This window comes from Phocoena phocoena, chromosome 4 (assembly GCF_963924675.1).
Source record: "Phocoena phocoena chromosome 4, mPhoPho1.1, whole genome shotgun sequence".
In the NCBI taxonomy this organism is placed as follows: Eukaryota; Metazoa; Chordata; class Mammalia; order Artiodactyla; family Phocoenidae; genus Phocoena; species Phocoena phocoena.
In genome coordinates, this window is record NC_089222.1 from 52,016,354 (window position 1) to 52,126,819 (window position 110,466).

A 110,466-nucleotide genomic window follows, 5' to 3' on the forward strand; every position below is an offset into this window, starting at 1 on the left:
ACTGTAGTGAGAAGCCCGTGCACCGCAATGAAGAGTAGCCCGCGCTCACCGCAACTAGAGAAAGCCCCACACAGCAACAAAGACCCAATGCAGCCAAAGAAAAAAGAATGTTGAACTGAATATGCAAACTTCAATATAAAATAGATTTCTACTTTGAACCAAAGAACTTGACCTTTTAAAAAATAAATTTTATGTTTACAAATTTAATTGAAAAAATAGAAGGTTTTAGTTCTTTTTGGATGGTGAGTCACTTTTATCTCCTGAAAATCTCAGTAACATCAAGGGTAAGTGGGTGTGGATTTTGCCATCAGGGAAGTGTAGTGGGAATTTCCAGAATATTACCAGAGATGAATGTATCAGAGGCTTGGAGATGGGCCAAATGAAACTTAAATAACAGCTGGCCAACTGGCTGACCTCAGAATATATGATGAGAAGAGCTGTGTATTAGTCTGAGTCCTCCAGAGAAACAAAACCAATAGGAGATAGGAGATATATATGCATATATGCACGCACGCACACACACACACACACACACACACACACACACAAACACATATATGCAGCTGACCCTTGAACAACGCGGGGCAATTAGGAGTGCCAACCCCCACCCCCCCCACCCCCGATCAAAAATCTGTGTACTGCTATCTCTTCCTCAAAAACAAGGAATTGATCAGTGACACCCAACGACAGGAAGCTGAAACAGTTTGAATAAAATCGGGACTCAAACCTTAGTTCTGTTGATTCCACATATTGTTCTCTCTAATCGAACACAAATTTTCCTCCACACTTTGTTAATGTAAAGATCTGTAAAATGAAAACACAGGCACTATATTTATTGAAAAAACTCCACGTATCTTATAAGTGGACCTGCACAGTCCAAATTTGTGTTGTTCAAGGGTCAACTGAATATATACATACATATATATATGTATATAAATATATTTATATGTATATATATATATTCAGATATTTATAATAAGGAATGGGTTCATGTCATTATGGATGCTGAGGCCTCCCAAGATCTACAGTCTGCAAGCTGAGACCCAGGAGAGGTGGTGGTATATTTCTAGTTCAATTTCAAAGGCCTGAGAACCAGGAAAGCCAATGGAGTAAGTTCTAGTCCAAGTCCAAGTTCAAAAGCAGAGAAGACCAATGCTCCAGCCCAAAGACAGTCAGGCAGACAGAAGTTCCTTTTTATTCACAGGCAGTCAGCCTTTTGGTTCTATTCAGGCCTTCAATTGTTTAGATGAGGCCTACCCGCATTAGGGAGGGCAATCTGCTTTACTCAGTCTCCCAATTCAAATGTTAATATCATCCAAGAACACCCTCAAAAACACACTCAGAGTAATGTTGGACCAAATATCTGGGCACCTCGTGGCCCAGTCAAGTTGACACATAAAATTAACCATCATGAGTTGTTCTAACAGGATCTCCCCCACTGTCCAAAACAATCAATGCAGCCCTTAAGACTTTAAAGTCAGAGCTTGGGATCAGAAAACTCACCTCCCAGGGCTGCCCTGGTGGCGCAGTGGTTGAGAGTCTGCCTGCCGATGCAGGGGACGCGGGTTTGTGCCCCAGTCCGGGAAGATCCCACATGCCGCGGGGCGGCTGGGCCCGTGAGCCATGGCCACTGAGCCTGCGCGTCCGGAGCCTGTGCTCCACAACAGTGAGAGGCCCGCGTACCACAAAAAAAAAAAAAAAAAGAAGAAAAGAAAACTCACCTCCTTGGGGTAGAGTGATGTGATGAAAGAGCACAGATTTAGAGTTAAATTGATCTGGATTCAAGTCCCTGATCTCAGCCACTTTGTAGCTGTGTGGTCTTGGATAAGCTAATTAACCTCTCAATTTCCTCATCCCCAAAGCACAAGATATCGCAGATTGTTAGGGAAAAATATTGCAATGTGCTTATCACATACGTAAGCATTCAGCACATCATATCTATTATTAGTGTTTCCCTCAGGTTTATATAGCATTGTTCCAAAAAATAATTATTCTGCACTTGGTACTTTAGGTAAAATAGAAAATAGTTTGTAGATGGAAGATGAATCAGGGTAGCTTGAATGTAGTATTTTTTAAGGTATGTTCAGTGTTCTTTTAAAATCACCAAAATGTATCCACAACTTTTAGTAAAGTCTTGAAAATCAAACCAGACCATGATGTTAATACTTAGTATGTTCCATGTTCCTCTATCATGTGCTTTGATTTTGATACATCCTGAATCTTCACTGGGTGTCTCATGTACCAAACTTGGTAAGGTAAGCCATGGAGGAAATAGAGCACGTCTCCATTGATGGACAACAAAGTGTTCCCACTTGTTTTCAAAACTCTCCCTTTTAGGCCATGCCAATTTGGAAACTGGGAAAAAACCAAAACAAAACATGCTGTTGGGACTACTTACAGGGCATTTTAATTGGCTACATAGAACTTCATGTGCTGTTTGGGGCACAAACTCATTATGGCCCCAAGGAAAAGAACAAATGCTGACCACAAGGACAGATAGAACATTGTTTATCACATTAACCTGGTATCCCACTCCCTCTCAGCAAAGCTAGACAAGTAATTCAGCTTAATTATAATTGACCTGGTTATAGACTCAAGCCTGGAAATGAATCTTGGGGGCAGCAGTCATGGAGACTGTGTAGGTAACAGGGCCAGAGCTGAGTGAAGTTATAACACAGAGACTGTTGCCTGTTGGTGACCTTCATCTTCTATTTTTATGCTGTTTTCCTCTTTTCCAGGCCAACTTTCATTACATACTTATTTCTTTTCTGTGTTCTCTCAAGGTGCTCTATTCCTGTCACGCTTAAAGTTGACTTATATTTTGGAATTGTCTTGACACTTTACCTTTCCTGTGTATTTGGCTTTTAAACAAAGATGGCAATTACAGAGCAATGCCCAGCACAGAGGTGTATGTCCTACGACTTGGGATTCAGTTCCATCTCCGCCAATCGCTGGTCAGTACCCATCTTTTCAGAGTCTCAGTTATTTACCTGTAAAATCAGGACAATTAAAATTACTTCCCAAGTTGAATGAGGCTTAAGTAAGATAACATCTGTAAAAAAACTGCTTTGGTAAACCATGGATTATTATGAACATGTTTAGTTATTTTCACAATTAGATGAATATCATTAACTTTTGCATTTCCGTCACAGGATTGCAAGTTCCTCGAGAGCCTGGAGGTGCTTTGTTTACCAGTGATCCCTAGAGATTGGAACTGGGCCAGGCATTTAGGAGGGATGAAACAGCAGTTATTAAATGAATGAATGAATCAATGAGAGACCACAGGAGAAGAGGGTATTTTAAGACCCAATATTTTGCTGAATGTACCATCCTTGTGTCCCTCTGTGCCTGAACAGTCCTCATTGGCCATAGAAGAGAAGCACAATTCTCTTTCTTGACTGACCAGTAAACTGACAGTTTAAGTGAAGTCTTCATCCCTATGAATGTTGGAATTACAGTTTATGAGGTCCTTTTGTTGCCTACTACAAGCCAAAGCTATTTCTCTGAAGTAGGCAGGAAAAATCATTTGATCCTAAAACTCATACTTAAAAGGAAAGGCTAGTAGTGTATTTTTTGTTAGTTACTGTGCTTACAAATTTTGAGCCAGGGTAACCACTAGGGCTAGATGTCATAATACAGCTATACCTATTACTTCTGCTAAGTGCCATCCTAAATTAAATATCACTTCTACTATTTTTTAAAGTATAATTACTTCAGAGAGCATAAAGAGCTAAAATCTGCCTGTGTGAAATTGACATGGAAAACATCTACCTCTCCTTTTTATCTCTGCTACTAAACCCTGGGCTACAAAAGCACTAGATGTGGGGTTCAGTCTACAGAACCTGTGTGTTGGGTGTCTTCTATTTGCAGATCCATTCTCTACCCTTCTCTATCCTGCTGGGGGCCCACAGAGTCTGACTGATATGGACTGTGTGAATGGGCTCCCTCATTTCCAGTTTAGAACAGGGAAGGCACGGGCAGGAGAATGGAGGGCCGAAGAAGAATGACGTTTTGGAAATTTACTTCCCTGGTTCCTTCTCTGATGGTCCACCAAAAGACACAGTGGAGGGCTTCCCTGGTGGCGCAGTGGTTGAGAGTCCGCCTGCCGAGGTAGGGGGCACAGGTTCGTGCCCTGGTCTGGGAAGATCCCACATGCCGCGGAGCGGCTGGGCCCGTGAGCCATGGCCGCTGAGCCTGCGCGTCCGGAGCCTGTGTTCCTCAACGGGAGAGGCCACAACAGTGAGAGGCCCACGTACCACACACATACACAAAAAAAGACACAGTGGATGCCAGGCTTTCTTCACACAGCCACCCTCTCTTAGAATGGGGGATTACTTCCTTCCTTTGTGTTTCTAGGGCTAGATAACAGCTCCCTGTTGCTACCAGCCCCAGAGTACTGCCCTGTCTCTTGTTGGTTTCCTTAAACCCTACCCACATCTTTGCATAGAGTCACTTTGTTAAATGCTTCTCAAATGAACCAATTTAAGTGTGCTATCTCTCACGTGCCAGGACTCTGACTGATACACCTCGTGTGCAGGGAGAATATAATGCATCTGTGAGCTTTGGCCTTTCTATCTTAGGTCCTTAAAAATTAGCCAGTAGCTGAATGGAAACCATCTTCTATCCATTCCTCTGTTATTCACTGACAACTAAGGGACATTTTCATAGCTCTAAGTTATTCTGTAAATTTTTACATGCACTCTTGCCACCAATCCTATACTCATAGGATTGTGAGGTATGTGATCATCAGTAGTGGTATCACATAACACAGAGGCCCTCACAATGTGTGCAGCCTCAGCAGCAACAGTGTCACCTGGGACCTTGTAAAAATATAAATTATTGGGCTTAGTCCCAGACCTACTGAATCAGAAATTTGGGAGCCAGCAATCTGGGCAAGAGTCTGTGTTTTAACAAGCCTTCCAAAGGATTCTAATACATGCTAAAGTTTGAAAACCACTGATGTAACATATGGTTATCCATGCATTTTAATGTTAGGGACACTATCCTCCACTCCCCCACCCTCCACTCCACTGGAAAGGACTTTTTTTTTCTCAGTTTAGTGGTCTCAGACCAGAGTGCAATGATGCATCAGAATGACCCGTGAAGCTTGTTCAAAATCCCGATGCCCAGGTCCCACATCAGATTCACTGAATCAGAATCTCAAGTTTGGGAACCACTGATCATGCCATCAGTTCAAAATGGTGAGAAACCACAGCTGGAACCGACAGCAACAAACCTGAAGGAAGAATGTTCATCATGAAGTTGTGAGCTCTGAAGAAACCAGAGTTACCTTTGGAACTGACTTTATTTAGATTGCTACCTACTGGGAACAGGGAGAGAGGGTTTTTCTATTGTATGTAGCTGGGTCATGTTTGTGGCAACTTTAGATGCAGACAAGAGTAAATGGTCTGTGTTTTGAGGTGCCTCCCCACTTTCTCCGAGGCTCTACTTCCATCCATAGCTCATGCTAAGCGGGCATGTCATATAGTTACCCCAGGCCAGGTGATTGCATCCAACCCAAAGCATTGGCTGGCTAGCCACCAATCAGATTCCTTCTCTCAGAAATGTGCACTTGCTATTTTTAGTAGGCCTTGCTACTCAGAGTGTGGTCTGACTACCAGCAGCATCAGGGGATCACCTAGGGTTCTCAGGACCCACACAGACCTACTAAATTAGGATCTGTGTTGTAACAAGATCCTCAGGTGGTTCCAATGCAGATTCACATTTGACAAGTGCTGGCTTAAGAGGCATAAACATTTTAGAAAGTCAGTAGTGGGTGCTTTAACCCTATCCAGAATTGATGGTCACTTTTGATCATACAAAGTTATGATGGATTCATAAAGCAAGCCAAGAAAGCCTATCTGCTGAGAGAAGTTAGTTATTTAGAAAGATAAGAAGAAAGAGGAAGAAATTAGATACACTGAGAGACAGAGGAAGAAGACTGGCTCCTTGAATTTTCTGTATCAAGCTCCATGAGAGCAGGCTTTCTTTCATTTTTTATCTTGGATGTACAGAAGATTTCTGGTCGTATCCTTATAATAAACCTCCCTTTTTTACTTAAGCTAGCTTGAATGAGTATCTGTTTCTTGCAAGAGATGACTTGCAAAGAGATGAACTAAATCACCACTAAAAGGAAATATAAATAGATATTTGGCATTATTTTGCATACTCTAGATTGTATAGATATTATTTATGAGCAGATTGCCTTTTCTTTTATGCTTTTTAAATATTAAATAATGCATAGTCATTATAAAAAATTCAAAAATTTCAGAGGGAAGCAAGGTAGAGAAAAAGATCTTTCCCTAGGACCCTTATCTTCACTCCCCAGAGGTAACCAGTTAAGTGTCTTGTATAACCTTTAATCATTTTCCTATGTACCTTACCTATAATGGCCCCTGATATTTTCCCTCTTGGCATCAATAAAAGAACAGAAAGCTGATCATCTTATTATTACTATACCTAGAGGGATACATTTAACAATATCTAACATTTAACTTGTAAAAAATGAATGAACAGAAACCTCAATCAAATAGAGTTGGGAGACCAGAAGGGGGCGCTCTTGTGCCCTGTGGCGATAGTAGAGCCCAAAAAGAAGACAGCCTCTTTTTCTTCCCCACAAGGACTCAACCAATGGAAAGCCACTGGACTTGTTTACTAAATAGTCCTCCCAAGTTTCCTTTTCCTCTCTGTAAGAGTATTCTCCTTTCCCTGCCATACTGGGACTTGCATGTGGATCACCATAGCCGCAGACCCTGAATTGCAATTCTCTGCTGATCCCGAATAAACCCATCATTGCTGGAGAAATATCTGGCAGCCTATTTGTTTCAGGTTAACAAACTCATGACTTAAAAAAAAAATCTCCTTCTTTAGCTTTATTTTTTAAATAGTCCTTTGAGGCAGGCAGTAAGGTAAGCACTATTAACTTTCATTGAGTGAACATATGGATACACTGAGATTTAAAACCATGTCCTCAGTTTTCATTGAAATTGACTAAATAAATAGCTATGTAAGAGTTCCTATTGTATTTGCTTTAAAACAATTGAGGAGATTTTCCATTAAGTCACATGGAGGGATTTTCTTTTAGAATTCAGTCTTAGGGAAAGACCATCAACCCTAAGAAACTGGAATGCCTCAGAAACAGTGACAGAAATGCCAAAACACTAATCATGTTTTTTTACTTTTTCCTCAACTGCCAGGGGAATCAGCCAAACCAGAAGTTAACCACAACTGATTTTTCTATTTGGCATATTTTTGTTCTTTTCCTTGGCTATAAGCTCCTATTTCTATATCTCTATTTCATTGTATTTTTACATTATAAGCTGCTTCAAGTATTTTCATGGAGTAAGAGAATTTAGATACCAAATGTAAAATAGATAGCTAGTGGGAAGCATCTGCATCGCACAGAGAGATCAGCTCGGTGCTGTGTGACCACCTAGTGGGGTGGGATAGGGAGGGTGGGAGGAAGATGCAAGAGGGAGGGGATATGGGATATATGTACACGTATAGCTGATTCACTTTGTTATACAGCAGAAACTAACACAACATTGTAAAGCAATTATACTCCAATAAAGAGGTTAAAAAAAAAGTTTAGATAAATTTAAAATGGGGAAACCAAGGTACCAATAAAGACTTACCTAAATTCACTGAGAAATTTCTGGCAGAGCTGGAACTGGAATTGTGGTTTCCTAAATTCTAGTTCATTCCATTTCCTCTGTTCCACGTGAGCTGAGTGGCAAGGTTTTTTCCCTTAACCATGGAACATATTATATCTGTTTTTAAAAGTATGGCAATACTAGATTGGGATTGACATATATACACTAATACGTATAAAATGGATAACTAATAAGAACCTGCTGTATAAAGAAATAAAATTTAAATATTAAAAAAAAATATGGCAATACTGAAAATGTCACTGCTGAATGTTGTTTGAATTGAAAATGTGCTTTAGCTTTTGAAGGCCATCTAGCTCTACCTTACTTATTGTTTTCAAAGGCAGTTTCTTCCCAACTAAGGATTCATCTGGTGCTGAGTGCGGGGTTTGGCCAGTGCGCACAACAAAAGATGAATATATTTCCCACTGTACTAAATGGTCCTTCAAAAATGTAGAACACCATTTTTCTGTAGAACAGCCTTTTTCCAAATGGATGGCAAATACCTACCTTGAATAAAAACATGTAAAAAAAAAAAGACAAAGCACTTTGGTGGGCAGAGAGGTGAGTCATGCTTTAACAAAGAATCAATGTGAGTGCTTTTTAGTTTTGTTTTTCTTTGTTTTGAAAATGCAGTCTTTTTTTCTCTAGGTACTTATGAGGATTTTAAAGTCTATTTTTAAAAAAATACTCAGTTTAATTTATTCTGTGATTAAATATAGCATGTCTTTTTATTTACCTTTTATAAGCTGTTGGGAAATCTTTTAAATTCCAGGTGAAATATAAGCAGCAGCGTGGAGGATGTCTAACGCCATCTACTTTCAAGAGTGCCCTCTGCTGGCAGTTGCCTTGAATTTTAAAAATACTCTGTGGGCTCCGGGATTTCATTTGTTGACCAAATAAGTCTTTAATGCATGAGTAGAAAGAAAACATCTGCTGGGGGAAAACAATCAAAACAAACAGAGATTTGTGTCTTAAGAATATAAATAAGCAAATATATACAATAGCACCAGGCACAGTTTTACATGCCATTGAAAAGGACACTATGCTTTAATTGCAACAACATAAGAACATTTGTTCAGCAAAGACTTATTGAGCGATTATTCTGTGAGAGGCACTGTGTCAGGCACTGGGGTCACAAAAGTGATGCTGACATGACCCCACATCAAGGATCCCACCGTCTTGTGAGGGAGTCAGACCCACTAATAGCCAATTACGTGCCATGTGTTGAGTGCAATGTGGGACCAGAGGAGGGACACCTAAATATCCTGAGGAGGGAGGAGTTAGGAAGGGCTTCCTGGAGCAGGCTGGCAAAGGAAGACAAGGAAGGGCAAAGAAAGGCCATCGGGGTGGAGGGAAGAGTATTAGGTAAGAGAAATATGGCATGTGTCTCCCATGATGATAAGGTCAGCGTTGGCTGGCTATATAGCCTAGCACAGAATACAGGGCTTGCCATAGATGATGTACAACAGCACTTCTTGACGGTTTTGGTCTCAGGACCTTACATTCTGAAAAATTATTGAGGACCCCAAATAGCTTCTGTTCATATGAACTTTATTGATGTTTACTGTATTAGGAATTAAAACTGAGAAATTGTAAACATAGTTATTCATGTACTTAATTACATGTTACCTTAAGCTATATTCTATGGTGGAAAAAAATCACTAAATTTTCCAGACACAAACGAGTGAGAAGTGTGGCATTGTTTTACGTGTTTGCAACTCTTTAATGTCTGGCTTAACAGGAGCCATCTGGATTCTCATATCTGCCTCTACAGCCCACCTACTACAACACCACATGTCAAGTAGCAGCTGGAAAACTCCACTCTACACTTATGACAGAAAAACAGTAACAAATAGCTAGTCTGGGTAGGCAGCCTATGTGAGAAGATGGAGCTCTCAATCTGAAATACCAGTGGTGAGAAAATCTGGTAGGGACATTTCTAACAAGACACAAAATGTCACCAGCCTCTCTCTCTAATGACACAAAATGCTGAGTGACAGGGCTGAACAAATACATGTATGCCTACTGGAAATCATATTTACATTTTCAATCTCAAATTTGGCGAATATGATGCTAATATCAGTATCTTCTAGATGTTTAAATAGGGGATCCACTGGAAAAGATGAGATGTTAGTTTTTTTTTAAAAAATGGGGGATTAAAAAAGAATGAAAATCACAAGAAAAAACAATATTAAAACACATAGAGTACATTTTAAATGCCCTAAAGGAGAACTGTTGGAACCATTAGTGGATCCCTTCAGCAAAATATAGCTACGCACCAGAGGTTTTGCTGGAGAAGATGAAAATAACTCTAACTGAACAGGAAAATCTAATTTATCCACACATATGTGACCATTTAGAACCAACACAAACAATTTACTTTGAAAAAAAAAGTTTTACAAATTCCTATGATATTGAAGTGAACTAAGTATAATGAACTCGAGCGTGAAATTATTAGCTTTGATTGTAATGACAGAGTCAATGTGAAAACTTGCCTTCAGTGGTATCAATACTTCTTTGCCTGAACTAGTTCAAATCCAGATTCATTTGCACTGTGATCAACCCTTCCTAATATGTGTATGGAAAGTCCCCAAATTGTCTCATGGCCTGCCTAACTGCCTAACTTTTATGAATATTCTAGCCAGTCCAAGGCAGGTTTCCAGTACGAGCAGCACATACTGTATCCAGACATGAAATGGATGTCATCAGAGAGGCCACTGAGTCACCTCTCAGTAATTGAAAGGCAGCTGGAGGACTCCAGGGGGCAGAAGATTTGGGCTGAATTGTGGCTAGGGATCTAGGATACCAAGAGAAAGAGAGGGGGGAACCAGAAAATGAGATGAGGGGAAGTGAAAGAGGCACATTTCCAGATGGAGACATTTTATTTACAAACATGAATCAAAACAGATTTATACTTTCCTACCTCCACAGTGGATTTTCATCTTACAAAATAGACTGGCTACCAAAATCCTTCATAAAATCTGCCTTGCCCTTTGCAGTGAGAAATAAGCAAAAAGTCAAAGGTTAAAAGGTCATGCATAAATATTATATCCACCAAGATATGCAACAGTCTTAACTTCCTCACAAATCAATGATAAAACAGTAACTAATTTACACTTCACTATATTTTGTAGCACTTCAAGATTTTTTCTTCATATATTTATGGTCACATTTCACAAACAACGATATTATAAAAAGACTATCCATTTTTTCTTAAAAAAGGAAAACAAAACAAAGTCATAACACTTAAAAAAATCAATCTGCAGAGCATAAACATTTTTTATAAGAACAAAAATTAAAACAAAATAAACTGATTCCAAGCCAAAATATCTTCAATATAAACTCTGTATGCTTCCCAAAGGAATTCTTAGCACTCAGATTTTTGGTTGGTTTAGCCTCTCTTGTATCTAGTGGTTTTTGTGTATCATGATTCCCAATTATTATACCAAGGAAAATTTCAAGGAAGACCTTCAAGAAAGGTCTGAGGTGGGATATAGTGCAAGTCACTTTCACATATATATTCATTTGTTATTTCATCCTCATAAGTAGGAAATACCCATCTTTCAAATGAGTGAAAAGGCTCTACTTTCTTTCCACTGATAAATTTATTGTATCATGACTTGGCTGTGTAGCTGCTCTCTGCAGTCCCTGAAAGTAGCACAGATTGCAGCAGTACGAAGAGTGGCAGGAAGGAGGGCGAAGGTACACAAGTCAAATCAGAATTGGAGTTTCCTTCTATGCCAAAGATGTCCCACAGGCAGTGAAGGCTTCACATGAAATTAAGCCTGGTCTATTGTAACTTTAGACCTACTTGGAAGGCGATAATGAAGGGTGTCACCCAGAAGAGTATGAAGTAGTTCCTCCGACCACAGAGAGCAGAAATGACCAATGTGTGTCTTGTCTAAGCTATTGAACTATAAACTTAGATGACTTTACTAGGTGTAGTCATAGTTTCTAATTATTGTGATTTGTATATGCATATAAACATCAAAATATTTAGGCCTTATATATAGTAATATTAATAGGTATTTTACCTCTTTCCATAAAATTACATGTGGATATAATTCTAAAGTTGTTTTTTTTAAACCCTAAGGTAGTTTTTTAAAAAATCATTATTTTTAATATTCATTACTGACTTTATTCTGAAAAATCTTTTCTAGCTATATATATTAACATTAAATAACTTTTAAAAATAAATAATACAGTACATTATATATACCAAAATAGCCCCATTTTAAAGCCATGTAAGTGAAAAAGTTGAGTTTTCAAGAATAAACTAGACCCTCTAAAGGTATTTTTCATAATTTTAATATTAAATGTATCTTCTTTTCTGACTATGCCAAATATATACACACTACTCTTGATAATTTATGTGAGAAGTATTCATTATGAAAACAATAGGTTGGTTCATTTGTCTGTTTTTACTTGTTCTGTAAAGGAAAATTTATTCTAAATCTAAATTAATCTGCTCCCAAAAGATCTCCACCAGGGAGACAGCATAACCAAAAAACTTAATGATGTACAGGTATCCAGTGCATGCAACCTCATATTTTCTAATAATAGTGGTAGAAAGTAACTTTCAAGTATTATCATAATCCAACTGGACTTAGAGACAGCTATCACATAAAATTAACACTCTAAAGGAGGAAAGTCATTTGAGAAACTTGTCCTTGCTAGAACAGCTCTGCCAAAATTCCCACAGGAAACAAAGCCATCCATCCATAAAGAACAGAGGGCACTTGGTAGCCAGCACTGACCTTGAAGTGAACACATTTAACACTGTTCTTAATTCAAAGTAAACTCTAGCAAGTTGAAGAGCCCACATTTTCTTTTTACTCATTAAAGGTCATCCGCAGCTGGTAGAATTTCTTCACAAAGAACTTCTTGACGGAGGCAAGACCCAAAGCTATTTCCAGCTCCTAGCCCTGCTTTCTGCAGCTGTGGGTGTTAGTAGAAATTTGGTTAAAACAAGAACAGAGACTGGCTCACTTAGAGAACCAGGTTCAGATGTTTTTGCACTTATGTTACTCAAAAGCATTTTTTAAAATTAAATTAACAGAAAGTCTGCAGGGAATAGAGATTCCATAACTCAAGTAACAAGGGGGAATTAGTCACCTAAAGAGTGAATGTCTTTCCAGAGCAGGTGCAGGAGATCAAGAGGGGCTCAAGCCTCTTAGAAATTTCACTCCTTTACAGGTTTTGATCCAGCCACTTGATGTAACTATTCCTAGTCCGAATTCCCACTGAGAAGTTGGTAGGCCAGCTGGTGAAAATCATGCATCCGTGGAAGCCATCCTCAAAGTGATCAAGGGTCACCTCCACACCTGCACTCTCCAAACGCTTTGCATACATGATTCCATCGTCTCTTAGGACATCGTGCTCACAGGTTAGAATATAGGTCTTTGGGAGGTGCCGCAGGACTTTCTGGTCTGCGATGAGTGGGGCTGAGCGGGCATCCAGCAGCTGAGGGATCTCCTGGACGATCCTGGTGTTGCCGGTGGTCTGCATGACAGGCTTGTAGTTCTTTGTGATGGATGCGGGCAAGAGGGATGTCCAGTTTAGATGGGCCCTGAGGGCAGCAGCCTCTTCCACATCAAGTGAAGTGTGATTGTTAACTACCATTGCCTGGACAAAGTCATAGTTGCCGTGGAAGTAGTCCACCCAGTACTTCACCATGACATAACGGGGCAGGATGGGGGTGTTCACATTTTGCTGATAAGAGGGTGTGTTAAAATCTAAAGCTTGAAGAACTGGATAAATTAAAGCTTGCACTTTGAGCTTGTTTTTTAGGTTGGCATCTTGATTAAACTGGAGAAGAAAAAGCAAACACATTATTTCATTTTGAATGGCTTCTTTTACAGAAACCATACCTTTTAAAGTAGCCCAGTGCTTTACCTTGACTCAATCAAAGGGGTATAAGTGTTACATTTCTACCAGGCATGGTATTAAGGAATGTAGTTTAAAAAATAAACACTTCCCCATCGCCACCACTACCAGCACCCTTCAAGCTGCTGGATATTTACTGAGAAAGGTGTGATGTTTGCAACTCATAGTTCTGAGTGAACACTTCAAAGGTACATGATCTCTTAGGTCCTTAAACCCCCATCTAAAAGGCAGCTAACTAGGTCACTGTGTTTCACAAGCAGCTAAACAATCTTCAAGGTAACGTTAGCCATACAATTTTGTTTCACACCGCACTTTAGAACCCATCCCGAGAGGAGATGCAACTGCTCTGTAAAAGCAGGAGGAAATGATCAGTTAATAGTATTATTAATGTGTGCCAAGAACTGTATATACCTCATATCACTAAATCCTGGCAACAGCCCTGCAATCAAATGGCATGAGCCTCATTTTCCTGAGGCTCAGAGAGGTGAGAGGACTTGCCAAAGCCCCACAGCTCTCACAGTGGGGCCTGGATTCCATCCTGGTTGTGGCCAGTTTTAAAGCCCATGAGGCTCTCCCCACTGTACCAGGACTTTCTTCTTACCGCTTTGGACATGTGGATAGCAAACCCACCAATGCCAAGCGGAGAACAAAGTTCTTTATTTATAGCAAAAGAGAAGAAATCAGGACATGACACAAATGAAAAGGCAGATGCTATCTGAGAATGCCAAAAGAAATTTGGAGGTAAGAAGACAGAGATGCTATTCTTAAATTATTTAACCCAGAAAAGGAAGAAAATGTACTTATCTTTGAGTCTACACAGCTGCCCAAAATTGGAGATGTTACTAGAGCTAGACAGTTTTCAAAGAATTTAACCAGCTAAAGCTCAGACTAACTTGTAACATTTAAAGTGGATGTAGGGAGGGTGGGAGGGAGGGAGACGCAAGAGGGAAGACATATGGGAACATATGTATATGTATAACTGATTCACTTTGTTATAAAGCAGAAACTAACACACCATTGTAAAGCAATTATACCCCAATAAAGATGTTAAAAAAAATAAAAATAAAAAAATAAAGTGGATGAACCATTTAACTCTTTCTTTTATATTAAAAAAAAACCTTTGGGAAACACTTTTAAATTTTTTAATTTGGCTCAAAGTTTAAGGAAACAACCTTAGCAATTGGAATTTAAGCAAAATTATCTTGTTTTGTAAGTCCAACATGGAAAAGGAGCAGAAGATACTTAATTTCCATGCATAGCGCTGAGGAGTAAGGGAGCCCTCTAAAATGTTAGCCCTCCTCTCACATTACTCACCTTAATTGTAATCAGGGCCCTTCCAAGGACTCAGAGATTACAATTCTTTCAATGACCCCTCTTCCTACTTCAAAAGATCTCTGAGAGCTTGCCAAGTGCAGTCATCTGAATTACTTGGCCCCCAAGTGACCAGCCCACCCAGCTAGGCCTTTGCCATGCCTAGTGGACGATCTGTTGAACATTATCACATGCTCTCCTTCCACCAGCACCTCAGGGCTCTCTGTTACCTGTTGGCCCAGGGCAGCCGCCAAATTCCCACCAGCACTGTCACCAGAAACTCCGATTCTGCCTGGGTCAACTGAATACTTGTGTAAGACCTCTGGCTGCAGGAAGTACTTTGTGGCACGTATAACATCATGAATTTGCTCAGGAAAATAAACCTTTGGAACTAGCCTGTATCTGTGAAGACAAAAGTTGTATTCATTTAAGGACTTCACCAAGTCTTTAGAGGCCATTTAAAGTTTAAGGGGAAACTGGTTCTTTTGAAGCCAGAAACAAACAGGTAAGGAATTATAATAAATATAAAAATAAACCATTTTCTTGCAATTCAAATACTTTTAAAAAGTCATGATTTTGTCATAGTAATTTTTACTGTGGGCCACCAAACAAAACAAACAAAAACAAAAACCTACAACCACCACCAAGGCAAAAAGAAAACTTTGAAGTAAAAGGCAGATGTTGATTATTAAAATAGACAGACCCACAAAAGGTTCTGGGATTTTATTTCTGGAGGTCAGTGTTCCGTTCACAACACCTCTGGGTTAGAAGGTGACTCGGCAGCACTAACCACTTCATTGGTCTCAAGTTTAATGAGTGCATATGGTATTCTTCATGATTTACTTGATAAATATAGTAAAACTGTACTCCATTGAAGAGGTCATGCCAGCCCGACATTAAACCCAAGCAATGTATCTGCTCCCTGGAAGGCTGGAACTAAAACGTCAGCTGTCAACCAGCAAAAGGGAAACCAAGTTTCCAGATGGCCCATGGCAGGCCTGCTGGGACACTTCTGGGGCTTCTCCTACTGCCCCACTTTGCAAGATTAGAGTCCCTCTGGGATCCTGCTCTGTACACTTAGTAGGATTCAGATTCCCTTAAGAGCCCCAAGAGCCCTGGTTTTGTCAAATGCCCCACCTATATATAATATCACCTTACAAATCCATTGGTAGTCTCGGCTTGAGGTGCCCTCTCATCCTCCACACTCCTTACTTCTCACTCATCCTTTAAGCTTTACTTGAGGGTTTGCCTTCTCCAGGAAGCTCTCCTTGACTACAACTCCACTTGCTTCTGGGGCTCAGCTGGCTACCATTCCTTGATACTTCTATGTGCTGGGGTATATTGTTCATATTGCCTCATAGTAACATGATTTCTTTCCGTATTTCCTCTTAAGAGTGTGTTCTCCGATATCAGGGACTATGTGTTTCCAGTGTATATCTATCAATGTGCTGAGCACATAATCATGCATCTAGTAAAACTTTTCTGAGTATTAACATACCTTCATTTTGCAGGTGAAGAAACTGAGGCATAGAAAGACTACGTGATTTGTAAAATAAGCCAAACACAAATCAAAACAAGGTAGGATAGGAACTAATTAATTAAAACCTAATAATAGTCAGCTAATACTCAAGTCTTTTGATTTCCAATTTGTAATGAGCATATTTATTCTCAGAAACTAGTTTTTTCTATACTACTCTATATAAGGTCATTCATTTCCCCCATCTAAATTCCAGATAGTTAATTACATATCTTCACATTCTGGGAATTCCCTGGCGGTCCGGTGGTTAGGACGCCGTGCTTCCACTGCAGGCGGCACGGGTTTGATCTCTGGTTAGGGAACTAAGATCCCAAAAGCTGCACAGCGCAGCCAAAAATAAAATCTTGACCTTCTGTGTAGATACAATCAAATCGACAAACATTTGTGAAATACTTTGATAAGTAGTGAATGTAGATCTGCTCTTTCAGGAATGACTACATTTTTAAAACACAAAATGCAATAAGAAATTCCCTTAGTGGTTGCCCTACAACAGATAAAATAAGTTTTCTAATTTCTTTTTTTTCCATCTGTGATGATCAAGTAATCATCTGAAATATTTTTTCTCCAGCTGACTTTCACAATGTCTTAGTGAAGCTGCTGCTACTTTATTTCATTCATTAATAATGGGTAAAAGGAGTAGGAGTACACCATTTTGTCCAATAGGTGGAGTCATCTCATATGATTCTATTTACCCTCAGTTCTGGGATGAGGTCTCATTTGTTACTTTCAATATTACCAAGCTGAATTCTTAATTCTTTCAATGAAATAAGAACAAATGCACTTCATGACTCAAGGTGTGAAAATAAAGGCTATTTTGTCTCAGGAAGATTCCAGATAGCATGATAGACTATCTTGCTAGTGGCCCAAGAGGTCAGAACATATTTTGCTAGAACACATACGTGAATCAAATTTTCAGATGTTGTTTCACAAAAGGTCTTAATGACTTTGAATCAAGAGGAACTCCGCAACGGGAGAGGCCACAACAGTGAGAGGCCCATGTACTGCAAAAAAAAAAAAAAAAAAAAAAAAGAGGAACTGGTAATCTAAAATATATGCTACTACTTCAAATCTTATGAGTTGATTAATAACTGGCTCAGATAACAGAGTAAACATCCTAGTCCTTCTGGTGCCCTTGAAGATCTATCTCCTAAGCCCTCCTCCCCTTATCTTTGTTCATTCTGGAAACATTCTCTAGTTTTATACATTAAGAAGGGATACTATTTTCATGGACTGAAGGATGTAGTGAAACTAGATTTTTTTTTTTTTTTTTTTTTTACGGTACGTGGGCCTCTCACTGTTGTGGCTTCTCCCGTTGCGGAGCACAGGCTCCGGACGCGCAGGCTCAGCGGCCATGGCTTACGGGCCCAGCCCCTCCACGGCATGTGGGATCTTCCCAGACCTGGGCACGAACCCGTGTCCCCTGCATCGGCAGGCGGACTCTCAACCACTGCGCCACCAGGGAAGCCCTAGATATTTTTAAGATGAGCCTTCAAAGTAGCTTGAAATTGACCTGAGAAGTATCACGAAAGTTCTGTAATATCATTATAGACACAGAAAACTGAGAGTCAGGAGGTGATTTATGAGTGGTGTAGTCAAAGAAAGCATGCATAAATACATTTATCTGATGCTTTTGTTCAAGGCTGTGTCCCTGCGAAGTACCGAAAGAGGATTCTGCCTTTTTTTTTTAATTGTAGATCTTGAGTGAAAGCACCTGATGAATTTGTGGCACATACAGTCTCAATTTGCCCAGCTCAGTGCAGGGTACATGACTCTGCAGTGTCAGCTTCTACCTACCTATTACTGCAGGTGCCTCCCACTAGAAGAACAAAATTTGGTGTAAAGTCAGGAATGAGGTTTACTCAATTTAATAAATATGTACACTCTATAAAAATTATCTTTTTCCTGCTAGGTGAGGTACCTCACCAGGTACTCAAACCTCAGAGCAAACCTGTGGGTTTAAGGATGAAAACATGAGGCTCAAGGGGGATGCATAACTAGTCTACAACAGCTAGTAAGTGGCAAAGCTGTGATCTGAATTCACAACTGACTTCAAAATCCACATGCTGCCCCCTTTTAAAATATTCTGATTCTTCCAAACCCACAGCCTTTAAATGTATGTGTGTGTGTTTTCATTACCTCACCAAAGCAGTAAGTTCTCAAAACTGTAGATTTCTGACATCCCATAACTTCTCTCATGATTTCAATGTTTTTGCAATATTCTTAAAACAAACCACCTGGCAGAGTACCTGGCACATGGTACATCTTTAATAAGATATTTTTATTTGTCCCAAACAAAATTTTAGAGATTTATTTTATACTTTTTACATATAAAATATGTCATATTTTATTACATACTCTTATGGTGGGAAGAGTAATAAGCTATGTGCCTTTAAAAAACATTTAAAAAAAGAAATTGTTCCTAACCCACCTACTCTTCGGGCACATCTCCAAGGACTGCCTGCCTGCCTGTATGCTCTGCATAGCTGAGAGTTTCTCAACTCTATATGCACCTTAGGATAATCTTGGGAACTTTATAAAAAAAACACTGAGGTTTGAGCTCCTCTACAAAACATTCCAATTTATTTGATCTGAGGTGGGGCCCAGCATAACTATATTTGAAGAAAAATTCCCCCAAGTAATTCTAATGTGCAGCCAGGGTTTAGAAATATTACTGAATCCAACCATACTGTCACTCTCCTCTGAACACAACTCCCTGTTCCTGTTCCCAATGCATTGGTCCTTCTCTCCATCCCCTATGCCCTTCCCCCAGTAATTTCTCATCAAATGTTGCCATTCTTTAAGTCTCATCTCAAATGCCACTTCCTCCATGAAATCTTCTAAGAGCCCAGCCAAAAGTAACTCTCCTTTCTTTAAGCCCTCAAAGTCTCTCTTACAATAGGTCATAACAGGCATGTCAACTTCCTCTAGGAGTAGATGGAAAGTCACACAGCTATGTACTAGATTTCGATGTATACCCACCTGAAATAAGCAGCACCATTTCTACAACCTATTACTTTATTATCTACTTTGTTAGTGACCAGGGAGATGGAGCAATGCTCAGAAAGACTGACAAATTCTTCCTTAAGTCAAAGGCAGATACACAAGCCCAGAGTTGAAGGAAAATGTGAGTTGCTTCCAAGACTATGGATGTGGAAGCGCTGAATAATACTAGTGTTCTAAGAGTGCTGTAAAGTGCATTCTCCCTCAAAATAACCTAGCCTGGAAACACTGAGACAGTCTTCTGCAGCGGGCAAGGACACTGAGTTCTCTTCACGTAGTGCCAGTTAGGTGAAAGGTACATGTGATATTCCGGAATGAAATTATACTCCTATTTGATTCAGGAGTGAGATAAAATCACATTCTATTTTGGCCTTCTTTTGTTTTTCTTTTCCTTTTTCACTGTCTCCCAAGAAGAGCTCAGTAGATTCATCTTGAGAACATAAAAAGGTTAACATTCTCCTCAGTCTTAAAGAACCCATATCAGTAGGGGTTATCTGAAACAAATCAACAATTACAGTCATATTGCGTTATTTGAGAGGGACAACTCCAGGGGAAGAATCTATTTATTCCTCTAATAGGTAGAAGCTTCCTTTCCATTAAAAGAATATATAATAAAATTACATAAAAGTGGAAAGACTGTGAATGGATAATTGTTTCTCTTTCCATTTGTGCAATGAGGTTTGTGCATAAAGATTGAGGAAGGGTCTTCCTTTCTGTTTCTACTCTCAAAATTGGCTCTCGAAATAGCTTTGACTACCAGTCATTCAGCAAGGCAGAGCCCAGCTTACCAAAGGCTTGGCTGAATGGATAATAAGTACATTCAAAAGAACTGACAGATGTCAGGATGTGTCACCAAAATCCTAGGACTGATTGAACCTAGAATTGTGATCCGTGTAAATGATATGATGCTCTGACGCTGTTTACGAGTTAAGACTTCCTGAGACGTCTCTATGGACACGGCAGGGAGCTCCCCAGGCCTCCCCTCCCCAATTCAGATATAAACCTCGCCTTTAACCTCATGGGGGAATAGAGAGCCAAACATTCCCTCAGGTGGCTACAGAATCCCAAGCAGGCTTGGGTCCATGTCCGTCGGACCTCCTTTCTCTGTGTGATTTCAGAAGCTAAACAGAGCTCTGGGCTCAGGTGTGGGTGGAACTAGGCTTCCCAACCTCGCTGCAGAGTACAGCACAGGCTTTCTGTACAGCTCCAAGCCCCCTCCCCCCCCCCAAATTCTAAAAGACCTAAACCACAGGAGAGAAACCAGTAGATTTTTTTTTTTAATGTTAGTAGAAAACAGAGCCAAGAAGACATTAGCTTAATATGTCTAAAAAGGAGATTCATTAGTTAACGATAGTGAAGGAACTAAAACAACCTACTTCTTAAAAGAAGCCTCAATATTATCTTTCTGTAGCATTAATAAATTATTTGTAACACTGGCCTTTGGGTTTGCTAATAAGGTAGCCTGGACTGAGTAAAAGGAAAGTTTAGGACAAATTTTCCCTTTCTTGGAGGGGAACCCTGAGGAATTCAGTCTGCCCATCTCCCAGGGCTGCCCAGGTTGAGGTGAGGCATGAGGATTTCTGTGTGCTGGTCTGGGAAGAAGAGAAGGAAAAGGAGCAGAGGGAGAGTCACAGCTAGGTCACCGTGGCTCGTGTCTTCCAGAGTATCTTGTTTGAACAACTATTTATCGAGATGTGTGTTGTATTGTGCCTCTAGAAGCTCTGTGATTTTGTCAGCTTGTACTCCTCTAATTTTATGGATGAGCAGGACAGAGTCATAAAAGTCCCATTGCTTATAACTCTGTTAGCAGCAGACTAAGATACGTGGTCCAGCTTCTATTCTATCTATGTGAGCAACGTTCTTCTTTACAGCTCTGTCAAGTTTTAAGTTCTCTGTGCATAGTGCCACCTGATATTTGGTGGATGGGAATAGGTCTCCACTGACACAAAATAGAGAGTTTTAGTGTCATACAGACTTAGTTAAAAGCAAAACACAACTTGAAACCGTTTTTGACAGCCAAAAAAAGCAATGTAAATGCCTTGTAGAATTTAATAATATCTGACACGCCTACTTTGTTATTATCTCACATTTTATCTTTTTGTAATTGAAGTATAATTGCCATACGATATTATATTAGTTTCAGGGGCACGACATAGTGCCATGATCTATGGCACTATGTTACATTATGACATGACTGCCACAATAAGTCGTTACCATTTGTCACCATACATAGTTAATACAATATTACTGACTATACTCCCCATGCTGTACATTAGCATTTTATCTTTAAAAAAAAAAGAAATTAGGGGGCTTCCCTGCTGGCGCAGTGGTTAAGAACTCGCCTGCCAATGCAGGGGACATGGGTTCAAGCCCTGCTTCAGGAAGATCCCACATGCCGCGGAGCAACTAAGCCTGTGCGCCAGAGCTACTGAGCCTGTGCTCTAGAGCCCGCGAGCCACAACTACTGAGCCCATGTGACACAACTACTGAAGCCTGCGCACCTAGAGCCTGTGCTCCAAAACAAGAGAAGCCACCGCAGTAAGAAGCCCGAGCACCGCAACGAAGAACAGCCCCCACTCGCCTCAACTAGAGAAAGCCCACGCGCAGCAACGAAGACCCAACACAGCCAAAATTAAATAAATAAAATAAATAAATTTAAAAAAAAAGAAATTAGGGACTTCCCTGGTGGTCCAGTGGTAAAGAATCAGCCTTCCAATGCAGGGGACATGGGTTCGATCCCTGGTCGGGGAACTAAGATCCCACATGCTGCGGGGCAACTAAGCCTGCACGCCGCAACTACTTTGCCCACACGCCTCAACTAGAGAGGCCACAGGCGGCAAACTACAGAGCCCACACGTTCTGGAGCCCACATGCCACAACTAGAGAAGAGAAAACCTGCGCGCCACAACGAAGAGCCCTCACGCCGCAACAAAAGATCCTGCATGCCTCAACGAAGACCTGGCATGCTGCAACTAAGACCCGGCACAGCCAAAAAAATAAAAATTAATTAATTAATTTTTAAAAAAAGAAGAAAGAAATTAAATCTTCCTTTTTCCTGATGTCTTATGGTTCTAGTATTGTGTTTTATTATATAAACTACAGGTAAAAAGGTACCATATTATAAACTGCAATGAAGTTTATGAAAATAAACATGAATATAAACTTCCTTCCCAGATTATGTAAATGAGGATACATCCATGTATCTTGGGTATGATAAGATGAACTCTTCCATTTATTTCATAAATACTTACTGTGCAATTATGTGTAAAAATAGCATAGTGTTGTAGAAGCTACTAAATAGAAGTCATGGCCTATTTTTATACCTTGAGATCTTTGTCTACCTCAGTTGTTGGATCTGTTCCCAGAATCTTGAGCCAATAGCAGTGATGTAAACTCAGAAATTCCAGCTCCTGGTGTTGCTTCATGTGAAGTGATTCCATCACCAGGGCTGCCCCCCAACCCTTGCCTACCAGCTTCCTCAGATTATATCTAACCTTCCACAAGGCCACTCCCTACATGATGTAAAGCCATGACACCACTACCCACTCCTGTTGGCCTCAAGGATAAGGAGAAGCTGTCTGCAGACAACCTCCCTGCTAGGAGAAGGAATTCCAAGAGAACCAAGAGTCCACCATCCTTGTGAAGGCTCTCAGGATTATCCACCCTTATTTCTTATTTTCCTTAGTCATTGCCAGAAGCATAGGTCCCCTCATCTGTCTTCTCTCATATTTCATTCCCTTAATGCTCTCTGCCTCCTCCCATCCTCCCAAGCCCTCTCATTACACCACTTTGGACTTCCATGACCAATTCATTCTGTCTAACTAGGTTCTGCTCATCCCTAGGAGCTCGATTCAAACCCTTCAAACTAGGTAAGATCTTACCTACTCGATGCCTCCATTACTACTTCACATCACTTATCACATTTAATATTACTTGTTCAAGGTTTGATTTCTCATCTAGATTGTAAACTCCACGAGGACAGAAATTATGCCTCTCTTACTCACACTGTTATGCCACCAGAATTTAACACAGTAGCTGGCACATAACAGGAATTCAATAGGCGTTTATGGAATAAAAGAAAGAGGTGAGCAGTGAGAAGAGGTCCCAAGTTAGACCTCTGAACATACTTTCCAAGAGAAACATCACGGTCATATGATGTTGGCTATACCTCAACTAGAGCATAGGTTATGTGGCTCTTTGTGGGCTGGCTCACCTGGATGGATCCTAATCACCTTAGCTCATTATTTCTGCAAAGAAAAATACTGTGAGTTCCAAACACGTTGATAAATAAATTAGTTAAGTTGGACCTTTCTGTCCTATGACCTTTCTGTCCTATGGGCTAGAGCAATAACCCTTCAGTCTTGTCTAGTGATTTAGAATATCAGAAGCCCTTTTATCTCAAATGTCCAAACTGATTCTCATAACAACTCTCTGAAATCATTAACCTAACTCAAAGTGTATCTACTTATTAGCATACATGTTTAAGCCATATACTGGGTGCGGTGGGCCCAAAGAAAAGAGGACATGATTCTTGTTCCCAGTAGCTCACGTTGACATACACAGGAAAGATTCCTAACCCCGTTTTGCACGTGAGGTTAAGTGACTTGCCTGAGATTACACAGCCTTGAGTAATAGTAATTGCCCACTGCTGTGATGCTTATCTGCTGATAAACCGGATGCTACATTGAACAGATTTGGCGCAGTGGAAAGTGAAGATGAAAGCACAGCCCCTCTATATTTTAGTTCTTTTAAAAAAAAAAAATCTCCTTAAAAACACCCTATCCAGTGGAGCAGTGGTTAAGAATCTGCCTGCCAATGCAGGGGACACAGGTTCAAGCCCTGGTCCGGGAAGATCCCACATGCTGCAAGGCAACTAAGCCCATGCACCACAACTACTGAGCCTATGCTCTAGAGACCATGAGCCACAACTACTGAAGCCCGTGCGCCTAGAGCCCATGCTCTGCAACAAGAGAAGCCACCACAATGAAAAGCCCGCGTGCCACAACGAAGACCTAATGCAGCCAAAAATAAATAAATAGAATAAATTTATTAAAAAAAAACACCTTATCCATCCTTCTTTGTTTTATGATAAGCACAGACTTCAAAGAACACCTGTTTCACTGGAGACAGATGCTAACAGGTGGAGAAGGGCATGTAGGAAGAGCTTAGGCATATTGCCAGTTGCTTACATTAGCCCTGGAGGATAAGGCTTGTGTGGAGAATCCTTATGGTACCAAGTAAAACAAGTCCACCTTCTCTCCTTTCCTCAGGCCTTTGAGGAGCTGCAGCTACACAGGAAACCACTGAAGAGGCCCTGAGACCAGCTCACCAGCACCAAGCTGCAGGGCCTTGCTCCATAATGGAGTTCAGCTGCTTAAACAGCCCTGCCTTCCTCTGGCCAGCTACCCAGGCCAGATGATACAATCGTTTACTTGAAGGTTCCTGCATTATAAAACTGCATCAAGGGCCCTTGAGTGATCTGGGAGGCCCAGCTGAGGATCCAGGGAGGCCGGGGAGCTGTCCAGAGTTGTCCAGTGCCACATTTGCAGAGGAGGAAGCCACAGCATCACTCTGATTCTAAGGCTCCCATTCACAGGGTCAGAGCTGCCTAAATGACTTAGGAGACCAACCCTTCCAAGGAACTGGAGAAGCAAGGATTCTCTTAGGTCTGCGATCTGGAGTAGGGACAAGAAGGAGATGAGTTATGAATGGGAGTGCAGCTGGCAGAGAGAGGCAGAGGGAAGGGGAGAGCTACATAAGCTCAGGGCATGGAAAGTGGCTGATGTTGCCATAACCCTGTCACTCAGCATCATCAGCTTCCTTCAATATTAGTTTGAGGGCTTCCCTGGTGGCGCAGTGGTTGAGAGTCCGCCTGCCAATGCAGGGACACGGGTTCGTGCCCCAGTCCGGGAGGATCCCACATGCCGCGGAGCTGCTGGGCCCGTGAGCCATGGCCGCTGAGCCTGCGCGTCCGGAGCCTGTGCTCCGCAACGGGAGAGGCCACAACAGTGAGAGGCCCGAGTACCGCAGGAAAAAAAAAAAAAAATATATATATATATATATATATATATATATATATATATATTAGTTTGATACTGGGTCAAGAAGCATAGAAGCCTGGGGAGTGATTCCACCTGGCTCAATTCCCCACTCCACATATGTGACTAAGTAGCTATGTGACCTCTTGTAGGTTACTTAACTTTTTGGACCTCAATTTCCTCATCTATGAGGAAAACATCAAAACACTTACTTTGGATGACTTATACGAAAGTTAAGCAAGACTCTTTATTCATTCATTCCATAAATACGTATTAAATGCTCTTTTGGTGTTCTGTGACTAATTTTCAACGTGTGTGTGATGGGGTAGGTGCCCCACACCTTCAACAAGCCATGCTCTGGACACCAGCTGGGTGTCCTACAGTTCAACTCAATTCTGACAATATCTACCTGGAGATAGCAGCAGATTCCACAGATTAAGGGTTCAGTCCTGCAAAACTGTAAGATCACCCCCAACCTCAGACACCAGACGCAAACCCAGGTTGTCACCTATGCTTTTCCCCAAGCTATAGATTAGAGGTTCCAACGATCCCTTCCAACTCAGGATGCCAATGGTTGTTACTGTACTTCTGACCACCTGGTTATAAATCAGAGGTTCCCAAAACCTCCTCCTCTGGTTCAATTAATTTGCTAGAGTGGCTCAAGGAACTCAGAGAAATATTTTACTTACTAGATTACTGATTTATTATAAAAAGAATACAACTCAGGAACAGCCAGATGGAAGAGATACGAAAGTCAGGGTAGGTGGGAAGGGGTGCAGAGCTTCCATGCCTTCTGGAGGTGCACTATTCTCCCCAAATCTGCATGTGTTCACCAACTGGAAGCTTTCTGAACTCTGTCCTTTGGGTTTTTATGGAGGCTTCATTACCTAGTTATGATTGATTTAATCATTGGCCAATGGTGATTGATAAAATCTCCAGCCCATCTCTCCTCCCCAGAGGCCAGCAGGGTGGGAAAGTCCCAACCCTCTAATCACATGGTTGGTTCTCCTGGCAACCAGCCCCCATCCTTAGGTGCTTCCAAAAGTCACCTCATTCACATAACAAGAAACACCTTTTTTTTTTGGCCATGCAAGGGGGGCAGGGGCGGGATAGTTCCCTGACCAGGGATTGAACCCTTGCCCCCTGCAGTGGAAGGGTGAAGTCTTAACCACTGGACTACCAGGGAAGTCCCACAAAAGACTCCTTTAACTCTCTGAACACTTAGGAAATTTGAAGGATTTGGGGAGCTGTGAGCCAGGAACTTTGGACGAAGACCAAGTACATGTGAAAAATACACTTTGGTCATCTGAATGACCAAATATATATTTCTTACAAATCACAATATCATAAATTTCCACTATCTGCCAGGGACGTTTCCAGACACTAATGATCAGCAATGAACAAAACAGACAAAAATCCCTAAAATCTCTGCCTTCATAAAACTTACATTGTCTATTTATATTCAATACAATAAATACATAAGAAGTTATATATATGGTCTGTCAGATGTTGATGATAATTTTGGAGAAAAATAAAGCAGAAGAAAAGTGGACTGCAATTTTAGGGGTTTCAAGGAAGGCCTTGCTGAAAGGATGATACTTGAACAAAGATCTGAAGGAGGAGAAACAATATATACATAGCACCTGAACAATGCCTGCCATGGAATAGGTGCCATGATTTTTGTATTACCATCACCGCAATCATTATAATTATTATTCACTTTCTTCTTAGTGTCCCAGAAAAATAGCTAATATAGAACTGGTAGAAACAACTCAAAACACTGATATTAATATTAATACTAATAGTGATAATAATAGCTACATTAACTAAGATTGGTTGAACATGCTATTATTTACAAGGTCTGAATTACAGAGCATAACTCCAGGAGGATAACTTCTCCAACTCTTGGTGTAGGAGAGATTCTCTTAAAATGCTGATTGGTTTTTAGATTTAAAAAGGCAGTAATCATGTATAGTACTGTCTGGAGTACAGTAGTACAGTATCTTTATTTCAAGCCCAGGGTGTCCGGAAGCAAGTGTAAAAGCAGCGGTGAAGTAGCTGGTACACTGCTAAGAAGCACCAAATGATAACGATTGTGTTTGTTGGACTTACGAACAAATTGGACTTAGGAATGTACTCTCGGAACAGAACTTGTTCATTCTGAGACTTGCTGTAGGGGACTTAACCGTATTTCCACTTAATTTTAAATGAGTGGATCTGATGGAATAGTAGGAATTATCTGGTATGTCCAAACTTCCTTTGCTTTCTCAGCACTTGTGAAGGTAAAGTGAGAGAATTAACACAGAAAACAGTCACACTATACAGGAATTTTTTTAACTTCAACATTAGTTGAAATTTATAGTGGTAATTTTTAGAATATGCTTTTACTTGGCTAAGAAAAAACCTGATGGAAAAAAATCCCTTCTCTTTTATGCTTTTATCATAGTTTGTTTCCACATAACAGCATAACAAAATAATCTTTCCCTTTAGGGTTTTTCTCCTGAAATTCTATGAGCACTGTCTGACCTTGCAGTTCACAAGGTTAATGGTTCAACTATAACTTATTAAAGTTAGTTAGCTATGCTTTAATTCCTCTTGAAAGGCATTGCATGGCTTTCTTACACTTCAATAGTCTAATAATACAGAGCTATACTAAAGTAAAAAAAAAGGCAGTAATCAAACTATATACTATAAATAACTGATTATATATTTCTCTCAATTTCAGCTAATTCCGTTTCCAGAAGATTCCAAAACTAAAATAAGAAGATAGTTTGAGGCATTATAAAGCTAGTTCAAGAAATTCTAAGTTACATCAGAAATCATTTTCTGTGACTTTGGGAAAATCACTTCACCTCTCTGGACTTTCATTTTACACTCTAGCATTTGTAAAATAAAATAACTAGATGGTTATCTAGGATTCCTTCTTAAATGTTTTTCTATGACTATTATTAATTACTTACTCAATGGAGACAATGACAGCATTCAATTCCTCAGCCATTGCTTTACACAGTTCATCGTAATACCTGATTTCTGAAAGAGACAAAGGAGCAAACACTCACTATAAAGCAGTTTATTTAATACTGTCCGTTCTTAAATTCTGCTAACTATGGATTGTTTTTAGACTTGGACTTAAGTTATTAATAATAAAAACAATAAAAAGTAAATATGAACATATACCTCATTAACAGAGCTACATGTACAAATGTAAAAAATTAATCTGGTTTCCCATACAATACAATTACTATAAAATAACAGGAAATCCATATTAGATTACCTTTGAATGTGTTTTTAACTGACTAAAAATTTATTTCATAATGGACGATATGAAGTGCATCAGATTCATTCTGATTTTGTAGTTCTTCAAATGTATGCCTTTCCAGAAATCACAGAAAATAAGCAGTTTCCTCCTTAGAACCAAAAATTTTTTCTCTTTTAACACCATCATTTGCTGTGATTCAGAAAAGTCACCAATCTGAAGAATATGGTATTCTGTTTAAACCAACACAGAACAAATAGAATTTTAGGAAGTCTTAGCATTTCTTAGAAAGAGAATCCACAGGTTTGCAGTGACAGAAGCAATTTTAATATGTAAAAATTTAATCCCTTAGGCTGTTCTCTTAATATATTAATGTTTTCATAATATATTAAGAGCTGGATTGCGTCAACAGAAAGCCAAATACTACCTTATTTATAGGTTTTCCAAGGCAGTCTAAGAACCAGAAGTTCAATAACTACATAAACACCTGCACACCTACCTCCAGCTCTTCCTCTGGCAGAAGTGATCAGCCAAAATTATGTGGAAAAGGCCAGGCTGACTCATAATCCATACCATTCCTGGCACTTATACTTCCTGGCCTCTGATGTATTGATACTGTCTCACCTGGCAAGTGTCCAGTGCTACAGATGCAACCTTTTCTAGGGCAGAGACTCTGTCTTACTCAGTTTTGTATCCCCATCACCAAGCACACATTAGGGTGACCAGAGGTCCAGGTTTGCATACAACTCTTTGAGTTTTTGTACTGAAAGTCCTGCACCCTGGGAAACTACTCAGTCCTGGGCAAACCTACATATTCAGTAATCATCTTATGGAAATGTGAACAAATCAATGAATAAAAGAATAAATGATGAATATGGAGTTAAATGAAATGAGATTACTAGAAAAAGTTATACTTTTTGGCCTTTGCTGCATTAAAAAAAAAAAAAGACAAACTAGAACAAGTTGCCATCGCCTTTAAACTTAGGGGATGCCAAAAGCTCTGGGCTGAAGACGAGAAAGTAGCGCCATAATAATTACAAGCAGAGATAAGGCCCTTATTTCCTCCTTAGTATGCTTTTCACTAGGCTGCTCCCCTTGGCTGCCTGACTTTTTTTTTTTTTGCCTGACATTTTTAATGTGTGATCTGTTCATGAAAGTTTTCCAATACCAAAGAGAATGTTCTTGAATTTTGCAAGGTCGTTTCCTTTTAACTGTGGCATATGTTTTATATTTTCATCTTTGTTTTCACAAGCAGATGAAATGTTGATGAGTTAACGTGCATTCAGAAATACTTGTTCTATTTCATAGAAAGGTGTCTTCAAAACACAAGTTGGCATAGAGCTACAGATAATTGCCTCATATTCTGGCCCAGGGAAACTTTACCTTGTTTTGGTGCAGAAAGCAACTTCAGTACTTCACAATAAGTTAGTCTAGGATTTAGGTTACAGGAAATATTTTCAAAACAGTCTGCCTGAATCAACAAACAAACAGGCAGAACCCTTGATGTAGGGTAGCTATATAATCATATAGGGTAGCTATATAATCAATCATCCAAACCAGGACCCTTTCAAGAATGGAGAGGGGGGGCACTATGAATAATTTTGCTGAGACGATAGGGATAACTGGGACTGCCAGGGGAACCAAGTCCAATGGCTCCCTTCTCCTTACCCAGTAAGAAAGTCATTTCAATCACACATCTCTGTGGGCCAGCTACAACCCCAAACAACCTGAACGTGACCAGGACATACTTGCACTTGCCAAGGCCCAGCCTCCTCCGTGAATGTAAACAACGCTGCGTTTCAGCGGCTCTTCTGGCTTTGCAGAGCCTTCAAACACTCTGACTTCCACACCGTCAAAGTCAGTGTCTGTTACTTTCACCTGAGCAGATGACCATGCGCTTTTCTTGCCAAAAGAAATGATGATGAAGTTCAGCACGAGCAGATGATGGCTGAGGCCCAAGTAGTGTATCAGGTTACTCTGCAGGATGAGGGGGGAATGAGGGAGAGTGTGTGTCAGCTAAGTTATCACCTGAGCCACACTCACCAACCTTTCAGTATTCAAATTCTTACAAGCAATTGCCGCTACCCTTGAGGACTCACTGGCTACTTTTAATACAATAACAAATCATATTTACCTTTCGTTTTCAGAACTTCGAGAGTATTTTCATCTGAAAATATCAGAGTAAATCTCCTTTGATCTTCAGATAGTCTCTGAGAGGGAAATGTGTCATCAGTCTCATTTTACCAAGAAGGTTTAGAAATTAGCTGAACTTGCCCATTTCGCTGGATAAATGGCAGTTCTGCGACTCAAACCTAGGAACTGTGAATTCCAGGATTCAGTCCATTCACCCGACCCCTGCCCACCCTAAATCAGCACATCACAGTTCCAATAACATACTAGGAATGGAGGAAGAATACTTTATTTGAATACAAATAGAAGAGAAGAGAGTTTTATATTTACTATAAGTATTTTTAAAGTGTTTTTAAGCTTATATATTGAAGTGTGTCTGGTTGTTTTGAGAGTAAGAGAAAGGAATGAGTGTGTGAGAGGGAAGGAGCAGAGTCAACTGCAGTCCTGGCAGAACAGCTCAGACACAACCAGGAGCTTTGCAGAAATGTACAAAGAACATGCAGCCTGTTGTCTCTTCCCTTCTGAGCCCTGAGGGCATTGAGCTCTGCATTAAGTGTTCACAGGAAGTTATCTGGTTGGAGAGGAGACCCAGGCCGTCCACCAAGCAAAGACCCTGTGGAGTGTATTCCCTCTTTCTGCTTCTTATACAAGCTCTTCCTATTGAGTACGCTCATAAAACTGACCTCCCTGCAAGACCTACTGGCCATGTTTCAAAGTCAGAAAATTAGAAGCCACCTGGAAGCCGGTGACTAGTTAAGGTAGAGAGGCCCAGAAGTGTCACAGAGCGATTAGAAACCTTCCCGGTACAGGCGCGTGAACTCAGATACTTGTATCGCCTAGTGGCTCTCAAACCTTGAAGGGGAGCAGCTGGAGAGTAACAGTGCCCTTCTGTAGAATATGAAACAGAACGCTGATGATTAGTGAAATATTTAATGCCTTCATAAGATCAAGAAAACAATGTTCCTGTATGCAGTCTGCAATACACCATAATACAGCTTCCCAGCATGTACATGGGGCACACTGGTATGCCCTGGAGAGGATACAGATGTGCTGTGACACTGATCCCCTCAGCCCCTGGGCAGCCAAGTTCCTGAGCTGTTTACCCCAGTGTCCCATATAAAATTGTATACATATGCCCTGCTGTGAAGAGTTGGAAAGACTGCATTATAAAACCATTAGCGAGTGTTCATGAAAAACAAGAACAAGAGGCAATTTATATAACCATGAACAGCTTTTCCAATAATTCTATTAATATTCATTTGCTGGAAATATAAGCAACAGGAAAGCAAATGAATATTAAGAAAATAATTCAATTTCTATATGTACAATTGACCAATTTATTGAAAAAGTTAAAACAACTGTTAACGTTCTCGATATGAAACAAACAAATGTGAGTGTGTGCGCACACCCTAACCACAAGTTTAAGGGTTTAAGGTCTTTGGCAAATTGGGAAAAAGCAATCATCACTTAAGTTTTGTGGTAACACGTCAGTCTAACTTGGGGAATATGGAGATCTGCCAGGGCATGGCCGAGAATGTATTCACTAAGATTTCTAGAGTTCACACAATAAACCCTTGTCAATTAACAGAGAACATGCAAGATCCATTCCATTTCTCACAGGCCAAGTAGCTTGACAGGCATCAAACAATAAACTATGAACAAAGACATGGCAGGCTTGGCTCTGTTACTTTTTGAACTACATTTTTTGTTTTTAGTTAAATGAAGACTTCATTGAATATATAAGACAAATCATATGAGTTTCTTCAACTAAAGGAAAGCTGTAAAACAAGTGAGTTGTCTTTACAAGGCAGATTAGAGAAGAGTATTCATTTTCATAGAATCCACCCCGGGTTCCCTTTATGTGTACTGCATGCCCTGAGTGCATGCAGACTTGCCTCAATCTGCCCATACCTTTCCAGAAGCACCTCTGCTGTATTAGCTTACGAGCACTTGCATTAATAGAATTTCTGAACAACTGTCTGCATTGTTCACAACACTGACAGGGTGGTGTGGGAGCAGAAGTGCTGATTGGAGAAGGGACAGTTTGTTTATGAAGGAGAAAAAGATAAGCAGATGGGTGTAAGAAAGGTTGGATGGGTGGGAAAAGAAGAATCCAGAAAGGTGTTAAAATAAAATTGTGCTAATGTTTGGAATTGTATTGATAAGTTAGAGAATGAAAAATCATTATCCTACAGACAATACTGACTTTGTTTCAAAATTTGAAAATGAAGAGAATCAAGCAGTAATCTGTCATTAGCCAATTTCTCGTTACTATTATTAATAATAATAGTTAGCACTGTCTGAGTGCCTACAGTATGAAGAGAGGTTGTTGAATTCTGGCTACAATTCTGTTATTTTCCTCCTTGTGAAGAAGAGAGAAGAGAAGTTGAGAGACTAAGTAACCAGTATAGAAGCTGGATTCCTGGAACTATGAGAGGGCTGCAGGACATACAGAATTACCCTAGAGATGCTGGTTGAGAACAGTGTGGGCCCAGGAAGCTATTCTGAGTCCTATCCAGGATAGGATGACATTCATATGTGTATGTGCTGTCATGTGGCATGATAAAACTGTGAATGGTATCTAACTTTTTTCCCTAATATCTGTTTCCCTTAGCTCCTCTCACTACTCCCCTCCCATCCCTACTGTCCAACAGGTAAAATCAGTAGCCAAGACTTTATGTAGTTATTACTTCAGGGAAGGGATATGAGAACAAATAGCAAAGAAACAGAAATGTCTTCCTGCTTTTGATTTTCAAAAGCCTATATCCTTTGGAGAATTAAAAAAGACATTGATTTAGGAGATTACATGATGAGTAAGAAGTCTCCTAGAATAGGAAGTGATTCTCCAAGCTAGGTGGTGGAAGAGGGGAGGAGAAATTATTACAGATGAAATGAGGAATGAACGGATTGATACCTGAGATCCAATGAAAAAAGAACCTTGGGACACAGCAACCCTCAGATATGTCTATGGAATCTGAGAGCAACAGACACGTACCCCATGCCCAGATAGAACCGTGGAAAAAGGCAAGACTCTAGGGAAGAGTGACCGCAGGGTATGTTTAGGAAGGTGGTGCCTCAGAAGGCCTCAGAGAGCCCCCCTCAGGCTCCAGCTTGTGCAGGAGCAGCAGAATGACTCCATGTGTCCAAAAAGGCATAAAAACAGGAAGGCTGCATGAGTGTCTTGCAGATGGGTCTGAGACAACTTCTCCATTATCCGTGGCCCACTACATGTTCTCAAGGGTCTAACAGGAATAGAAGAGAGCACTAATGGACCTGAAGGGCTCTTATTAATAAGAACAAAGGATATCCCAGGGCAACTTGTAGGAACCAAACACCATGGACCAGGTGGAACATGAATGTGGGCTAAGGATGACTACCCAGATGGCTCCCCCAATGCACTATGCATGAACATCACATGAGACACTTCAAAACCTAAAAGAAAACAGTGATGGGGGAATACCTAAATTCACTGGAATTAAGTTCTACCTAAAGAATGAAGGCTCAAAATATAGATCAAGTTATATTTCTTGCATCCTTGAGTTTGTGAAATGAGATTCAGATCCACCCAAGAAACATTCTCTAGTTAACAAAGTTTCCTGAAACCTATTTAGAAGTAGCTGGAAAACTCCAGTAGCACAAAGAAGCAAGCCAAGTGTTAAGAATTTCACAGGTTGTGAACTGACCCAGTCTTGGCTAGATGAAGTACTCCAGGGCAGTACTAGAGGTCTTAAAACTTGCCCCATAACCATTTCAGGCTCTAGAAGGGAATTCTGCCTGAGGAGGTGGAAGGGATGAAGGGTACTCATTACACCTCAGTAGAACCAGATACAGCAAAATAGGTGGCTCCCTACCCAGGTCTGATGACCAAAGGTCAGAGGACAAGCAAAAATCAAAGGCAGCCAAGCAGAATCTATACCCTGCTTATTAAAATATGTTCGTGGTTAGTTTATGAATGGGGTTGTTCTCTGCTAATTCATTCACCATACAAATTAGAAAATCTATTCAGCGGGCAGGGAAACTTAAGGGGGAGAAAAAGACCATCTTCTGGAGCTCAGGGAAACAGAGGAGAGCCAAGACTTGTAAATGAATAGCTGATGTTAGTTAAGCAATACAAGCTTAGTAAGAGAAGCCTAGATAAAGGGTTGCACAAGCCCAGAGAAGGAAGGAATTACTTGTGTCTGTTCGTTCTGGGATGAAATCCGATACGGCATCTATTCTGAATTGTGCCTTAATAGAAGACGAAGTGCGAGTAGCAAGGAAAAGGATAGGAATCCAAGATGCCAAAGTGTCGGGCAAGTGTTATAATTCAAATGCCTATGGGAAGAAAAGCTAAGTAAGGCAAGTGTAGGCAGGGGAAGCCGGCACTAAAAGGCTCAGTCTAGGAGGCAGGTAGGAAGCCAAAGTCAGTAGCACAGACTGCAGACTGAACACCTGGTTAAAAGCCCAGCTCCCCCGCTTTCCAGCAGTGGGGTCTTGGGCACGTTCCTCACCCTCTCTGTGCCTCAATTTCTCATCTGTAAAACAGAAATGACATACTAACTGGTTCAAAATACTGTTGTGAAGCTTAAAAAAGTAAAAACCCCTAGAACAGTGCCTGGCACATACCAAGCCTTCTATGAGTTGGTTATCGTTACTGTCACACCTCTGATCTGGAAGATCACTGCATGAAGAAATGTGAGCCCAGGGACAGATAGCTCAATGTTTCCAGGGAAGCTGAGACTATCATTTTCTCCCATTGTGTACATTTGTTACTAGGACCCCAATGATCACCAAGTTCTGAAATTACTACAGGTGAAAAAGAGGTCAAATAGTTATTTCTAAAAAGTTCATCTGTGTGCTCATGTCAAAGTGGGAGGGAGAGGTGGGGAAAAGCCATAGTACTCTGATATTCCATACACATCAATAACTTAGCATGTGATCAAATTTCAACATGAACCAACCACATTAAATAATTAGAGCATCTATTATAACTCACCACCTGCTTCGTTTCTCACATTCAAAGTTTTGTATTCCCTGCCAGTGGTTTCCCAACTTTTCCAGTGATGGCCATTTCATTCTGTCAAGCAGCTTTTAACTTCTCCCCTCCAGATTCTGCTCTATTCCTGCCTATTACAGGAAAACAATTTCATAGAACACTTACCTGTATGAAAATTTATGGTCACATTTTTTTAAACATTGTAAAGTTTGAGTATACTTTAAAATGCAGAGTTAGCTTTTTTCTGTTGGTGCACAAATTATATAACCTTCACTTAAGACCACTGTACAGATCACCTGTGATTCACTAATGCAGCACTTTTGTTCTACAGCAATGTTTGCGCCAAGGAACTATCAAAAGTCAAGTAACTATAATTCAACAAGTGTTAATTAGGCACCTACTGTATGTAAAGATTCTGCTACATGTTACAAGGATACAAAGATGGGTGAAAGATGGACTGAGAACTTAAGTAGCTAAGAATTTAAATCTTGCCTGACTCCCGCAAATTTCCATCTGTCCTTAAGTTTTCACAGTTCTCTGAACTTTCTCTAAGACTTTAACTTTTAAGGGAAATCCTCTGGTTGAAAGCATTGATTCAGATTAAATTATTTTTAAGTTGCAGACCAAACAAAACTTGCCTGCAGGCCAAATCTGGACTAAGGGCCACAAGCTGCAACTTCTGATGTAGAGGATGATCCAGTCTTACTGCAGGTGCAGCTGGAAAGGTGGTGGCAGATGAAATGCTCTTAGCTGTTAATGGTTAAATAACAAAGATTTTGGACATTCTTTTTAACTTTTTATTTTATATTGGAGTATAGTTGATTAACAATGTTGTGTTAGTTTCAGATGTACAACAAAGTGATTCAGTTATACATATAAATGTATTTATTCTTTTTCAAATTCTTTTCTCAGTTAGGTTGTTACAGAATACTGAGCAGAATTCCCTGTGCTATACAGTGGACACTCTTTAATGAGACTATACTTTGGGAAAAATTATACAGCTGAGGTGTACACAGTAGATTGGTGGGAGAAGAGACTAGAGGGCAACAGCTATAATAGTTTGGCAATTGTCCACAGGACAGAAATGAAGGTCTGCCCCAGGAGAATATAGAGGAGGGAATATATTCAAGAGAGAGAGATCACTGAGACGGAGTTGATAGGCCTTGGTAATTGCTCACAGAGTAGTATATGGGATCAGGTAGGCAGGCTGGTAGGACACAGAGAAAGGATTGAAAGATCCTGGAGGGTCCTCACTTGGAGTATGAGAAACAGAGAACACAGGCAGAACAGTCAGGGAAAGTAAGAAAAGTTCCATTTTAAAATTATTCCATTTAAAGCCAATGGGTCATCTAGGCAGATAGGTCCAAAAGACAGATAGCAAATGCAGGGTCAGAGATTCAAGGAGGTCAGGCCTGGAGGAAGAGCTCAGAGGTAACTGTTAACAACTCAGACAGTAGTAAGACTCAGGAGATTTAGTGAAGAGACAGAACACAGTGACAAAGAAATAGACCAGGGAGGAAAACATTCTTTGACAGGCTGAAAAGAAGAATCTAGAAGGAGAAATCCAGAGATTGGCAAGAGGAAAACTGAGAGTGAATCAGAAAGTAAAAGTCAAATTTGGAAGAATTTTTTAAAAAGACTGATTATTTGGCAATTTGAGGGAGCTAAGGACTGAAAAAATGGCCATTAACATAATTAGGAAGTCATCACTACTAGCCAGGAGAAGTTTTAGGCACATTGCGGAGGCATAATCTAATTATTTCAACAGCCTCGTCATTGCTAGCTCTGCATTCCGACTACTGCTCCCTTAAAGATTTAATGGCTGTACCAACCTTTTGGCTTTGTCAAGATCTTCTCATGCCTCCCATTCCAACCTGCAGAGAATTCCTGTGTTCATGGTTGCTCAAGCCAAGTGGTAAAAGTGTCAGTCCAGGCTAAGTGATACTCAGGAATTACAGCACCATATCAGTCTTCCTCACTCATGTGCAAAACTGGTCTAATTTCCAAGCTTTGTGTTAGGCAAATCTAGAAAACTGGTTAGGAGCAAAGACTAGGAAGCTTGACTGCCTAGGTTTGAATCTTATTTCTACTACATACTGGTTGTATGTCTTAGTTAATGTTCCTATGCCTTAATTTCCTCATCTATAAAATGGGAATAAAAAATAAAATGGGAATAATAGTACTTAACTCACAGAGTTTTTCTGAAGATTAAATGAGTTAACATGTAGAAAGCACTTAGAACAGTGCCTGCCACATAGCAAACACTACGTAACTATTAATTATGATGATTACCAACTCACAATTAATATTGTGAAAGTGTTACTTAGTTTTTATCCCACAGAACAAACTTGACAATATTTAGGTCTAACTTGCTGTTAATTAAGACTAACTAGAGTATTTAGAGAATGTTTGCTTAATTTATTAAAATTTACAAATTAAATGTTTAGAACAACTTGACTTGCTTTTGGCCATCAGTAACTTTTATGTGAACTTGTAATTTATGGTTAACTTGTAAGATCCCAGCATATCTTCTAATGAATTTGAGATATTATAAAATTCTCCAAAAACTCTAAGTGATTTTTTTCGTTCTCTTTGTAATAAATATGTATCATATAGAACTTGTAGAAGGAGAAACACTGTTAGCGTCAGAACCTTAAAGAAATTGCAAGTGACCTGGAAAGAAAAATTAGATTTATAGGCTCATTTCAGAGATGGAAGGGGTAAGAGGGGGTGTGTAAAGGGTTGACCAAGAAGCTACTGGAATGGCCATCCTTCAGAGAAAGAGACCCAGAGGCAAGATTGAGTGCCCAGCCCAGGGAAAGAAGAAAAAAAAGGCATAACTATCCTACAAATGTGAAAGACACGAAGTTGTGACACAGACAAGTTCTTACATGGGCTGATTCCAATCCAACCTCACTTTCAGAGGTCGAATAGAGCTAATCACACATTTCTTCTAATGTTACACAATTCAGCCAGCTGGCCAATGCTCCACCTCTGAGAGAATTGGTAAGAGATTGAATGGATTCCTCACCACTGGAGGAAAGCTGCCTGGGAAGCTGGAAAGGTAATGCAAGGTAACAGAATCAGGTCCTAGCCCTGCCTCTCACCAACTTTGTGGTTTATGCAAAGTTATTATGTCATTCCGAGCCTCAGGTTTTTCCCGTGTGTTAACAACATCAAACCTCATCCCCTTTCATTTGGTTATTGTGCGAATGTAATTAAAACATCTGGCACATAGCAGGCATTGGTGTATCTTATTTTACTCCTTTAAGCCAGTGGTTCTCAAAGCTGGAAGCATATTAGAATCACCTGGAAACTTAAAAATTACCAATGCCTGAGTCCCATTCCACACCTATTATATAATGATATCTGGGAATGTGACCTAAGGCATAGGTATTGTTTTCGGCTCTCTAGGTAAATTCCTAGAGGAATTCCTTGCATACCTAGCAAAATTGAGAATCACTATGTAAATCAACGAATTCATTCCGCCAACATTTAAGTACCTATTTGGTCATGACTGTTCTACGCATTGGGGGTACAAGGATGAACAAAGCACAATGGCCTATTTTTGAGGAACATATAAACGTGGGAACATCCTAGACATAATAGATGATTATGATATGATGTAGAAACTTAAAAAGTAGAGATATGTACCTTAAAGTACAAAGGTATGTATCAGTATAACCAGCTTAGGAGAGGACAGAGTCGGCCTCATCTGGTTGCCTGGAGATAGTAGCAGCTGACTGAAACGAGTTTAATGAGTGACCAGTAGGCCGGTGAAGGAGAGGAGGGTGGGGAAAGGCACACAGATGTCTGTGGTTGTGGGACACGTGGGCTACACTTCAGTCTTCTGCCCGTCAATCTTACTTTGCTTTGCAAGTGTTCAGCATCACCCTCCTCCAGTAAGGATAAGAAGGCATCAAAGTCCTCTTTCCTAGTCCCACCCAGATTACAAGGATAAAAACATCCCTTTATTTGCTGGGGGTTGGATCTCTAACTCAACTCTGATGAAAGGATGGGGCTCTGCTGGCAGGCTTTAGGCCACATGGGAACTTGCACCAAAGAGGGGAAGTCAATTTGCTCAGGGAAAGGAGGAATCCTAAAGTTGAATAAAATAAAAATGAAACCTTAGGGAACACCATCCTTTAGAGGGATAGCAGGCAGGAGAGAAGAATCGATCATTAAAAGATCCCTCCTCCGCCCCCAAAAGAGGAGGAAGTAATTACTATCACGGCAAGAAAAAACAAAGATTGGAGAAGTTCAGCAGGGCAGAGAGTTTCAAGAAAGAGCAAGCTGTTAAATGCCAGCAGAGGGACATCCCTGGTGGCACAGTGGTTAAGAATCCGCCTGCCAATGCAGGGGACACAGGTTCAAGCCCTGGTCCAGGAAGATCCCACATACCGCAGAGCAACTAAGCCCGTGCACCACAACTACTGAGCCTGAACTCTAGAGCCTGCTGACTGCAACTACTGAGCCTGCGTGCTGCAACTACTGAAGCCCATGCACCTAGAGGCCATGCTCTGTAACAAGAGAAGCCCCCTCAATGAGAAGCCCACGCACCAAAACAAAGAGTAGCCCACCCCGCTCTCCGCAACTAGAGAAAGCATGCCGCGGAGCAGCTGGGCCCGTGAACCATGGCCGCTGAGCCTGCGCGTCCGGAGCCTGTGCTCCGCAACGGGAGAGGCCACAACAGTGAGAGGCCAACGTACCGCAAAAAAAAAAAAAAAATGCCAGCAGAGAGGAAAAATAGGTCAATGGTGTTGGCAATGGGGTCATGGGATCTTGGTGAACCCAACAAGTACAGTTTAGTCAGAGATGTGGGCCTGGAAGCCAGATTGTAATGGGTTGCAAAGTACATAGGAGTGAAGAAATAGATACGGTGAATATAGGCAGTACTTTCACTGTAGAGATAAAGAAGGCAATAGGACAACAGCCTGAGGGAAACAGTAAAGAAAAACCTTTTTTTTTTTTTCCCAAGATGAGAGACACTTAAGCACACTTCTAGGGAAAGAGCCTGTGAACAAGGAGAAACAAAGGTTACAGAGGAGAAAAGAAATGATGTGTGAATTACGATCCTGGAGGATGAAGGGGAGATAGGATATAGAAAACAGAAGGAAGGGTTAGACTTGGGGGAAGCTGTAAGAGAGGAGTGTATAGGAAGCAGGGAGGAAAGCAGAGAAGATCTGCCTCTAAATAGAACTTGATTTCTGTTGAGTCAGTGCTGCCTTTACCCTAGAGAAGACAGTGACTTTTCAAAGACTACCCTCTTTGAAGGCAACCCATTACAATCTGGCTTTCAGCCCCATATCTCTGATGAAACCGGACTTATTAGGTTCACCAGTGACACCATGACCCCAACTGCCAACACCAATGACCTACTTGGCGAGCATTTAATAACTTGCTCTTTCTTTTTTTTTTTTTTTTTTTTTGCGGTACGTGGACCTCTCACTGTTGTGGCCTCTCCCATTGAGGAGCACAGGCTCTGGACGCGCAGGCTCAGTGGCCGTGGCTCACGGGCCCAGCCGCTCCGCGGCATGCAGGATCCTCCAGGACTGGGGCACGAACCCGCGTCCCCTGCATCGGCAGGCGGACTCTCAACCATTGCGCCACCATGGAAGCCCAACTTGCTCTTTCTAGAAGCTCTCTTCCTCCTGAACTTCTGTAGTCTCTTGCCATGCTAATAATTAATTCCTCCTTTTTTTTCTTTTGGGTTTTTAATTGATTGTTTCTTCCTTTCCTGTCCCTTGGCCCTGTAAATGATGGTTTTCCCCAAGGTTCCATTTTTTATTTTATTCAGCTACATAATTCCTGCTTTCCCTGAGCAGACCAATGTGCCACCATGCCATCATGCGTGGCAAATAGGAAGTGCTTACTAGCAGCCTGAAAAATTAAATGGCTATGAGCTCTATCCATAGGCTGATGACTTCCACATCTCCCATCCACGATCTGTCTTTCTTAAGCTCTGGGTTCACTTTTCCAACCATCTCCAGGATTATAGCCTATATGCTCTCCAAAATGAACATGTTCTACACTTGCTTCTCCACTCCTGACTCAGCAACTCACTCCATTAAATTCTCAATTAATGAACTGACCGTAAATCTAGCTTCCAAGCTAGAAATCTTAATATTTTCTTCAGCTCCTTCCTTCTCTCACATGATATCTAATCAATCATCAATTCATGTCAACTCTACCTGCCAACATTTTCTGAATCTAGTTCTACCCTAAGACTCTACCCCAGCTCCCATAGCTGCCTTGATTAGATGCTCATTATTTCCATTATTTGCCTACTAACTTGAATTCTAGATAGCAGTTTCTTTCTCTATAACCTGCTCCATACTGCTGTCAGAGTTCTTACCCTAAAAGACTGATCACAATACCTGGCTGCTTAAAAACTTTCACTGACTTCCAGTTTCCTACAGAAAAAAAAAATCTGAACTTGACATTGCAGTCTGGTCCCTCTCGACATTCCAGCTCCATTTCTCACTACCCCATCCCTTGTGCTTTCTAGTTCTCTAGAGTCAAACGTACCTAGGTATAACTTGCATAACTCAATTTTTTTCAGTACCTGCTATTCTCTTTGGCAATACCCTTCAATTCTGTGCTGGAGCCAGCTCTTGCCATGTCACGAAAACCAACTGTTAAATGTACAAGTCAGCTGACATCAGGTCAGTAGCTTGAAAGCGACCATGGGGGTAGGGTGGGTATTTATATCATGGAAATCAACAATAGCTCCAAATCAGCGTTTCCCCGCGCCGCATCCCCAGAGAGCACTCCACTGCCTCTACTTCATCCTTCCCCATCCCCAACTCATCTGAGCAGAGCATGGCATAGCATTTTAGGGTGTGGATGATAAAGGCAGTCAGCCAAGGTTCAATCCTGGCTCTGATACTTGCTAGTTGGGTAGTTCTGGGCAAGTCACAAACTTCTCTATGCCTCAGTTTCTTCATCTGTAAAATTGGGGTGATCATAATACCTATATTTTATAGTGATTTGTAAAGGATACCTGGCATAGAACTTAGTACGTAAGTTCTCATAATGTTACCTCTTTTTATTTGCTTATGTCAGGGCTTCGTAGCACTTCAGTCTGTCCTGTAATGAAGTCCTGCTACCTTAGCTCAGCTCTGGTAACTCACAAAGTAAGTCTCACAGTAGCTTGGAGCCAGGCTGAATCATCAGCTGCATGTTCCTAAACTGAGAGCTATATAAGGACTTCTGGGTAGCAGAGCCCTTTAAGTGATGTAAACCCCATCTTCAAGGCTTCCTCAGAAGAAAAGGTTGTGAAGAATCACTTTTCATTATCCTGCCTTGAGATTCTTTGAGCAAGGGCAGAAAGGCTTAACAAAATATGATAGAGAGACAAGAGCACAGAATTTGGACAGAGCCCAAGGCTAAGTCCTGGCTCCCTCATTTATTAGCTACGTGACCTGGGCAAGCTTCCCCAGTTGTCTGGGCCCAAGTTTCCCAGATAAAGGAGTAAAAAAGAGTGCACGTGAGGAGTAAATCCACGTTATCTATCGTTGTCCCCTCTCTCCAGAGGCCCAGAATTGGCAGGATTCTTGCTCAGCCCTTTGGTAGATCCCCATCCAGTTAAGGACCCTTCCTATAGTTGACCTTTCTCCCTTATTTCCTTTAGTCAGCATTATTTTTATAAAGTAAACCTTTTGGCCCACTCTCTGAGAATAGTCAGGGGCCGAAAGAGTTCTGTGCAGGGCACTCTCTCCATAGAGCAAAGCACTGGAGGGAATTATGAAGCCAACCTGTGAAGCACAAATATGATTATGTGACAGTAGGGTTCTCTGACGAGATTGCTCTATTACAATTTCACACTTGTTTAGTCCTCTATGGAAGATTTTATTATAAGTTACAAAGCAAACCTGAGGAGAACCTTACCACCACTCACTAATAAGGTTAATCTAGGAGAGAGAAAGGCAAGAGTTCTCAAAGGGATCTGACACCCTAACGCCTTCACCCTAAAGCCTTCAGTTTGTTCTCTCACTGCAATTCAACCTGGGGGAACACAAAAAGGATAGGCTTGTCCTTTTTCAGTCCCTAAACTTTTTTGTTTATTTTTTTACTATCACACAGACGACGGTTTCTGTATTGCCAACATATTGGCTTAGCTCCAAAAGCCTCCTATGTTCAAGGGGGATAAGAGCTCACATGTACTGACATTTGCTCTCTGCCAGTCACTGTTCTTAGTCTGGAGCCTCAGACCAAGAGTGCTCCAGTGAATCACCCAACGTCACATAGGCATAAAGTGGTGGGCTGGATTTGAACCCCCTCTGGCTCCAGAACCTTCAGCCATCATCCTCTATAGCCATTCACTAGTCAATTGACTCTCAAACCTACTTCAGAAAACTGGAAGATTTTTACATCTGGGATGACCCTTTAGTCTCCCATATTACACAAAGGGAAACTGAGGCCCAGAATGGACACATGACTGTCCAAGGATCAACAGCTTAGCCTTGATGGCTCTGGGCTAAGAAGGCACTCCCCTCTGCCCCTGTCCTCCAGCTCTTCCTCACCAGCACATTTCTCTCTCAAGCCTTCTCTGCTAACACCTTTCTCAGTCCTGTTCCTATCTTACTCCCCTTTACCTTCCATACACACGCACATGAGAGCTGATTTAAAAAATTAGAGTTCTTTTGTACTCACATCTCCGTTACCTACAACAGCAATAACTAGATTGTGAGCTCCTTGGGGCAAGGTCTGAGGCTTGGAGATCACATTTTTTTCCAGTGTCCCATGTACATGGTCATAAACAAATGTCCTTCATGAAGCTACTCAAGCTGCAAAAAGCCTCCACTGTCAGGACAAGCAGCATTTGTCTTCATCTGAGTGTTCCAAATAGCAGCTGAATCAAGGCAGCACAAAAGAATTAAACTTCTAAACAAAACCTCCTAAACTCCCTTCTGCTTTCGGCAGTTCAGAGCTTGCCCACTCATGCCCTCTGCCTGACTTCACAAGTGTGTTACACAGGATACTCCAGGAGTTGAGTTAATCTTCTGCTCTATGTAAAGTGGAGAAAGCAGCAAATTAGATGTCTCTTTGGAAAAATGTTTATTAAGTTGTATATAAACCCAAAAGATAAAAGGCTAGTGATTTTTATAGATATCTACTCATGTCTGAAGAGACACATTCAGATGATAATTATAATAAATTAAGACCCCTTTGGCACATTCAGAATGTGATTATGATAAATTAATACATACTATATAAAATACATAATAAATTACAATATTTATCATAATTACTCTTTTGTACAATGCTTTACAGTTTATGACCATTTGAGCTTTCACTTGTTTGAATTTCACAAGGACCTGTGAAATAGGAAGAACAGGTATCACACTCATTTTTTGCTCATTTGAGGTTTAGAGAAGTTAAATGCCTTGCCCAGGATCGTAAAGCTCCAAGTTACAAAGTGAGTACGGGTACCCAAAAGCCCAACTGGCTGCCCCATCACTCTGAATGTTATTACTCAGAGCTCAGAAGAAAATCAACAATCAAACCACTGTTTAAAGCTGAGTTTCTCCCATCACACAGGTTTTGAACACTTAGGAGTAAAAAGTATAAAATCAGGGTAGAGAGGGGAAGAAGGTCATGAAATGTATCCCAAACTCTACCCAACCGGCTACATACTCTCTTTGCCAGGAGATCTGCTGAGCTGGATAGCAGGACAAGTTTGCCAATGTAAACAGTGACTAAGAAAATTGGCATCAGTGCAAAAGCCAGTGTTTACAGCAATTAGAATTTCTACAGCCAGCAGTGTCAAGTTAATACAGCTCAGTCACTCCTTGGCCTGAGGCATTAGGAGACAGCCTGGACCACCAGGCTCAAGAAGGAAAGCAGAAGGCAGGGCTGTTGTGATAGAATCTGGAGTCCCCAGTGATGGAGGTTTTACTTTTACCCCAGGAGAGGCTTCTCGATTTAACAGATTCAGGAAATTGAAACAATTTACTCCTCACATACATTTAATCATGATCCACAACAATCTAGTGTGTTTAATGTATAACATATTAAGTCTAAGTCAAAATATCTGTATAACAGATGAGATAACTATACAGTGGTCCCTTGGTACCAGGTGGGGGATTGATTCCAGCACCACCACCCCCAGCATATACAAAAATCCGTGGATGCTCAAGCCCCTTATATAAAGTGGCGTAATGCAGTAGGCTCTCTACATCCAGGGCTTGAAGCATAGAATATCCATCCAGGTGAGGAAAGATGGAAACCGAGGACTGACTGTATTGCTGTCCTAAGGTGAACTTATAGGTTAGATATCCCATCATAAGGAAAATGGTCCATATCTATGATACGACTTTGAATCATCTCTCTTCATGATACTTTTTAAGAACATCTATTCTTCCTCTCCACGCACCCCTCCCTTTCAATCCCAGGGACAAAACCTACGGAAGCAAAAGTCTGGTTCCACTAAAAGATATAAATCCCAAATGAAGACACTAAAGGAGTTTGGCAAAACAATAGGTTAATAAGTTATTCGGTTTAAAAATTCACCTGTTTTTAAGAGAAGGTCATTGAGAACTAGTTCTTTTGTCTCTTATTTCTATTATCACCATTACACAATCAGGCAAGTTGTCCAGTCCAAGATTATTCAAAGGGTGTTCCCCAGACTGGCAGCATCTGAGTACAAATTCTTGTGCCCTACCTTTGCCTACTGAATTAGAATCTCTGGGAGTGGGACCCAGGAATCTCTCCAGGTGGTTCTTTTGCACATTAGAGTTGAGAAACACTGGCCTATACTCTTCAAAGTGTGAAACAGTCTCTCATTAGGCAGTTTTTGTTGTGACTGATTTTCTTTGCAACAGCAATGGGTCAAAGTCCTGGGACAATGCTGCTAAGGGCGGGGCTTGCAATGACAAGCCACAGTGGAATGTCTGAAGGACCACACTGGCTTCCTTCAGGCTTGAATGATCCCTCCTCTGAACTCCCCCTTATCCTTCAAGACACCTCCTCTGTAAAGGACCCCCTGACTGTACCCTCCTCGGCACAGAACTGATCTCTTGGTGTTCTGTGTGTCACAGTCTGTGTGTCAATATGTGGCTTGAACGTATCTCCATTTCTGCACCTCTCCTTTCTCAGTGTGAGGGTTGGTTTGTGTCCTGCTCTCCCGTCAACTCTTTGAGAGTAGGAACCCATTTGAAGAAATCTGCATATCCAAGCAGCTGGTGCGCAGAGATGAATGGATACAGACGGGGAGTTAGATGTGCCTCAAAGCTGCCGGACAGGGGAGGCTTCTACTCCCCAGCCTCCTTTTGTACAGGAGCTCCGGTCACAGGCCTGCCCCCTCCCACCTCCTCCAGCCCCTCCCAGGCATGGCCCAGTTTCTCTCCCTGCAGCTGGGCCCTCACAAATGCCACCCCTCCCCTTTGCCACTTCTCTAACACCCCAGACTCAGGGAACAAGAGACCCCCAGAGCCGAGCCAGACGGTGGAAGAGGCGGTGGCACAACAGCCGGAGCACGGTGGGGACTCAGGGTGCACTGGTCACCTGCAAGAGGAGCCCCAGGCCCCAGAGGAGAATGTACCAGGCCTAGAAATGGCTTCCGTGAGAGCTTGATGCTCTCTGTGAAAAGCCCAGTCCTTGCCCTCCAAAAGCTTCAGAAGCAACAAGATCAGATAGAAGCCATATTTGAAGGAATTTCAGTCCCTGGGAAACAAGTACAATGACATCTCTAAGGTCTCATTTGCCAAGATCCACGAGCCCACAGGCGAAATGGAGGGACAGCGATGAACCCCTAAAGGGGTCAAAGAGGTGGGAGGAGGAAGATGAAGAAGATGATAACGAGGTGTATTTAATGGTCAGGATCCCCACTCTGAAGTGTCTGATGACCCAGAGAAATAAGAAAGGGCAGAGCTTGAAGAGGAGAAAGAAAACTAAGGGAAAAAAAAACAAACACTAAAGCATTTTAAATATTGGTGAACTTAAGAAACGCCCAGGTTTTTCATTAAAATACAACGTGAACCCTGTCAGACATTCCTAAAATATATGAAATGGAAGCAGTCAGATCCTGGCCAGCCTCTTAGTTTTAAATTTGACTTTCATTTGAACACAATAAATATATCCAAAGCTGTGGGAGAAGATTTACTCTTGAGATGACCTTTTCGTGATCTCTTCTGGGAGGATTGGAAATTGAGGCTTATAAAGGTTGTCAAGTAGGTACAAGGTAAAGATTTTCATTTTGAAACCCATTCATCATAACAGCATGCTCCACATGGAACACCAAGCCAAAACTGAACATGTTTTTTTTTTTTTTGCGGTACGCGGGCCTCCCACTGCCGCGGCCTCTCACGCTGCGGAGCACAGGCTCCGGACGCGCAGGCTCAGCGGCCATGGCTCACGGGCCCAGCCGCTCCGCGGCACGTGGGATCCTCCCGGACCGGGGCACGAACCCGCGTCGCCTGCATCGGCAGGCGGACTCTCAACCACTGCGCCACCAGGGAAGCCCTGAACATGTTTTTGATGCTTAATTCTTCAACGCCTTCAGCCCTGAAATTTCCTAGTGTGGAAAAGCAGAACCCAAGAAAAATGTTGTCTTTTGTAACCCAGAGATCATCAGCCTTACACTTCAGAAGAGAGTGATGGATTCGAAGAAGGTTGTGTTGGATGGAGATCAAGACATTATTGTTAACGAGTCCAGGGAAACCACCAATCCAAGTGTGTGCCCACGCCCCCAGCTCAGAAGCAGAAAAGATTTAAGTTTGCTTACATTAGCTGTGCCTTCATTATTTTGCTGTGTAGATACTGAATGGTAGATAATAAAATGTTACTGCTCAAGGATAGACACAGCAGCTAAGAATTCTCAGGAAGAGTGCATTTAACTTAAAGACTCAGCTTCCGGGCTTCCCTGGTGGCGCAGTGGTTGAGCGTCCGCCTGCCGATGCAGGGAACACGGGTTTGTGCCCTGGTCCGGGAAGATCCCACATGCCGCGGAGCGGCTGGGCCCGTGAGCCATGGCCGCTGAGCCTGCGCGTCCAGAGCCTGTGCTCCGCAACGCGAGAGGCCACAGCAGTGAGAGGCCCGCGTACCGCAAAAAAAAAAAAAAAAAAAAAAAAGACTCAGCTTCTTTGTGGGTTTTGAATTGTGAGTGACTCAGAAATTTATTTTTAAAAAACATAAACATAAGGTTATTTACCACTGTGGTATTAATAAAACCTAGTATTGTCAAACACGTTCCTCCTGTCTTACTGAGTATTGGATAAATAAGGTGACTAAGCATATTTTCTTTCCGTCAATGCTTCCCTGAAAGTTGCCGCTTTATCATTCTAACACAAAATGAATAGAATCATTAAAAGAAATGAATTAGGGAGGGAATGTTTGCATAGGCAACAGTTCTTTGAAGCTACATACCTGTCAACACAGGTTGTAAGGATAATAACAATGTATCTGTGCACTGCTTCATCTCTAGTACATTGCGTGGCATTCAGTACATGTGCAACAAACACTTGTGGAACAAATGGGTGTCCATAACCACACTTAGAAGCATGTGTTTAATGCTTGAAAAAGAAATACACTGGTACTTCTCATATATCTAAACTATTTACCAAGATATGCATTATCATGTCTCATAATTATGAAATTACTAAAACTAATTTTACCTTAGCAAATACCCAAGAAAATCAAATGTAGAAAACGTCACAAGACTACAAACAATGAAAACTGGCAATGGCTCACTAAACTGTCATTATCCAGAAACTCTACTAACAGAAAAAACTATTGGGTTGGCCAAAAAGTTCGTTCGGGTTTTTCCGTAACTTATGGAAAACCCCAAACGAACTTTTTGGCCAACTCAATAAATCAGGGTGAAAGTTAATCAAGTAAATCAATTCTTCAGCAGAGTTAATGACAACTCATCTAGTTCAAATGTCTGGTGGGTTTAGCTGGGAAATTAAACCACATTAACATTAAAAAGCCAACTGAACAGATACCATCTAGTCTACGTGTAATGCTGCAGAGAAGTGCCAGTACTTGGAACACACTGTTTCACAGAGTACCATTAAAGATCCATCCCTGTGGAACTTGTAAAGGGCCTCTGTTGACCTAATTCTCTCTAATCTAGGCCTCTGCTCTCATTTACTCATACATCTTTCTCACCAAATCCCTTTCTGAAGGACTTAATCCTTACTAACTTAAACTAGATGCCAATAAAGTCATATAATTTTAACATCTTAAGGGCCTATGCATATAGACTGTCTTCTTTGAAAACTGAGGAAACTGATGCACAGAGAGGTGGGGTGACAAGTTCCAAATCATCCAGTTACTGACGTGTTTGGACCACAACTCAGGTCAACAGAGTCCTAGTCCCAGGTTCTTTCACTACATCTCTACGGAAAAAAGTTTCAATTTACCTCAAAATTTCTGAGACCCTAACCTTTTTATTTGCTTCCCTTTCTTAGCAAAATTGCTTAACTCTACACTTATTTTTGTTGTTTTAATTCCACCCTCCCACTTTACCTTTCCATCTGCCTCCCAGAACTACAGCTAGAGCATCCCTGTTTCAACAGCATCCTCCTAAATCCTCACCGTCTGCAATCTTTACAGAACTGTCCAAAGACATGATTCTTGAGCTCTCTTTGATACCTCTGGCTTTCTAGGCTTTCGTTGCCTCTTTACATACTTAGAATATTAGCATGTGAGATCTGAAAGGAAAACTACAGAGCACATTTTCCCAAACTGAGTTCTATGGAGCAGCAGTTCTGAGGTGATGATTTCACAGAGGACAAAGAGTGAAGGGTTCTGTGATCCTGTGATCAACTAAGCTTAGGATATGCTGCATATCAATTCTTTTCTCAGAGATTCACAGTGCACATCAGGTTTTTAAAGACACTGACAAGTCCCAAAAGAAAACAAGAAATTTATTTAACTCTGCTGAGTCATTCATCTTTTCCACCTATTAAATTCCCTTAAAACTGATTGGGGAAGGCCTTGCCTAGTGCACCCCCCCCTTGTTTTACAATCAAAACTGAATCCGCATTTGAATGACTGACCAGGGTCCTACTCTATTTTGGGGCCAGAGCCAGGGCTCCAATCCAGCTCTGAGTCTCAGGCCAGGGCCTACTCTTTAAGTATTATTTCCCCTCTGCTGGATCCAATTCCTTCTGGTCTTCAGCACACTCAAGATCCAACCCTTTGTCCCGGGATGGACTACAAATGTTAATGTAGTGTATGCCTGTGGGAGGAGATGAGAAGGGTGGATGCTTGATCATATTATTTCAGCTTGATCCTACATCCATTCAACATAGGACTGTGCTGGGTTTCCTCAGTTATACAACTTCTGTGCAACACTAAACACTGGGACACAGGCACGCAAAGCCATCCTAAGGATTTCTCTCAGGGGTTTCTAGGGAATTAGAGGAACAAGTCCTGAGCAAAATGTCATGGAGGCAATTTGAGGGTAAGACTCTCCAGATGGGGGCCTTAGTCTCTAGGTAAAAGAGTTAGGTGAACATGGGCCTCTCCAAAAGTTTGCTGGTGCATGTCAAACTGCCCTTCCTTCCTCTCTGTGCTTCCTTTTCATTTTCTCCAAGTTTTCCCAGTTGATTCTAGAGACCTTACTAGGCCAGGAATCAAGGTTTCCTCTCCATATTTTCTTGAGGGAGGGAAAGCTAGGAAGCAATAACACAAAGAAGGAGTTTTAAGAGAGTGGATAACAGATTTGCATGGGCCAGTGGTGGGCCAAGTGTTTGCACAAATTGCTTGCTGCCTTTGGTGTGGGCATTTCCAGAACAACTGTAAAGTGAATAGATAATGATGGGAAGAATTAAAGGATGGATGCCAGATAGTATACACTGATGAGGGGCAGCCCATACTCTGCTAAACAGCTCCTTTATCCAACTAAACTCACAGGCCTGCTTATAGTTCCCCCAAATGCTCATTCTTACCAACTTGCTTTTGTACATATTTTATTCTTTTCTTCCCCCCATCCCCTTCCCCTAGCCTCCCTGCAATGCTATTCTGACCCGCTCTTTAAGGTACAGCTTTGATCTTAACCCTCCCAAGGTCATTCCAGTCAATCTTGGAGTTTACAGCCCTTGTTAACTCCACTGCCCATTTGAAAATCACCCATGTATTTACTGAGTCCTGATATCTCTAGGTTTATGCTCTTGTTATGACTTTATTGGCTATGCAATTATGTCTTGTTTCCCCAAATAGATTCTGAACCATTCAAGCATAGGAACCTTTTGGAACACTTGTGCAAAATGAAACATACTTGTTAATTATATGAAACATTAAATGAGTGTTAACTGTAGAACATAGGTCATAAACTCATGCCTTCAGGGGCCAGGGCAGCTCATGCAAATGAGTAAAACAGGTGTAAACATCAGGGAGTGGGGAGGCTTGCAGCAAACTGGAAAAACAATGCCCTGAATAAGGAAGAAGCTGTGGGGCTCCCCAAGTGATTCTGTGATGTGGAAAGTCTGGCCCAGTGCTGTCAGATGATCTGATTTTTCAAAAAGTAGGAAGCCCAGATTATTGTGTGAGATATTTTGAATTTTAGATGTTGGCAATGAATTTTTAAATGTTTAATAAGCAGTGTGGACCAAAAATAACATCTGCATGTCAATCTGTAGCTCTCACGCTTGCTGTTTGAGACAGTCAGATCACTTTTTTAGACAGATAATGTGTGTAATTGACAATGCTCTATCCCCAAACCTGGACAATAATAACAAAACTAAGGCATAAAATTAGAAATATTTGGCTTTTTTTGTTTTCATTTTACATTTTAAATTACAGTGATGCATAGAAGCAGTTTAATTAGAAGGTGATGGCAATGGGGATTATAGAGACTCTGAATGGGAGTTATGGGTCCTCCCAAGGACTGCACAGGTTGATGCACTTGTTTCTTTTTAAAAATTATTTTCCCTTAAAGGTAGCTCATGCTCTTACGTTGGAAGAATTAAAATTGTTAAAATGTCCATACTATCCAAAGCAACCTACAGATTAAGTGTGATCCTTATCAAAATACCCATGACATTTTTCACAGAACTAGAACAAATAATCCTAAAATTTATATGGAACCACAAAAGACCCAGAATTGCCAAAGCAATCCTGAGGTAAAAGAATGAAGCTGGAGGCACAACCCTCCCAGACTTCAGACAATATTACAAAGCTACAGTAATCAAAACAGCATGGTAGGGTTTCCCTGGTGGCACAGTGGTTGAGAGTCTGCCTGCCAATGCAGGGTACATGGGTTCGTGCCCCGGTCCAGGAAGATTGCACATGCCATGGAGCGGCTAGGCCTGTGAGCCATGGCTGCTGAGCTTGCGCGTCTGGAACCTGTACTCCACAACGGGAGAGGCCACAACAGTGAGAAGCCCACGTACCACAAAGAAAACAAAAAACAAAAACCAGCATGATATTGGCACAAAAACAGACATATAGATCAATGAAACAGAATAGAGAGCCCAGAAATAAACCCACACAACCTACAGTCAGTTAATCTATGACAAAGAAGGCAAGAATATAAGGCATGACACCATAAAACTCCTAGAAGAGAACATAGACAAAATATTCTCAGACATAAATCATAGCAATATTTTCTTAGATGAGTCTCCCAAGGAAAAAGAAATAAAAGCAAACAAGAAACAAATGGGACCTAATCAAACTTACACGCTTTTGCACAACAGAGGAAACCATCAACAAGACAACCTACAGAATGGGAGAAATTATTTGCAAATGATGCAACCAACAAGGGGTTAATATCTAAAATATACAAAGCATTTATACAACTCAATATCAAAAAAAAAAACCAACCCAATCAAAAAATGGGCAGAAGACCTGAATAGACATTTCTCCAGAGAAGACATACAGATTGCCAACAGGCACATGAAAAGATGCTCAATGTCATTAATTATTAGAGAAATGTAAATCAAAACCACAATGAGGTATCACCTCACACAAGTCAGAATGGCTATCACCAAAATGTCTACAAATAATAAATGCTGGAAAGGGTGCGGAGAAAAGGGAATCCTCTTACACTGTTGGTGGGAATGTAAATTGGTGCAGCCACTATGGACAACAGCATGGAGGTTCCTTAAAAAACTAAAAATAGGGAGTTCCCTAGTGGCCTAGCAGTTAGAATTCTGGGCTTTCACTGCTGTAGCCCAGGTTCAATCCCCAGTCAGGGAATTGAGATCCCACTAATCCCACTCCTGGGCATATATCCAGAAAAGACAAAAACTCTAATTCAAAAAGATACGTGCACCCCAATGTTCATAGCAGCACTGTTTATAATAGCTAAGACATGGAGACAACAAAAGTGCCAATCAACAGATGATTGCTTTAAGAAGATGTAATACATATGTACAATGGAATATTACTCAGCCATAAAAAAGAATGAAATATTGCCATTTGCAGCAACATGGAGGGACGTAGAGATTATCATACTAAGTGAAGTAAGTCAGACAAATATATGATATCACTTATATATGGAATCTAAAAAATAACACAAATGAAGGTATATACAAAACAGAAACAGACTCACAGACATAGCAAACAAACTTATGGTTACCAAAGGGGAAAGGGCGGGGGGAAGGATAAAATAGGAATATGGGATTAACAGATACAAACCACTATATGTAAAATAGATAAGCAACAAGGATTTACTATATAACACTATATTCAATTTCTTGTAATAATTTATAATGGAAAATAATCTGAAATATATATATAGTAGATATATAACTGAATCACTTTGCTGTATACTGAAACTAATACAGTGTTGTAAATCAACTATACTTTAATAAAAAAAAAATTATTTTCCTTTACAACCACACAGATTTCCTTTTCCTTGATTTGACTATAGTCTTGTTAGAGGTAATTATGGTCATTCTTGAGAGATCACAAAAGAAATGGGGGGTAAAGACTAATTTTTCTGAGACAATTAGCTGGGTTAGAGTAAGAAGATAAAAGGAAAATATGTTAAAGAGACTATAATATGACATGACATATGATATGAGTATGAAAGAAGGTCCAAGCTGCCTAAATGCTACCTCCTTCTTCTCCCCTCCACCCCAAGGATGCCAGGAAGTGGGCTATTTAAAACTGGGTGTTACAATGATAGGTGCCCAGTACTGTGCTAAGGGTCACTGGCCCTTTTCCTTGAAGTTGACAGACGTGTTAAATACTTGGTAATAACCCACAGATGCTCTGGACATGGAGGGCCCTATAACTCCAGCAGGAGTGGAAGCTGACAGTCCTCACACAAACCGAAAACCAAAGCAGCTTCCATAGCATGTAAATGTTAACCCTTGCAAAGAAGTAGGGAGTTCACATGTGTGATCCAACTGACTAAGAATACTGACTAAAGTATTTTTTTATAACTGCTTTCAGAGACCTTGGTTCACTCCTCTGTATACCCTTAATGGGGACAAATCCTCTTTCCCTGAAGTTGGATTTGATTTCTGGAAAAGCCAAAGTTCCTCTAGATAACAAGGTGTGTGATGAAGCTGAGGATCACATTTTGTTCATAAACAAGATGAGATTATAAAGTAATGAGAATGACGTTGACATGCACCACAAGAAATGGCTTGGAATGAAATTTCTTAAAAAACATTTTAGGGCTTCCCTGGTGGCACAGTGGTTGAGAATCCACCTGCCAATGCAGGGGACATGGGTTCGAGCCCTGGTCCGGGAGGATTCCACATGTCGCAGAGCAACTAAGCCCATGTGCCACAACTACTTAGCCTGCACTCTAGAGCCCGCACGCCCAGAGCCCATGCTCCACAAGAGAAGCCACCGCAATGAGAAGCCCCCGCACTGCAACGAAGAGTAGCCCCCACTTGCTGCAACTAGAGAAAGCCCGCACGCAGCAACAAAGACCCAACGCAGCCAAAAATAAATAAATAAAAATAAAATTTAAAAAATATATTTTAGACAAGTTCTGAGTATTAGCGATGGCATCATCATTAGATTAAAGCTTAGAGGAAGATACCTGGAGGAACAGGCACCCTACTAACAAGTCACTATATTTCCCTTTGAAGGGTAGTGTAGCAGATTGGAAAGACCAAGGGATTGAAGTAAGAGGCTAGGTTAAAATTCCTTCTTAGCCGCTTACCAGCTGTATGAGTTTTTAAAAAATATTTTACCTCTCAAGTATTTTTTTTAAAATGAAAGTTTCTTTAAATGTAAGAATATATAGTGTGAGAGCAGGAATTACACTTGTTTACCACTTTTTCCCTAGAGTAGAGCTGATACAAAATACATATGCAATAAATAGTCATTGAAGGAATGAACAAAAATTCTAATGTCAACTGTTTTCAAAGAAATTACAATTAAACAAGGTATCCATGCAAGCTATTAAATTAACAAGTTTTTTAAAAAATCAATTACAGCAGTTCACTCTGGAAAGAATATAGCACAACTGGCATTTTCTCACATTGCTATTAATCATATAAATAGGAAAATAACTTGGAAATAAGAAGGAGGACCTGCAAAAATATTTATACTCTTTGATCTAGTAGTTCTAATTTGGGGGAATCTCTTGAGGAAAAATCCTAAAAGCAAAACAGATTATAGGCACAAATATGTTCACTGTAACATTACTTATAATAGCAAGAAACTAAACAGTCTAAGTTTCTGGTAATAGGGAAATAGTTATGTTAGAAATGGCACCTGCTCTTTGATACGTCCATTACAAAGAGAAAGGAATGCTATGCAGTAATAGTGTGGTATATCCTTCTGGTATAATGACAAGTAAATTAAGTTGTGCATAAAGTTGTATAATATGACAGCATCTACCAAAAGACAACATATATACAAAAAGAGAGACTGAAAGGAAATATAACAAAAAGCAAATGGTAGCTGTGTTACAGTTAGCGTAGGTGAATTTTTCTATTTTCTAAATTTTCTATAGCATAATTATGTACCTGTTATAGTATATAAAATAATCCAGTCCTCTAATTTACTAAAGGAAATATGCTTCTATGGGAAAAAATTTTAAGTGGCTGTGATAGCCAGAGATTATAGAACTTAAAGAACACTCTCCACTGTCTGACATCCACCTACTGCTCAAACACACCCTATACCTATTCATATTCCTACACACTACTTCCCTGTACACACCTTTGCCTATAAACCTTGTCTGTCTTGCCCATGAAGTATTTACTTTCCTCAAAGATAACAGAAGGCTGCACTGCAGGGCTCCATTTGCTAATGGAATTTCTCCCGCTTGACCAAATTCCAGTTCCTCCTTCAGTGTCCATCTCAAATGCACCCTCCTCTGTGACACCCTGTCCAACTCACTCCTCAGACGGTTGCTCCTGCCTCAGTGCTCTCTAGGACTTGGTTCAAGTTCCTATTTTTGATACTTGCTGTATTGTCATTATGAATTTCTAGAGCTATCTCCTTTACCTTTGTTCCGCTTGGTCTATCACACTGCCTGGTACATAATTAGTGCTCAGTATAATTGCTGAATGAATGGCTTATATTGCTGACTATGCTTTCTTTCACTGTTGCTTCTAAGTTCCTGCTTTCTGAGAAAAAGCAGGCAGCTTACCCCTTATCATTTCCTACTTGGGCTCTTCAAGGAAAGGAAACAGGAATCCAGGGTAAAAGCAAATACGTTTTGCTGTTTGGTCCTACTGATGATGATGCCTTATTTGAGAAGTAGGATGTACAGGGAAAGCTTCCTGGCCGGTTGTTATCACCAACCCTCGTTATTGTGGAAGCTGTCCAGGGACGTTGAATCACTCATCATCAATTCACTCCGCAATTATGCGAGCGTTTACTTTCTGCCAGGTACTTTTAGGAGCAGCGAAGCCCACAGACCTGCTCCTTCCCCTCACAGAGCTTCCAACCTAGCAGGGTAGACAGGATTAGAGAGACAAATTACTTAGGAGTAATTAAAGAAACAATCACCAATAGGGGTATGTTCCATGGAGGGAAAAGTCAGGGTAGAGTGAGAGAGGAAAATAGGGGTGAGACAGAAACTAGACTGGGTGGTTAAAACAAGAGGTCTCTAACCAGACACCTAACTCCTTTGATGAACACGCAAGAAGTTTTTGTCTCAAGGCACCATAGCTGCCAACAACTGCGGTGTCTGTTTCAAACTTTAAACAAAGAAAGACTTTCTGAAGCAGCACAGTAGAAACACAACAAGAAAAACAATTTTGTTAAGTCAGTCTAAGACAAAAAGCTACTAAAACCAAACAACAGCAGAAAGATAATTTATTTTCAATCAAATTATGTATTTGGGGGCTCCCTGGTGGCGCAGTGGTTAAGAATCTGCCTGCCAATGCAAGGGACACGGGTTCGAGCCCTGGCCTGGGAAGATCCCACATACCACAGAGCAACTAAGCCCGTGCGCCACAGCTACTGAGCCTGAGCTCTAGAGCCCACAAGCCACAACTACTGAGCCCAAGTGCCACAACTACTGAAGCCCGCGTGCCTAGAACCCTTGCTCTGCAACAAGAGAAGCCACCACAATGAGAAGCCCTCGGACCGCAACCAAGAGTGGCCCCCACTCGCTGCAAGTAAAGAAAGTTCGTGCACAGCAACAAAGACCCAACACAGCCAAAAATAAATTAATTTTTAAAAAATGTATTTGGGCACCAGAATTTAATGCTATTCTACTGGTTTATAACAGAATATTTTTAATAAGTAGATTAAAGCTTATTTCACCAAGTAGTACTTATTCTTGAAGAATCATATATTGGTTGTGTGTTTTCATAATCATATTAGCTTACTTAAAGTTACCATAATTAAAACAGTGAAATGTATTAAGCTTAACAACACAAGACTGAGACTAGTTCCACCCATGGCCCAGTTATGCAAAGATCTCCTTCAAACATTTTATACCTTTCAGAAATGCAATAGAAATAACTCCCTGTATGTGTCATGCTGTCCCACCTCAGGGATATGCACCTGCTGTTCTCTTCCTGCAATGCCCTTCCTTCTACACCTGTGTGATGTGTTTCTTCTCATCCTTCCAGACTCAGCTGAGCCAGCACTTCCTCTGGGATCCTCTGCCTGAGTTCCCCAGACACACAGAAGCTTCTTCTGCTGGGTTCCCACGGCACCCACTACGTACCATGAACCACAGCACTTAGTAGGTTTTGTTGGAAGTGTCTCCTTGGCTTTTCCAAACACAATAGAGTGTGAGCACCTCAATGTCTCTGCAGTGTCTGACACCTTTCAATAAATTGCTGAAAGTATATCGGCACTTTAGAGAATGAACAATGCACCATTTTCCTCCATGAACAGAAAGAGAAAGAGGTGAAACAGCGTAACACTATACATTAAGCATAATCTCAATAATTACAAAAAGACCCTAAGGAAACCTGGCTCTCCCACATGCACTAAAAACCACAGGAACCAATCTGTAGTGCAGCAACTTTAAGGATCACAGGTGTATAGAACTTAAAAAATGCTACCCATGGTTGCTTGCCACTCTCTGAAATCTGAAAATGGAAATGAAACAAAAACAAAAAAGGAGGGTGGGGGAGATAATAGCAGAAGACATTTAACCACTGACAACACCTAAATGAAAGTCCAACTTTTTAAGCAGTTTAAATTCTATGATTTGCCCCAAAATACGCTTTTATGGAGTCAGGAACTCATGTTACTGTTTTTAGAGTAACTGAAAATCACTTCCAAACAGGTTCCTTCTGTAGACATAACCAAAAACAATGTTAACCAATAACAATGTTCTTCTTTTCATCCAAGATATATCTTCATTTAAGTTGCAGGACGGTGCCATTTGGATTAGCTATGTGAGGCAATAAGACTGAGAAGTTATTGGTTTTGGTCAGTAGGAGGCCAGTAAGCCCTGAATGTGGCACACTGTGAGTCCCGTAAAATACTGGCCCACTATCCTTGACAAAAGTATAGCACATGCATTTAAATGGTACACTGCTAACTATAGGATTAATAGGCATCAACCTGCAAGGAAGCAAGTTTAATATTCATCTGATGTGAACCTCATTGGGAAGCAGACAGGAAAAGCTACTTAGCTTGTAAGAGTCTAGATTTTAAAATATGTTTCCACATAGATGAACCAACCAACACAAATTTAGACATAGTTATTTGGGGAAGGGGTGTTTCTGACTTTTTCTTACCCCTGTTTTTTATTTTTTAAATATACATTTTTATTTTTAAATATATATTTACTTCTTTAATGTACTAAGTAGTTATATAATTATCATATATATTTATAGATAAACCTATTTAGTACCTCAGTAATATCCATCGGTAACTTCCATCTCAGGTTTTTTAATCGCAAGTTATAAAGGATATTCTGGCTATCTCCTGTCATAAGTGATAGCTCAATAACAACATTGCCAAAGTCAAACATTAGTTTTGACAGACATCCTTGAAACCATTCCAATGAAGAGGCTACAGGTTGCGGCCTCTCTTGTTGCAGAGCACAAGCTCCAGACACGCAGGCTCAGTAGTTGTGGCTCACAGGCCTAGTTGCTCCGCGGTATGTGGGATCCTCCCAGACCAGGGCTCGAACCCGTGTCCCCTTGCATTAGCAGGCAGCTTCTCAACCACTGCGCCACCAGGGAAGCCCTGTTTGACACTCTTGTTTCCCCAGTTTTCCTTTGTTCTCTGATTGCTCTAGCTCCTCTGCTGGCTCCGCCTCTTCTCCTCAACTCTAAAACTATTCTCTTATTCAACACTGTTTCCTTAGGGGACTTTCATGTCTTTAGGGGATTTCAGTTACCAGTGACCTGCCAACAAATTTCGCCATATTTCCTGGATTTTCCATTATATAATTATTTGCCACATATTTTTGGCTCAGTGTTGTAGCTCTAGGAAGGCCAAGTGCTACTTGTTTTGTGAATTGCTATAACCTCAGTGCCCAGCAATTAATGATTGCTCAATTAAACAGGTGATAGAGGCCATGGTGAATTTCTTCTATTATGGTGGTCAGCTGAAGACACCTGCCTTTAGTATCCTTAGAGGTCAATGTCATATTTTCCAAGGTTATAGGCCAGATCTCTGAGCCCAACAGATGGCAATCATTTGAGCAAATCCAAAGCCCTTTGTTTAGGAAAGCATCAACCCTTAAGTAAAGTGCTTCTTTACTACCTTCACATTGTGGCACACAGCTCACCATCAGGGCAGAATTCAAGTAAAGCACTTTAATTTATATAACAAAATGTCATGTCACCAACTGTACCTTAGGTACCTAAAGTCTAAAGAACTCTTTTCAGGTGACACATATTATTCTAAAATGAATTGATGCCTTGGCAGAGTCTGATGAAGATCTTTGACATAAGACAATGACAGTCTAAAAGACATTCAATTTCTTCAGCTTTTAGAGCACTAACTTCAAAGCCAGACTGCTTGAATTAGCGTTCTGGCTCCGGGAGTATCATCTGGGCAAGTTACTTAACCCCTCTGTGCCTCAGTTTCTTCATTTCTAATATAGGAATAATAGTACTTACCTCACAGGGCTGTTATAAAGATTGAATTAATATATATGTGAAATGGTTAGACCGTATGAGTTAGCTATGACGACGATGACTCATATATCCAGTTAGAACATGAGCAAACTAAGCCCATGGACTCCAAAATTTTAACTGCAGGAAGAGGTTTTTAGTTCTTGCTGTATACCAGTCACTGTGCTAAGAATTTTATATACACAATCACATTTAATCCACATAACAAGCCTTGAGGGAGGCACTGTCATTATCCCACTTTTATAGATAAGGAAACTAAAGCTTAGAGAGTTTAAGTAACTTGCCCAATTAGTCTCACGACTAGTAAGTGCTAAAGTCACGATTTAAGCCCAGTAGCCGTAGCCAACAGCAGTCCAGGTGAAAAAGATCTACAGCTGTATAGAAATCCACAAACCTGAGAGCAGTAGCTGATTGACAAGAATGATGGTGAAAGTTAAAAATAAAAAAACTACATATTACTATTGGAGTATACTGTAGGCAATTGCCAAAAATCAGACTTGGACCAAATATATTTCTTATGTGACAGGTACTGTTCCAAGTGTTTTACGTATTAACTACTGTGTGATGATGATGACAAATGATAAAGCTCTGTACACATTATCACATGCAATCTTCACCATAACTTTATGGGCTAAGTATCATGACCACTTACTAGATCAGGAAACACGTATAGGTTAAATATACTCTTCAAGGTCACACAGCTAGTACAGCTCAAACCTGGATTTGAGCACAGGTCTTCTTAACCCCAAAATCCATGCTCTTAAACACTATGAAACTGGACCCCCAAATTTAGCAAATATACCATCAGTATCATGAGGTTCAAATAAGGATCAATAGTCAGTTAAATATGGGACTCACTAAATATTCTCTCTTTAAAATTCAAAATACATGTTAGTACGGTAGGAATTCTGAAATGTTTCACAGTTAAAAAAGAAATCCTGATTTCTTTAACTCAGCATTTCCTAGTCTTATTTAATCATGGAACACTTTTCAATGTGTAACATATATTAAAACCCTCCAGGACTGGGCTTCCCTGGTGGCGCAGTGGTTGAGAGTCCGCCTGCCGATGCAGGGGACACGGGTTCGTGCCCCGGTCCGGGAAGATCCCACATGCCGCGGAACGGCTGGGCCAGTGAGCCATGGCCGCTGAGCCTGCGCGTCCGGAGCCTGTGCTCCGCAACGGGAGAGGCCACAACAGTGAGAGGCCTGCGTACCGCAAAAAAAAAAACAAAAAAACAAAAAAACCCTCCAGGACTAAAATTTGTAAGTAGTACATAACACACTCCTTGCCTCCGTGATGCTTGTTCCGTGTGGCTTACACAGAAGATTTTAGAATGGAGTGGACAAGTGACAAGGAGAGGAAGGGAGACTGAACAGTCATAACAGGAAGCTGTGGAATACAGTTGAAGGGGCTGTGGAGTCCAGCAGACCTGGTTCACGGCCAGCCTCCCAGGCAGTCATGTGTTTGTGAACCAGTTACCCAACTTTACTGAGCTTCTGTTTCCCTTCTCGTTAAGTGAGGGCATTAACTGCTATTTCACAAGGTGGCTGTGTTTATTATTCAATAAATGGATCCATTATTATGCAGTTATCTGCCAGTAATCTTATTCTATTAAAAGCAGATCATCTTTTAAAAGCAAAATTGATTTGTTTTGCTAAGAAAGTCAAGGAAGCAGGGATTATTGCTGCTCTGGACTTGCTTCTAACAGGGAAGAACTATGCCCTGAAATGGCATAAAGTAGGAATAGTGAAATAAACAGCTTGCATTTTAGAAAAGTAGACTTTAGAATGGTCAAGGAAAAGGTACCTAGGGCAGAGAAAATATTATGGTACAGGAAGCACAGAAGAGTGTTGGTCAAATTAATTTCTCAGGGGGCATTCATCAATTATCGATTCTGGAGGAAAAGAGAAAAGTAGAATGATACCAAATGAATGTGGGAATTTGCTAGTGATCTTTTAAGGAGATGGCCTGTAATGATAACTAATGTTTAGCTAGAAACACATGATTCATTACAAATTCAAAAACAGCCATAAATCTACAAAAACATTATGAGGAAGTTAGAAAACCAGAAAACAGCAAGGCTCGCAAAAAAAAAAAAAAAAGTTGCAAAGGACAACAAAAAGCCATTTGGGGATAAATTCAGAGTCAGAAGCACAAGAAAGCACCAGGTCTGCCCTTTGGGGCAAATGGAGTAACATAGAGGATTGAAAGAAAGCAGAACTATGAATTCCTATTTCCTCTATCATGAATGATCTTCAAGCCTCCCCTCTCAAAAACCCAAAAAACAAAAGCCCTAAAATAGTAGGAGAAAAATTATGTCTATGATAGGTGAGAAAGCTTATGATTTGGTGGGGAGCTTGTACATAAAGAAATATCAACATTAGGAAAGAAACATACAAGGGCCATAAAAGAAAAATGAAATGCTAACAGAGTATAACGGAGAGACAAATTAGGGTTGACTGGGGAAAAAGAGGAAGTTTCCAAAAGAAATGATTTTTGAGTAGGTGTTGAAAGACGTGAGATGTTGGCTAAAGTAAGAGGGTGGGAGGGCATGTGAGGCAGAGGTGACAACAGGAGGAAAACTGCCAGGATTATCATGGGAACACTGTGAGGCTAGATTCAGCAGCGTGGTACCAGGTTGGAGCAGACCCTAAGTGCCAGCTAAGGAACTTAGTACTTTTATTTGGCCACTATCCTAGGGAACAGGAATTCCGCCTGGGGGGGATGGATGGGAGCTGGTTCCCTGGAGGGTTAACAGTCAAATCTGGGCAGAACAGGGAGCACAGGAATCACTCCATAACTCTGCGTCAATTATGCTGATCAATGCAAGTCACATAAATGCAGGCTGAGCATATGTCCAGATTTGTCTGGGAATAGTTCTGGTTTAAGACGGTTGTCCTGGCATGATTACTAACAGCAGCCCCTATCACTCTCAAAAATGTCATGGTTTGGACAATAAATTATGTGGCTACCTAGGTATATGTAACTCGGGGACTATATCTTTGTGTTTAATAGCAGTAATAATAAACGTGTATTTAAATAGTTACAAACTGTAAGGAAGAGAGCTTCCCAACAGGTAGGCTGCTAAGGGGTTACAGATGGGCTATAAGAGATTGATGGTTAGGTGTTTTACAGAGGTAAAAACTTAAAACCATTTTTTATAACTATTCAAAATTTATCAGAGTTGGCATTCTCTTTGAGAGCCATTTGTATAATTTTCTTTCTGAATCTTGTGAATTCTGTCATTCAAGCCCTTATAGATTCCCCTGGTATTTCCTCCACTTTTTCCTGGCATACAAAAGTCATCAAGTCTCTGACATGAAAAAAGACTGGGAAACAACAGTGTAGATTAATTTAATGGTAGGAGCTCAAAAAATAGTCAAGATACAGTGTAGTTGTGATAAAGTTATCATGAGCGTTCCCAAGTGCATGGCCACAGCCATGAGGGGCCTGTCAGAGAGCAAGCACCAGGGACAAAAATGGGCAAATCCATCATGGAGGACTTTGTTTTCAGGTCACCCAGGCCCAGCAGTGAGAACGTGAAATTAAGAGTCTAGAAATTTTTATTCTAGCTCTGTTTTGCCACTATAACTAATCATGTGACCTTGGGGATATCATCGACCCTTCCTGAACCTGTTTCCTCACTTGACAAATGGAAATAACTAATGCCAGCCAGTTATTCATTGTAAAAATAAAATGAGATAATGTAAGGGAAACCCTTTGTAAAACCTGGAGTGCTACATACATATAAGGTATAACAAAAAATTATGGGGTTTTTTTTGTTGTTTTTTTGTTTTTGCGGTACGCGGGCCTCTCCCTGCTGTGGCCTCTCCCGTTGCGAAGCACAGGCTCCGGACGCGCAGGCTCAGCGGCCATGGCTCACGGGCCCAGCCGCTCCGCGGCATGTGGGATCTTCCCGGACCGGGGCACGAACCCGCGTCCCCTGCATCGGCAGGCTGACTCCCAACCACTGCGCCACCAGGGAGGCCCAATTATGTTCTTTAGGGTCTCATTTCTATTAGGGTTAGACTCCTCCTCCTCTTACTGGTGAGCCTCTAGGGTTTCCTTGGTAGGATCACCAATCCTCCTCTCACCCCACACACATTCATTCCCACCACTCCCACCACCACCCCTTCACTGACCTCTGCCAAATCCATGTCTCGAGCCCAGCTGTCTCTCTCTCTCTCACTCCCAAGCTCTGGTCTTGTATATTCAAACTATTTATGAACAGCTATCCTTAAACCAGTCCCATGGACACTTCAAAGCAAGGTGCCAAACTCTACCTTCACCCTCAGATATGCTCCTTTTCCTAATCAGGGTCATCATCACCATTCACCCAGTTACTCCAGAGTCTGTCCCAAGAGTCATCTTTGACTCCTTTCTCTCCTTCACTCCATATTAGCCTCCCACGCCCCCTCCATTAGCAACTCTGGTCAGCCTCACTCCAAACCAGTCCCATTTTATTAGTTCATGCCCTCCCCTCTTACCTGGATAATTGCTTCCAAGTGGTCTTTTGCCCTTGTTTGGTTTCTTAAACTCTAGTCTCTATACTGCCACTGAGAAAGACTGTTCTCAAACACAGATCTGAGCATGTGATTTCCCTACTAAAAATCTTTTTCAGTGGTTCCTTTCTTGGCCCACAGAGCCCTTCATTACCTGGCCTGTGCTTCCTTCCTACCTTATCTCTCTGACTTCGGAGTTTTATGCTCCAGCCACTCTGAACCACTTTTAGAGACTTAGCTTGTACCATCCTCTCCCACTGGAACAATCGCTTTGGCTGGAATGCCTTTTTCACCCTCCTTTCTCTCCCTCTTCTCTTCCCCACCTCTTCCACTCAGCTAGCTCTTACGGAAAGTCAACCTAGCACAATGGTTGAACTCTTGAACTCACAGTAAGACAGGCTTGAGTTATATCGTGACTCCACCTCTTACAAGCTTTGTTATCATGAGCAAGTTACTTTTCTTTACAGTTCAGTTTCCTCCCTTGTAAGATAAGGAAAATAAGAACGTCCATCTCATAGAATTATAGCATGGATTAAATGAATTGCATGTAAAGCACATAGCACAGTATCTGGCACAGAGTAAATGCTGAGTTATATCCTTAATAGATGTTATTTTTACCATAAATGCTCAACCTTGATAATTCACAGTAGAAATCAATGTGAAAGGGAGACATCTGTTCCTAATGCCCAGGTTAACATTAGATGTCCTTTTTAAGGCTCCTATAGCAACCCCCAAATGCCTCCATCATAACTCTTCCTCTATCAGTCAAGTGCACAATCTGTAACTGTCAGTAGGTTTGTCTCCCGTCACTGGACTGTAAACTTCTCCAGATGAGGTGTGTGTCTTATTCTGTTTCACCAACTCCTAGCATTAGGGTTCAGTTAATATTCATTGAATTAATGATGACTTCTGAATTTTAATTTTGTTAAGGATAGAATATTAAAGTAGGATTTAAATTTCATTTTGGAAACACTGAAAGATAGATTGTTAAAATTTCATAATAAGACAGATTAGGTAGGGAATATAGCTAGGTTTGCCACTTGGAAATTTAATTATATGTCTTAATTCTTTATAAATATAAATGAAGAAGAAAATAAGTGATAGTTCCCATATAGTTTTACTTGGCAGTAAAAGTAAAAATATGCTCACTAATTTAAAAGAAGTAATTGTACATTAATAGAATGTTTAAGAACAATTATTACACTTTCACACCTCAGAGAAATGTTTTCATATCAAGCTCAAGCCACATGTTAGAAATAGGATGTCCCATTAAAATAAAGTAATAATGATGGCATTTCTGTGCTCAGGGCCATATTTGTAGAGTTCTGGGAAAAATAAAAAGGAGAATTATAAATTAGGTATTGTCTTACACACTTGTAGCTGATTCAATCTGACCTTGATATTTGATTGGATTCACCGGCAGGTACTGTCTACCGAGACCAACTCACATTGAGCACCTGTCAGAACTAATGCTGATTAAATACTGTGCCCTTAAGCTATTCTTAAAGCCATTCTGCTGCCAGGTGTTTAAAGAAAATCCCATTAAATCAGCTAAAAATTGTGCTTAGTGAAATCTCTAATTTAAAGTTAAATTTACGTGACAGTAGTAAACATTCCAGTTCATGAGTGGTTATGAAAAAGGTTACCAAGTTGGAATTCTGCATGGCATCCAGCTGAGCTGTCATTTAAACCATACCCACACAGTCCAAAGGCACATGCACAGAGAATTCAGGTGAGGTCACATTAGATTTCAACAAGTTTGGAGATATTTTACGGGATGAAAAACCTTGCTCAACTAGTCCAAAAGCACTGCCATTTATAAGAAATAAATAAAGTCAGCAGAAATACCAGGTTCAATAATCTCTCTTTTATATTATGTCATCAAAAAGATACGTAGGGTAAGAACTAGAAAGCTAGGAAATGATCGAGGTAAGACAAGCCACACTCTGGCTCTGAATTCTTTTGAGATACCATTATTACCTTTAGTCACCATCTTTATCACCCCTCTGAACTGTACATAACCACTCCCTCCTATGAGCTTCTGAAAAACTTGTCAGCTCTTGCTTTTTTTACATTTTATTTTATTTATTTATTTTGGTTGTGTTGAGTCTTAGTTGCGGTTCACGGGATCTTCACTGCAACACGCAGGATCTTTCGTTGCAGCACTCAGACTTCTCTCTAGTTGTGGTGCAAGGGCTCCAGAGCACATGGGCTCTGCAGTTTGTGGAACACAGGGTCTCTAGTTGAGGGGTGGGCTCAGTAGTTGCAGCACACGAGCTTAGTTGCCCCACAGCATGTGGGATCTTAGATCCCCAACCAGGGATCAAACCTGAGTCCCCCGCATTGGAAGGTGGGCTCTTAACCACTGGACTACTAGGGAAGTCCCTTGCCTTTTTAATAGCTGTATATTAACGTGGCTTCTCATCGTACTAGACTGCAATTTCTTGTAGGTCAGACTCAAACAGTAAGCTTTCAATCTGTGTTACATCCAAGTGACTGAGCGTGAAGCCTGCTATCGTGATAGCTGTCAAAGGATCCAGGATGTGTTTTTAAAAGAAATGTATATATAGGGTTGGCCACAAGGTTCTTTTGTTCAGTTTTTCCATAAGATGGCTCTAGTAGCGCTAAGTTGTCTTTAACTTCACTCGAAACAATTTTGTTAGATTGTATTGTGACAGCTGTCATATCAGCGTGCATTTTTTAAAAACTTATCAAAATTGGTGAATTTTCATTTTAATATTGAAGATGGAAGAAGAAAAGCTACACTTTCAGCATATTATGCTTTATTATTTCAAGAAAGGTAAATATGCAACTGAAACACAAAAAAAGATCTGTGCAGTGTATGGAGAAGGTGCTGTGACTGATCAAACATGTCAAAAGTGGTTTTCAAAGTTTCGTGGTGGAGATTTCTCACTGGATGATGCTCCACGGTTAGGTAGACCAGTTGAAGTCGATAATAATCAAGTCGAGACATTAATTGAAAACAATCAATGTTATACCACATGGGAGACAGCCAACATACTCAAAATATCCAAATCAAGCACTGAAAATTATCTGCACCAGCTTGGTTTTGTTAATTGCTTTGATGTTTGGGTTCCACATAAGTTAAGTGAAAAAGAACCTTCTTGACCATATTTCTGTGTGCAATTCTCTGCTTAAACCTAACGAAAACGTTTCATTTTTAAAACAAATTGTGATGGGCGATGAAAAGTGGATACTGTACAATAATGTGGGATGGAAGAGATCATGGGGCAAGCGAAATGAACCACCACCAACCACATCAAAGGCCGGTCTTCATCCAAAGAAGGTGATGTTGTGAATACGGTGGGATTGGAAGGGAGTCCTCTATTATGAGCTCCTTCCAGAAAACCAAACAATTAATTCCAACAAGTACTGCTCCCAATTAGACCAACTGAAAGCAGCACTGGACGAAAAGCGTCCAGAATTAGTCAACAGAAAACACATAATCTTCCATCAGGATAAAGCAAGACTGTATGTTTCTTTGATGACCAGGCAAAAACTGTTACAGCTTGGCTGGGAAGTTCGGATTCATCCCCCATATTCACCAGACATTATACCTTCGGATTTCCATTTCTTTTGGTCTTTACACAATTCTTTTTTTTAAATAAATTTATCTTTTATTTATTTATTTTTGGCTGCATTGGGTCTTCGTTGCTGCGTGCAGGCTTTCTCTAGTTGCGGCAAGCAGGGGCTATTCTTCGTTGTGGTGTGTGGGCTTCTCATTGCGGTGGCTTGCTCTTGTTGCGAAGCATGGGCTCTAGGTGCTCGGGCTTCAGTAGTTGTGGCATGCAGGCTCAGTAGCTGTGGCTCATGGGCTAAGTTGCTCTGCAGCATGTGGGATCTTCCCGGACCAGGGCTCGAACCTGTGTCCCCTGCATTGGCAGGCGGATTTTAACCACTGCCCCACCAGGGAAGCCCCAAAATTCTCTTAATGGAAAATTCCCTGGAAGACTGTAAAAGGCACCTGGAACAGTTCTTTGTTCAAAAAAGATTAAAAGTTTTGGGAAGATGGAATTATGAAGTTGCCTGAAAAATGACAGAAGGTAGTAGAACAAAACAGTGAATACATTGTTCAATAAAGTTCTTGGTGAAAATAAAAAATGTGTCTTTTATTTTTACTTAAAAACCAAAGGAACTTTTCCCCAATATTTTTGGGAATTCCCTGGCAGTCCAGTGGTTAGGACTCGGTGCTTTCACTGCCTTGGCCGGGGTTCAGTTCCTGGTCAGGGAACTAAGATCCCACAAGCCATGCAGCACAGCCAAAAAAAAAAAGAAAGAAAGAAATCTATTTTCTTCATAGAACAATTACTAAAATATTAATCACATTGATATGCATTGCACATCAATTCTGCTTTAGAAGTAGAAAACCTCCTACAAAACAGTTTTAAATTAATTTCTTATTCCATGTTCATTGTAGAAAAACTAGACTATACAGATGGGAAAACTGAAGATATAATCTTATGGCCCAGAAAAAAAAAACACTATATTTTAAATTATATCCTTTAGCTCTTTCTATACATCTATATATAGATATATAAAACTGTATGTTTTGATAAATAGGTATTTTAAATGGGATTACAGCATATATGCTGTTTTGTAGCATTTTCCCACTTAACACCCAGTACAAATCATTTGTAGACCATTAAACTTTATTTTTACAATTTAAATTATTTTACTGCATAGTTTCCAAAATATGGGTTTACCATATTTACTTAATCTCTTATTGTTCTTAAATTCTTTTAAATAACTGCAGAAAAAAGAAGAGAAAGGTTGCTGAATGCTCCCTCATATTTCTCATAAATGGCAGTGCTTTTGGACTAGTTTAAAAAGATTTCTGTACCACCTGTGAAATGTTTCTATCTTTATAGCTACAGCTTTGACTATATGCATAATTACTTAAAATAAATTCATCCAGAGGGATTTCTGGGTCAAAGAATAAATGCTTCTACAATTTCTGATGGATATTGTCAAACTGCCCTCAAAAAAGTTGTTAAAATTTACATTTTCTCCAGCAGTGTATACTTCTCAATATCTCTACCTGTACTGGGATTACCATTTTTTAAAAAATCTTTGCTTGCACGGCATTTTGAAATGTCTTCAGAACCTCCCCCAAACTCCCTCCTTTTGCTCTTCTCGTCTCCCGCTGCCCGATCTTCATCTAAACTCTCTCCACTGTCCTTTCCAGATCTATTTTTGTTTGTGCTTTTCCACTGCTCAAGTCTTACAATGGCTTTGCTATAACACTGAAAGTTGCCTAGCTAGTATTTTAACCCCTTAGCCTCTTAGAGCCAAAGTATCAACCAACAAATCTGATAAACTAATCCATGCTAATGTTAAGGGGCTCATTTCCAGCCACATGCGTGAAATATAACTCGAGCAGTTTAACAAAAATATATTATCTACGTCAGCAAGGCATTTATTTAACTTGCAGGGCAGTGTTCTCAACTTTGCTGCACATTGACGTCACCTTGGGAACTGTTAAAAATACTGCTGCCTGGGACTCATCCCCCAAAGATTCTGAATCAATTTGGTATACTGTGTGACTTGGGCTTTAGGATTTTTGAAGCCTCCCTAGGTGACTCGAATGTAGCATCTGTGTTTGAGATGACTTAAGAAAGATCCTAAGTAGTTTCTTCTTACATAATACTGCAGGATGCCAAGGAAGAAGAAGTACAAGGAACATAATCTCAATAATCTGACTCATCTGCAGAAGATAAAGGAGATTAGAAGGGGCAGCTAGGGGTGAATCATTTGCCAATGACAACAGGATAAGAGTAGCATTCACCTTCTTGGCCGCGTGGCATCTTAGTTCCCAGGGACCGAACCCGCACCCCCTGCAGTGGAAGGGCAGAGTCTTAACCACTGGACCACCAGGGAAGTCCTGAGCAGTCACATTTCTTGATGCTAGGCAGGTGCCTGCTGTATTAGGAAGTAGGCCAAGCCTTATCTTTGAAGTATTGGTAGCCTTTGTAGTTAAGCTAATCAACTCAAACTAAAATGATTTGGGTAACAAATGTTATGCCATGCAATTTAGTGACAGCATTCCAGGTTTCATTCCAGGAGGTAAACTACTTCCAGATTGCATTTGCTTTATTGTTTCAACAAAGTTGGGCAGTACCACAGATTTTCCCCACAACCCATAGTGGCCCTTTGGGACAACTCTTAGAAGAATAACTACAACCCGTTCTAGCCATTTAAATACATTATAGCACTCTCACAAAGTAGCTATTAGCCCTATTTTACAAGGAACGCTGAGGGTCAGAGAAGGTTAGTAAATGGGCTGGCCTCAGAGCCAGCAAGTGGCCTGGCTGAGGTGGGATTCAGGGAAGCAGGACTCTTAACTTTAACAGTCATATTCTATTTACTACCAAGTGTCAAGCCATGTTTCCTTTTCCCCAGGACAATTTGAAGTGACATTGGTAAATTGCCTTCCTGGGTAGAATATGCTTCCTTGTGGTCTGAATGATCTTTCTGATACTTTACAATTCAGAAGACAACTGATGAGAGCCACTTCTGTGCTAACCCACCTCCGGCCAGTGTCAAGTAAGGACACTCTGTTACCTTATCTATCTCTGTGACCTGGCATTACAAACATTATCATTCCCAAACACCAGCTGAGAGCATACTCTGCAGAGGACTGTAAGATCCAAAGGCCTTAATGGGTTGGCTGCTTACTCTGCAGAGGACTGTAAGATCCAAAGGCCTTAATGGGTTGGCTGCTTCGTTGGGGGAGAAAAGCTTTTTTCCAAACCTGGCCTTTCCCAAATTACTTATGATAGGGAAGTTTTCCTTGGTGACCAGAAAAGGAAGAATAATTTCTGTGGCCATCATAGTAGTTTGACTCTTTTTTTTTTCCTGTTTTTCTTATTATTATTAGTCATTATTCTTTTTATTGTAGAGGGTCATTTAAGCCACCCAGGTAAATACCATTGTACCCGAGAATCTTTAAAGGGTTTTACTCCCCAGCTACATAATTTCTGGAGGAAGAGAGTGATTGTAGGGCTTCCTGTACAAAAATTGCCTTTCTTGGAGCCAATGCTAGAGAAGGGAATGGTAATTCTTTCACCACGTCAACACTGTAGTAAGCAGGAGGGAAGGAAGAGGCTCTATAGCCTCAATGGATCATACCTAAGAGACAAGAGGGGACTTAGGGGTGGAGAATGATGCTGGATTCAAGAAAAGCAAAGTCCTAGGAATGTGCTACAATACCCAGTTAAGGGACTTTTTTTTTTTGCAGTACGCGGGCCTCTCACTGTTGTGGCCTCTCCGGACGCGCAGCCTCAGTGGCCATGGCTCACGGGCCCAGCTGCTCCGCGGCATGTGGGATCTTCCCGGACCGGGGCACGAACCCGCGTCCCCTCCATCGTCAGGCGGACTCTCAACCACTGCGCCACCAGGGAAGCCCAAGGGACTTTTTGATAGGACAAAGCTTCAGAGACTATGTAATCCTACACACAATTAGAACGGACAGGGAAAAGGAACATAGACCCTCTAGGAAAATCATGGTTTTTTTTTTTTTCTCTAGTTGTCATTCTTGAAAGGAGTTTACCAAAATAACCCGAGATTAAAGCTCAAGGTTGGGGGAAGGGAGGAGACTCGGTTTTGGAGGAGGGTTAGGAGTTTAGATAGAGCAGGATGCTTAGAAATACTGTTCAGTCATAGGGCTCAGTCTTGACTACAGATTGTAGCTTAGATTTTAGATTGTCTGGCACTGAAAATAATGCCTCTTACATAGAATAAACCAGAAAGTTACATTTTCCTGTCTACGGGGTTAAAGAAATACACACCCGTGACACAGTAGAGAGAACTGTCACCCTGCCAGGGTAAGCCAGGGTATCCTGGCTCAGGCAAAGGTGATCTCCACGACAGTTAAAGACAAACTAAATTCTGCAGGGCAGGCCGGAAAGAAATGCATCACGCAAACACCGGCTGCCACTGCCTCTCCAGCCAGCCAGGTCTCCTGGCCTCTTTTCTTGGGCTGAGCTGATGGATACCACGCATGAAAAGCGAGATCTGTGCTGTTCCCCAAGTACTTGGAGGAGCCCAGCCTGCTGCCCCCGGGAATGGGGGGCTCCACTGTCGGGGACATTGGGAGGTCACCCGCGCCCGAGTCTGCTTTTAAGGTGGCTTCACTCCCAGGAACCAGAACCCGTTTTCCGAGAGCCTTCCTAAAACATTTAACTCACTCTCTGCCGCCCTCTATAGGAGAACAAAAATGGAGGAGGGGTGGTTTATAAAAGGCTGGAAGATCCGTTTCTGGCGCTGCAAACCAAGAAAGAGGGGGACATTTAGGAAAGACGAAGGATTAAACAGTCGTCAAATTCTATTCAAGAACTTCACCTTCTCCATTACCAACACAGACTAAGAGACACACATAGACCTAACCCTCAGCTAGCAAAGAGGCGAATGCGACACCTTGAAAATGTCAGCCTGAACCACCTTAAAAAGCGATCGCATCATTGCGTTAGAAAAATTTGTATTCTCGTGGGACAAGGTCCGGAAATTCTGTTTCCCTCTTTAAACATTGCTTAAGAGAAGGGAGAGAGAATCGGCGCTGGGCTACGTCTCACCACTTGCTGTGCGCTCCGGAAAGTGGCGTCCAGCAGCATCAGCTTCCAGGGGTCGGACACGGAGCTTGGAAGGGGGATGTAGATGTAATAGGCGGCCAGCGCCACCAGGGCGGTAAGCAGAACACACGACGACCTCATCCTCCCCCGGATCGGCTGGCCTGCCGGGTTGACGAGGAGGAAAAGGCTATGCCACCAAAGACCTCAAGCAAGTTTCTGCAAGGGCCAGCAGCTCATTCACCGGTTTCTTACATGTCCAGGAGCCAATCAGAGGCGGCGTCGGGAGGAAGTCGGAGCGCTGACGTGCCCCCTACACTGTGTCCTTGCAAAGTGTTGCAGACTCTTCAGGTCTGAGAAAGCTCTGGGGCTGTGCTGGGCGCAGAACAGCGCACTCCGGAGGACACAGGTGTGTATTGCACCCTTGTGACCAAGGGCTCCCTCCTGAAGGTTCCCAAACGGAAACACGCCCGGAATAGTTTCGGTGTGATGAGTTTCTGTCTGTCCAAACTACGTGGGCCAGTCTGACTCAAAATGGAGTCCATGTGAGAAAGATAATAAAATGATAATCATAAAAATCCACTGTCTTCAGCCAGATTTGCAATGGAATGTAAATTCTAGCTGTTATGTGGTGAGAGAAAGTAACAAATTCTTATAGCTCAAGCAATGCTAAGCCAGTAATACATCTAGCACCCAAATCTTGGTTTCCAGATCTCATTCTCCAATAAAAGGAACCATGACTCTTTGCCATGGCACCGTGGAGAAAAGCCTGATTATAGGTCTGGGACAGGTAAAGTACAGGATGAACCTGTTGCTCTGTAAGATAAGGAAGTGCTAAAAAATGATGGGAACTGGTCAAAAGGACACAGGCGGCAGCTTGAAGGGTCTCCCATGGCTAAAGCTGGGATAATTTTAGCATCAAAATAAATAATAATGGATTACAAACCATTGAATAAAATAAATATCTAGGAGTCTATACTAATATAAATAAATAGGGAAACATCACGTGAAAAAAATTCTTTCAAGTGGGTTGCTGGTAACAGAAAAAGCATTTGAATCCAGATTTCCTATTAAAGATGGGAGTAGGGGAGGGGGTATAGAATGAGGGAGAGAGAGAGAGAGAGAGAGAGAGAGAGAGAGAGAGAGGGAGAGGAACTTCACCAGCAGAATTACAACCAGAGATCCAGAAGAAAAAAATTGGAAGAACTGTTTTAAGGAGGTGGTTAGAGAATAACTCCAAACTTATTGATCGAGGCCTTAAAACACCTGGTACATATACTTTTGCAACTTAATATAGTAATTTAAATTTAACCTAATCCAAAGTAATGAAATAATCATAAATTTGGGACTGAAAACGAGATTCTTGGGAGAAAGTTGGCTTCCTATTCAAAGTTTGGAATAAAACATTTATATGAAGGGTACACTTCAATGATGTTTCAAGCATTCAGGTTTGAGATCATCATTTTATCTTTCTTTGCAGTTACTAGTTAAGCATATAAGTCGAAACAGAAAGAGATATATAAGTTTGTGAGTGAATGTATGTGCATAAAGTTAGAAGCTAATGTCCACGGGTGATTACAAACAATCCCAGAGCTACCAACCAAATTGACAACTGGATTGATTCACATAATTTTCTTTCAGGTAATCTGTAAAATAATTCAAAGTTTTACCTTGTAGACTTTAATATTTTCTTCCTGGATTTTGATTATATTCACAAAATCATAGATCTTAGAGCTGATGACAAAACAAACAAACAACAACAACCCCACACCTGACCCATCCTTCCATCTTCAGCCAGTAGTTACAAGCTTGGTTTATAGATGAGTCTTTTGAGGCCCAGAGCAGCTTGTTCATAGTCTTCTAGTTTGTAAGTGATAGAACTTACAAACCAGGTTCTGTGGTTAACACTTTGAATGCATTAACTCCTGCCTCTCAGTGCTCTGTAGCTTCCCTTCAGCAGTGCACTAAGAGATAGAAACCAAGAAAAAACAAAGAAACCACTATGATTCTCAGTGCTTCTTCTGTAGATCTGAGAGTCTTTATAAAATGAAACCAATCTGAGATAAATTTAAACAGCTTCATCACTTGTTTCTAATACTTCATTCATTCCACAAATATACCTGGTCCACACTAGGAAATAAAGGAGTGGAGGCAAGGCAGTAAGGTCTCTGCTCTTTTTGATTTTGCATGCTTGGTAGTGATGATAGTTGTGGGGTGAGAGTAAGGAAAGTAGAGAAAGGAGAGCCAAACAATAGATAAATGATAACAATTAACAGACATGGAATGCTAACCACAAGCCAGGTTCTGTGGTTAACACTTTGAATGCATTAACTCATTTAGTCTTCACAACAATTCCTATGAAGTATGTGCTCTTATTCGGAAAACAGAGGCACTGAAAGATGAAGTGCTTGCCCCAAGTCACCTAGGTAGTGGGAAGTATAGCTGGGATTTGAGCCCATGAAGTTTGGCCCTTGTGCTCATGTGCTTTACTGCTCAACTCTGCTGCCGAGTGGTTAGGATTGGGAAGAAAATAGAACAGGGTAGTGTGATACCTTGTGGCTGGTTGCTGCTTTAAACTGGGTGATGAAGAGGACTTCTTTAAGGAGATGCCATTTGAGCTGACAGCTGAATGACTAAGGAGACAGCCATGCAGAAATCTAGAGGGTGGGGAACAAGTGCAGAGGCCCTGAGGTGTTAACGAGGTCAGGGAACAGAGAGAGTGCTGGAGAGGTAGGGGTAATGTGCAAGGGGCGGTAGAGCAGGCACAGTCAGAGAGGTAGCATGGATGCAGAAGGGTGGAGCATCTAGGACTGTGTGGGTCATTTTAAGGAGGTGGCATGGGAAGCCACTGAAGACTTTGCAGCAGGGGAGCAAGAGAATTTGATCTGTATTTGAAAAGAAGCACTCCAGCTGCAGTGTAGAGAACAGGAGGCTTTTTCAGTCATCCAGATCAGAGATGATGGTGGACTGGATGGGCAGTGTTAACGGTAGGACAGAGAGAAGGGGCAGATTTAGAATACATTTTAGAGATAGGGGAGACAGGACATACTCACAGGTTGTGAAGAGTGATAAAAGGAGAATAGTCAATAAAATGCTCTGCTTCTAAGGAAATAATGTGTGATTTGATGTTTAGGCAATTGACGTTTCTATTTATATAGAATATCTTAAATTCATTTTTATTAAGATCTCTTAATAATATGACATAATAATATCATTGCTTAACAGAATTTTTACTTTTATTACTTGAAATAATTTACCCAAAATGCCATATACTACGCCATGTGAAGTGGGCTTCTTCATCTAAGGACAAGCAGAACTTTAGTTCAGCAAACACTTACTGAGTCCTGCTGTCTACAAAGCACTGTGGTAGGTGCTGTCGTGATAAAAATAGTCCCTTTCCCACAAAACAATGTCCACTCTAGTCAGACAGAAAGTCAGATAAACTTTTTATTATTTGAAATATACAAATTCCAGAGCTATAGAGAGGAGGAAATCATGAGTAGATCTGTTCTAGAAGAGTGAGGAGTAAGAAGACCTACAAGAAAGGTGATGACTGAGCAGATTGGGCAGGTTGGACAGGAGTGTGCAGGTGGATATTAGGTAAGATCATCCCAAGCAGAGAGGAGAGCACACACAAAAGTCCTGAAATGTGGTATGAGCTGCAAGCAGTTCAGGTACTTCTTGGGTATCAAATGCAGGAAGGTGGAGAGATTAACCTGAAGAGTTAGGCAGAGGTCATGAGATGCAGGGCCTGGTGGGTTGTGCCAAGGAGTCTGAACATTATCCTCTAGGCAGTGGGGAGGCACTGGATGATTTATGTTAGAGCTAGTGACAATGGAGAGGGTATGCAGTCTGGAGGAGAGCAGGGGAAGCTGCTGGCAGTGTGTTGCTTCCAAGGTGTCCGAGAAAGATGATGCTATTGTAGTTCAGACTTACATGAAGTGTTGGTAATGGGGTTGAAGTGTCCGAAGAGATCTAAGAGGTAGAATCAGAAGGACTTGGAGAGGGAGGGAAAAGGTGATTTCCCAGATTTCTTGTTGAAGCAACTGGATAAAGAATGGTGGAAGAGTAAAAGATTTGAGGGAAAATGACAAATTCACTGGGGAGTATTTGGGTTTAAGGTTTCTATGGAACATCCAAGAAGAGATATTGAGTAGACTCCTAGACAAACAAGTCAGGAGCTCATGCGAGAGGTCCAAGCTAGAGATGTAAGTGTGGGAGTCTTCATCCTATAACTGAAGCCCTGACAGTGGAAGAGAGAGAAGCTAAGAGCTTGGGAAGTGCAAGGAAGAAAGCCAGGCCTGAGGGCCTTGACATTTACTGATTAGGAGAAGGAAGAGGACAAGTTGACAACAGAGGCCAAGAAGAAGTGGTCAGAAAGGGGACTGTCTGATCTAGACAACTGAGTAATGATGGATAGTGAAAGTGAGAGAAACTCATTCAGAAGTTAAATTTATGGAGTTTCCTAACTGGATTCTTGAAAGGGGAGAGAGAGGATGGAGTCAATAATGACTTCAAAGTTTCTGGTTTGAGTAATGTCATCAACTGACATAAGAAATATTGAATGCAAAGCAGGTTTGAGGGTAAGATGATGAGTTCAGCGCTGTGACGTACTAAGAATTATATTCAGCAACATCCTTATCAATATGATCTAGATTCAGTGTTAAATATTTGATTAAGGTCAAAGCCACTACATGATATGTTGAAGAAAATTAGTTTGTGAATTACTATATTTATAATGTATGTGCCTAATTTTCATAATCCCTCTACTGATTATGGTTTGAAGCTCATCCTTGATCTTGCCAATTGTGACATTATACTCTCTTAAGACAGAAAAACTTGGCTTGTGTTCAAAGAACAAAAGGAAGGTTTTTTTTTTTCTTGCAACCATCCTATATGGTATCATCCAAAGATCTATGACTTCACACACACACACAAACCCAGCATGGACCAGCCTATGGCAACTTCACAAAAACAGCTGTGATGCTCCTTGATTGGGAGCATCATATTGCCTCCTCTTCCCATCATAAACACACAACTCAGCAACAACAGTGACGTCCAATCTCCCAGTTTCCTGGATCTTGCCCTCAGTAATGTATTAGCTTCCTATTGCTGTTGTAATAAAGTAGCACAAACTGAGTGGCTTAAAACAACAGAAAGTTATAGTCACACAGTTATGGAGTCTAGAAGCCTAAAATCAAGGTGTCAGACATCCATGGTCTCTCTGAAGGCTCTAGGAGACAATACTTCCTTGCCTCGCTCATGCTACCTTCTGTGGTTGCTGGCAATCCTCAATGTTCCTTGGATTGTAGATGCATCCAATCTCTGCCTCTTGTCTTCACATGACTATCCCCCTGTGTACAGGTCTTTGTGTCTCATCTTCTTATAAGGACATCAGTCATATTGGATTAAGGGTCCTTTCTATCTCAGTGTGACCTCATCTTAACTAATTACATCTGCAACAACCTTATTTCTAAATGAGGTCATATGCTGAGGTACTGGGAAGGAAGAGAATTTGGGAAGGGTGTGTGGCACTATTCAATCCAGTATGGTACCCAAGAGTCAGATGAGTAATGGAAGCACATTAGCTGGGCATCCTGCCCCTTCCCCCACAGTGGCTGTGCACGTGGTTCCCAGGCCTCCTGAGATAGTTTGGGCAGTTCCTATACAGGTGATGTTTCCTTTGCTCATCTTCTGAAGCTCAGTCTTTTGTCTTTGGATTGACAAAGACAAAAAAACTGTCCTGTTCAGATTTCAGGCTGATACAAGAAGAGTATATGTGGGGAGGATTATGGCCAGTGGTGATGGCTGTTTGTAGAAACATGGCCATGGCACTTCTCAAAGAATCTACAGCGTGCATGCGCGTTCACACGCACACACACACACACACACACACACACACACACACACACACATCTTCTAAAATAAGATAGAGGGCTTCCCTGGTGGCGCAGTGGTTGAGAGTCCGCCTGCTGATGCAGGGGATGCGGGTTCGTGCCCCGGTCCGGGAGGATCCTGCATGCCGCGGAGCAGCTGGGCCCGTGAGCCATGGCCGCTGAGCCTGCGCGTCCGGAGCCTGTGCTCCGCAACGGGAGAGGCCACAACAGTGAGAGGCCGCGTACCACAAAAAAAAAAAAAAAAATTTTTTTTTTTAAATTTTAAAAAAAATTTAAAAATAAAATAAAATAAGATATAAATTTAAAAATCAGAAGGTAAATAAGGTCAGTAGAAAACATGACACCATTCTTTTAAACCAGCATCTGGTCAGCATTAGCTCAGGTACTCCCAAAGGAGAAAGGTACTCAGCAATAAGATACAAGGTGGGATCTTTAACCAAAGGTATTTCTCATTTAAAGTCAGGCACATTCCATTATCTAAAATCTTCTGTGCTCTCCAAGGAACTGATTGTTATTAAGGTGTCCTTGGTGGATCTATCCACCGGAAAAGGTGTGACCCAGGTAGATGACTGGGCATGGTTGTTGATCCTGGGGTGCATCTGATGGAAAGTGATGAGTTGGAAATCAGGGTTCCAGTCAGTCACCTGTGAATTTGAGTATAATCTTCAAATAAATTCCAAAGTTCTTCCCAAGCCTACCAACCTTGGCTGGTCCACTTCTGCCTACTCTGTAACTCACCTAGTGCCCTCCTCACCTGTCCTCTATGCTGCAGCCACACTGGCTTCTTTTCAGTAAGTCACTTCTATGAAGGCTCTTCTGCCTCTGGGTCTTTATTTGTGTCATTCTGTGCCATTTCCTCTACCTGGCACTCTCTGCCCTCTACTTTTCATCCTAGTTGGCCCATTCTTATTATTTAGGTATCTGTTTAAATGTCACTTCCTCAGAGTGACAATATCTTACAATGTTAAGCATGTAATACATTTGGACCTTGAAGCTTGTCATAGAAGCACCTTCTATAACTGCTACCTGATCAGTTAGCAGTTAAGACTCTTACCTTTCTCACAAAGCCAACTTAAAGGACCTGCCTCTGGGTAAAGGGGTTGAGTTAGACAGAAAGTTATGTTATTGGATATATGTATCCTGAAGAAACCTATTTTAAAGTAATTTTCAATATTTCTGAAACACTAACATGATTTTCTTATTTCAGAATCTTGTTTTGGAAAGATTATTGAATATTTGCCTGCTTAAAAGCTAGCCTTTTAGTAGGGTTCTGGTTAAGTATCTTTTCTCCATTTTCCATTTTTTTTTCAGATTTTCAGATTGACGCAAACGACTGTGGGTAACACATTTAAGGCTTATATTCCTTTAAACCCTGAGAAAATGATTTCATAGTTCTTGATATAAAGTAGTTCCTTGCATTTTATGTGTGCATTCAAGAACCAGACATCTTTTCATGGTCTATGCATGAAACTATGTAGAAAGGAATTGATAATATTTAAACTTATATAATATCACAATATGTTACAATTCCCTTATTATCTTTGGACATAGATGTCATTTATTTTCAAAATCTGTAGACATTTACTGGTGACCTACTAAGTATTGAACACTGTTTCATTCTTGGGAATGGGATAATATCCATGTAGGGAAGGAGTTCTCAGTCTAGTAGGAAAGAAAATAAATAAACAGAAGAAAACTTGCTAAGTGCTATAGGAGAGGTGTAGAAAGAATATCTGACTAGAAGTACACAGACAAGGGCAGAAAGGCATATGCAAGCATACTGTGTAATCAAAGGTTTGGGTGCAAGAGCATGACACTTTCAAGGAGCAACTTCTGTTGATTTTATGAATCATATAAACAAGTCTGTTTTTAACTGAACTACTGGTGGGACCCGAGTTAGTAATTTACAATCATAATTCATTTCAGTGATTTAATTGCATTTATGTAAATCAATGATAGCATAATCAGTGTATACTTCTCAGGAATAAATGATTTATATTGATAAAAATATGCTTTGTAATAACTAGCTATTAAAAATGTCTGGTGAAGTAGTCAAAATGACATTTTAATTTTAGCAACTAGATATGTTAAAAGTAAATCAAGTGAGTTATGTATACAGTTAGGTTTCTCTACTGCCTCATGGTTTTTAAATACTCATCTTGGAAAAATAAACTATTGATTAGATCTTTTGGGCATTGACTTTTGTTAGTTCTGTAGCATATTCCCAGAAAGTTATTCTTTTTAAAAATTTGAATGCAAAATTAAAGTTATCATCTACTCCGGTGCCTGCTCTGAGCCCTATACCCAGGTCTCTTCTCAGTTCTAGGCACATAGTTGAAGTTCAATAAATGTTATAGCTGGTAAAGTCTAATATTTAGATCTGAAAGCCTGACTGTGAAAAAGAGATCATTAATAGGTAAGAATTTACATATGCCATCTTATCAATTGTTTCCTGGATGTTTTGCAGTTGCCTTGTTCCTTTCTTCCGCTCTTGCTGCCCTCCTTTGTGAATTAATGACTTTCTGTATTGGTATGCTTTTATTCTCTTCTCCTTATCTTTTGTGAATCCACTTTAGGTTTTTGCTGCATGGTTACCATTAGGCTTACATAAGATATAAACATAACAGTCTATTTTATGCAGGTAACAACTTAACTTTGATTGCATACAAAAACTCTACCCTTTACTCCTCCCCTCTTATGTTTGGTTGTTTGGGGGTTTTTTTGCTGTACGCGGGCCTCTCACTGTTGTGGCCTCTCCCGTTGCGGAGCACAGGCTCCGGACGCGCAGGCTCAGCGGCTATGGCTCACGGGCCCAGCCGCTCCGCGGCACGTGGGATCTTCCCGGACCAGGGCACGAACCCGTGTCCCCTGCATCAGCAGGCAGACTCTCAACCACTGCGCCACAAGGGAAGCCCCCCTCTTATGTTTTTGATGTTACAATTTACCTTTTTTTAATATTGTGTATTTATTAACAAACTATTGTATCTATAATTACTTTTAATACTCTTCTCTTCTAACCTCTATACTGGAGTTAAGTGTTTAACACTCCACCATATTACAGTACTAGAGTTTTCTGAATTTGACTACATACTTACCTTTAGCAGTGTGTTGTATATCTTCATATGTTTTCATGTTACTAATTATCATCCTTTCATTTCAGCATGAAGACCTTCTTTCAGCGTTTCTTGCAAGAAAGGTCTAGTAGTGATGAATTCCCTCAGCTTTTGTTTGTCTAGGAAAATATTTATCTCGCCTTCATTTCTGAAGGACAGCTTTGCCAGGTAAAGTACTCTTGGTTGGCAGTTTTCTTTCTGCACTTTTTTTTTTTTTTTTTTTTTTTTTGCGGTACGCGGGTCTCTCACCGCTGTGGCCTCTCCCGTTGCGGAGCACAGGCTCCGGACGCGCAGGCTCAACGGCCATGGCTCACGGGCCCAGCCGCTCCGCGGCGTGCGGGATCCTGCCGGACCGGGGCACGAACCCGTGTCCCCCTCATCGGCAGGCGGACTCTCAACCACTGCGCCACCAGGGAAGCCCTTTCTGCATTTTTAATATATCATTTTACTCTCTTCTGGCTGGTAAGGCTCCTGCTGAAAAGTCTACTAATAGCCTTTTGAGGGTTTCCCTTTTTCCTCTCTGCTTTTAAGATTTTTTTTGTCTTTGATTTTTGACATTTTATTCTAATGTGTCTTGGAAGGGTTTCTTTGATTTTGTTTAGTCACCTATGAGCTTCATGAACTTGGATATCCAAATCTCTCCCCAAATTTGGGAACTTCTCAGCATTATTTCTCTAATTAAGTTTTCTACCCCTTTCTCCCTCTCTTCTCCTTCTGTAACAGCAATGATCACAAACTGATCCTTTTGATGGTATCCCATAACTCGCATAGGCTTTCTTTCCTCTTTTCCATTCTTTTTTATCTGTTCTCTTCTGACTGGAAAATTTCAAAGCTCCTGTCTTCAAAATCACTGATTCTTTCTTCTGTTTGATCAAGTCTGCTCTTATGTTCTCTATTGCATTTTTAATTTCATTCATTGTATTCTTCAGCTCCAGAATTTGTTTGGTTCTTTCTGATGATTTCTATCTTTTTGTTAATTTCATTTTGTTCATGTATCGTTTTCCTGATTTTGCTGAATTGTCTTTCTGTGTTTTCTTGTAGCTCACTGAGTTTCCTTAAAATAGTTATTTTGCAGTGTTTGTTCAGTAAGTCAGAGATCTCCATGTCTTTCTGTTCAGTCACCAGAAGATTATTGTGATTTTTTTTGGTGGTATCATGTGTCCTTGATTTTTCATGTTCCTTGGAGTTTTTGTGTTGCTGTCTTCTCATTTTAGTCTTTACTAAATGCTCAGTTCAATGTGTCTCAACTTTTTTTTTCTCCAGTGGAGTGTGGGAACTTCTCTGCAAACATGGACTTCCACAAAGGCTCTTTGGTTTGTGAGTGATTGTCCAAGTCAGTGTTCTCTAGGGACTCCCAGATCTTGACCGAGAAAAGCTGGAAATGGTTTATGGGTCACTGCAAGGTTCACAGTTGGAGTCAAGGTTTATCTGCCTATTACCTGACACAGGGGTAGGCAAGACTCCTCCTGGGTCCCTTGACATATGATGTGGGGACCCACAGCCCCCTCAAAGGCACTTCTGCCCGTGGATGGATGCTGACTTTTTTGTTGCTGGGGTGGGAGGGAAGACAGAAACGAGGGATATCTATGGAACCATCATATTAATATCAGTGCCCCCACCCTTACAAACAAACAAACAAACAAACTCTTGAAACAAAGAATTAAAAGGTAAGGGAAAAAATTGTTAAAATGTGCAGGATTTTATTTTTTGCTTGTGCATGTGTGTCATTAAAGGGGGAGTTTTACAATTAATTCAGCAAGTTGTAATTTCAAGACTCCTGAAAAGTGATTCAACTATTGCAGCATTGTATCATGTCAACTCTGTTTTAGGAATTTTTTCCCTCAAGTTTATAACTCAGCTATGATAATTTGCTACACATAGTAAAAAATATGGTAGACTTTTGATGCATTTGTTTAAACATTAAAAATTTCTGTTATTTAAAAATTTTTATCAATATAAAACTCCATTGATAAAATAAGTACATTTTAACAATGTTTATATTCATGTAGCAGAAAACACAGGTAGTAAAGAGACACATAGGAAAATGTTTAACCTTCCAAGAGTCAAGGAATGTAAAATAATTTCCAGGGTCCTGTTTTTCCTCCAAAAAATTATAAAGTTAGAATAGATTACACAGATGTTGGGGAAGGTAGGTAAATAGACAGTATCCAGTTTCCTTTTATAAATGATGCTATGAATCTTTATGTAGAAAACATTCTTTAGTACAGATTAGTTATCTACATTTTCTTAAAAAACACCTTGGAAACTATGTAAGTGTTTTCTTGTAGAAAAATATTTATTTTAAAATAAATACATATAAGTTTCTTCTACATATTAAAATGTTTCTTCTACATAGTAAAATAAATATCTAAATGTAAATAGAACACCTCCTTAAAATAATTTAAAAAACAGGATACCACCACCACAAACAACTGCTTAGTTATAAGTGAATGAATATATATTATGGCAACAATTATGTTTAAAACAACACAGGGCTTCCCTGGTGGCACAGTGGTTGAGAGTCCACCTGACGATGCAGGGGACACGGGTTTGTGCCCCGGTCTGGGAAGATCCCACATGCCGCAGAGCGGCTGGGCCCGTGAGCCATGGCTGCTGAGCCTGCGCATCCGGAGCCTGTGCTCCGCAACAGGAGAGGCCACGACAGTGAGAGGCCCGTGTACCGCAAAAAAAAAAAAAAAACACCACAAATACAACAAATGGAGGGAAATACACCCAAACCTCAAATGCATTTGTGTTTGTATAACAGAACTTTGAATACGTTTATTTTCTTTTTACTACTTTGAAATTTTCTATTTTCTTCATTCATTACTCTATAATGTTTTTAAAATAACTTAGAAACAAAAAGTCACAAAGATGCCAAAGAAAATTGGTACTGGAACCATCTTATACCAGATAAACCTGGACTTTCATTGAAAGTTACATTATCTACATCTGTTTATCCAGTTTTAAAATTCTATTTATAAAACAATTCTTTATAATTTATTTGCCTCAAACAGCCTATCCTAATAGAAAGGAAGCTGGCTGGGAGTTATTGACTTGGCTCTATCACAGGCTACCTATATGACCTAGGGAAAATTACTCATCATTCTTGACTCTCAGTTTCTTCATCTGTAAAATAATAGTTTGGACCTAGTATCTCTAAGATTTCTTCTAGCTCCAAGAGCTACCAGTCATATGAGAATGCAAATACAGGCTAACCATATTCCAAAAGGCACTTTAAGGCTCTAAAAATGTACTTTTATAAGAAAAATACAAAATCTATCACACAAAAAAAGTAATTTATGTGGGAAAAAATAAGGAATCATTAATATACAGTATTAGTTCAATAGGTGATCATAATCCACAGAAATGTATATTTGGCAAGAAATTCTATCATTGGGAAAAAACATGGAGCATAATTAAGCTCTTCTAGACACACTGGCCTAAACTTATTTTTCCTTTCCTTAGGTAAAATGAATCATTCAGTTTTTGCAATACTTATGACTAACTTATTACTAATTACTTTATAAATAGAGCTTTAATGAATTGAATTACAAGATCAATTCTATAATCAGTGGTAGAGATCTCAGCATCCAACAAAGGAAGTTGTGTTCTTTCTAGTCCTAGTAAGGAAGTAAGAAGAAACTTACTTCCCAGGCTAGCCTGAAAAACATATATATAATGAGTTTTTTATTGTATATAATGGTCTATTTCTATTAAATGAAGGTCTCATTAATTTTATAAATTCTTTGATCATCTACTTAATAACTGTATCTCCCTAGTTTTTAAAAGTTATCTTTTATGCTAACTCTTTTACTTTTGTTGTTTTAAAATGTTATCCTTTCCACTCTTCTAAGTCCATGTGGACTTTCTAAGTCCACCCAGCCCAGGCCTGCCCCAGGGCTGACAAGTCAGGGGGTAGCAAATTTTTAATTAGACACATTTATCATTAATAGGGGTAGGAAGGAGCCCAAACTCAGCCTCCCTTGGGGCAGAGACCAAATGGGCCTCTTCTTCCTGCAGAGATGCTGGGCCCCTGAACTTGTCTAGGAACCTGGGCGGCTGGGCATCAGGGAGGGGAGGAAGGTGGGCATCACAAACATCTACTTCCATGACCACCCCCTCCACTGACACTGAAGAAGTGGACTATGGGAAACTGAAGGAGAATCTGCACAAATTGGGCACCTTCCCCTTCTGAAGTAAGTGGGGCCTGTCCCCTGTGGGAATCCAGGGAGATGTGAATAACCCTGGTCTCTACAGCCAGAGACCAAAGAAAGGCACACAAGCTCTGTCAAGCCGTTCAGGGATAGTCGGGTACCCTGGGGTCACTTTATTATGAGAGGAACAGAGGCATTGGGCACTGGTCTAGAGTCAGAAGACAGGCAGGAAGCTCCCTGCTGACTTGTGACCTTGATGAATATAGTCTGCTTCAGTTTCCCCAAATGCAAAGGTGTAATCTGCTAAAGACCCTTCTCAGGCCAGCATTACTGTGGAGATCAACTGGATAACAGGTATGAGATTCCTTGTCAACCACATATCCTGTGCAGATATGAGTGTAGCCAGCCAGTGTCCTCATCTCTCTCAAAGCCTTATTTGCATACTCTCTTCTGGGCGAAGCCTCCTTTGGCAGAATTAATTCCTATTCTGAATTTTCTAACTCATTTCCCACTTTACATAAGGCCCTCCCCTCTTTGAAGTTAGGGACCAGATCATATGTGTGACATTCAACATACAACATAGCCACAGCTACAATAAAGGTGAAAGAAGTAGCGAATTCTGCCCTTCCTGCCCTGCCCACCCACATCCATCATCACCCATGACAATTCCCTGAGGCATACTTTCAATAGCCTCATTTCGCAACGGGAAGCTGGGGCTGAGAATGACATGGTCATTTGCCCAAGGTTACTCAGATAGATGGCTGGGATTTGAACCTGGGTCTGACTGCACAGCCATTCTCGTTTCACTCCACTGCACTGACTGCTGAGTCACTAAAGCAGACTATTTCAACAAATAGAGTCTGGTTGGCACCAGCTTTGGGGATGGAGAGGCTCTGGCTGAGATGGTTGCAGTGGAGCAGTTAAGAACATGAACTCTCGCACGTTGTTAGGACTCCCTGCTTTCACTGACGAAGGCGCGGGTTCAATCCCTGGTCAGGGAACTAAGATCCCACAAGCTGTGTGACACGGCCAAAAAAAGAACGTGGACTCTCAATTCAAATCCCAGCTATGCCAATGACTTAGCTGTGAGATAATCTCTCTAAATCTCAGTCTCCTCATTTGACACATGGGGGTATAATAACACCCACATCATAGGATGGCTGGGAGAACAATCTGAGAGTATGCAAGTGAGAGTATAATGTAAATTGTAAAGAGTGATATACATTTGAAGGTATTGATCCAATGATAACAATTATTACAACTAAAATATTAATGAACAGAAACCTCAAAAAAATTGAGTTGGGAAGCCAGAAGGGGGAGCTCTCACACCCTGAATGATAGCAGAGCCCAACAGGAAGAAAAAAGACTGGTTTCCTGGAAGGACTCAACCAATGAAAAGCCATGGACTCTTTGTTTACTATAGCCCTCCCAACTTTCTTTACCCCTTTGTCAAAGCGTTCTCCTTCCCTTGCCATGCAAGGACTTGCCCGTGGCTCATCATGGTTGTAGAACCCAAACTGCAATTCTCTGCTGATCCTGAATAAACTCACTTCCTTCCTGCTGGTGAAATAACTGGCAGTCTATTTGTTTTAGGTCAACAAGAATGACAGTATGATTGGCACAGTGGGCAAAGCTGTTTTGTGACAGTGACCACTGGCCTGACTGAAACTCCATTCATGTCTCAGTGCTGAGGTGATATAACCCTTCCCTAGGGAACAGTGAATGCCCTGTAGACACCCATATTGAGTACTGACACAAACTCTAAATAAGTTTCTGCTGGGGCTCAGCTCTAAAATCCATGTTTCTCTTGCCTGATCCTGGCCCTTTTTTGCAGCCCAACACTCAGGGGCAGAGCAGGGAACCATCACATATCACTTTGCCAAGGTCTTCTGCAGCAAGTTAAAGCCCCTCAAAAGAGGATGTGGGAACCTACCCTTGATGAATCAGTGAACATTTAGAGACTCTTCTGGAAAGCATTGCCTGAAACTGTGTAGCTATTTATTTTAGCATTGTTAATTTGTACTGATTATTTGAACAAAGAGTATTCTTTTAAAATAAAAGTCATAACCAGAAACTGGAGGGAGGGGTTGTTGCAGAGGGCCATTTGGCCCTGAACTGACACCAACAAACAACCTCAAAGATGAACCTTGAATTATTTCCAAATGAGGTCAAATGGATGAATACAGAGCTACTCCAGCAGGACTGGGGGGATGACGTTCCCCATAAAACTTTAAGCTTGTGTCTTATCCCCTTAGTATATAGAGTGGACCATGGTTTCTTGTGATAAGATATAATATTTTTGTGTATATTAAATCCATTACTTTGTTAATAAAATGTTTTGTTTTAAAAAAAATTCTTTCCTACAACTGCATGTCTCCTGGTATTAGATTAATGTCTAATTACTTAAAATAAGATTATGTTTTTGGGGGGCTTCCCTGGTGGCGCAGTGGTTAAGAGTCCGCCTGCCGATGCCGATGCAGGGGACACGGGTTCGTGTCCCGGTCCGGGAAGATCCCACATGCCGTGGAGCGGCTGGGCCCATACGCCATGGCCGCTGAGCCTGCGCGTCTGGAACCTCTGCTCCGCAACGTGAGAGGCCGCAGCAGTGAGAGGCCCGCGTACCGCAAAAACAAAAAAAGATTATGTTTTTGAACACTTCTAGAGATTTGACAACTTGCTTTCAGGATTAATCAAACTAACAGGAAAACACTTATCTCTCTTAAGACTAACCAAAATCCCTGCTGATTAAGCTTAATCTAGTAAGTACAAATGTTCAATCTTGTATGGTCTCAGATACTAAACAAATATATATCACTCACTTGCTAAATGCAACCCTTCAAAAACTTGAGGAAGGTAACCTGGAATGCTGCAAAGCTGTCCTTGGTCCAAAGTGTGCATATATGCCATCCTTAGGTAGGTAGAGTGCCCTGCCCCAGTTGGACCCTTGGACTCCAATATACAACTCAGGTTAAGCCCTACCCCTTGGCAAGAGAAGGGGACAGTAAATACATCATGAAGGACTTTGATTGTCAAGGTGTAGCTTAAGCTTTGTACTGACCTGAAGGCTAAGGAAGTTGTTTGAGACAGTCTAATGGAAGGTAAATAATATAATCAGATCAACATTTTTAAAAAGATAATTCTGATAACATATGCTTGCTGTAGTGGGTAGGGCAAGATGAAAGTCAGGATGTTAGCCTGGAAGCATCACTTCAAGGTCTGTGTGAAAAGAGCTGAGACCCTGAATAAGACAGCAGCAGAAGGGGTGGAAATAACTGGATGGATTTTAGAGGAGCATAGTACACAGGATTGCTGGGCTATTACAGCTTGGAAAAAGGGAGGAGTGGAAGATGATTCCAAAGTTTCTAAAGTCATGGACAATTGGGTAGGTGGCACAATTCACTTAGAAAATACAGCAGAAGAAGGTCTGTGTAAGATAATATTGAGTTCAGTTTGGGGCTTAACTGAAGATTGAGTAATTGTGAGACTTCCAAAGGGAGATTCTGGGAGGCAGTTCAATGTATAGGTGTGGATCTCAGGAGAGAGATCTTAGTGAAATGTAGATTTGAATACTTAAAACATTAACAGTATGAAAAAACTTGCTAAATTCACTCAATATTTTCTTAAAATTTAATGACAATTGTCACTTATACAGCTTATTGATAAGTATTTAGAGAAATCACAGATACAGAAAAAAGACAAGAGAAAAAGGAGGGAGAATAGGAAGGAAAGTAGGGGATAAAGAGGGAGTGTCGGAGGGAAAGAGAACAAAAAGAAAAAATTTTAACTATTTAACTCCTCAGAAATATTCAGTTTATTCCATGTTAAAAGGTGAATCATCTGACTCTTCATACATCTTACAGTAAATATGTTTGGGGGCATGTGAATGGGACACTATTCCAAAAAAACTTGCATGAGGATCATAGTGGGCATTTTGTAAATCTGTGGCCTCTCAGAATCTTGTGAACACTCTAAATGTTGGTAATTTCCCACATTGTAAATCCCAGGTCTGCAAGCTAGAAGCTATAAATGTCACCTCTCCAGTCTCTTTCACATCTCAGACACCCAGTATGTGCCCTAGGTTCTGCCATTAGCAGCACTCATGGAATGCCTTTGACTCAAAAGAGCATCATGAAGAGTCTGGCTGAGAGGCACAGAGCTCTCAGCGGTGTCAGAGGTGAATGTTGGTGGTACTGTCTGTCCTCATTGTTCCCAGAGACACAGTGGACAGTCTCATGGCTTTGGGCACTGCTCCAAGAAGCTTTAGCCTCTGAGAATGATTGGTCCTTTTCTGTTAAAACTAGCTAGACTGAGTTGGTTCTGTTGTTTATAACAGAAAGCCCAGATATAATCGTTTACAGAATAAATTCACAATTATGATGATTTTTAATATTTTATAAACCCAGATCATTAATATATGAGAATTCCTGAACGTAGAGGCTAGCCAGTGGTGGCACATCCGTAGGATACAGAGGAATTACAACTTAGTTGCATTTGTTCTTTCTCCTCCTCTCCTTTCCTCCTCTGTATACATCCATCTATAGGTCTATACCACCGCATTTCCAGAATTAATGAATGCACAAAATAAAAACATATGCTGAACCTGATATCTATATTTTTGCCCATGTTTTCCAAGACACAAATAAACACAATGCTGAGGCATCTCTGAGAATTTATAGAATTTCAGAACAGAGTTGTGAAAGGCAGTGAGAGGTATGAGAAAAAGCATTGGCATCTAGTCCTAGTTCAATAATGCACCAATCATGTGATCTTGGGCCTCTTTGACCTAGTTTCCTCCTCTGTAAGTTGTTATTAACACAACCCTACCACTTGGTTGTGTTAATAACAACAGCTATTATTTATTGAGCACATACTTTGCTAGTCACTGCTGAAGGAGTGATAAGTAATATTACTCTCTCAGGCTAAGAGAGGAGCTATGCGAGGTTAAGTAACTTGCCCAAAGTCACACAGTTAGGCAATGGCAGAGCTGGACTATGGACTTTGACACATTGTTACCAAAGCTATACTCTTTAACCTTCATTAGGTGATCTCTTGTGTTTCTTTCAGCTATACTCTTCTAAATAAATGTATTCTTTTGTAAGTCTAGATAAGAACCACAAGGAAGATGTAAGCTGACTTTCACAAGCAACTCTATGCATTTTGATTTTTAAGCAGCCTAAAGTATTGTTACGTTTCTTGGTAGGCTTAACATCCTGTTAACTCCTGTTGAAACTGACTCAGAAAGAGAAAGAGCCATGAGGCTTTGCTGCCGAGGGAACAATCCATGATTAATGATGAATGTGTGTTTGGAATGGCACAGTGATAAGGCAGACACCCTGGGGTGGGGTCTGTACCAATAGTGAGGGACCAGCAAGCACAATGGTGGCAGTAGAAGCAGCTATGCAATAGAATTTAAATCCTTGATGGTTATAGAACAGCCAGAATAGGACTGGCAACCGCAGATCGGTCCCAGCATTGTCATCACCATAATGAGGAACACCTATGGAGTATTTCTTTCTCTGTACCAGGCAGTGTTCTAAGTATTTTATATACATTATTTTATTTAATCTCTTTTTTGGCTAATATATTTCTATTTTTACTATAGATAAGTGTATATATTTATAAAAATAGTTTCATACAATATTAAGTTTTTGTCACCTGCTTTTGTAATTTCATATATTGTGAGTATCTTCCCTTGTCTTTTAAAAAAATTATTAATTAATTAATTTATTTTTGGCTGCACTGGGTCTTCGTTGCTGCGCGCGGGCTTTCTCTAGTTGCGGCGAGCAGGGGCTACTCATTGTTGAGGTGTGCGGGCTTCTCATTGCGGTGGCTTCTCTTGTTGCAGAGCATGGGCTCTAGGCGTGCGGGCTTCAGTAGTTGTGGCGCATGGGCTTAGTTGCTCTGTGGCATGTGGGATCTTCCCGGACCAGGGATCGAACCCGTGTCCCCTGCATTGGCAGGAGGATTCTTAACCACTGTGCCATCAGTCTTCCCTTGTCTTTGAAAACAGAGTTTCTCAAACTGTGAAGGACCAGGGATTTTTCCAATCCTTTCAGATCAATATTTTGTTAAGTTACTCTGACCATGCAGTTGAATGTCACAGCAATGTTAAATTGGTATTAAAGTTTCTAAATGCTTACTCACAATTTCTGTATTTATCTCACTGTGAATTGATAACTGTTTATAGACTGGTTCTGATCTACAGATCATACCTTAGGTAACATTGTTTTAGAACACCTAAAATTACTGCATAGTATGAAGAAAAACCAATTTGATAACCAATCCTTTTGGGGATATAACACTGTTCAATGGCAATCACTCATTCACTGGCTGGCTCTACTAATTTTACTGCTTTGAGAAACAAGGCAAGCTCTGCTGTAAATATACTACACTTTTGTTATCAAATCAACTCCCCATAGCATGTTACCAATTACAGAAACTTGCATTTCAACTTAGTCAGCAGCAAGTCTTCAGTTTTGTTTACTCTGCCTCTGACATCTGCCTTCTTTTTTACTGCTGCCATCCTTGTTCAAGACCATAGAATCACAATTCCTGGGCTATTAAAAAGGTCACCTTGGACTTCCCTGGTGGCGCAGTGCTTAGGAATCCTCCTGCTAATGCAGGGGACAGGGGTTTGCACCCTGGTCTGGGAAGATCCCAGATGCCGTGGAGCAACTGAGCTTGCAAGCCACAACTACTGAGCCCCCATGCCACAACTACTGAAGCCCGCACGCCTAGAGCCCATGCTCCACAACAAGAGAAGCCACCGCAATGAGAAGCCCACACACCACAACGAAGAATAGCCCCTGCTTGCCGCAACTAGAGAAAGCCTGCATGCAGCAACGAAGACCCAACGTGCAGCAACGAAGACCCAACGTGCAGCAACGAAGACCCAACGCAGCCAAAAACAAACAAACAAATAAATAAATTTATTTAACAAAAAGACGAGTATCACATAAACAATTTTCTGGGGGAAAAAAAAGGCCATCTTAATTGTCTCCTTACCACCAGCGTCTTTTCTTTTGCTTTTTCCTCATTTGAAAAATGAAATGAGCAGAGACTGACTTTAAGGTGTTCTCTACCTTTAATATTCCATGGTTTATCCCCTGCTGTTCTTATTGATTCTGGCTCTGCTTTGCCCACAATACCTTATCATAAATTTCACATTAGGGTCTTTGCTACAAAAATAATTATGAAAAGGAAGTACAGTCTGGAGATCAGCAGCTGAGATTTGAAAGATACAGCCAGACCCAACATACCAACAATCCAGAAACTGTAACCTTGGCTACCCTGCACTGATGTTTCCTGCTTTTTAATTTGGCACTATACTCCTCCAGGTAATTAATATTTCTGTAACCCTAGGAACGCAACCACTAAGAGTAATGAGAAATAAGAATGAGAATAGTATAGAAATAATGAAAAACAAATTTAAATCCATAGTATTAATACTTTTTAATCGCTTGAAGTATAAAAGTAGTAATAAGTTTTTTAATCAATATAATCTGTGTTTTTTAGTTTGATAAATGTGTATATATTATTTAAGAAGACCTGATATATCAGGTATGATTTTTAATTAATAAATATGAAATTTTATTATACACCTGTTTCATTAAATAAATAATGTTTAAATTTGTTTTGATTTAGTGTCTCATAATAACTCATGTTTAGTTAGTGCACTAAGTTAGCATTAAACAAAATACATATAGGAGTGAGCATTCCTTTCTGTGAAAAGCTCCATAACATTGAAGATCCCATCTGCACTCCCACCGTTGCCCTCAAGGAAAAAGGCCATTTTGTGTTTCAGAAGATTGGAAAGAAGGAGAGGGAGAAGATAGAGACCAGTTCCCTGAGGTGAAGATGGATTCTGGTCTGACTTTGGGGGCATTTTTCCTGAAACATGGTGGAGGCAGTCCTGAGAGTGATGAAGATCTCAGACCCACTCCCACGTGGCTCCCCAGGAAAAGTAAGAAACGGGGCAGCTGCTGAGTAGGGGCAGCTTGGGGATGCCTGGGGACTGAAACGAAGTGTCATCATTTGGGGAACAGATGGTACTCTTCTTCAAGCATGGTATGACAAGAGTAGAGGTGGCTGCCTGTAAATAATTTATGCAGGCAGCAATAATTAACATCTCAGCGCTGATCAAAATGGACTGAAGACCAGAATCCTTTCCCCCCAATTTTCTGGATTGTATACAATGACCCAGGTTGTTTATGATACTAGAGAGGGGTGCAGCCCGTCTGCCTTATATGCATTCTCCTGTATAATCAGCTAAACAAGATGGATTAAATATCCCACAAATCCTGTTGAGTAGAAAGCTTAGGCATGCATATCTAATTTAGAACAATAAAGAAAATGATGTTTTTTTGGATCCATGATTGTGGAGCAGATTCACATCCTTTACAAATATAGTGGAGCCCAGTGTACTCAGACTCAGCCTAAGCTATTTAGGACCCATAGAAAAGGGAGACCACTGTGGGATCCCTGGTTCCTGGTGAATGTGTCCACATTTGAGAGGAGATATAAAAAAGGACCACCAAGTGAAGCAGGTGGAGGTAAAGCCCAGTAATGTGGTATAAGCCAAAGATGGTGAACTAGAACCCAGTCCTTCATTTCTATGGCCTAGGAAACAAAGCCTATACTTAAACCCCCTTCTCCTGGTTCAAGAAAAGTAATTGTGCCACAATAATAAAACTTTTTTCTGTCTTGAGGAATTCTAAAGTACCCTCAAGAAATCAAGCCAGACCTTGATTAAGACAGTACAAAGTCTGTTTTACTAAAACTTCTTTTCCCTATGATAATCTTGTGATAATCAAACACATATTTGGTTTTTCTTTAGGAACCTAAGATAGTAAAATACTAAATATATTCACTACAATTTTAACAAGATAATGTAATAGATGAATAGACTAGAAACTCAAGCTTTGTTTTATTTTGAGATTTACACTATACTTGTAAAGTTTATGGGTAGATGATTTAATATCTAATTAGATATTATTAAAACTTCAGATAAATATATGAATTGTGGTTTCTACCTTAAAGTATTCCAAGAGTTTCCAGGAAATGGGTCTTTTAACTTATGTTCCTTATTTTCAAAGCATGGAAACATATTTGTACTTTCTGCTTCGGAGAGAGTTGGTAAAAGGCCTTGGATGTTCATGGGAAAGTGCTTGGACATATGCTACTGGTAACAGGAAGTCAAAGGTTTGATAAAGAAAATGGCATAATTAGGACTGCTTCATTTTCCCAAGTTTTAAATTATATAAGTAATCCATGTTTACAATTTAAAAAAAATCAACATACAAGTGCTGTCTAAAGGTATCTACTATATGATAAGATATTGGCTTTTAATCTCACATTGGTGTTCTCAAAAGCAGTGATTTAATATATACCAATTCATTGGTCAGTCACATTCATGCAAAAAAGAAAACAAAGAAAGGATTTTAATTAGGAAAATGAAACAATATAATTTGAAAATATTGATAAACATCTCAACTCTATGATACTATACATAATAGCTCCATTTAATCTTCAAAAAGAGAAGCATGCAAAATGTTAATAAAAAATTAAAGGAAATTATGCTTAATGAAGGAGAAAATACCCTAATATTTTAATAGCCTCTATAAGTTCAACTGTGTGTGAAAGAGAAGGTAAAAATAATGAGACATAAAGCATTAGTTGTTTTTTTTTTTTTCACATCTGCGACTCTACCAAGCATCACAACTTTCATGTTAGTAGGCATTAGGGAAACATTTTTCTATTTTATACATATTAACGTAAAATTACCTGTTATGGATGGTTAGCATGCTATATGGCCTTGTGAACTCCAGTTGTAAAAAAAGGAAAGCACTATGATGGAGTGAGGATTTTCTACATAGAGCTCACTAAACTCTGAGCTCTATGGTGGCAAAGGCTGCACCAATTTGTTTCATAATTTTATCCCCAGTGCCTAGCACAGTGCCTGATGTATAATAAGTACCTAAAATATTTGTCAAATACATAATAATAATAATATCTAGCATTGATTGAGTGCTTTCTATGTGTCATTATTCTAAGCACTAACATCATTTTATACAACTTGCACAAAAACTCACAGACCACTTCATGGGGTACCCATTAGCTTATTTGCTATAGGGCAAAGGTTAAGAACTTCTGGAATCACACAATTGCCTGAATTTTAGGTTTCCTCTGATTCACCTTTGTTGTCCAAAGTATGGAATTTCTTTTCCTGTGTGTGGCTCTGGTCTCTAGCATCTTACATACTACTTGATCCCTAACGCTTGCTAGAGTTTTAGAAGCTCAGTCATCGTGGGTCTAAAACCTCTCGAGTCCCAGTGCCTTTAAACTCATATCCCATAAATTGTGAATCCTGCTAACAGTCACTCTTTTGTTCTATTTCTGCTCCATAATTTAGTAAAGGTATTATATTCAGGGTCAATATATCACAATCATAGGAAAACAGAGAACTGGGAAGCCCATAAGGTCAATTTACATGAATAAAAAAGTATAAATTTGGGGAACAAACAAAGAAAAACATGCAAGGGTCTCAAAAATGTGATTTTTTTTGTAATGCATCTCTAAAAGATACCTTTAAAGACTATAACCACAATACCATTATCACACACACAAAAATAAACATAATTCCTTAATACCATCAAATATCCAGTCTGCATTCACATTTCTTTGATATCCGCTTATTTTAAATAAATTTTTACTGAATCTTTCCCCCAACATTTTATTGTGAAATTTTCATACAGCAAAGTCGAAATAATTTTACAGTGAACACCTATTTTCAGACCACCTAGATGATACCATTAATGTTTTTCTATTTCTGGTTTTATCATATATCTATCCCTCTGTGTATCCATTAGTTCATCTATTTTTTTTTACACATTTCAAAGTAAATTACAGATATCAGTACAATTTCCCTTAAATATTTACTTCAATATGCACATCATTAACTACAGTAAAATATTTTACTTTTTCTTTTGTCATAAAATTTCCAAACAATAAAATGCACAAATCTTAAGTATATATTGAGTTTTGACAAATGCATATATCTGTAACTCAAACTGCTGTCAAGATACAGAATATTGCCATTGCCATCATGACCCTCCCCATTTACTCCCTATCTCCATTACCTAAGAGAAAACCACTGTTCTGATTATTTTCCATAATAGATTAGATTTTACTGTTCTTGAACCTTATATAAATAGCCTTACTCTTTTGTGTGAGGCTTTTTTCCACTCAGCATAATGTTTTTGAGAGTCAGTCATCCACATTGTTGTGGAAATCAGTGATTCATTCCTTTTTTTCCTGCTGAATAATATTCCATTGTATGAATATACCACAGTTTATTTATATAGTCTCTGATGGATATCTGAGCTGTTCCCAGTTTTGGGGTATTATGAGTAAAGCTGCTGTGAAAGTTCTTATACAAGTCTTTTTGTGGTCAGATGTACTGATTTTTCTTGAGTAAGCATTAATGTCATAGGGTAGGTGCATACTTATTTTACAGGAAATGGTTCTGATCTTTTTTCAAAGAGGTTGTAGCTTTTTACATGGACCAACAATGAAGGTTCTGATTTTTTCACATCCTCGCCAACATTTGGTATTATCAGTATTTTTAATTATCAGTCTTTTTACATTCTAATGAGTGTATAGTGCTATCTCATTTTGCTGTTAATTTGCTTATCTCTGATGACTAATGACATTGAGCACCTTTTTATGTGCTTCTTGGTCATTACCATTAGTTTGTATTCTTTTGTAAAGTGTCTGTTTAAACCTTCTGGATTTAGATCTATCATTTATTATTTGTTCTTTGGATTCTCAGTTTTTTATTCTCTCCTTTCCCTTTTTCTGCCTTCTTCTGGTTTATTTAAATGTTTTTAGAATTTTACTTAATTTTTTTCTCTGCCTCTTTGCATTTTTATTTATGCCTCTTTGAATTATTAATTTAGTGTTTTCTCTAGGGATTACAGTATACAGTCAACTTTTCATATTCTACCTCGTATAACATGTGCTGTGGTCTCAATATTTGCATTCCCCCAAAATTCATATGGTGAAATCTCAATGCCCAATGTGATAATATTAGGAGGTGGGGCCTCTAGGAGGTGCTTATGTCATGAGGCTGAAGCCCTCATGAATGGGATTACTGTTGTTTTAAAAGAGACTGCACAGAGATCCCTCACCCCTTCCACCATGTGAGGACACAGTGAGAAGTCAGAAGTCTGCAACCTGGAAGAAGGTCTTCACCAGAACCTTACCACCTGTTACCCTGATTTTGGACTTTCAGCCTATAGAACTGTGAGCAATAAATTACTGCTGTTGGGGCTTCTCTGGTGGCGCAGTGATTAAGAAACTGCCTGCCAATGCAGGGGACACGGGTTCGAGCCCTGGTCCAGGAAGATCCCACATGCCACGGAGCAACTAAGCCTGTGCGGCACAACTACTGAGCCTGCGCTAGCTAGCCTGCTCTAGCTCTAGCCTGCACTCTAGAGCCTGCAAGCCACAACTACTGAGCCCACGTGCTGCAACTACTGAAGCCCGCACACCTAGAGCCTGTGCTCCACAACAAGAGAAGCCAACGCAATGAGAAGCCTGCGCACCACAATGAAGAGTAGCCCCTGCTCACCGCAACTAAAGCCCGCATGCAGCAATGAAGACCCAATACAGTCAAAAAATAAACAATAAAAATAAAATAAAAATAAATAAATTACTGCTGTTTATAAACCAACCAGTCTATGTTGTTTTTGTTAAAGCAGCCTAAACAGATTAAGACAACATGTGCAAACTCTGCAACCATGTGGGTTCGTTTAGAGCTCCTGCCTTTCTTTATGCAGTAGTTGTCATATGTATTACATCTACTTACATTATAAACCCCATAAAAAAGCCTATAATTTTTGTTTTAAGCAGTTACATGTGTTTTAAAGAAATCAATAGAAAAATAGTCTTTCATATTTGCTCAGTTATTTACCATTTCTTAAAGTTCTTCATTTCTTCATGAGTATTAAAGTTTCTAGCTGGAATCATCTCACATCAGCCTGAAAAACTTTCTTTAGCATTTCTTGTAATATTAGTGTGCTAGGAGTTAATTCTTAGTTTTCTTTTATTTGAAAATGTCTTTATTTTGCCTTCATTCTGGAAGGATATTTTCACTAGATATAGAATTTGGTGTTAATAGTTTTTTCTTTCAGTATTTGTTTGATGTTGTACCACTGTCTCCTCGTCTCCATAGTTTCTAATAAGAAGTTAGTGTATTTGCAAACTTTTGTTCTCCTATTTGTAATGTGTCTTTTTTTTTTCCCCCCATGGCCACTTTTAAGATTTTGCCTTTATCTTTGGATTTCAGCAATTTGACTATGATATGAAAGACATTCTTTGTATTTATCCTAATTTGGGTTTCTGAGCTTCTGGAAATAGAAACCTTTTCTTCTGGCAAATGCTATGTCTTTTCCCATATTTGAGAAAATTTCGGCCATTATTTCTTAAAATTATTTTTTCCTCTTTCTCTCTCTCTTCCTGGGATTCCAATTATATGTGATGTTTTCCCACAGGTTCCTAAAGCTCTCATTTTTTATCCAAAAGTTTTCTCTCTGTCCTTATGATTGGATAACTTTTATTGGTCTATGTTCCAGCTGACTGACTCTTCATTCTTCTGTTAGGTCCATCCATCTGTCTCCTTAGCACAGTAGGCAGTGTGCCAGGCTCATAATCTACTATTAAGTTCATCCAGTTAATTTTTTGTTTTAGCTATTTAATTTTCCATCCTAGAATTCCCATTTTGTTCTTTTTTTTAAGTTATGCTTATTAAGACATTATTCAATACAGTAACTTCATGACTTTTGGCAGAGATATACATTTGTGTAACCACTACCACAATCAAGACATGCATACTTCCGTCATCCCCCAAAGTTCTCTTGTGCCATTTTGCAGTAGGCCTCCACTCCTACCCTTTAGCCTCCGTCAACCATTACCTGTATTTTGTCCCTTTATCATTGTCTTTTTCAGAATACCACATCAGTGGAATCATACAACATGTATTTTGTTTCTGTTTTCTTTCACTTAAAATGATGCTTATGAGAGTCATCCATTTTGTTGCATGGAAACTGCTGAGTAGTTTCCCATGTTTTGGATGTACTTGTTTATGCATTCACTAATGATATACAGTTGGGTTCTTTCCAGTTTTTAGCAATTATGAATAAAATTTCCTCAATGATTCTCATACACAGGAATGGGATTATTGGGTCATTTGGCAATTATGTGATGCTAAGCATCTTATAATGTGCATATTTGCCATTAGTATCTCTTCTTTGGTGGGGTATCTGTCAAATCTTTCTTTGCCCATTTGAAAAAAGGGGGTTGCTTGTTTTATTAAGTCATGAGAGTTCTTTAAATATTCTGAATATCAATGTTCAGTCATATAGGTATTTTGAAAGTAATTTTTTTCCAGTCTGTGGCTTGTCTTTTCACTTTCTTAACTGTTGACATTTCTTAACAGTGACTTTTGGAGGGTAGAAGTTTTTAATTTTACGAAATACAATTTATAAAATTTTTCTTAATTTATATTATGATTCTTGCTTTTTGTGCTCCATTTGATTCGTTTTAATACTATTTCTCTGCTGAGATTTTTCTGTGTTTTCACTAATTACAAGACTACTTTCCTTTATCTTGTTCAGCATAGTTATAATAACTGCTTTAAAGTCCTTGTAGCCTAACCTTCAAATCTGGGCTACCTCAGAATTAGCCTCTATTGGTTTATTTTTCTTAGAATGTGTCACGCCTGTTTTTTTTTTTTGTTTGTTTGTTTTTTGACGTGGCACAGAACATAGACGTGATGGTTATATCTTGGAGATTCTGAATTCTGTTTTATTCTTCAAAAAAAATGCTGATATTTTTGTATTGTCAGGCAATTACTTGTTTGAACTGAAACTGAAAACTGTCTTTTGAGCAGCAGCTCAAATCTCAGTTCTGTTCTTTTTTCCTTGACAGGATTACTTGCAGTCCTCCTTGTATTTGCATGGTTAAGGATTCAGCTAGAGATCGTTTCATTTTATATGCAGAATTTAGCATGCTTCTCTTAGGCTCTCTAGAGGATCCTCTGTACCCCCTTACTTTCCAGAAGCTGTGGTTGCCCCAAATTCTGTCCTCTGCTCCTTATGACAGAAAGACTGTCTTTTCTCTTAGTTTTGGCCTCTGCATAACAATAACTGCAGAGTTTTCTTATTCTAAAAGTCATAACATTTTTAAACACCCCATGTCAATCCAAGTTTTTACTCCTCTGCAGAGTCTACCTGCTTTTGTTCACTGTTCCAATCTTTTGGATAATTGTTTTTTGTACTTTTCCCCTATATCTATAGTTATTTGTGAAAGAGTTGGTTGTTTAGCAGTTTACTCAGCTATAGGAGAAGCAGAAATCCCGTTGTCATAATTTTTTAAAAAGTTTGAATCATGATCCAAATAAAATCTACATGTTGTATTTGGTTTTATGTCTTTTAAGTCTCATCTATTGATTATCCCTTTACTAATCATTTTCCCCTTTCAATTATTTGTTGAAGAAATCAGGGTTTCTTGTAGAGTTTCTACAAGGCTAGATCTTACTGACTGTATCCCTGTGCTATAATTTTTCACGTTTCTCTGTTCTCTGTATTTCCTAAAAAATCAGATCTAGAGATTAACTAGATTCAAATTCAAAAAGAATTTTTTTTTTTTTTTTGCTAGATAACTTCATAGATGGGTGTGAATATCTATTAGGAGTAAATCTCATCTTCTTGTTTTGTAAATAAAGGGTTTGGCCCTTCAGATACCATGGTCAATCATTTTCAAATTCTGTCAGTAGTCAGTGGTTTTCAAATTCTATGTTCTAGAAGAATTAAAATTCCTGCAGTCTCTATGAAGATAAATCATGACCTCTCTTCTTCTATGTCAATTCAGCTTGGCATTTATCTGTTTTACATATTGGAGTTCACTGTGACATTTCATTTGAAGAAATATGCAAAAAGCTTGAAAACAGTGTATAAACTATTAACTAAATTTTCATTATATTATGTAAGTAATATTTAGAAATATTAATTTCCTTTCTTCCTTATTTTCGTTCGTTCCTTTCTTCTTTCATTTATTCTTTTCTTCAAAAAATTTCTGAGTACCTATCATGTGGCAGGTACTGACTTAGTCACTGGAAATATACTAGGGAAAAAACAGACAAAACCCCCCTGCTGCCTTCATGGAACTCACATTCTAGTATGGAGAGACAGACAATAAATAACAACATAACAAATAAATATATACTTGTAGTTGATAATGGCTATAAAATTAAAAGGGCAAGGCAAAGGGAACCAGGAGAGCTTGAGGAGGAGCTGCAATTTTTGGAGGGGTAGCCACCTAGCTGATATGGTGAATTTGAGCAAGAATTGACGGAGAAGAGGGGGTAAGTCAGGCACATATGAAGGAAGAACATAAAAGCAGAGAAATCAGCCTGAGTTAGGAGTGTGCCTCCTGTCTTTGAGGAGCAGCAAAGAAGCCAGTGTGGCTAGAGGTAAGTAAAGGTGTGAAAGGGAGAGGGTGAGGATGTCAATGAGGATTACGTAGGGCCATGAAGACTATTGTGGGAACTTTGGCTTTAGTATGAAAGAAATTGGAAGCCAATAAAGGTTTTGAGCAGAGTGACATGATCTGACTTATATTTTAACAGGAATATTCCAGTTGCTTCTTTGAGGATAGATGGTGAAGATTTATGGGTAAAACTGGGGGCATGAGTTAGGAGGCTATTGCAATAATTCAGGTGAGAGATGATGGTAGTGTAGAAAAGGGTAATGGAGGGATAAGAACTAGTTTAATTATGGACATATTTTGAAGGTAGAGCCAACAAGATTTGGATTTGTAAAAGCAACACATCTGGGCATTCTTGGTCACAAGCAATAGAAACCAATTCTAACTATCTTGAAGGAAAAAAGGATTTAATTTATTCTGCAAATTCACAGAATCAGTATGAGGGTCAGCCTTGGGAATTGGGAGGAGCTAGAGAGCTCCAGAGGTGTAGTCAGTGGAAATACCATCAAAGATTACTGGACTCAAAGAAGCTGGTCTGCACACAGTTGATGCTATTAGAATGTATCAATATATGATCCTTAACCCTTCCCATATCTTTAGCACATGCTAAAAATTCAAAATCCTTCGAAAGAGCAGATGATGACTGAGCTTTAAGCATGGGAAGAGAATGTGGCTCCACTCAGATCTATGGTAACAGATGACCATTACCTTGCACTAAAACCATATTCAATGAGGGATTTCTCAAAAGGGAAATCAGACTATTATTAGGAAGGAATGGTTAAATGTTCAACAGCCAGGAAAGCAACAACTGTCCACTAAAATGCTCATGATAGAAAATTTGAAAAGTACCAAAAAAAAAAAGGAAAGAAGGGGAAATAATGTAAATGCAATGGCCAAGATAGAGACACTAAGAACATTTTGTGTATTTCATTAATGTTAATTTTTTCCTAGGCATAGGATTTACATATAGTTGCACTATACACTTGAATATCACTTACAACAGTATATCTCACCTTTAAAATATCTTCCCAAATGTATTTCTATTTCCTTCATTATTAAACCCACAGTTAATCTGCTTATGCTAAATCCTCATACCAACTGAGGTCAAATATCCACCATTTTTTGAGGACCTGGGTTCCATTTTTACTTCAGTTGCATTAGCAATTCCATTTTTCCATTCATTTGAATAGCAGCAGCAAAATATTGCTAAATACAATCAAAGTATTCAAATTGTTGTCACAGTAAATATCAGTACTACTCTACAAAGACGGAGTTACTGTCAAAACTAAACTGAAGACAAAATCACTTTGGGATAACTTTGATGTCTACAAGTCAGTTGACAGTGTGGAAGAGGCAATTTATAAGTATCAGTTTATAACGTATGAAAGTGTAGGTTGTATAAAAACTGAATTTTTGATATGGATAATTGCCTATGTTCATAAGCACTGGCAAGTTTTATCCAATCAGTTTAGTACTATTAGCATTAACTCTCTTCCACTCATAGCTGGAATAGGCATGGTATAAAAAGCATTCAATCCTTGGGTAATTTACTCAACTGTCAATAAAAGATGTAAATTATTTTATCCTTTTGTAAATTTTTTACTTTTGGAAATATGTCACTTAATCTTTCCTGAAAAATTGTCATAAATAATGGGTTAGATAAAAGTAAAAATAATAGAAACCTTTTTTAGGGGAGTTCCCTGGTGGCCTAGTGGTTAGGACTCTGGACTTTCACTGCTGTGGCCTGGATTCAATCCCTGGTTGGGGAGCTGAGATCCCACAAGCTGCACAGAACAGCCAAAGAAAAACAAAATCAGAAAAAAAAAAAAAAAGAAAACTTTTAAAATAACTTTAGAAAGGACATCACTGATATTATAATAAAAATAAGTTCATTTAATCATTAATTCATTTACTTGTTATTTCAATAAATATTTCATTGAGTGCCTTCACTGTGGACAAAATGGTAAACAAAAAGACATTTTCCCTTTCAAGTAGCTTAGATAGTGGAGGAGAGAGACATTAATCCAATAATCACATCTTTGATAAGTACCACAAAAGAGATACTCATGGTGCTGGGGGCTATATAACGGGGATTCTGATGATATGGGTAGTTAGCAAAGATCTTCTGAGGAGTAGTAAGTGAGCAAATGCTAAAAGGATTAGAAGTTGTCTGTTAGGTTAAAAGAATGGGGATCAAAGGAATTGGTAGAGAGAAGAGCAGATCCAAAAATCCTTGAGAAGGAAGGCAGGTATAGAACTCAAGAGAAAGAAAGTGAACCTGGTGTAAGATGAAGCTGGAAATGAGTAGAGGTCAGGCCATGGAGGCCTAGTAGTATTGAAGCGTTTTAAGGAGGAAGTGATATGATGAGTTTGGATTTGCATAATGTCACTCTAAATGCAAACTTGAGAATTAATTAGAAGAAGGCAATATGGATTCTGAAGATCAATTACAGTGTTATTCATGCAACAACTTTTGAGAACATCTTATATGCCAGGAACTGTTGCTAGGTGCTGGAGATAGATACATTGGTGAACAAGACCAACAAGGATCTTATGGGACTGAAAGCATCGTTTTCTTTTGAATTAAAAATTTTTTTTATTTTTGGCCATGCCGGGTGGCATGCAGGATCTTAGTTCCCCAACCAGGGATGGAACCCACGCACCCTGCGTGGACTGCCAGGGAAGTCCCTGAAAGCATCTTAATGTCCTCAAAAGTAAAATACATAAGCAGTATGAATAAAGATACTGGTACTTTTATAAGTTTAATGTAAAATATAAATATTAGTATCTTTAATTTAATAAAGACAAAATAGATTTAATAGAAATAAAATTTTTGATCTTGGTTTTTCCATTAATCAGTTACCTGACCTTGGTAAAGGAATATAAGCTCTATGTTGCGGGCCTCGATAAAATTCATTTGTAAAATAAAGAATGACACTAGTGAACTGAGATTTTTTTTTCTACATCTAAAATTTTGCTAATCAAATTACATAATTTGAAAAATGGCCTCACCATATTTGGAAACCTCTTGCTCCATCAAGGAACGGTAATTCTATTTGTCCAAGTGAAACTTTAAGTGGTAAATTTGTATAGTATTGCAAATCTATGTCAAGTGATTTACAGCCTAATGAGTCATATGAATAAAACTGCCAATGTCGTATCCTAATTACTGACTGTTGAGGTATGTAAAATAGCTTCTTCTGGCTCACAGTGATTATAATTTCTAAAGCTTGTTTCACAGGCAGAGATGACAGGTTAGAAGATGCCATATTATAACCAACTTGGAAATACAACATTTTAATTGGAAAATGTTAATAATTCCAAGAAAGTACAGAATTCCATGGCTACTCATTAAAGATTTTGAAACAAAAATCTTAAGTGATAAATTCTTAGAGGGACTGAATCTTTGTAACTGTACCTAGTGTGGCTTTATACATAGCTATGTATTTCACAAATGCTTTGAGGTGGTAAGGATGGTGACAGAGGAGAAAAACAATTACATGAGTTTTATGTGCCATTACAATGTTAATATTTAGTTACAGTAAAACATTTAATTCTATGATGAAATAGTTAAATTTACTATAAAGTAGGTGGTATTATTGGTCGATGACATTTCATACTTAAACATAAAACCTAGGACTTCCCTCCCTGGTGGTGTAGTGGTTAAGAATCCACCTGACAATGCAGGGGACATGGGTTCAAGCCCTGGTCCAGGAGGGTCCCACATGCCACAAAGCAACTAAGACTGTGTACCACAACTACTGAGCCTCTGCTCTAGAGCCAGCGAGCCACAACTACTGAGCCCATGTGCCACAAATACTGAAGCCCATGCACGTAGAGCCTATGCTCTGCAACAAGAGAAGCCACCACAATGAGAAGCCCATGCACCGCAAAGAAAAGTAGCCCTCACTCGCCGCAACCAGAGGAAACCTGTGTGCAGCGATGAAGACCCAATGCAGACAAAAATAAGTAAATAAATTTATTTAAAAAAAGAGAAAGAAACGTTCCTTTAAAAAATAAAAAGTAAAACCTAGAAATTATATTTCATCACAACTTTAGGTAATAAAAACAAAATCCACCACAACAAATATTGCCCATTTATTGCAAAAACTTAATAGTCTTTTCAGATATACTAATTCTTATTAGCAGATTAGAACAAACTACAAAAGTGTGAGAAATCTTCTTCATTTTGATTTGAAGAGTGATGGCGTGGGCAGTGTGCATACTTGTGAATGCAGGTGGATATAGGGTGGAAAAAGATATTCCATAACCCCAAACTAACTCTCCTAACTCCCCATTCTCTGCTGCCCTGAAGGAGTACATATGGAAAAGGAAGATGGAGATGGAAAGGGGAGGGCGTAAGGAAAGAAAGGAACTATAAATAAAGAGGAGGGAATAAACTGGAAGAGGAACAAGTGTTAAGATGAGAGTCAGGAAAGATGGTCCAGCGTGTCACTCAATTCAGAGATGGAGGTGGGGAAGTTGATCCTCCAAAGGAAGAATCTCAGTAGTTCTATCTTCCACATTTCATTTCCCCACCTCAGAAATTATCATATTGTTTGATGAAAATATGTCACGTACTTTAATATACTAAGTACTTTAGTTCAATTCCTTTAGTATTTTTTGTTGAAAACTGTTCATTCAGCATCTTAGGAGCTGTGAATGACATGTAAGAATTTTTTAAATGGTTTATTCTTTCAAGGAACTTCTCATATTTATCTATCTATCTATCTATCTATCTATTTATCCTGTACTGTAAACAGTTTTGTCCCCTTGACATATGAATTCAATAACTACATTTCCAGTGAAGGCACCTGAAGGAAGAGGCTTGCATTTAGCATAAAGAATCTTGGCTGGACTTGCCTTGGAAGGGGACAGAAGCCTGGCCAAGGGCAGCAGCAAGAAGGCCGTATCTTCTAGACAAGAGGAGACATCTTGAGCATTGCAGGCTTTCCCTTAAAAGAGAAGAGAGATTAGGTTTGGTGTAGAAGGACTGTCCTCTCTCTGGTAGCAAAAGAATGCAATGGAGGTCTTCACTGCACCAAGCTTGGTCTGGTGGGTGGCAGGATTTGTGGCTGGGAATGGGTGGGGCAAAGGGAACAGAAACACTGCTGCCATTGCTCCTGTGGTCAGGGGTGAGAAGGCGGTGTAGAGGGCCATCAGTCCCATCAGGCAAGTATAGGGCCTCAGCTGAGGTAACAGTAGTGGTAATAGTAGCAGCAGCCACAGCAGCAAAGTAGTAGTAATATTAACAGCTAATATCTACTGAATGTTTATTATATGCTAGAATATGTTTTAATTACATATATTAACTTTTAATCCTCACAACAATACTCTGAGGTAAGTATTATCATGCCCTTTTATAAAGACTCAAACTGAGGCATAGAGAGGTTAAATTATTTGCTTGAGGTTACTTGCCTAGGAAATGGAAAAGGATGTCACATGGTTAGGAAATGTTAGAAGACTGTATTGCCCGTTTATTTGCTAGTCAGACTGCCATATAACCCTTAAAAGGAATCAAGTATAGCTTTCGTTAGGCTAGCATACAATTTGTGTGGTAATACCGTGTAGGCAATCAATAGATTTGGGTGCAAAGCCTAACAGGGAGCAATGCACAGAGGAAACAGGTTGCTTTCTTCACTAGCTCAATGTATTTTCAGTGAGGAGACCTTTTGGAATGCTGGGCACACCCTAGTTTAAGTATGCAAGCACATTCCAAAGTGAAATTTCAATTACTGTTTTTCTTTGCTTTCTCCCTAACGGTTATCTTGGCATTAAATGAAGGGCAGACTGTAAATATTCTTCAATTATCAACAGGGAAACCAATAATTACCAGACTGGTTCACTCATTTTGTGGAATGCATTACAAACTTTTCAGGCATTCTAAGGTGGCCTGACAAAGTTAGGAAAAATTCCAAATCATGACGACCTGTTTGAGACGTTCAGAAGTGTTCCATTCCAAAGTACAAGTTCTCCTCCTCTTGTTGAAATTTAAGGTTTCAGCAGCGGATTCTCCTTTCTTCCTTTATTTAAACCAGCGATCAGGTGGGAACTATGCAAAACTCACCTTCGGGAGGTGTCTTTTTAAGAGGTTGTGTGACAAGATATTATATTTAGAAAACAAAGAAAATAAAAGATTTTCATGATAGCAATCGTAATTATAGGAAAACCGATAAATTCTTGGCTAGACTTCAGAGGAAAGCAGCAAAAGACCTCGGGGAAGGGGGGGAGGGGCGGGCGCAGCAGCTGACAATTTACTTTGGCTCCAGAAGAGTCTAGAATCTCGTGACATATTTTTACATTTGTTCAAATGCAAGCTTATATTTTTTTTAAAAGGCTTAGAAACACTAAGAATTTATTCTAATCATCCGTGAAATTCCCTAGACCAGAGCACAGTGCTTTACATACGTCAGGATTTAAATAAGAGGCTGCTGATTTGAAGTCCATCTGGAGAGAC

At 40.1% G+C, this 110,466-nt stretch overlaps 1 protein-coding gene across 2 annotated transcripts; it reads right to left on the reverse strand.

The window, feature by feature from the left end:
* Nucleotides 1–12,679: 12,679 nt before the first annotated feature.
* On the reverse strand, nt 12,680–74,563 carry NCEH1 (neutral cholesterol ester hydrolase 1). Of its 2 annotated transcripts, XM_065876405.1 has the most exons (6): nt 74,304–74,441; nt 30,414–30,657; nt 28,864–28,872; nt 28,385–28,454; nt 15,080–15,251; nt 12,843–13,460 (listed from the first exon to the last, which is right to left on the reverse strand). In XM_065876405.1, the coding sequence occupies exons 1-6, from the start codon at nt 74,439–74,441 to the stop codon at nt 12,843–12,845; spliced, it is 1,251 nt and encodes a 416-aa protein (XP_065732477.1). The 2 variants fall into 2 exon arrangements, with proteins under 2 accessions (XP_065732478.1, XP_065732477.1); XM_065876406.1 differs by lacking the exon at nt 28,864–28,872 and having other exon boundaries at nt 12,680–13,460; nt 30,429–30,657; nt 74,304–74,563.
* Nucleotides 74,564–110,466: the final 35,903 nt, after the last annotated feature.

Excerpts from the sequence above, each read along its gene's own strand:
- NCEH1 (XM_065876405.1), bottom strand. The coding sequence starts at position 74,441 with ATGAGGTCGTCGTGTGTTCTGCTTACCGCCCTGGTGGCGCTGGCCGCC. Across the intron at positions 30,658-74,303 it reads TCCGGAGCGCACAGCAAGTG|AGTAACCTGATACACTACTT; the intron begins GTGAGACGTAGC and ends CTCATCCTGCAG. Across the intron at positions 15,252-28,384 it reads GCTGTCATTGTCTCCATTGA|ATACAGGCTAGTTCCAAAGG; the intron begins GTAAGTAATTAA and ends TTGTCTTCACAG.